The sequence below is a fragment of the Chenopodium album genome, chromosome 3 (genome assembly GCF_948465745.1).
Source record: "Chenopodium album chromosome 3, dcCheAlbu1.1, whole genome shotgun sequence".
NCBI lineage: Eukaryota > Viridiplantae > Streptophyta > Magnoliopsida > Caryophyllales > Amaranthaceae > Chenopodium > Chenopodium album.
In genome coordinates this window covers 42689811-42833989 of record NC_137836.1, presented here as the reverse complement: position 1 = coordinate 42833989, position 144179 = coordinate 42689811, and positions in this window count along the sequence as shown.

The following is a 144179-nucleotide window of genomic DNA, read 5'->3' as shown; positions in this document are numbered from 1 at the left end:
ACTAACATGCTTATAAAGCATAATAATAAATCAATGATTCAATAAATCCTCTTTTAAATCCAATAATTCAACCTTTAACGAAAACAATCCAAACTCATGTTCAATAAATCCAACTTGCTTTCAAAATCAATCCTTTTTAAACATGAATAATAAATTAATTAATCAAAACATGTTATTAAAATCAATACTCCAATTCAATTACTAAAATCAATCTTTTAAACATACTTTTATTTCATAAACCATAATTCAAGTCAATTTAATTCAAGCAATATAAATCATTCAAACATTTTCATTCTAATCGATCACTTTCAAGGTATCTAGCCACCTAACGTACCTTGATCCTTGCTTAGCCAAAAATCACTTCAAAAGAACTCTCAAGTAGCTTGATCAAAAACACCCTACAAATAAATATATAACCTTAATTAATATAAGGTTATCAAATAATCACAAACAATTAAATTAAACCCTTCAAACTATATGTACATGAACCTTTTTAATTAATTCCACATAACATCATTAAAATTTGATTTTATATAATTAAAAATTCTCATAATAATTTTATATTAATCTCCCATAATAATAATAATAATTGAATAAGAGAAAGAAAGGTAAGAAACCAAGGAGAAAGAAGAATTGGATTTTCGTTGGAAAAAGTAGGCAGAACTTGCAGAGGCTATAACTCCTTCGTTATAAATCCGAATTGGGTGATTCTTGAGCCTAACTCAAGGATTTTTCGAGAGGAACAATTTTTTTATGTAACGTCAATACCCCAAAACGGACCAGAAGTGCTCGAAAACTGGCTTCAAAGATAAACGGGATAATTTGTGTAAAATTGAGGAGAAGAAAAGAAGAGAATTGGTGTGAAGAATGTGAGAGGTATGAAGGGGTATTTATAGGCTAGCTTATGCAAGAATTATGGTAGGAAAATTTAGGAAGAATTATGGTAAGAAGGGTTTAAGGGATTACTTGGAGAAGTGAGTAAAGATTTAAGGAAAGTTTTAATATTGAAGAGATTGTGTATAATTGAATATGGAAGGTATGTATGTCATGAAAAATATTAAAGAAATTGGAATTACTTGGGGAATATTGAAGAAGAATGAATGGCAAGAAAATATAATGATTGGATATTAAAAAGATGGAGAATTAGAATCAAGGAAAATAGGATATTTTAAGGAGATAATTAAAAATACAAATTACCAAAATATTTTTCCCAAAATCTACATGGGATGGCCGAAATTTTTGAGCTTTCGTAAGTTCATATTTTCAGCCCTCCTATTTATTATTTAAGAAATTATTTGCTAGTTCTAAGGAATTAAATTAATTGTGTAAATAATATTTATTGTATAAAATAATTAAATGATAAAATATCAAATATTCACCAAATAATTTAACTAATAAAATCAGATTTTCACATAGGAAAATCCGAAATTTATTAGTCAAATAAATGGGATTTTTGTCTTATTAAAATAATAATAAAATATAGCTTTTGCCTTAATTAAAATATCCGAAATATCTAAATAATCCGGTTTTTAAAATAGGATAAATGGATAATAAATCTTATCCAAAATAGTAACTTGTTTTTAAAATACTTTTGGCGCCAAAATTCAAATATCATTTTGGCTCCAAGATTTAAATAGTAAGTTGAATTACTAAAATACCCTTTTTAGAAAATAATAATTAATTAATTAATTAGGATAATACGTATGAAAATACGGGGTATTACAGTCTTCCTCCTTTGGGATTTCTTCAATCCTGGAATCAGAAATAGCAAATGATTCTGGAACTTGAGATTTTAGTTCAATTTTACTGAAAGCTATAACAGGTGGATTAGATATTGGAACCTGAATTTCCCCACCAACAGGAACTACACAGTCTTGTTCTACAAGACCTGAAGAAGGTTCCAATTGTTCTTTAACTCCTAACACACGTTCCTTCACACTTAAATAACTTTCCCTCTTCAAAACACATAGCAAAGCATCAAACCTACACGTCGTTGCCCTATAATTAGCATCCACTATTTCAAGATTACACACATCAATGAGATAATCAACAACTTTCCTAGCTAGATCTTGCTTAGCTGCAGCTTGACTCAAACAGTAATCACTGAACAAACACCTAAATCCTAAACTGTTCCTATGGTGAATGATGGTAAACCAAGAAACATATTGATTTGGAAATTGTTCAATAATTTCAATTGGAGTGCACTTTACATCAACACAACTTAAAATAGACCTCAATACCTCAAGGAAATCTATAAACACTTTCCTCTGATTGTGTCCAATTTCAGTAGAGATATCTCCATGAAAATAAACCTTTGATTTTCCTTTCTCAATTGCCTCCAACTCTTCTTTCTTGTATCCATACAATCGACCACACCGTTCATACATCTGCTTATGTAAAGCAGTTACATCTTCAACAACTATGTCATATCTTTTTATAAGATCATATACAGCCTTTTTAGCCGCAATTTCACAAGATTCATCTACATTGTCCGTATCTCCACCAAGATAAACAGTAGGAACAAAAGTACTCTCGCTCCTAACAGCCACACAAGTAATGCTTTTTCGGAGATTGTGATACTGGTATTTTGGATCAGGAAAATCCAAGCATTCGGTAATTTGCTTCAACAAAGGACGAAATGATATCACTACTTGTGTGAGCGGATCATCCATAACCTGTAATTCACGTACAATCAAGCACTTCAGACTAAATTCCGCCCAAAACAAATACAACTACAGACACCAAAAATCAAACACTTGACACTCAAACCATATAAACCAACTACCAATAGACCAATAAGCAATGTTAACCTTAACTTTCTAATACACAATGTTAACCCCAATAATATCCCACGATCATCACACAAAATGAATGCAACAATTATAGACTTGTAAACAATTTCAAGCCTTTGTCAATAAACCAATACAAAAAAAAAAAAAAACCAAAAACTTGTGTCACTCTCACTAATATTTCTCTCTGAACACAGAACTTATACTCAAAACACTATCACACTACAATCTCATAAAGAAATTAAACTAAAACTTTCAACCACATACATGCATGCAAAATTTTAAACCTCAGAAATTATATTCAGAACAAAGATAGTCTCAAGTCATTCAAAAACAAAAACAACCTAAAATGCATGCAACAGTACTATACATTATTTAAAATTAAGAGCATATTGTTCTTTTGTTCCTCTATCTTAATAATTGATACCAATCTAAATGCATGCACAACTTAAGAATAAACTTAGTGTCACAAATAGATTCTAACCAAATCACACAAAATAAATGCAAACAAATAATAACATACACATATATGTCATCAATCTAAAATGCATGCAATAAATCAGAAAATTATTTAGCATCTCAAATTAAATAAAACCATATTAAAACATCAAAATCAAATAGACAAACAATATAAGCAAGTAAACTCACACATCAATATCGAACACATAACATAATTCTTAAATTTAAAGCTCAAAAATTTCATTGAATGCAAAAAATCATTTAAACACTATCATCAAAATCAAAATCAAACAAGAAAATAATACGTGCAAGTGAACTTACACACTAAAATCATATAGAATTATTAATCTCACTAAATTTCACCGATTAATTACCATACAAAATGCAAGAATCATGCACTAATCAACTTCTAATTTAATGAATGCTTGCAAAATTACCTGATTATTTCGTTAAATAACTTGCTAATTGAAATAGCTTCTATCACTTGAAATTTTGCAATCGAAAAAGCTTCAGTAATTTTGTTTAAGTTATCTCACAATGAAGTTATATATATATATATATATATATATATATATATATATATATATATATATATATATATATATATATATATATATATATATATATATATATATATATATATATATATATATATATATATAAACAAACAAACAAACAAATACCTAACCCACTAAAAAAACACATGCCTTAAAACAAGCTAAAAGCTAAATATTTTATGATATTAAATTAAACTAAACAAACAAAGCTATGTACACCTCATCACTTAATTTTAATTAAAACACATAAACCACAATTATACTAATAAAAGTCAATAAAGTTTTAAAAAGTAAAAAAAAAAAAAATCAACAAATCTTGATGGCAAATTTGCAATAACCAACAAAGGAGGAGTTAATTTTGGACATTTCACAACTTTTTTTTTCCAAAAAGGTCAAGAAAGTCATCAAAAAGTGATGAAAGTCAACAAATTTCAAGGATTTGATAGCATTTTTGCAACTACCAACAAAGGATGAGTAAATAATGGTCAATGCACTATTCCTTTCACTAATTTTCACTAATTTTTTCCAAAACTCCTAATCTTTCTCAACTTCTCACTTTTAAAGGTTGTAGATTGGCTCACAAGTCATAGTCAATTTGTTGATAAATCGACTAATGTATTATAACATGCCAAGGAATCCCCTAATTTCTTTTTCTGTTAAAGGGGGAGACATGTCAATAATTGCCTTTATTTTAGAGGGATCGATTTCTATGCCACGTGTGCTTACTACGTATCCGATTAACTTACCAGAAGTGACTCCGAAGGCGCATTTTTGTGGATTCAATCGCATTTTATATTCTTTTATGCGAGCGAAAAATTTCCGTAAAGCTTTTATATGTCCCATTCTATCTTTGGACTTCACTATCATATCATCCACATACACTTCTATTTCTGTATGCATTATATCATGCAAGAGAGTCGTAGTCGTTCTTTGGTACGTAGCTCCTGCATTTTTTAAACCAAATGGCATAACCGTGTAGCAATACGTACCCCAAGGGGTAATAAAGCATGTATTTTATTCATCTTCTTTTGCCATTAAAATCTGGTTGTAACCTGCGTATCCATCCATAAAGGATAACATCGCATGTTCAGCCGTGTTATCTACTAATATATCAATATGTGGTAGAAGAAAATCGTCTTTAGGGCTAGCTTTATAAAGACCCTTAAAGTCGACACACATACAAACTCGTCCATCCTTCTTAGGGACTTGAACGATGTTCGCTACCCATTCTGGGTAATTACATATGCGAATAAAATCGGCGTCCAACTGTTTTTGTACTTCTTCTTTTATTTTTAATGCGACATTAGGTTTCATTCGTCGAATTTTTTGTTTTACTAGTTTAGAAGTAGGGTTCAAGGGAATGGTATGTTCCGCGATTTCCCTATCTATTCCAGGCATGTCCTTGTATGACCAAGCGAACACGTATTCGAATTCTTTGAGCGTCGATATGAGGGTCGATCGCTCTTCCAGATTTAGAGTTAAGCCAATTTTGACTTCTCTCTTATTTTCGTTAGTTCCTATATTAACTATTTCAGTTTCTTCAACAATAGGGTTCTTTTGTTCTCTTGCATTCATTAATTCAACCAATTTATTAATGTTATCATCTTCATTACATTGATTATTAGAGCATTCGAAAGATTCAAGAGAAGGCATATACTCGGAAATAGAGCTCATATTATTAAAATAAAAAAAGAGTACATCAAGAGAAGAATCCTTTTTGGGATCTTCGTCCTTAGACCTAGAAAATAAAGACTCGGTAATGGCCACAAGGCCTAGATTTTCAGCTTCCCTAGAGTCTACAATAGATCCATTGTCCAATTCTTCAAACATCTTCCTTTCGTCTGTGACAATCTCCAGTTTATCGCCTTTGTGATTGATCCATTTGAAAGATTTCCTCCATCCATGCTCAAAAGTTTCGTTTGAAGGGGTGATCAACAAGGTTGGGTCAAAGGCTTCCTCTTGAATGGCGTTTGATTGGTCATTGTTGCGATATGATTTTTCTCCAGTCCAAATAGCAAGTTAAATGCTTGCCTATCATAGCACCCTAGAGTTGGGTGTTTTGATTTAATGATACTAAGATCGTCATCCAAGAAGTAGAAATCATGAAATATCTCAAATCCAGGCTTCTTGATTCCTTCCAAAACTAAGGGTTCCGAAAAGTCGTAGCATGGGTAATCTTCTCCCTCCCTAATGAATTGTCCATTAAGGGTTTGTTGATAGGATGGAAGTAAAGTGATTATCCCTTTCTTATTATTGTCTCTACGTGCTTTATTTTTGGCATCGTGAGACTCCAATTCTTCTTTGGTTGGTTTATATCCCAATCCAAAGGAGAAGCTTTTCTTTAGGATAGGAAGTAAGAGAGATTTCTTCATTCCTATTCCCAAAGGCATCCCAGGAAAGTAACTACTCTTGAGCAAGATGTTGTTTACTATCCGAGTGGAATATGGATAAAGCTTGAATGATTCTTCCTAGTCTTCTTCCATTTCGATTGTGAAGATTGGCTCCACGGCAAATCCCCACATGTCCTCTTCATCATTATTATGGTTTATTTTTAAGAGTGATTGATCATTTATTGCTATTTTGAGTGGAGAAGCATGTATAGTCATAGGAAGCCCTTGATAGTTCAACCTAATAATTTGATGAAGTGAGGATGGTATTGCACCAAGCTCGTGTATCCAAGGACGTCCAAGTAAAAGGTTGAATGTAGGTTTTCTGTCCATAACATGGAATTCAACCATCTTTTGAATTGGGCTTATGGTAATTGGTAGCCTAACGATTCCACACACTGATCTTCTTGAATTGTCATAGGCCCTTATGCTTTTTTTTGTGATTGGAAATCTTTTTCTTGATTTAGGCCTAAGTATTTTGCCGTTCGTAATGGGAATACGTTTACCGCCGACCCATTTTCTACCAAAGTTAGAGGGAGATTGTATCCCTTGCATCCCACAGTTAAGTATAACGCATTGTTGTGGGTAATGTCCTTTAAAGGCAAATCATTATTAGTGAAAACGATTGACTTGTCGGATTTCTCGCTAGTAAGCAAGCTAACGAGATCCTGAGGGGTTGTGTTTGTATTTACAGACAAAGTCGTTAGAGCGTTCATGAGAGAATTCCTATGTTCTTTAGAAGTACTTAGGAGTTCCCAAATGCTAACATTCGCCTTGGATTGGCAAAGTTGTTTGACCAATGGATCTTCCACCTCAAGTGGAGGTAGTATTGTATTTTGTGTTTGACCATGAGTTTGATTTTGTGTGGTCAAAGATCCATTTGGTGGTGGTGCTTGGTAGACTCGCCCAGAACGAGTTAAATGATCTATCTCACTTGGGTTAGTCATAGGACTCATAAACCAACTTTCTTCTAGAGGCTTTGGATGTGCATCCATTTCAAGATGCTCCATGAGTTGTGCTTGATACCATTTTTCATCCAAGGAGAGATTCGATAAGTCTTGAGATTTCCCCAAGAAATGATCCCAATCAAGCGTTCCATTTGTTTCATTTCGCAAACAAGATGGAGGTGGGACGACAGCCTAATTAGAGACATATAAGTCTTGAAAGTCGTCGTCCCATAGTCCACATACTTCATTAGTTTCCCTATAAGTATTGTGGATAGAGGTTCTCCTATGGGTGTGATATGGTCCAAAGGATTGAACATGTCACTTCCTATATGGTCTTCCTTGATGTGAAACACCCCTAAGGGGGATGCATTATTGTTAGGTTTAGGCGTGGGAATTCTCCCATCGTCTACTAAATCTTGTATTTATTGCTTTAAAACATAGCAACGTTCAGTATCGTGTCCAACGCCTCTATGATAAGCACAATAAGCACTACCATTCCATTGAGGAAACCTCTTTTCTGGTGGAGTGGGAGGTGTTGGCCCTGTTGGGGCAAGTAAGCCTTTTTCATTTAGTTTTTCTAGCAATTCTTTATAGCTTACAGGAAATGGAGTAAATTTTATCTCTTTTGTCTATCTTTTCCTAGGATAATCATATCGATTCGTGTTATTGTATTGTGTGGAAGTCGCAAATACGACAATAAAGGATGATGCATTATCATTCCCCTTGTTTTAGTTATTCTTAGGTTGATGATGATAATGAGGTTTGTTTGCTTTATCCTTAGCAAGATTATCTTCAATCCTAGTAGCCACAGAATAGACCTTTTGAAAAGTGTCTAGACCAAGGTAACACGGATGTTTGTTGTACTTTTCATGACAATTTTCAATGAATTTTTGTACTAACTCGAGTTAAGGAGGCCTTTGGGAAAGGTTGGCCGCCTTTTCTCGCCATGTACCATAGAAAGCAAGGAAACCTTCATCGTCACCTTGCTTAAGCATCTCGAGTTCACGTAAAGTTGACTTGAACTCTTCGTTACTCTCGTATTGGGTGATGAAAGCCGAAACTACATCTTCCCATTTTGCTTTAAATTTTGGATCTAGCCCATAGTACCACTCTCTCGCGATTAGGTCCAGTGATAAAGGGAAAGTCAAAGCATAAAGCTTAGGATCAACTCCCTTTAGTGCCATGGTGCTAGTAAAAAACATTAAGTGATTTTGTGGATTATTGGTCACCTTAAATATTGGCAAGTCCGTAGCTACGAACTTATCTGGTAAAGCAAGTCTTGGGGGAGGAGCAAACTTTTCTGCGTCAGAGTACTTGTTCCCCATTGTAGAACGAAGAACTAGATTCTCTAAAGACTTTTCTTTGATGGATAGTTGCTCCATCTTTTCTTGTAAGGCTAATGCTTCAACTTTTTTCTTTTCGGCATTTTCCATCTTCTTAATTCTTCTCTCCTCGGCCTCTTGAGCCTTTTCCTCTCTCATACGAAGAATCTCTTGTTGAAGTTCTTCGACGGTTGTCATTGTTGTTGGACTAGGATTAGTTATCGAAGGAAAGTGGTTTGAAAGGGGTTGATCTTTGGGTGGTAAACGTAGAATGCGAGGGACCGGGGGTCCTCTTTCCCAAGCTTGAAAATCGGCCCAAATGGAGCACGAAAGGATAAGTAAATCGATATGCTTTCTTTTGAAAGGAAAAAAAAAAGGAAAAAGACACAAAATATACACAAACGGATAACATCGCCCTTAACAATTCTTCAATGAAGATATTGTTAGGACGAGTCAATTTATTTTTTGAGAAATCAAAACTGACTCATCCAGTGGGCGTGCGCAACTTACTCAGTTACGCGCGGCTGTTGCGCGCAATAAAACAACTTGCGCTGGGAGGGGTCGCGCAACTTCTTGAGTTGCGCGCGCCACTTGCTCTTAGTATTTTTTTTTAAATTCGGGCGTTTTTTTTAATCGATTTTTTTTTATTTGACCCTTTTTTTTTTATGTTATCCTTTGAATATAACGCTAAATCACGAAGAGGCAACTTTGTAATTGGGAACCTAGACCAAACTAAAAAAAAAAAAAAAGAAAAAAGAAGACTATCCTAACACGTTGCACATAGTCACATAATCACATAAGCATGTTATAAGTCAAGATTCACGCAATGCCATTCTAAGGTAAAAAAAGGCTTGGGTGTCCAAAGGTACCATACCTTAAGAAACGATGCATAAATTAATCACTCAACGTGTTGACCCATGACATCGTCCTCCCAACATTTTGTTGGTGATATGGGTGGGATGATTGTTATTGATTTTGGGATAGACGCCTAGTGTTGGCAACCCCTAATCAATGAGCCAATCCCCAATGGTTTAAGTGTGCTATGCTTATGCATGATGCAATGTTGCTTGTTTGGTTGTTACTTTTGTGCAAAAGGAAAATATTATGCGTTCAAGTCTCGCTCTCTAACTAGAGATTATCCAAGTTAATTCTCGTTACAACCCATAGGAAAAATTTTGATGTGATTCTTTTCCCCTTTGTAAGCATTAAGGAAAATGCTTCCTTTAAGATTGGGAGAGAAGCGTTTACGCTTTTTGTAAATATGATTCTGATTATGGCTTTGTATAAGCTTGGGGGAGTTAGTTTTTTTTTGTTTGGTGACTACTTGATTCTGATTCCAAGAAAGGGCCTGTTCTTTGCTTCACTATTAGGGATACCACCAAATTTTAAAATTTTAGCCTACCCCTAACACTTTTTGCCCTTACGTTACAACCATGGGAAAGACCTTTTGACCTAGAGGTTGAGTCAAATTTCGAGGGAGGGCATTATGAGTTAAAGCCTAAAAAGAGGGGATGCATAGTCAAGACGTCGTGTAGCCCAAAAGTGTTTCTTTTCTGGCTCCTTCGAGGAGTTATTGAGATGTTCATTAAATGAAGATTTGAGACTATAGGGAGAACGCGGTAAGATTGAAAGGGATGAAGGTGAATTTAGATAACTAGTTCTCTATGCTTAGCATACTCTATGTTTCAATCAACCTCGGATATCTTGAAACGTGCATACCTCTATTGCTTAAGAAAGATGTTTATTCATTTGAAATGTGATCATTTTGTAAAGTCCAATTCGTAAAGGTTTCCGTTTTGTTTTTCTTTCTTTTACTTTCCTTTTTGTGGTTTGCCTCATGTATGTTGGTAGAGAGTTATAGGTTAAACTCTTAGGAAACCTTTACAAGACCTCACTCGTCCTCATAGGCGACTTTGGGGTTTAAAGGGCTTGTTGTAGCTAAAAAAAACCGTGATTCCAACGATAGTGAGTCTTAGTGTATATTCCCATCTTATGTCTTTATTTTTCTTTTTGAATAAGTTTTTCATCTTTATTCTTTCTTGCTTTGTTTTGCTCGAGGACGTGTAAAAGTTTAGCTTGAGGGAATTTGATGAGTGTCATATATGACACTCATTTGATTCTCTTTAGGATGAATTTCATGCTATTTTGTAGCTCTTATACTTAGCTTTTCCTTAGTTTTACTCTTTATTTCTTTGAGTTTGCATTTTCTTAGTTTAATTTCTTTCTTTATGCATTTCTTGGTTTATTTTGTTATTTTCTCTTTTATTTGCTTGTTTTCCTTTATTTTTCAGGTTAAGGTCGTTTTCCAAGTTTCTCGAGCCTCTTCCCAAGTTTGGAATTGATTAGGATGCCTAGTGGTCTCCATTTGAAGCTCAAACATGGAGAAGTGCAAGTCCTAATGACCTTGAGGTGTGCATTCAAGTCGTGGGGGCATGATTCCTAGTTTTGAACCCGCAAACATGGAGTTTAGAAACTGCAAGGTTTCTTGTTTATCAAGAGCATTAAATGTAGCGCACGAGGAGCATCGGAATGATAGGGAAGAGGGCTCCCCTGCTCCCAGGCGCGGGCGCGCGCGACCATGGCGCGACCGCACGGCCTGGTGGCGCGGGCGCGGCCGCGCCTGTCTGGGTCCATGTTCCGTACCCAGTTTTACTCGGCCACGCTTCCCCTTATGGTTGGTCGCGCCTGTATGGGTTTATTTGGGGACGATCTAACTAACTTCTCTTAGTTAGTTTTACTATATATATAGATTTTCATTCTATTTTTAGATGGAGGATAATTAGAGAATTAATTAAGAAATTAGGCTAGAATTTTAGAGAGAGAAACTCTAGATTGTAGAGAGAGAAGTTCTTGATTGTTGATTGTTTATTGAAGATTGTTAATTCTAGCATTTTCTCCATTAAATTGAAGAAAGTTTGTAAGGATTTCGTTTACTTTAATGCAATTTTCAGCTTATCATTTCAATTATTTTGTTAATTGATCAAGTTTGAATTGAATTTGTGATTGAATTAGTTCTATTGATACGATGATGATGAAATTATTGATTAGTTTAGTTTTGATCTTAATTTCAATGGATTGTGAGTAGTTCTCTTGCTAGGGGAATGGTGAATCATGTATGAGGGATGGATTGATGCTAATTGGGGGAAATTGATGGAGTTGATGTTGTGATTAAATTGGTTGATTGATTAAGTGCATGTGTGTGATTAATTGAAGAGTAGCTAACATTGATTTGTTACACTAGAATGCATTGTAGGCTTGCATTGATACGGAAAATTGATATGTGGCTTGCTTTTGTCGATTGAGTAGGTTTGCAAGGCTCCTAGTTAGAGTCTCTTGTAGTTGGCGCTAGCTTGACCTTTAGGAGATTAGCCTACCTTACTCTCTTGATTGCTTAGTTGATTTTCCCTCGCAACACATGACTTAGTCATCTTCAATCCCAATTAGCTATGTCCATCCCGAGTACATGCGGATCCTAACCCTAGTGCTTGTTAAATTTGATTTCATTTGATTGTTTGATTGTTTTTAATACACACACCTCACTTTATTGCTTTGAAATAACTTAGCTTTGACTTTAGCATTCATTTCCCATTCCTAATGGTTCGACCCTCGAATTACTCTATGCTTTGTGTAGGGGTGTGTTAAGAGATTATAAAATTTGTTTAGTTAGATGATTAGTTAGTTCTTTAGTTCTTATTTTCTTATTTTTACTTTCTTGATAGTTTAGGTTTGCTTATTTTTGCTTTTATTTTCTTTCCTTTTCGTTTTACTTTCTTTTCTTTTGTTTTGAAGTTACTAACCTTTTTCTTTGTCCATAGTTCTCTTTTCCATTTTTGTTCTCACATGGCTTTGATGATGATGCTTTGATTTTGGAGCTTCATGAGATTGTTGATTCTTCACCTTACTATTTTAGCATTGCTTGGAAGCCGGTGAGATCTTTCTTATTTCTCTTTATTCTCTTTTATTTTCTTGGATGCATAGTTTAGGATTAGTTTTAGGAAGAGTTTAATGGTTCGAGGACGGAAGATTTTAACACCTAGTGTGTTTGGGATCATTGACGATGTTGTCATTTGATCACTGTTTGTCGATTGGGAATTACATGTTCTACTTGCATTTTCGTTCCATTCTTTACTTTCCTTCTTTTCCTTTATCTATCTTTTTCTTTTCTTTTCTTTAAATTTTCTTTCTTTTTGTTTTTGGATTTTGATATGTTTTTGAGGCTTAATTTTTCACCTTTTTGTTTTTCTTTTTGAATTGGGCTATATACAACTTATCTTTGCTTTTGAATGAATATCTTCCTTAATGGTATGGGTATGCACGGTTTGAGAGTATGCTTGGTTGACTCTAGGATAGTGTATGCTAAGGTAGCATGTTCTAGAACTAGGAGGATCATGAAACCGGATTCTACTTGTTTGTGGCATGTTGGTAGTTGCTTCCTATGGTCGATTTGACACCTATAATGAGTTTTTACTACATCCATGTGAGGTTCATCGTTTCTCAAGCCTTCTACATATCTTACAGGAGTGGCATGGATCCTTGAATATTGCGGACCTACTCTTGAATCTTGACTCATAATTCTCAAACACGAGACCGAACAATCTAGGGAGGACAAAGGCATCTTTTCGGGGTGGTAATTTTTATTTTTCTAGGTTTAATCTTCTTTATTTTAGTTCTTTGGGTTTACATTTTCCCTCTTGCTTACCATTTGAGCCTTTTCTCTTCTTTTCAAGCCATATCTTTAGAACTTTGAGCCTTTTGTTTCTTTTTGTTCCATCTTTGGTTTTTGTGAAGCCAATGGTCACGTTTTTGGAGTTTGTGGTTTATAGGGTTAGATTTTGGTTCTATTTGTAACCAAGCTTGTGATTTGTGTATATTTTGTGAATAATGGCAAATTTATGATAGTAAATTCCGTCCAAAGTTAGAAAAGGCAAGGACATAATAAATGCAAAGTTATAAAATTCGTCCAAAGATAAAGAGGCAAGGACAATTGCTTTGATTTTTTGCATAAAAAAAGAAAAATAAAGTTGAAAATGAAAAAAAAAAATTGATATGATTCTTTTCCCCTTTTTAAGCATTGAGGACAATGCTTCCTTTAAGCTTGGCGGAGAAGAGTTTACGCTTTTTGTGAATATGATTCTGATTATGGCTTTGAATAAGCTTGGGGGAGTTAGTTTGTTTTTGTTTGGTGACTACTTGATTGTGATTCCAAGAAAGGGCCCGTTCTTTGCTTCAATATTAGGGATACCAACAATTTTTAAAATTTTAGCCTACCCCTAACCCTTTTTGCCCTTACGTTACAACCATGGGAAAGACCTTTCGACCTAGAGGTTGAGTCAAATTTGGAGGGAGGGCATTATGAGTTAAAGCCTAAAGAGAGGGGATGCATAGTCAAGACGTCATGTAGCCCAAAAGTGTTTCTTTTCCGGCTCCTTCGAGGAGCTATTGAGATGCTCATTAAAGGAAGATTTAAGACTATAGGGAGAACGCGATAGGATTAAACGGGATGAAGGTGAATTGTGATAACTAGTTCTCTATGCTTAGCATACTCTATGTTTCAATCAACCTCGGATATCATAAAACGTGCATACCTCTATTGCTTAAGAAAGATGTTTATTCATTTGAAATGTGATCATTTTGTAAAGTCCAATTCGTAAAGGTTTCAATTTTTGTTTATCTTTCTTTTACTTTCCTTTTTGTGGTTTGCCTCATGTATGTTGGTGAAAAGTTATAGGTTAAGCTCTTAGGAAACCTTTACGAATCCTCACTCGTCCTCATAGGCAACTTTTCGGTTTAAAGGGTTGTTGTAACTAAAAACAACTGTGATACCTACGATAGTGAGTCTTAGTGTATATTCCCATCTTATGTCTTTCTTTTTCTTTTTGAATAAGTTTTTCATCCTTATTCTTTCTTGCTTTGTTTTGCTCGAGGACGAGCAAAAGTTTAGCTTAGGGGAATTTGATAAGTGTCATTTATGGCACTCATTTGATTCTCTTTAGGATGAATTTCATGCTATTTTGTAGCTCTTTTACTTAGATTTTCCTTAGTTTTACTCTTTATTTCTTTGAGTTTGCATTTTCTTAGTTTGATTTCTTTCTTTATGCATTTCTTGGTTTATTTTGTTATTTTCTCTTTTATTTGCTTGTTTTCCTTTATTTTTCGGGTTAAGGTCGTTTTCCAAGTTTCCTGAGCCTCTTCCCAAGTTTGGCATTGATTAGGATGCCTAGTGGTCTCCATTTGAAGCTCAAACATGGAGAAGTGCAAGTCCTAAAGACCTTGAGCTGTGCATTAAATCCGTGGGGGCATGATTCCTAGTCTTGACCTGCAAACATGGAGTTTAGAAACTGCAAGGTTTTGTGTTTATCAAGAGTATTAAATTGAGCGCACGAGGAGCATTGGAATGATAGGGAAGAGGTCTCCCCTGTTCCCAGGCGCAGGCGCGCGCAACCATGGCGTGGGCGCGCAGCCTGTTGGCGCGGGCGCGGGCGCGCCTTTCTAGGTCCCTGTTCCGTACCCAGTTTTGTGCGGCCGCGCTTCCCTAATGGTTGGCCGCGCCTGTATGGGTTTATTTAGGGACGATCTAACTAGCTTCTCTTAGTTAGTTTTACTATATATAGATTTTTATTCTATTTTTAGAGGGAGGATAATTAGAGAATCATTAGAGAATTAATTCAGAAATTAGTCTAGAATTTTAGAGAGAGAAACTCTAGATTGTAGAGAGAGAAGTTCTTGATGGTTGATTGTTGATTGAAGATTGTTAATTCTAGCATTTCCTCCATTGAATTGAAGCAAGTTTGTATGGATTTCTTTTATTTTAATGCAATTTTCAGCTTATCATTACAATTGTTTTGTTGATTGTTCAAGTTTGAATTGAATTTGTGATTGAATTAGTTCTATTGATAAGATGATGATGAAATTGTTGATTAGTTTAGTTTTGATCTTAATTTCAATGGATTGTGAGTAGTTCTCTTTCTAGGGGATTGGTGAAGCATGTATGAGTTATGGATTGATGCTAATTGGGGGAAATTGATGGAGTTGATGTTGTGATTAAATTGGTTGATTGATTAAGTGCATGTGTGTGATTAATTAAAGAGTAGCTAACTTTGATTTGTTACACTAGAATGCATTGTAGGCTTGCATTGATATGGAAAATTGATATGTGGCTTGCTTTTGTCGATTGAGTAGGTTTGCAAGGCTCCTAGTTAGAGTCTCTTATAGTTGGCGCTAGCTTGACCTTTAGGAGATTAGCCTACCTTACTCTCTTGATTGCTTAGTTGATTTTCCCTCGCAACAGATGACTTAGTCATCTCCAATCCCAATTAGCTATGTCCATCCAGAGTACATGCGGATCCTAACCCTAGTGATTGTTAAATTTGATTTCATTTGATTGTTTGATTTTTTTTAATACACACACCTCACTTTATTGCTTCGAAATAGCTTAGCTTTGACTTTAGCATTCATTTCCCATTCCTAGTGGTTTGACACTCGACTTACTCTATGCTTTGTGTAGGGGTGTGTTGAGAGATTATAAATTTTGTTTTGACCAAGGGTAGATTAGTTTTCAATGACCTAGTCTCGCCCTAGATCACTTTAATGCTTTTAGGACCAAGTCTCCTACTTTTAAATTTCTTGTCTTGACTTTCTTGTTGAAGTTCCAAGCCATACGGGTTTGATAACATTGAGTATGGTTTAGAGCCTCTAGTCGCTTTTCATCAAGTAGAATTAGCTCTTCATATCTCGCCCTAATCCATTCTACTTTATCAAGTTTACTTTCTAACGCGATGCGTAGAGAAGGTATTTCTAGCTCCATAGGTTGTACGACATCCATTCCATAGACTAAGGAAAATGGTGTATTCCCTGTTGATGATCGAATTGACGTGCAATAACCCCACAGGGCAAAGTGGAGTTTGTCAAGCCAATCTTTGGAATTTGCTGTCATCTTCTCGATGATTGTCTTTAAATTTTTATTATCTGCCTCAACGGTACCATTTGCCTGAGGTCTATATGGAGAAGAATGATGGTGTTTAATGCTATACTTTTGTAACAATTCTTCACATTCTGCTTGAAAGTGAATTCCATTGTCACTTATCATTTCATGTGGGACTCCATATCGACAAATGATGTTTCTTTCGATAAAGACTGCTACAGTACATGTTTTGTAGTGAGTTTAGCTATGATTTTGCTTCAACCCATTTATTGAAGTAATCAATTGCTACTAATATATATTCATGGCCTCCTGTTCCTAGAGTAGTAATTCTTCCAATGATGTCTATTCCCCATGTTGAGAATGGTCATGGTGATGTGTAGGTGTAGAGGAGCGATGGGGGAACATGTTGTAAGTTAGCATATATTTGGCATTTAGGGCATTTTTTGACATATTGATGACAGTCCCTATTCATGGTAGTCCAATAATATCCTTCGCGCATTATCTTTTTTACTAGCATTTTGCCATTTGCGTGTGTTCCGCATACCCCTTCGTGGACTATTCTCATAGCCCTTTGGGCTTCCTTTTTGCCTACATATAAAAGAGCTCGACCTTTAGGTACCCTTTTATGTAACTCATCGTTAACAAGCACATATTAGGAAGCCAAAAATCTTAAGGCTCGTTTTGCCCTTTTGTCAGCATGGGGTGGATATTCTCCCTTTGTGACATAGTTGAGGATGTCTGTATACCAAGGTTCTTCCTCTTATTCTTCTTCATCTTGAAGTACTTCATCATCTTCTATTGCTTGGATATAGGCTGGTTTGTGCCTCTTTTCTATTGTTAAGGGCATTTGCTCAATTTCCGTAGGTATCTTAACCATTGAGGCTAGTCTTGCCAAGGCATCAACAAATTAATTTTCCTCTCTAGGTAGATACGTATATTCTACTTTTTCCAATTGGTTTGTGAGATTTTCCAAGTAGGTTCGGTAAGGGGCCAAGCTTTCACTCCTTACTTTCCATCTCTTGGAGATTTAATTGATGATCTATGAAGAATCTCTGAAAATTCAAAGTTTCTTTACTCCTAATGCTAATGCTGTTTCGAGGCCTACCACGCATGCTTCGTATTCTGCAACGTTGTAGGCAACATCAAAATCTAGCTTTATGGAGATTGGAACATGTTCCTCTTTTGGTGATACCAATAGTGTTCCTACACCACATCCCTTTTGGTTTGAGGCTCCGTCGAAGTAGAGAGTCCAAGTATCGTCTTCTGTGACCATCAAGTCTTCGTCTGGAAAATTATTCTCATGTATAGGCGTGGAATCTTCTATTGGAAAATTCGCTAAGAAATTTGAAACCACGGATCCTTTAATAGCCTTTTGAGGCATGAACCTTACATTAATAGCTTTTTGAGGCATGAACCTTACATCAAATTGGGCTAGGTTAAAAGGATCAAAATTAAGACTGAGGTTTGACTTTTGTTGACTTTCTCTCTTCTCTCTCTTATCCATGGTTAGTCAGTTTTGATCGGTTTCTTCATCAATCTTGATCTTCGATGGCTAAGAAGAAGAAGCAGAACATTTCTACACCTCAATTAGTACAGCATAGGAATTCTACTGATACAATTTTGCAGAATTTGCGAAACTCAGGTTCTACTTTTGTTCCAAGTCCGATTCAGGAGGTTGATGATCTTGTCACTCCGCCGCCGGCACTGGTCAATCCATCTTGTGGTTCTTTTCCCCGGAGTGATGCTGAAACTATTGCACCATTTGCTGAAGCCATTTCTAGACCAGCATCTTCGATTTCCAATAAAATAGTACCTAGGGTTTCTGGGTTTACTGTTCCATTGGATGCTGGAGCTGCTGCTCATCGATCTGAACCAGCTGTTCCTGATTCTCACTCTATACCTCCCCCGGAATAGAACTTGCATAAGGATGGTGAAGATCGACCTAGCTCATTCTCTGGGAAGTTGACTGCTAAGGGAGATCCCCTATTTTTTTTGTTGCCCCGGTGGTTCAAAATGGGAAACAGGTAGCTCAGCTTCAGGATTCTGAACTTATGGAAGGTAATAAGAAATAGTCTAATGCTTTAGTTTTCTATGTTGTTGGTCATTATCCTACTATTGTTGATGTTCATCGTTTTATAGATCAACAATGGAATGATGTGGAAAAACCAGAAATTTTTTGGCATGAAGATGGGTATTTTATCATTAATTGTTGTTCAGTTAGTGATAAGGATACTATTCTTTGCTCTGGTCCGCATATGTTCATGGGAAAACCAACAATCATTAAGCCTTGGAGTCCTAAATTTGATTTTGGTGCTCAGATTTTGAGAACTGTTACATTATGGGTTAAGTTCCCAAACTTACCTTTAAATTGCTGGGGCCCTGAAACTCTTAGTCGTATTGGTAGCTTGCTTGGTATACCAATTTGTTCTGATGAATGTACTACAAGACAACTAAGAGTTTCCTTTGCTAGAGTTATAATAGAAATTGATGTTACTAAGCCATTGCCTAAATCTGTATTTGTGGAAAGCCCCTCGAAAGAAACTCTGGAACCTAAGGTAGTCTATGAATGGACTCCACCCTTTTGCTCTAAGTGCAATAAAGTGGGCCATGACTGTTCTGTCAAAGCCCCAACAGCTCCTAAGCAATCAATGACTGTAGCTCCCAAGCAGTCAGTGAATGCAGCTCCTAAAGTGCAGCAAGTCTGGGTTGCTAAGCCTACTCCTGCTCCTGTTGTTGATGTTGATGCTTTTGTTCATGGGCAATATGTTATCACTCCACAGGTTCATACTTCTCAAAACTCAGATGAGGGGTGGAGAATAGTTGGAAGGAAGACAAAAAGTCAGCAAACTAGGGTTAATCAGCCTGCTTCTACCTCTAATGCTTTTGTTGATTTATTTTCAAATGAAATGGATGGTGCAGGTGGTTTCACTATAAATCCAAGAGGGGGTGAGGTTAATCCCCCTTTGGTGTCATGATTTACTCTATCTAGAATGTCAGGGGCCTGAATGACCCTGGCAAAGTTGCCTCTGTAAAGAGGTTGCTTCATTCTCATTCAGTTGATGTTATTGGCCTTCTTGAAACAAAAGTCAAATCAAAAAATATTTTTACTTACCAAAAGAAGTTTGGCTCTTCTTGGCTTTGGGTGTGCAATTATGATCATTCTCCTAAAGGGAGGATTTGGCTTGGTTGGAATGCAAATAGAGTAACTGTCAACGTCTTAAAGATTCATGAGCAGTTTATACATTGTAGTGTCCTTTCTAAGGATCTTTATACTCAAATTCATCTCACTGTTATCTATGGGCTTCATTCTATTCATGATAGGCTTCCTATGTGGGAAGAAATTAGGAACATCTCTATTCAGCATTTTCCATGGTTCTGTGTTGGTGACTTTAATTCTGTTCTTCATACTTCAGACAGGCTTCATGGTACTGATGTTTCCAGAGTTTGGTTGATGATTTGGACCTCACTGAGGTCAAAAGCAAAGGAGCCTTCTACTCTTGGCCAAATAAGGCTCACACTGGTCCTAGAACTCTTTCTAGGATTGATAGAGTCTTTGGTAATCAAGCTTGGCTGGCCTCTCATGGTCATGTTGAAACTGTCTATCTTCCCCCTTTTCTATCTGATAATAGTCCAGTTCTTTTGGATATTTGTCCTGATCCTGCTGGGAAAGGTAGACCTTTCAGCTTTCTAAACTGTATTTCTTATCATCCTGATTTCCTAGATACTGTTTCTTAGGCTTGGTGTTCTGGTGGTTCTGTCTGGCAGAAGCTTAATTCTGTGAAGTCTAGTATCAAGTCTCTTAATAGCAAGCAGTTTGGCAATATTGTTGAGAAGATTGATCAAGCTAATGTTGAGCTTGCTGGAATTCAGAACTTAATGGCTCAGAATCCTGATGATTTGGATTTATATGTTAAAGAATCTGTTGCTATTAAAGTTGTCAAACACTTGAATGATATTCAAGAAAGCATCTTCAAACAAAAGTCTAGGAACAATTTGATTAAGCTTGGAGATGGCAATTCCCACTATTTTATCTCAGTGATGAAGAATAGACAAGCAAGGAACAGAATTGACTCCATTTTTTACTCTAACCAGGTTTTTCTTAAGGATCCGGATGCTATTTCTCATGAGATTATTTCTTTCTATAAGTCTCTATTAGGGACTAAGGCTCCTTGGCTTCCTACTGTTGATCTTGTTACTATGAGGAGAGGTAAACAGCTTAGCTCTGTTGCTCAGAGCTATCTCATTCAGCCTGTCTCTCATGCTGAAATTGATGCTGCTCTTAAGGGAATTGATAGAACTAAAGCTCCTGGTATTGATGGTTTTAACTCCTTTTTCTTTAAGAGAGCTTGGCATATTGTGAAAGATGATATTTATGCAAGTGTTATTGATTTCTTTACTAAAGGGACCTTGCCTAAGCAATGGAATTGCAGAACTATCACTCTTGTTCCTAAAATCCCTAATGCTTCCCATGTTAAGGATTTTAGACCTATAGCTTGTTGCACTGTTGTTTATAAGCTCATTTCTAAGGTCATAACTGCTAGACTTGCTGCTATCATTTGTGAGGTCATTGATGATGCTCAAGCAGGTTTCATTCCAGGCAAGCACATTGGTGACAATATCCTTCTTGCAACTGAGTTGATCAAAGGCTATGATCACAAATTTATTTCACCTAGATGCATGGTTAAGGTGGATCTGAAGAAAGCCTATGATTCAGTTGAGTGGGGATTCTTGATTACTGTTATGCAGGATCTTGGTTTTATTCAAAGGTTTATTAACTAGATCTGGACCTGTCTTACTTCTGTCTCTTATTCTATTCTTATCAATGCTTTTCCTGCCCCTCCCTTTGATGCTTAGAAAGATTTAAGACAAGGTGATCCTATGTCTCCCTTTCTTTTTGCTATTGGTATGGAATACCTTTCCAGATGCCTTGATGAGCTTAGGTTAACTCCTGATTTTAACTTTCATCCTAGATGTGAAAAGTTAAACCTAACTCATATGATGTTTGTTGATGATCTGTTGATGTTTTCTAGAGCTGATAGTGTTTCTGTCAAGCTTCTCTTCCAAGCTTTCATGAAATTTTCTAGTGCTTCAGGGCTTTCAGCTAATCTTGATAAAAGTGAAGTTTACTTTGGAGGAGTTTCTGTTGATGTTCAGACAGAACTTATAGAGCTTCTTGGTGTTTCTCAAGGTTCTATTCCTTTTAGATATCTTGGGGTCCCTCTCTCTTCTAAGAAGCTTATAATTGCTCAGTGTAGGCCTTTGGTGGAGAAAGTGACTGCTAGAATTCAAGGGTGGATAGCTAAACACTTGTCCTATGCTGGGAGGCTTTAGTTGGTTAAGAGTGTGCTGTTTGGTATTCAGACATATTGGGCTCAAATTTTTATCTTGCCAAAGAAAATTCTGAAAGAGATTGAGGCTAGATTCAGATGCTTTCTTTGGACTGGATCCTCTGCTCCTGCTAAGAAATCTTTGGTTGCTTGGAACTATGTCTGTCTTCCTAAAGTCTCTGGTGGCTGGAACTTGCTTTCTCTCCCTGAGTGGAATAAGGCAGCTGTCACTAAGTTACTTTGGGATATTGCTCACAAGGCTGATAATCTTTGGGTTAAGTGGGTCCATATTTATTATTTCAAGCATAAAGATTGTTGGACCACTCCTATCCCCACTAAATGCTCTTGGTTTTTGAAGAAAATTCTGAGTTGTAGAGATATTGTGAATGATTAAGGGGGATGGGATGGTTTCATACAGGGCAATAAGATGAAAATCAAGAAGCTTTATGTTGCTATTAGGCCTTAAGTCCCTAAGGTTCCTTGGAAGAGGGTCATTTGTCACAACTTGGCAACTCCTAAAAGTGTGTTTATCTTGTGGCTAGCTTTGTGGGATAGGCTTGTCACTAAGGATAGGTTGCTACAATGGCACATCTCTTGTGATCCAAGGTGTTTCTTTTGCTTGAATAGTAATGAAAGTATTCAACACTTATTCTTTGATTGTGAGTACTCTAGACAGGTTTGGAACAAAGTTTTGAGTATTTTACATGTCTCCAAGCCTGTTCAACAGTTTGATGATGAAATTGAACGGTTGAAGAAAATCTACAGAAGTTCCAGAAAGAAAAACAAAGTGATCCAAGTTGCCTTCACTGAAACAGTCTATGGTATTTGGATACAGAGGAATGCAGTTTTGTTTACTGGTTGTTGCAAGCCTGCTGATGTTCTAGTTAAGGATATTATCTTTCATTCACTTGTAGAATCCCAGCTGGAAGCAAGTACTTGATTGTATAATTTTCTGCTTAGTTGGTTTTGACAGGGAGCTGCAGGTTTGCTGTTGTTCTATTCTAATTTTAGGTTGTTGTTGCTAACCTGAAGTCTACAGCAGCTTGTGTTGCTGTTTGCTGCAGCTTGGTTTGCTTGGGGCTGCTCTTGTTCTGTAGTTGTTCTGTTCTGGCATACTGTTCTGATGCAGCAACTGCTATTCTGTCCTGCTGCTGCTGTTTCCGTCTGCTGCTGCTGTTGCTGCTGTTCTGGTCTGCTGCTGCTGTTGTTGGTTTGCTGCTGCTGTTGTTGGTTTGCTGCTGCTGTTGCTGGTTTGCTGCTGCTGCTATTCCTATCTGTTCAGCTTGTCTGTCTGCAAATCTGCTGTAGTTTGTGTGCTGTTTTTGGTTTCTTGTCTTGGCAGCTGGTGGTTTAGTGTCTCTCTTCTTTTTAGCTGCTTTAGCTTCTGTTTTTGCTTGTATAGGCTGGTTTTGGTGCTTTAAGCTGTTGTTTTTGCCTATTTTTGTGTACTGCTTTGTCTTAGGTGTTCTTGTCTGGTCTTGGCTCTCAGAACCCGTCCTAGAAGGTGGCTGTGAGCTTGAGTCCAGTAGTTGTCCTTGTTTCTCTCAAGCACCCTTCCTAGAAGATGGTTTGGGTAGATTCTTGGACTTTTGGTGTTGGTTTAGCCTTTTTGGTCTGTGGTGTTTGGGGTTGTTACAACTTAGCTTCTTGTAAGTTTGTAACTTTCTTATTTTGGCAATAAAATTCTTATTTTCCAAAAAAAAATTGGGCTAGGTTAACTATCCATCTTGATATTCCCCCATTTAGTGTAGATTTCTCGAAAACATACTTGAGTGGATCCATTCGAGATACTACAAAGACCGTATGAACGAGCATGTAATGTCTTAACTTGGTTGTGGCCCACACAAATGCAAGGCACAATTTCTCAAGTGGTGTATAGCGTAATTCATACTCGAGCATCTTTTTGCTTAGGTAGTAGATGGCATTTTCCTTTACTTCTACTTCTTGTGCGAGCATAGCTGTAGACACCCATTTGTGTCTTCCCAAAACCAAACCCGGTGATGAATACTTTTCACGTCAAATCATAATCGAATGAAGTGAAAGTGTGAAAAGTCTAATGTTGTGGTTAGTTTTTATAAAAATCTTTCTTTCTATTTTTTAAAACCTGCTCTATTTTATGAAAATAGCCAATCCAGTTTAGTTTGATCCATGACAAAGGTCCAATAATGATGTAGTGGGATGGGGCTCGAAAAGAGCTTTCCAACGATGTATTATAAGCCCAATTTCGATGAATAATGAGGAAGTTATGGCCAAAATACTAAACTGGCCCGGTATGATTCTTATATGCGGCCCAATGATCTAGAGGAGGGCCTATTATGAATTATCATTCCTAAATCTATTGGATTGATTATAGTCTCCTAGAATCTTCTAGAAGGTTCTCTTAAATGCTAATAGTATTAGGATTGATAATTATGTATATGAGTTTTATTTGGAATAAAAGAAGTGTTTTATATGAAAATACGATTTTACCCTTAACACGGATTTTACGACTCAATTTTATCGAGAAATAGATTCCACGTTGAAAGGGCGTTGAAAACCTTCTGCAACGCCAAATGACAGGTTCGTCACCTGGCACTGCAGTGCAGCGCCTTCCGACGAGCCTTGTCGCTGGCGACAAGGAGATGTTTTATTCCTTTTCGAACTCTGATTCTTTTCTATCGATTCCAGACTATTTTCTTACAAATAGGGTCAATTGACCTCCTTTTTCAATAACCAGAATTCTCTAATTCATCTCTCTCTCTCTCTTTCTACCCTAGCCTTTTACAAACATAATTCCTCATACATTAGCACTAGGAACACCTAGCCAAGTTCGAAATTGCCTTCGCCCTAGACGTGAAAGTTTTGATATTTCTGAGGGTTTGGTCTCAAATCTCTATTTTGATTATTTAAATTTATTCTTTAATTTTATTATTTTCCTTGAAGTTACTAACGTGTGTATTTTGTTACGAAAGAGATACGAGGCATCCAAGTAAGTACTTTAATTATTTAATTGATATTTTGATATAGAAATCATGTTTGGATTGTTATTTTGATTTCTAGCATCATGTTAGGATGTTTTTATTGCTTCCTAGTATCATGTTTAGGGTAATAATTAAGTTTCTTATATCTATTATGATTTCTACGATGCTTCCTATTTCTTTCTTAATAGCATGTTAGTATCATGTTAGGGTTAAAGCTTTAATCTTTATTGTTTACTGACATGCTAGGATTTGTTATTAATCTTGTTAGTATCATGCCTAGGATCTTACTATTATTATTAAGCTTTAATAATGATATTATATATTGTGATGTTGATTGTTATGATGATTATGATTATTATTATGTTGCTTGATGCTTATTTATTGTTATTTCTTAATCACACCTTTTATGCATGTTTAAAGGGAATTTGTACTTGTAATCACGCTTAATAAGATAATTAATAATCTTGCTTAGGATAACATGATTATAATTCAAGTGATCGCCAATAATAGATTAATTTGTGCATTAATATTTAACCAACATAGATAAACAGGTTTAGGGTAAATCTATTGATTGCATGTTAGTCAGAAAGCGCACATGAATACGAGAAGAATAAAGTAGAGGCCTATTATTAAGGCAGGTTCTTTCTCTTTTAGATTGGATTTGTACCTTCATCCCCAAACTTCCAGTCTTGGTTCCATACCTACTTGAGTTAATTTCCTGGATTGTTAAGGGGTGTAACCTTCACCCGTTGAATGGTTTACAAGTTCCTAAAACTTCTTGGCGACTCTTTTGCTCTAGTTTCCTTCTCTTTGGATGCCACCATGCTTTAGTGTATGATCACAGTGGGGTTCAAGTTTGGTAATGCTTGAAATATTCCCTACAGCTTTTGGCGATTCCACTAGGGAGGATTTCTATTTTAATTCCTGAAATTTATTTTGGCAATAATTTAGATTGAGTGGATAAGACTCAAAAAGTTCTATGTATTTCATGTGCATAATTTTGATTAACATTATTGTCATATGCATAAAAAAGGTTCTCATTGGAAAGACCATCCGTAATGAGTCAGAAACATAGGATTTTTACACGTAGGAAATTTGAGAAATATCTTTCACAACTAGAATCGAAATAATACTCATAGCATCATATTGTGACTACTTGTGCATTATTTGCTGTGCATACTCTATGTGCTTTTCCTAACCGTTTGTTTGACTTGTGATTAAGTCTAAACAAACTAACTAATGACTAAAAGGACTTTGCCTAATTAATTAATTTGAGTAGTTAAAGGCTAATAAATTAATCAAACCGACTTAGTACGACTTTAGGCCTGTCCCTTTAGAGTAAAAATACTGTAAACAGTCCCAGATCGATGTTCCAGCAATGGCGCAAAAATTTAGGCTGTGGCGCCAAACGCTGCGGTGCAACGTCGAGCGACAACCCTGTCGTCTGGCGCTGCACTGTAGTGTGCTGTGACAGTACTGTTGTTCAGGCGACAGTTCAGTTTTTTGCTCGAGTCATCACGATGAGTCTAATTAAACAGTTTATTAATCAGTTTGATCAGTTTGTTAATGGAAGTAGCCATGTTTTAGTCCTTAATTGAATCTAAGCACTTAGTCTCATGGTCATACACAAGAGTCAAAGCATGTCACTTGCACTCACAAATAAAGAACACACTAATATGCATATACACTTTGACCATGTCTAGAGGGTCTTGTATGTGCGTATTTTCTGTCATTTTTTTAGGGGAGTAAGTCGGGTATTAATCCTCCAATTTAACCACACTTGTTTGAACCCATATACTTGATTCCTAAAAATATGCACCCAATTTTTGCTTTTTTTTCTTTTTCATAAACCAGTAAAGCCAAAGTCAATTTGAGTCAAGTCATTAAAACAAATAAAATGGTTTCATTTACAGCGCATGGTCAAGAAAGGAAGAACGTTTTATCAAGGACAACCTCTTCGTTCAAGTTCAACTTTTTGATAAACCAGTCAGTCGGAAAAGAAAAGCTAAGAAGATAATGGCAAGACAAGAAGAATTCAATGAGCTTAAGAATCAAATGGCTAGCATTACTGAGGTGTTGAAGGCCTTAACCCTCCAAATCAATGACCCTGTGAAATAAAAACAACTGGAGCTCATGCAAGAAAGCTTGATCAAAATATCCAATGACTACGGATTCCAGGGCATTAATTAGCTCGCAAGAATTCTCAGTGGACAAGGAGCTTCTTCCGCAGAAGTTCAATGCCAACAACATCCCTAAGTTCAAGGCAACAGACAACCCTTATTTCGACTTTAGAGCTTTCGAGACAATAATGAACATTAAGGGGATTGATAGGAAAGTCTTTCATTCTTTGTTTTCTTTATCTCTTGAAACCGTTTGTCAACAATGGTTCATTTCCCTTGACAACGAGAAAACCTCTACTTGGGAATCTATTGTAAACGCTTTCATTGATAGATATAAATGTAATATTCAAGTTGAAACTGATCATAGGGAACTTGAAATACTTAAGCAAAAAGACAATGAAGGTTTCCCTTATTTCTTTAATAAGTGGAGGGAAACTTCTGCTAAGTGTAGACACCCATTTGTGTCTCCCCAAAACCAAACCCGGTGATGAGTACCTTTCACGTCGAATCATAATCGAATGAAACGAAAGTGTGGAAAGGTCTAGTGTTGCGGAATGTTTCTTTTCTTTTCTTTTCTCTTCTCTCTGTTTTTGAAAACTTTATTTTAGGGAAAACAGCCGATCCAGTTTGGTTGGTCCATGATATGGGTCCAATAGTGGTGTAGTTGGATGGGGCTTGCAAAGACCTTTCCAACGATATATTATAAGCCCAATTCCAATGAATATTGAGGAAGTTATGGCCAATTTACTAGACTGGGCCCGGTTTGAGTTTTAAGTACGGCCCAATGATCTAGGGGAGGGCCTAATATGATTTATCATTCCTAATGTAATTAGGAATGGTTTTGGTCTTCTAGAACATTCTAGAAGGTTTTATCATTCTTAATTCAATTAGGATTCTTTAGAGTTTTAATTAGATCAAATAGCATTTTCGACTGAAATTATATTATTTTATCTTCCAGTACGGTAAAATTATCAGATTTTCGAAAACGTGTTAAAAGCCGGTTTGGCGTCCAACCCCAGGGCTTGGCGCCTGGAACCAGGATTGGCGCCAGACGCCAGCCATTGGCGCCTGGCGCTAGCCACTGGTCTTGGCGCCAATGAGCCAGGGCTGGCGCCAATTTGGTTCTGTGATCTTCAGACTCTGTTTTGATAAATTATCTTTTTTGGCCGATTTTCTTTATAAATATCGTATCAAAAATTCCGTTTTGATTGACGGACGAATCTACAATCTACAATCAACAATCATCAACATTCACTAATTCTCCTTATTCTTTATCATCATTCATCTCATTCACCGAATTCTCTTTATTCATCATCTTTCTTTCATCAATTCTCAATAGCATTAATCTTTTAGCATTCTTTCTTTCTTTCTTGCTTTTTCATACAAAATTCCGCATTCACAAGATCTAGAAACACCTAGCCATATTCGAAGTTGCCTTCGCCCTAGACGTGAAAGGTTTTAATTTCTGAGGGTTTGGTCCCAAATCTCTCTTTCAATTATTTAATTTAATTGCTTTGATTATTATTTTCCTTGAAGTTACTAACGTGTGTATTTTGTTATTAGAAAGAGGTACGAGGCATCCAAGTAAGTACTTTAATTGTTTTAATTGATTTATGATGTAGAAATCATGTTTACATTGTTGTTATGATATTCCTAGTATCATGTCTAGGGTAACTTTAATATTAAATATGATTGCTATGATGCCTTTTATTTTCTTCCTAATATTAATTCATGTTAGTATCATGTTAGGGTTAAAGATTTGATTTTTAATGCTTAGTGACATGCTAGGGTTTGTTATTAATCTTGTTAGTATCATGCCTAGGATCTTGCTATGCCTTAACATGATTATGATTATTATATTTATGATTATGATTGATGATGATTATTTATTATGTTGCTTGATACATATTATTTTATATTGTTATTGCTTGATCACCTTTTATTGCAGGTTAAAGGGAATTGGTATTTGCAATCACGCTTAATAAGATAATTAATAATCTTGTTAGGTTAATTGTGATTATAATTCAAGTGATCGCCAATAATAGTTTATTTGTGCATTAAATTCAACCAACATAGATTAAACAGGTTTAGGGTTAATCCTATTGATTGTATGTTAATCAGAAAGTGCACATGAATACGAGCAGAATAAAGTAGAGGCCTATTATTAGGGCAGGTTCAATCTCTTTTAGGTTGGATTTGTACCATCATCCCCGAACCCTTATTTGGTTCATGACCTTAAGGAGTTGACGATCTCTTGGATCGTTAAGGGGTGTAACCTTCACCTCGTGATGGTTTACAAGTTCCTTACAAACTTGTTGGCGACTCTTTTGCTCTATCTTCTTCCCTTTTGGACGCCACCGTACTTTAGTGTATGATCACAGTGGGGTTCAAGCTAGTGGGATTAAAGCTTGAAACTATTCCCTACAGTTTTTGGCAACTTCACTGGGGAGGATTTCTATTTTAATTCCTGAATTTGTTTCGGCAATGATTTAGAATGAGTGGATGAGACTCGAAAAGTTCTAAGTATTTCATGTGCGTAATTTTGATTAACATTGTGGCATATGCATAAGAAGGTTCTCATTGGAAAGACCATCCGTAATGAGTCAAAAACATAAGGATTTTACACGTAGGAAATTTGAGAAATGTCTTTCACAACTAGGACTGAAATAACACCGCGCGAAACTGGATGATTTTATTGAGCACAAAAAGCTGCTGAGGCATGTGGGAAGTAGCGTCAGGGGCCAGAGCTTGGCGCCATACTTTTAGCCGTAGCGCCAGACGCCAGTATTGGCGCCAGGCGCTACAGTTAAAAGTTGGCGCCAGTCTCTGTTTGCTGGCGCCAATTTCCCCCAATACCGAGCTAGAAATATGCGTTCTGATTTCGACTGGTTTTTCGTATTGTTTGCTCGATCCTACTTCCTGATTGAATTTTTTTCTCACTTTTCTGAAACCCATATGTGTTCTACATATGGACATAACCTTCTAGGAATTCATGCTCTATCTACCCGATTGAACGCTCCTGGTAACAAAGGGTACATCTGAGATGTTGAATTCACCAAACCATGGAAGTGAGTTTTTTTCTAAAACTCGCGGTGTCCCATCCACACGCGCTAACCCTTCACGGTTAGGCTTCTGCGCGGTGCATCCGGACAATTAACCATGGACCTTCTATTGACTAAACCATATCCCGAACTTTAGAGAACTAGAGCCATGGTTAGGTTGCAAACTCATTGCATCATATTGTGCCTACTTGACTAATTGTGCATTATTTGTTGTGCATACTCTATGTGATTTTTCCTAACCATTTGTTTGACTTGTGTTAAGACTAAATAAACTGATTAATGACAAAAGGACTTTGTTTAATTAATTAATTAATTAATTTGAGCTAATAAATAAACATAAAATCGAGTCAAAGTTCCTTTAAGTCAACCCGGATTTTTATTCCCGTATACTGCACAAATGTCAAATTTTTTTGGTCATATCTGGAGTTTTAGAAAGAACTACGAGTCGTACAACCTATGGATCTGTAGCCCCGAGTTTTATCTTTAATTTGGCGTTGCACTAGTAGAAAAATAGCATTAGGCACCCCCCATATGGCACCGGTTCAGGCCAAACCGGTGCCAAAAATCGGCCCAATATTGGGCGGGTTTTTAAACAAATGGAAAAGGCACCGGTTCAGCCCAAACCGGTGCCAATAATAAAAAGGGCACCGGTTTGAACCGGTGCCTTTACGAACCGGTTCATTTACATATTAAAAAAAAAAACCGCCCTTATATCTACCCCAAACCCTAAATATTTCATTCGGCCTCCTCTCCTCTTTCTCTCTCCTCCTCCTCCTCTTTCTCTCTCCTCTCCTCTCCTCTTTCACGTCTCCGTTCTCCTCTCCTCTCCTTCATTTATCTTTCTGGATCTCTTCCTCCTTTCTATCATCACTCGAAAACCACTAAAAAATTCGAAGACAACAACATGCAACACGGATTTTGAGGTTTTTCAATCGATTTTGAGGTTTTTCAATCGAATTTAATAGTTTGTTTTTCGATTTTGATTTTCTTAATTTCAAACTCTTCTTTCAATTGATTTTGATTTTTTTTTTCAGCGATTTCTCGGTTTTTTGTTACGTTTTTATTTTTTATTTTTTTCTGGGTTTTTTATTTTTCTTTCGATTTCAATTTTTTTCCGAGTTCAACTATTTCGATTTCTGGGTGTTTTCGATTTGTGAATTTTTCTGGGTTAATTTTTTTGATTTCGTTTTTGTTTTTTTTTTCTATTTCTGGGTTTTTTTTTTTCGATTTCGATTGTTTTTTTTTTTTTATTTTGATTTGTTTTTCGATTTCTGGGTTAATGCATGCGTTTTTGGGTTTGTTGATTTTTTTTTACTTGATTTAGATCCGTTAAAGATGCAAGATTTGTTCTGGGTTTGTTTTGGGATTTTCTTTTTTAATTTTCGATTTAAATTCGAATTTTTTTTATTTTCTGAGTTTTTTTTTTTTATTTTTTTTTTTCAGATTTTCGATTTTGGTTTTTAATTTCTGGGTTCAATTTTGGTTTTTAAATGATGTTCTGGGTTTTTTTTTCTTACCAACTGATTTTCTTTTTTATTTTTCGATTTTTTTTTATTTTATTCGATTTTATTTTTTATATTTATTTTATTCGATTTTATTTTTTATTTTTTCTGGATTTTATTTTTTAAATGATGTTCTGGGTTAATCGTTTTTTTTTTTTGCTTTAATTGGTGCAGGTATCTTGAGTTAGATCTTAAATGGAAGAAGCAAGAATATTATGTTTATTTTTTTATTTATATTGTAATTTTTTTATATGTTGTAATTATATTAATCGTTTGAATTTTTTTTTTATATTGAGCAAGATGGAAGCTTAATTATATTAATTGTTCGATATTTTTTTTTTCCTTGTTGTAATTGAACTACTACTGTATTGATCTATATTGTAAAATTGTTTTGATTATATATTGTAAATTTTTTATTATGTTGATTGAAATTCAATCTATATTTTGATGTTCTAAATAATTTAAGTCAGATTTTTAATTTTTTGCTGTTCTAAAAAAAAAAAAAAAAATTATAATATTCGGCACTTTTGGCACCGGTTAACCGGTGCCAAAAACAATTCCACATTTTTTAAAATCTAGTTTTGGCACCGGTTAACCGGTGCCAATTTCAAGTTTTGGCACCGGTTTGAACCGGTGCCTTTTTAAACCCCTTTTTGGCACCCCCCAAATAGGCACCGGTTCAAACCGGTGCCTTAGGCCGGGTTTGAACCGGTGCCAAATACATTTTTTCACGTAGTGTTGGTTTCATCCCAATCAGAGTCGCAGATCAAAAGTTATGACTAAAATACCACAGTCTGTCCAGTTTAATGCATATACGTGAAGTCTTAACTTAGTCTTTGCTTGAGTCTAGTCACATAGTCTAGCCACATGGTCATGACACGAGTCTTAAAATGTCACCTACACTCACTAGTCTTAGCACACACTTTGAGTATACATCACCATGGCCATGTCTTAGGTTCATGCATGAGTCGGTCTTTTCCGTCATTTGAGTTGGGGGTACATTCTATCCCTAATTCTTCATATCCCTCCACCTCCATCATCTTTTTCTTTTTTCACTTTCTATTCCATCTTTCTTCACTTCTTCCATCCATGTGTGTTGAATCGAGTTTGAGTCATATGATTGACAAACAAAAAATGAGGGTAATGATGAAACAACACAAGACAAGAGGCGAGCTTCAACGAAAAGATTTCATGACCTCTTTTTCTATTTCTTTTTCATTTTTTCCTCTCCCCAATAAGTCTAGCATAGCACCTTTCTTTTCCCTTAGATTATTTTTTGTAGATTCTCTATTTATTTTTTTTTTAATAAAAATGAGCATTTATTTCCTTATATATGATCATTTCATTGCATTGCATTTAAAAAAAAAAAAAAAAAAAAAAAAAAAAAAAAAAAAAAAAAAAAAAAAAAACCATGCCGAATTAAGCACAAGGTATACTAATGATTTGAGGCACCCCTTGTAGCCACATCATATCTCCTTTCACCTTTCAAATTTACAATCCTTTCTTTATAAACCACTTTGAGCCTCGTCTAACGATAGACCCTTCTTTTTTCAACCTACATCTACCTAACCTTGGGATGGGATGGCGTGCAACTTATGCAATTCTAAAGAAAGCTTGAGCAAATTCAAAACAAAGCAATAGCAAAAAAAATAAGCAAAAAAAAAATAATAATAAATAAAAGTGTACAAAAGGGTAAGTGTTCCAATGTCTTTGATATGAAAATATCTTCGATAAGAACACGTCTCAGATTGCGTCTCTTATCGAGTGCTCGGTACCGTGCCTGAGAAACACGAATGCCAAGTGAGTGATAGACCGCATGATCGAGATTGCTCACACTTACAAAAATAAAATAAATGCTAAAGCAAAAGATAAAAGAGAGCTAAAAAAGAGTAGAAACTCAAGCATAAAAATATAAAGATTCGAAAGCGAGGTTGCACACCTTGGGGGCTTATCTAGGGTCTTGAGCCTTTATCCCCTTCTTCTTTAAAACTTTAGCCTAACCACGTTACAACCCTTAAAAATACCTTTTTGAGGTATACACACTTGTGCGAGGTTCGGCTAGAGCTACGTTCGGCCTGATTCCTAACGGATACGTAGGCAACCTCACATCGAGGTGCGGCCGTAATAAACATGCATTCATATTCACATTCACACACTTACACCATGATCATATCAAGGAATTCCCTTGCTCATCCCTTTTCATTTAGAGCTAGACTTGGGGGCTTGATCCCTATATTATTAGCTTACCTAGCCTAAGAGTCACCACCATTTGACTCTTTTCAATATATTTTTCCACACACTTAGCTCTTGCGGCCTAGCCTTAGTGTCACTATCACACACTGCACAGATACATGACCAAATATATTTCCCTTAGGAACCCTTTGTCATGAAATCTTAACATAACGATGAAGCATGCCTTGTCACATCACTCATCACTCATCACTCATAATTGTCATTACATAGAAGTATGAAGTGCTTAGCCTCCGTGCCTAAGTTACCCAAATACTTTCATCATGGAGTCAACCATTGAGATAGCCTAGGATGAATTAATCCTTGAACCTTGAGAGATAGTATCAAACAACATTTGACTAAGCTCATTCAACATGCATTCGAAAACTTCGATTCTTTCTTCGCGTCTTTCTTTTTCGGGAGAAAGTCGGTACCCTCCACAAATTGACGGAAAATTTTTGCTTTTGCATTTTTCGAGTCGCACGATCACATTACAATGCACACACGAGTCATGTACACATTGAGTCATGTCGTGTCATATCACTTTGATTTGAGTCTAACACATGTGTCATTTCACTTCGAGTCGAGTCAACCTCGAGTCAGTCAAACATATCGAGTCAAGTTTATACCTTGAGTCGCGTCAAGTCGATGAGTCAAGCAACATTAAGCCTTAGGTCAACCCTAAGATAATTAAAAAGATTGGCAAAGTTCTATAGTAAAAAATAAATACAGGTGCAGCAGAATAGGGAAGACCCTACTTCAATACTTGGCACCAGAGATATTTCAGCAACGATAGAGCTCGAAGCCTCTCAAAAAGGTGATTTCGACCTCATACAGCAATTTTGGGTTCCTTGGTACGCCAGTTAGCCCCTATAAGCAATTTGACATGATTAGTAGTCGGCTCGATTACAATCGTAGTAAGTGATTGACCTGACAAAAAAAATCGTCTCACTTAGCTTAAGCGCCTAAAACACTGGCTCATTACAATCGGTTCAAAAGCAAGCACTTAAACGACAATATTTCCAAATATGGATTGTCGCGCATTCTTATTAAACGACAAAGTTTTCCAAAAATCGGATTGTCATCCCCAACTGACAATATTTCCAAAAATGGATTGTCGTGCATCTTCTTCAACGACAATTTTTCCAAGATTGGATTGTCATCTCTGGCAAAGTTTCCAAGCGTGGATTGTCGTGCTCCTTTGTTTGGCAAGTTTTTCCAAGTTCGGATTGTCATACATTCATAGATCGCTGGCAAGTTTTCCGAGATTGGATTGTCATACACCCAGTTCCCTATAGCAAAATTTCCCAAAGGATTGTTGTAGGTTTCTATTCATCATAAATATCGGCAAAAGTCCCTCAACGTGGATTGTAATTCATTTCAGTAAGTGGCAAATTTTCCCGAAGTGGATTGTCGGTCGACTTTTTTTTTGCAAATGTTCTAAGACGCGGATTGTCAATTGTGGCAATATTTTCCTAAAAGGGTTGTCGCATAGCGTTGGAAAATTTCCAAGGTGGATTTCTTTCAAGAGTTATATTCCAAGATGTGGATTGTCGATCGTAGCAAAGTTCTTATGAAAGATTGTTACGAAGCATTGGCAACTTTTCCAAAAATTGGATTTTGGCAAATTTTCCGAGGTACGGATTGTCGCTTCATCGTGACAACATTTCCAAGGATGGATTGTTACAAAGCATTGACAACTTTCCCTAAATCGGATTGTCATACATCATACAAGAGTTGTGTTAGCAACTATTCCTAAAGAAAAGAGGATTGTCATCACAGCAAAAGCACCGACATACTGGTTCACAAGCAGCAAAGTGTCGACGTACTGGCATAGCATCATTAAGGATTAAAAAGCAGTGATCTTTTCGAAGACTATCACAGCAGGAAAAAGAAGCTCTTTGTTCAGAGACGAGTGAACATCGAAACAGCAAGATGGCGTTCTCTAGCTTGTAGAAAGTCATCAAACAAAATACAGCAACATATTGGTTACTTTCAGAGACGTGTGCTCGACGGTGCAAGATACGCGTTTCTTAACTCTTTTATCTGTTTAACTAACATTGTTTTGCAGGTATCGGCGTTATAAGATTGATTTAGGATCGCAGAACGTTCTGAATCATTCTCCGTCCCTATCGATACTTTGACTTTCGTTTTCGAAACATGCGTTTCTCCAAACTCAGTCAAAGTGGGGGCTTCTGTAGACACCCATTTGTGTCTCCCCAAAACAAAACCCGGTGATGAGTACCTTTCACGTCGAATCATAATCGAATGAAACGAAAGTGTGGAAAGGTCTAGTGTTGCGGAATGTTTCTTTTCTTTTCTTTTCTCTTCTCTCTGTTTTTGAAAACTTTATTTTAGGGAAAACAGCCGATCCAGTTTGGTTGGTCCATGATATGGGTCCAATAGTGGTGTAGTTGGATGGGGCTTGCAAATACCTTTCCAACGATATATTATAAGCCCAATTCCAATGAATATTGAGGAAGTTATGGCCAATTTACTAGACTGGGCCCGGTTTGAGTTTTAAGTACGGCCCAATGATCTAGGGGAGGGCCTAATATGATTTATCATTCCTAATGTAATTAGGAATGGTTTTGGTCTTCTAGAACATTCTAGAAGGTTTTATCATTCTTAATTCAATTAGGATTCTTTAGAGTTTTAATTAGATCAAATAGCATTTTCGACTGAAATTATATTATTTTATCTTCCAGTACGGTAAAATTATCAGATTTTCGAAAACGTGTTAAAAGCCGGTTTGGCGTCCAACCCCAAGGCTTGGCGCCTGGAACCAGGATTGGCGCCAGACGCCAGCCATTGGCGTCTGGCGCTAGCCATTGGTCCTGGCGCCAATGAGCCAGGGCTGGCGCCAATTTGGTTCTGTGATCTTCAGACTCTGTTTTGATAAATTATCTTTTTTGGCCGATTTTCTTTATAAATATCGTATCAAAAATTCCGTTTTGATTGACGGACGAATCTACAATCTACAATCAACAATCATCAACATTCACTAATTCTCCTTATTCTTTATCATCATTCATCTCATTCACCGAATTCTCTTTATTCATCATCTTTCTTTCATCAATTCTCAATAGCATTAATCTTTTAGCATTCTTTCTTTCTTTCTTGCTTTTCATACAAAATTCCGCATTCACAAGATCTAGAAACACCTAGCCATATTCGAAGTTGCCTTCGCCCTAGACGTGAAAGGTTTTAATTTCTGAGGGTTTGGTCCCAAATCTCTCTTTCAATTATTTAATTTAATTGCTTTGATTATTATTTTCCTTGAAGTTACTAACGTGTGTATTTTGTTATTAGAAAGAGGTACGAGGCATCCAAGTAAGTACTTTAATTGTTTTAATTGATTTATGATGTAGAAATCATGTTTACATTGTTGTTATGATATTCCTAGTATCATGTCTAGGGTAACTTTAATATTAAATATGATTGCTATGATGCCTTTTATTTTCTTCCTAATATTAATTCATGTTAGTATCATGTTAGGGTTAAAGATTTGATTTTTAATGCTTAGTGACATGCTAGGGTTTGTTATTAATCTTGTTAGTATCATGCCTAGGATCTTGCTATGCCTTAACATGATTATGATTATTATATTTATGATTATGATTGATGATGATTATTTATTATGTTGCTTGATACATATTATTTTATATTGTTATTGCTTGATCACCTTTTATTGCAGGTTAAAGGGAATTGGTATTTGCAATCACGCTTAATAAGATAATTAATAATCTTGTTAGGTTAATTGTGATTATAATTCAAGTGATCGCCAATAATAGTTTATTTGTGCATTAAATTCAACCAACATAGATTAAACAGGTTTAGGGTTAATCCTATTGATTGTATGTTAATCAGAAAGCGCACATGAATACGAGCAGAATAAAGTAGAGGCCTATTATTAGGGCAGGTTCAATCTCTTTTAGGTTGGATTTGTACCATCATCCCCGAACCCTTATTTGGTTCATGACCTTAAGGAGTTGACGATCTCTTGGATCGTTAAGGGGTGTAACCTTCACCTCGTGATGGTTTACAAGTTCCTTACAAACTTGTTGGCGACTCTTTTGCTCTATCTTCTTCCCTTTTGGACGCCACCGTACTTTAGTGTATGATCACAGTGGGGTTCAAGCTAGTGGGATTAAAGCTTGAAACTATTCCCTACACTAAGATGATTGAGGTACCTGGTGAAAAGGAATCTGTGAGGATGTTCATTAAGAACCTCCAAGAAAAGTACTTCAAACATCTTAAGTATCAAAACAACTTGCATACCTTTAAGGCCGTCTATGACATTGGAATTAACATTAAAGATGACCTTGCTAAACAAAAAGTTGCTTATAATAACTCTAACAGTGGCTGGAAAGGTAAGAAGAATGACAATCCTTCTTCTTCCAAAACCACCCGCTCAAACAATGTTAGCACTTTTAATTTGAGTGAAGTCCTTTCCATGAACAATCAAGGACAAAAGAAACCATTCAAGAGGAACTTTACTCCTATTGGTATGAGTGATGACACCGCATTTGACCGATCACCTGCAAAAGGTCTTATAACTCCCATTGGAACATTTGGGGATCCACCTGTCAAAAAGAGGACGGCTAACTGGAATCCCAACGCACATTGCAAGTATCATCAAGGCAGGGGCCATCTCATTGAGAACTGTTAGAATATTAAGGAAGCCATCCAAGACTTATTTGATAATAATAAACTTCCATTGCCCATACAAGAAAGAAGCCAAGTATCAATAATGCACCACTTTCTGCTTCTCTGGCTATTTCTGATGAGGAATACCATGGTGACCCCTCATCCCTCATTAAACCCGTCGAAGATATTAATGTTATCGAAGAAGGGGAGGAAACCTTATTCAATGCCATGAGATATTTCCCTCCCGGACAAGAACCTGCAACTAGAGAAGAAGTATGGATTCTCATACAATCAATGAAGGAAGGAATAGAATTGTTACGTGAAGCTTTTGAATTTGAAAAGAAACAAGAAAAGATGGTCCAAAGCAAACATGCATGTCAACAACAAAGTTCCACCCATGGAGAAGAGACGATTTTCTCTCCAAGTAATTGACACACCCAAAAAGAGTAATAAGCCTTACACTCCAATTGGGACTTCCTATGCAAACATGTTCAAAATGCTCTCCGAGAATGGTAAGATTAAACCTCTCGTACCGAGACTATTTGAATCATTAAAGAGAACAGATAGGTTCTACTGTCCATATCATCAATCAGGGGGACATACTATCGAACATTGCTTTAAATTTAAAGATTTAATCCAAAAACTAATTGGTAATAAGAAAATAGTCCAAATTCCAGAAGAAAAAGATACTAGCATCAATGGGGTTTGGGACAGCGATGACGAGGACGTCTATCTCAACGATATGGTAAAACCTCCACTTTTAGTGAAATATCTAGTAAGTGACTTTTGGGATGAAGAAGATTCACTGTAGACACCCATTTGTGTCTCCCCAAAACAAAAGCTAGTGATGAGTACTTTTCACGTCGAATCATAATCGAATGAAGTGAAAGTATGGAAGGTCTAGTGTTGCGAATAGTTTTTATTTCTTTTCTTTCTCTTTGTTTTTGAAAACCTATTTTACGAAAACAGTCAATCCAGCTTGGTTTGGTCAATGGAAAGGGTCTAATAATAGTGTAGTTAGGTTGAGTTCGAAAAGAGCTTTCCAACGATATATTATAAGCCCAATTCCGATGAATAGTGAGGAAGTTATGGCCAAATTACAAAACTGGGCCCGGTTTGATCTTTATATGCGGCCCAATGATCTAGAGGAGGGCTTAATATTGATTTATCATTCCTAATGCCATTAGAATTGATTATAGTCTTCTAGATTCTTCTAGAAGGTTCTTTTCATTCCTAATTTAATTATCATTAAATTGACTTTAATTGACTTTTTAGAGTTTTAATCAGAATAAAAGAAGTGTTTTTAAGGAAAATACGATTTTGCCGTTCTGTACGGCTAAATTTTATCAAAATTAAGAAAACGCGTGGAAATTGTTTCTAGCGCCTGGGGCTAAGGCTTGGCGTCTGGCGCTAGCCTTAGCGTCTGGCGCTAATGTCTGGCATCTAGCGCTAATTCGTTTTATTCTCGTCGATACTCTGATTTGTTTTTCTATCCATCCGGCTGATTTTCTCTATAAATAGCCTCCTAAAATCTCCGTTTCCGATCATCAAAAATCAATTCTTCTCATCAATTCTCTAATTCTCTCTTTCACTAACTCTCATCAAGATTCTCTTGATAACTCTCTCTCTCTCTCTCTCTCTCTTTTCTAAACTACCCTTTTGCATCCAAAATTCCGCATTCACAAGACCAAGAAACACCTAGCGTTATTCGAAGTTGCCTTCGCCCTAGACGTGAAAGGTTGAGGGTTTGGTCCCTAATCTCTCTTTTAATTATTTAATTTCATTGTCTTATTATCTTCCTTTAAGTTACTAACGTGTGTATTTTATTATTAGAAAGAGGACGAGGCATCCAAGTAAGTGATTTAATTGATTTATTGATATTATGATATAGAAATCATGTCTAGGCTGTTATTATAATTCCTAGTGTCATGTTAGGGTGTTTTGATCTTCCTAGTATCATGTTTAAGGTAACAACTATAATTTCTAATATCAAATATAACAATTGTGTTTCCTGCGATGCTTCCTATTCTCTTCCTAATGTTCATGTTAGTATCATGTTAGGGCTAAAGCTTTGATTTTTATTGTTTAGTGACATGCTAGGGTTTGTTATTAATCTTGTTAGTATCATGCCTAGGATCTTGCTATTATTATTATTTAACATGATTATGATAATTATGATTATGATTATTATTATGTTGCTTGATTAAATTTATTGTTATTGCTTGATCACACCTTTTATGCATGTTTAAAGGGAATCGGTACTTGTAATCACGATTAATAAGATAATTAATAATCTTGTTTAGGGTAATTCGATTATAATTCAAGTGATCGCCAATAATAGTTTTATTTGTGCATTAATATTCAACCAACATAGATCAAACAGGTTTAGGGTTAATCCTATTGATTGCATGATAGTCAGAAAGCGCACATGAATACGATCAGAATAAAGTAGAGGCCTATTATTAGGGCAGGTTCAATCTCTTTTAGGTTGGATTTGTACCTTCATCCCCGAACTACCAGTATGGTTCCAGACCTATTGGAGTTAACGATCTCCTGGATCATTAAGGGGTGTAACCTTCACCTCGTGAACGGTTTACAAGTTCCTAAAACTTGTTGGCGACTCTTTTGCTCTAGCTTCTTTCCCTTTGGACGCCACGGTACTTAAGTGTATGATCACAGTGGGCTTCAAGTTTTGGGTAACGCTTGAAAAATTCCCTACATTCACCCATAGATGTTCTCAGAAGATCTGGGAGAATGCAACCTCCCCTAACCACACAACCTATTCCTTTTACTCAACAAGTTCCCATACCAATTATAGAAGACAACGATGTTGTCAAGCAATTCAAAAAGACCAAGGTCGAGATGAACGTATTGAAACTTCTAGCTACATCCCGAGAACATAGGCTGGCGGTAATTAATGCCTTGGACAAGATAGGAATAGACTCTGAAACCACTCTTGAGGGGTTGGCTAACTTTCTCACGAGTGATCTTCCTAGTCCCATCAACTTGATCACCTTTTCTCACAAGGATCTACCCTGGAAGGCGAAAAACATTACAAGGCTCTAAACCTCACAGTAATCTGCAAGAGAATTAATGTCCCAATGACTCTTGTAGATAATTGATCGGCAATCAATGTTTGTCCACATAGAACTGCGAGGATGTTAGGAATAAGGGATGAAAATTTAACCCCATCAACGCAAGGACTTAGAGCCTACGACAATACTCGCCGCCAAGCACTTGAAAAATTTACCATGAATGTAACAGCGGGAGTGATAGAACATGCCACTTCCTTCCAAGTAGTGGATATTAAAGCTTCCTTCAACCTATTGTTGGGACGCCCTTGGCTTCATGACCTTAAGGTCGTCCCTTCATCCCTTCATCAACAAGTAAAGGCTATAGTTGGAGGGATCCCTATTACAATCGATGCTTCACCTATGAGAATCAAAGATGTTGAAAATCCGATTATTAATGTGGAGCACGACGAGAATGATGAAGATTTGTGGGGCTTTAATGAAGAGGTCTCCTTGATCGAGGAAGATGAAAGGACCCCTCTTTGCTACGACCTCCACTCTAACATAACAATAAATGATATTCTCATAAAACAAGGACACTTTCCTGGAATGACGCTTAGAAAGAAAAAGGAGATAGCAAAACAAATGAAACTACCTGGCCACCCTAAATAAGATACTTTCAGACTTGGTTTCAAACCGACTCTAGAAGATCTAAAGCGAGCCTAAAAAAAGTCTAAGGCGCGTAGGAACGCTCGTACCCAAAAGAAAGCAAACCCAATGGAAAAAAACCCCTTACTCTTAATGGAAAATTATAAGAGAAGGAGAGGACTATCAATGCCACGAATTTCCCAAACCCTTTGTTGCATTGTAAATGGCATAAGGCAATCTGGGTTCGAAATCTTTCAGGATTGCTACTTTTTAGATGAGATCCCAACTCCTATCCACAAGGGGAAAGCACCCCCATGCTTTGACTTTAATGTCATGGGACTCTTCTTTGTGCGCGAGAAGAATGAGCCAAAATATATAGAGGACAATTCCTCTCTTATTCAAACAGTCTTACAAAGTGAAAACTTCGATCCTTCGAAGCTCATACTCCAGCAGAGGGTTTAGTGTAAGGATGGCGCAAAACAGTAAAGGTGACTACTCCGAGTGGAATAAAGATCTCGATAACAACAGGACAAGGACCAATGGTTAAAGAGTCGTCAGAGTCCGAGTAAGAGTCTTCCCCTATCGAGTCTTCTAAGCCCTTAGCTGTAACACCTTCTTCCTCTAAATCTTCTATTTTAGCACCTATTCTTAGGATAGTTAGTAATCAAGTCCCATAGGACATTTCCTTATTTGATGTAATGATTTCCGAATTTAATAATATGTCTTATTCCCCTTACTCCTCGTGTTATTCTCTAAACCAAGATGACGAGCATTTCTTAACTAATAATGAAAATGACAAAGAAATCATTAAATTAATGGAAACACTTGAAAATAAAACACCGGTAATTGAGGATACTGAAACGGTTGATGTCTCAAACAATCCAACCATTATAAGAGAAGTTAAAATCGGACTAACACTTAATGAAGATGAAAGAACCGATTTAATCAATCTACTCAAAGAATTTATCGATATATTTGTTTGATCATAAGAAACCTGTAAAATAAAAGTTGCGTCAAATGAAACCCGACGTAGCTCTTAAAATAAAAGAAGTTCAAAAACAAATAACTGCAGGTTTTATCAGGGTATCCAAATACCTCAAATGGGTTGCAAATGTGGTGCCAATTCCAAAGAAGGATGGAAGGTTAAGAATGTGTGTCAACTATCGAGACCTAAATAAGGCAAGTCCAAAGGACAACTTCCCTTTACCACACATCGACATCTTAGTAGATAATATAGCGAATCACGCGCTTCTCTCGTTTATGGATGGGTACGCAGGGTACAACCAGATTCTCATGTCGGAAGAAGACATGGAGAAAAAAACATTTATAACACCTTTAGGTACTTATTGTTACACGGTAATTCCATTCAGGTTGAAAAACGCGGGTGCCACTTACCAACGAGAAGCAACCGCCCTACTCCGTGACATGATGCACAAAGAGGTTGAAGTTTATGTGGATGATATGATTATGAAATCAAAAGATCGTCCAGGACATTAAATAGCCTTAAGAAAGTTCTTTGAAAGGCTAAGGAAATACAACATGAGGTTGAATCCATCCAAGTGCGCTTTTGGAGTCACCTTAGGCAAACTCTTGGGATATGTAATAAGCACTAAAGGAATAGAGATAGACTCAACCAAGATCTAAGCAACTATGTCAATGCCGCTGCCCAAAACCGAGAAACAAATTCAAGGATTTATTGGTCGGTTGCAATACATAAGCAGGTTCATATCCAAGCTAACAACAATATGTGAACTAATATTCAAGAAACTCAAAAAGAATGTGCCAGTAATATGGGACGATGAGTGTCAAAAAGCCTTTGAAAAGATCAAAGCCTATCTCGCAAATCCTCCCGTATTAGCACCAGTGCTTCCAGGGATTCCTCTTAGGTTGTACTTAACAGTCACCAAAGAGACAATGGGGGCTATGCTCGCACAAGAAGTAGAAGGAAAAGAAAACGCCATCTACTACCTAAGCAAGAAAATGCTCGAGTATGAAGTACTCTACACACCACTTAAGAAATTGTGCCTCGCATTAGTGTGGGCCACAACCAAGTTAAGAGATTACATGCTCGTGCATACAGTCTTTGTAGTATCTCGAATGGATCCACTCAAGTACTTATTCGAAAAATCTACACTTAATGGGCGCATGTCAAGATGGATAGTCAACCTAGCCCAATTTTATGTAAGGTTCATGCCTCAAAAGGCTATTATAGGATCTGTGGTCTCGGAATTCTTAGAGGATTTTCCAATAGAAGATTCGACGCCAATACATGACAACGAATTTTGCAGATGAAGACTTGGTGGTCACAGAAGATGATACTTGGACCTTATATTTCGACGGAGCCTCAAACAAAAGGGGTGTGGCGTTGGAGTACTATTAGTATCACCTAAACAAGAAGATGTTCCAATCTCCATAAAGTTAGATTTCGACGTTACCAACAACGCTGCAGAATACGAAGCATATGTAGTAGGCCTTGAAACAGCTTTGGCATTGGGAGTAAAGAAACTTTGAATATTCGGAGATTCTTTTCTGATCAACAACCAAATCTCTAAAAGATTGAAATTAAAGTAAGGAGTGCAAGTTTAGCCCCTTACCAAACGTATCTAGAAACTCTCACCAACCAGTTGGAAAAGGTATAATACACATATTCACCCAGAGAGGAAAACCAATTTGTTGATGTCTTGGCAAGACTAACCTTAATAATTAGTAATCCTACAGAAATCGAACAAATGCCTTTTACCATAGAGAAAAGGCATAAACCGGCTTACATTCAAGCCATAGAAGACAATGAAGTGGTCTAGGATGAAGAAGAAGAAGAAGAAGAAGAACCATGGTATACAGACATACTCAACTATGTCACCAAAGGAGAATATCCTCCTCATGCTGACAAAAGAGCAAAACGAGCATTAAGACTCTTGGCTTCCCAATATGTACTCATAGACAACGAGTTACACAAAAGGGTACCTAAGGTTCGAGCTCTCTTATGTGTAGGAAAAAAGGAACCCAAGGAGCTATGAGGATAGTCCACAAAGGAATTTTTGGAACTCATGTTAATGGCAAAATGCTAGTCCAAAAGATAATGCAAGAAGGATATTATTAGACTACCATGAATAAGGAGTGTCATCAATACGTAAAAAGATGCCTTAAATGCCAAATATACGCTAAGTTACAACATGTTCCTCCATCTATACTCTACACCTGCACATCACCATGGCCATTTTCAACATGGGAAATAGATATCATTGATAAAATTACTCCTCCTGGGACAGGAGGTCACGAATACATTCTAGTAGCAATCGATTACTTCACAAAGTGAGTTGAAGCACAGTCATATGCTAAACTCATCGCAAAACATGTAGCACTCTTTATCGAAAGGAACATTATTTGCCAATATGGAGTCCCAAATGAGATGATAAGTGATAATGGAACTCACTTTCAAGCATAATGCAAAAAATTACTACAAAAGTATAGTATTCAACACCATCATTCCTCTCCTTATAGACCTCAAGAAAATGGAGCAGTTGAGGCGGCCAACAAGAATTTAAAGACTATTATCGAGAAAATGACAGAAAATTACAAGGATTGGCTTGACAAACTCCATTTCCCACTTTGGGGTTATCGCATGTCAATTCGTACATCAACAAGAAATACGCCATTCTCCTTAGTCTATGGAATGGATGTCGTGTAACCTGTAGAGCTAGAGATACCTTCTCTACGCATTGCATTGGAATGTAAACTCGATGAGGTCAAATGGACAAGGGCAAGAAATGAAGAGCTAATTCTACTCGATGAAAAGTGACTAGAAGCTCTACATCATACTCAATGATATCAAACCCGTATGGCTAGACACTTTAATAAAAATGTTAAGATATGAAACATCAAAGTAGGAGAGTTGGTGTTAAAAGCGCTAAGGAAAAATGTTTTGGATCCAAGAGGCAAATTTAGGCCTAATTGGTCCTGACCATATATCGTCAAAACCATCTTCTCAAGAGGTGCAGCAAAACTAACTGATATGGACGGTAATGAGTTCTCAAACATGACGAACCTTAACCAACTTAAAAAGTAATACCAATATTTACTTGAGTAAGACACTCAAGAGAGCTACGTTTGGCCTCATTCCTTAGGAAAGGATACGTAGGCAACCCTTTAAAGGGTGCGGCCACTTTAATTTTCACAAATCAACAAAAATTCGACGCAGCATCAGTGCAAAATAAAAAAGTTTGTCGCCAGGCGACAAAGTGCTGCACCTGGCGACGAAAGCAGTGTCTGGCAACAAACTTAAAATCGCGGCGCCAATTTTCAGCGAATATCTGGGCAAATTTTGGTATATTTCGAAAAATTTTCGACTTCCGTACTGTAGAGAATAATTTCAAGCCTTTAAAATCCCACTAGCTTGAACCCCACTGTGATCATACACTAAAGTACGGTGGCGTCCAAAAGGGAAGAAGATAGAGCAAAAGAGTCGCCAACAAGTTTTTTAGGAACTTGTAAACCGTTCACGAGGTGAAGGTTACACCCCTTAACGATCCAAGAGATCGTCAACTCCATAAGGTCTAAAACCAAATAAGGGTTCGGGGATAAAGGTACAAATCCAACCTAAAAGAGATTGAACCTACCCTAATAATAGGCCTCTACTTTATTCTGATCGTATTCATGTGCGCTTTCTAATTAACATGAAATCAATAGATTTAACCCTAAACCTGTTTATCTATGTTGGTTGAATTTAATGCACAAATAAACTATTATTGGCGATCACTTGAATTATAATCAAATTAACCCTAACAAGATTATTAATTATCTTATTAAGCGTGATTACAAATACCAATTCCCTTTAAACATGCAATAAAGGCGTGATCAAGCAATAACAAAATAAGCATCATAATAATAATAACGACAATAATAAATTATAATAATGATAATATCATCATAAATAAAATAATCATCATCAAAATAATAATAATAATAATAATAATAATAATAATAATAATAATAATAATAATCATAATAATAATAATAATATTCATAATCATCATAATCATAAATTATAATAATTATAATCATAATCATGTTCACGTTAATATTAAAGCATAATAATAGCAAGATCCTAGGCATGATACTAACAAGATTAATAACAAACCCTAGCATGTCACTAAGCAATAAAAATCAAATCTTTAACCCTAACATGATACTAACAATCATAAATATTAGGAAGAAAATAGGAAGCATCATAGCAATCGTATTTAATATTAAAATTACCCTAGACATGATACTAGGAATATCATAATAACAATATAAACATGATTTCTACATCATAATATCAATTAAAACCATTAAAGCACTTACTTTGATGCCTCGTACCTCTTTCTAATAACAAAATACACACGTTAGTAACTTCAAGGAAAATAATAAACAAACAACTAAATTAAATAATTGAAAGAGAGATTTGGGACCAAACCCTCAGAAATTAAAACCTTTCACGTCTAGAGCGAAGGCAACTTCGAATATGGCTAGGTGTTTCTAGATCTTGTGAATGCGGAATTTTGTATGAAAAAACAAAGTTTTAATTAAGAATTGAATGCTAATTAAAACTAATTGTGGAACTTGTGAATGATGAGAATTGGTGAATGATTAATGAGAATAGGTGAATGAAAACAATTGGTGAATGAAAACAATTGGTGCCTGAAAACAGAGTTTTTAATACGATATTTATAGAGAAAATCAGCCAAAAAAATAACTTAGACAAAACATAGTCTGACGCACAAAAAACAGAGCTGGCGCCAACCCTGGCTAGCTGGCGCCAGGCACCAACACTAGCGCCAGGCGCCAATGGCTAGCGTCAGGCCTGGTTCCAGGCGCCAAGGCCTGGGGTCCGACGCCAAGCTTAAATTTAACGCATTTTCGAAAATCAGATAAGTTTACCGTACTGGAGGATAAAATCATATAATTTCCTCAAAAATGCTATTTGATTTTGATTAAAACTCTGAAAAGTCAACAAAAGTCAATTTATCAATGCTAATTGAATTAGGAATGAAAAGAACCTTCTAGAAGAATCTAGAAGACTAAAACCATTCCTAATTGCATTAGGAATGATAAATCATATTAGGCCCTCCCCTAGATCATTGGGCCGTATATAAAGCTCAAATCGAGCCCAGTTTAGTAAATTGGCCATAACTTCCTCAATATTCATCGGAATTGGGCTTATAATATATCGTTGGAAAGGTCTTTGCAAGCCCCATCCAACTACACTACTATTGGACCCATATCATGGACCAACCAAACTGGATTGGCTGTTTTCTTTAAAATAAGTTTTCAAAAACAGAGAGAAGAGAAAAGAAATAAAACTTTCCGCAACACTAGACTTTCCCCACTTTCGCTTCATTCGATTATGATTCGACGTGAAAGGTACTCATCACTGGGTTTGGTTTTGGGGAGACACAAATGGGTGTCTACACGTACTCGAGAAATTTTGCAGAAAATAATTTAAGTTGTTTTCATTGCTTGAATAAATTAAATGTAAAAGTTAGTTTAATTAAAAAGCTGAAATAGCATTAATAAAATAAAGTAAAATTACATTATTAATGGAATTTAAATAAAAGCTTAATAAAATAAATTGACTTAAAAATTAAACTTAGTCTAATAAATTGGAAGTTAAGCAATGCTTCAATCTTTCTTATCTTTCTTTGCCCTTTTCCAATTCTTGTCAGCATCTTACTCATCGTCCATTACTTTAGCTAGTAGGCATCCTTTAGAGGACCTACATTTAATCTTGGAGTAAATAGTTTCTCCTATAGCTAGGACACCATGTTTCTTTTCCACCCAAACTTTCTATCTGAAGAGTTAGCTTTTCTTTTCTCTTTGCCTTTAGTAGTGTCCTTCTTCTTAGGCATCATAGGTGTTTTGAATTCAACTCTTTCACCTAAGAGGTCCTTAACATGAATTATCTTGTCACCTAGACGATTCTTCACATTTGTTTTACTTTGATCTTTCTTCTTGTCCTTTTTAGGCTTATTAAGAAGCCAATTCTTCACATCCTTGGGCATGGAAGGAGGAACCTTTTGGGTAATCACTTCCCATAAAGGCCTAGCACTCCAATAAGTGTCAAACCTCTCTACTTATTGAGAAACAAGGAATTCATAGGGACGACAATGATCTCCAGAAGGAATTGTTTGAATAAGACCGTACTGCCTTTTTACCCTGCAGGGATAATAAAAAGTCATCTTGGTTAATCTTGGAAGACGGAAAAATGGTTGATAGTTGACACCAACTATCTTCTCAATTTTCCACCATGGGACGACCCATTTGATAGCAAAATTACAAGAGGCGAATATTCTGCTCCACTCATGGCGACCCATCTTTATAGAGAAACGCTTCTTTCGCCTCACAAAGTAGTTTGGAGAGTATTTCAGCTCACAAAGGAGGACTAATTAATTCTAGGCTCTCCATTAGCCACATCTGCAAAAATTCAATGCAAATAATTAGTATTACTATACAAAATATATGTTTTTGATTTATGTAATTAAAAATATTATTTTTCTACATGTAATAAAATTGGAGAGTCCCGAAAAGGTGCTTTTGGATTTTTTCTTTAATTCATCTAGACTAAGCATAGTCTCTCCAACAATTAATGGCATTGGATTCCTTCCAGATTCAATTTGTTCCAAGACAGATATTATAATTGCTTGACCCTCATTATTTCTACCACTAGTGAGAAGATATTAGTTAAGCATGCAAAAGAGGAAAGCCCTTCTTCTATAAACATGAAAAGACTCAGAATATGGTCTATCAAATTAGTGGCGTGCAAATTCTTTTAGATTAACTACGCTACCATCTACAATATTTGTTAGATCTCTGTCTTTTAGATTAAAGAAGCGCTCAAAATATTTATAATATTACTCACTAACATTAGGAATTAACGCAAGATCTAATGAAGGGAAGCCTAGAATGGCACCAAATTCTTCCGGTAAAGGGCTAATTTCATCATAGCCTAGTCTAAAGCAATGTGTGTCAGGATCCCAAAATTCTAAGGCAGTATGAATAAAATATATGTCAATATCTACCCCCTTATTACCATAAATACCTCCCATGTGAAAAAAGTCAAGTTCTTTTTTCTCCTTAGCAGTCAAAGACCGACACCACTCACGAGTAAAATCGCTACAACTCTTAGTGATTAAAGACATGATTACCTGTTGAGAAGCTATGATTATAATTAATGATTAATTTGTTCGAATTATACAGAAATCGGCAGATTAGGGGGCTATTTATGCACAAAACTGGTGCAATTCGACTCCTAAAAGGATTCGGAGGAAAAACACTACAGCGCCAGACGACAAATTCGTCACCTGGCAACGAAGCCTGTCGCCTGGCGACGAAAGCAGCGTATGGCGACAACATGCAGCGCCCAACGACGAAAAGCGGTGCAACGCCAGCTCAAACCACTATGCGAACCGCGTCTTTTTACTACGATTCAACTTTGTACAATGACTTTACAATAATGCCCTTTGTTCAATCACCCTATACACAAAAATTCAATATATTTTTTTCCATTTTCTTGGATTTAATCGAGCTTAATTCAATTTAGGCTTATTTTAGTCCTAACTATTTTTCATTTTTTCTTTTTGGGGGAGAAAGTCGGATACCCTCCATTAATAATAAAAATGACGGAAATTTTTGCGCAAAATTAATCACAAAATTTTGCACACACGCATATGCACAAAAAATGAAAAATAAAAGGCAAAGATAATACAGACATAATAGATAATAGTTTGTATATACAAAGTGTCTAAAAAATATAAGTCATATGATACAAACCAGCAAAGTCCTACAAAGTCAAAATAAATAAAAAGCATAGGTACAACTATGGTGCTGGAGGACGCAGATGAGGAGGAATGTTCATCATATCGAAGAACATCGCAGACCGAGGAGTATGCTCCTCACCAGCTCCAGACTCGCTAGTAGGCGGAAACCTCATATCAAGGCCAGTCCACCCAGGCTCACCCTGGTACTGAATCGACAAAGGCTGAGGCTGCTGTGGTTGCTGCGACGACGAGCCAAACTCGTACGTCCCACCACCCATCGGAGGAGCCGATGTCGTGCCCCTTTGGCCCATCGGCCCAGTCTGTGCGCCCTCAGATGAAAAACCCGAACCCTCCATTGTATCGGTACGAGCGATATCAAATCGGCCACCCTAGCAACCAGAAGCAGTGCGGCGATGCCTTGAGCTAGACCTGAGCGGCTCCCTCCTAGCCTCGGGTCTCGTCCGAGTACGTGGTGAAGGAATCGACTGTCCCTGCAAAATTAAACCAAGTCAGATGCAAAGAAAATAGGAGGATAAAACAATACAAAATAAAGAAAAAGAGATACCTCCTTTGTAGCGTCGTCACGATGACAGGAAGCTCGGTTCCTCATCCTCACTAGCTGACTGCGAAAGGCGTCTATACACCTCACCATTGTTGTCACCACCTGGTGAGAGAACTGTCAAAACAAATTCAGTAACCATACAAGATACGTACAAATAAGCAGTAAACAGATAACTCACCCAAGTCTGGTGACAAGGGATAGACCGCTCGACAAAGCGCTGATCCTCAGGAGCTGGAACAATCATCTCCTCAACCGGGTCGTACATCCGCTGGTAGCTGATAGAAATCCGAGGAGGAACAAACTCAGCAGGCGCAGCATGGCAAAAAACAAATCTATGTGATTACAGGTCCACTTGGGGGCTATCTAGCAAAATAAAAAACAAAAAAATAAAAAGCATACCGCCGCCTCCTCGGATAAAACAACGGCCGGAGCTAGCAGTGGCAGCAAATCCTCCTCGTAACACTGCCTTGGACGGTCATGATATCGCCAAGAAGTACCAACAGGCGACCTCTCTGCCAAGTTTATCAACATTGCCTTATGAAACATGTGTCGAGGCGGAGGAGCAGGGACGACAAAGATATCTAAGGAGTGCTAGAGAGCCACTCTCTCACCGAGGTACACCACAGCCTCGTACGTCCCCTAAAAGTAGCGACGCTTGGTAGTGTATTGCGCAACTAGCGCAGGAACAGCCAGATCGGCCCATGGCCGATACACAACATCAAGCTCCTACAAAACTTGTCTGTGATATAAAAATCTATTAAAAGGCAATACAAGAGACTAGCGTCCAAAAGAACATATCGAGAGGATCAAATCTAGGACAAGGGTAGTAGTGGCCTGAATACTGATGTGACCTCCCTAACAGCCGCCAATAGGGAGCTCGCGAGGAGATGGTCTCGCGTTGTGCCAGCGACGGAAAGTACTCGTAGAACCAAATATACAAAGACAGAAAAAGATCATCAAATGATAATAAGAATCTAGAGCTAACTTTTAAAAGGGATAAAGTATACCTCTACGATTCTCCAGAAGCTGGAGAGATATCCCCTGTGAAAGCCGTGTGACGACAGAATCATCGCAAGCCCAGCAAGAAATCAGCATAGGCCAAGCTGGCCCAGTCATAGGTCCCGACCAGGTGAAGGTTGCAGAGAGCAGGGAGGTAGCAGAGAAGTACTCAGCTACCTCTGTCAGGAGAAAAGGTCCCTGACAGCAAAATGAGAACGAAGATGCGCACCAGCTACTCACTAATGGTCGCACCAGCTGCTCACTAATGGAAGCACCATCCTGAAAAGCCATCGCTAGAGTAGACTGGTGGATACACGGAGCACTAAGTCGTGTCGGCTCAGCCTCGGCACGGGCCCGAATTATAATCAGACCCAACAACTCCTCAATTATCGGAAAAAAGAATGTATTCCAACTGTCAAATGGTAGCGCAGTAGAACAAAACTCCAGTCCCGAGATAAGACTGAAGTCAGCAGGGGTGACAGTCATCTCGCTCTAAGAAAAGTGGAAAGTGTTGGTGGTGTCCCAAAAGAATTCCACCAAAGCTCGAACCACGTGATGGCTCGCGTTAAAAGAGTACATGGCCTGAGTGGCTCGGAACAACAAAGTCATCCCACAAGACTCCCATAGCAGTCGCAATCCCTCATGATTACGGAAAAATTTGTCGTACGACGAGCTAATGGTCTCGTTACCATGGCCGTGGCTATGAGTCCTCCCGCTGACGATCCCACGCCGCACCCGCTCAGAGATGTGGTGCTCGGGAGCAAAGAACAGAGTACGCTCATCCCACTCTGGGAAGGGTCCTAGAGAGGTGGATGTCTCCTCGCCCTCACCGACGGGCTCGTGCTCCCGGCAAGTGTCCCTAGACCGAGAACCAGAACCGCGTTTTCTAGCCATACTATATTATGCAGAATAACAAAATTAAGGCACTATGGTATCTAAGTTTCGCCAAGCCACATGATACTATGCTCTAAAAAATAGAGTACGTAGTACTAAAACAGAGCATGAATTCAATTCAAGCATATATGACATTTTCAAGCAAACAAACAAATTCTTGCAATACTATGACAACTATTGTGACAAATTGTACAAGAATAGCTAGCAAAAAGGCGAAGAACAATCCACATTGTTCTCACGTCCTCGAGGGGTTCAACAATGGTGAATTGTTCGTTTCTCCACCAAATTGAGTCAAACAAGTCTCAAAACACTCCCAAGGCAATATACAAGCATAATCAAGAAATTTCATGGCATAAAATTCAACAAACACATCTAATTAAGCAAAGCAAGTTTAGAATTTTCAGGAAATTCGTGAATTAACACGCACAAATTCAGTAAAATCCGAGTGAGTTTGAAGAAAACTTACATAGATCAGGAAACTAAATGAAATAAGCTTCGATTTGCAAGAAGTTAGTGCGAATTTGGTTAAGAAATGAGCAAGAACGAGTGAATTGAAGTCTAGAGCAAAACGCGAGCAAATAGCAACAGCAACGGCGAAATGAAGAAGAAAAGGGAATTATTCGAAAATCCCGAGTGCAGCGCCATACGAAGAAATTGTCGCCTGGCGACAAGCCTGTCGTTTGGCGACAAGCGAATTACGTGGTGACAGAGTCTTCCAGCAGGCGCTGGTGCGGCGACGGAGTGTGTGGCCCCGTAATATGTATGTGGACCTCATAAAGCAATTTTGGGTTCCTTGGTACGCTAGTTAGCCCCTATAAGCAATTTGACATGATTTGGTAATCAGCTCGATTACAATCACAGAAAGTGATCGGCCTGATAAATGATCGCCTCACTTCGCTTAAAGCGCCTAAACATTGGCTGATTGCAAAGGCACCGACATAATGGTTCACAAGCAGCAAAAAGTGCCGACATACTGGCATAGCAACAATTTCAGCAAATATCGCAACAGCAAAGTTCAAGCGAGCTTTAAGGATCAACAAGCGTTGGTCTTCGGTAATTTTCTTTGGAATATTATCGCAACAACTGAGGATGACTTCAAGCGAAGATATCTTCGACAGTGTTGTCACAAACAACTGAGGATGGCTTCAGGCGAAGCAATCTTCGATCATATTCCCTTGCTTGCGGAAGATGGTCACAAGGCGGTAGAAGATCGTTTCAAGCGAAGCAATCTTCGATAGTATTTTCTGGCTTGCAGAAGACTATCACAGCGGAAGTTGGAGGCAATAACAGGCGTAGCAGTATTCAGGCGGTATCCCTTAGCTTGAGTAAGATTGTCAAAGCCCTTTGTTCAGAGACGCGTGGACATATCAAAAAAGCTCCATTGTTCAGAGACGAGTGAACATCAAAACGGCAAGATGGCGTTCCCTAGCTTGTGGAAGGTTGTCACAACAGCAAATGCAACAAATCGCTTACCTCTAGAGACGTGTGCTCGATAGTGCAAGATACGCGTTTCTTAACTCTTTTATCTGTTTAACTAACGCTAGTTTGCATGTATCGGCGTTAAAAGAGTGATTTAGGATCGCATAACGTTCTGAATCATTTTCCGTCCCTATCGCTACTTTGACTTTTGTTTTCAAAACATAAGTTTCTCTAAACTCAGTCAAAGTGGGGGATTCTATAGACACCCATTTGTGTTTCCCCAAAATCAAACCCAGTGATGAATACTTTTTGCGTCGAATCATAATCGAATGAAGTGAAATTGTTAAAAATCTAATGGTGTGGTTAGTTTTTATAAAAATCTTTCTTTTTGATTTCGAAAACCTGCTATATTTTATGAAAATAGCCAATCTAGTTTATTTTGGTCCATGACAAGGGTCCAATAATGGTTTAGTTGCATGAAGATCGAAAATAGCTTTCCAACGATATATTATAAGCCCAATTCCGATGAATAACGAGGAAGTTATGGCCAAAATACTAAATTGTGCCCGGTTTGGTTTTTATATGCGGCCCAATGATCTAGAGGAGGGCCAATTATGAATTATCTTTCCTAAAGCTATTAGGATAGATTATATTCTTCTAGAATCTTCTAGAAGGTTCTCTTAAATCTTAATAGGATTAGGATTGATAATTATGTATATGAGTTTTATTTAGAATAAAAGAAGTGTTTTATATGAAAATACGATTTTACCCTTAACACGGATTTTACGACTCAATTTTATCGAGAAATAGATTCCGTGTTTAAAGCGCGTTGAAAACTTTATGCATCGCCAAACGACAGGTTCGTCGCTTGGCGCTGCAGTGCAGCGCCTTGCGACGAGCCCTGTTGCTGGCGACAGGGAGATGTTTTATTCCTTTTCGAACTCTGATTCTAATCTATCGATTCCGGACTATTTTCTTATAAATAGGGTCCCTGGGCCTCCGTTTTTCAATAACCAAAATTCTCAAATTCTTCTCTCTCTCTAAGCTAAAGCTTATACTCTCTCTCCCTCTTTCTAGCCTAGCCTTTTACAAACACAATTCCTCATACATTAGCACTAGACACACCTAGCCAAGTTCGAAGTTTCCTTCCCCCTAGACGTGAAAGGTTTCATATTTCTGAGGGTTTGGTCCCAAATCTCTATTTCAATTATCTAATTTAATTCTTTAATTTTATTATTTTCCTTGAATTTACTAACGTGTGTATTTTATTATTAGAAAGAGATACGAGGCATCCAAGTAAGTACTTTAATTGTTTAATTGATATTTTGATATACAAATCATGTTTAGATTGTTATTTTTTATTCCTAGTATCATGTTAGGATGTTTTTTTTACTTCCTAGTATCATGTTTAGGGTAATATTTAAGTTTCTTATATCAATTATGATTTCTAAGAAGCTTCCTATTTCTTTCTTAATAGCATGTTAGTATCATGTTAGCGTTAAAGCTTTGATCTTTATTTTTTAGTGACATGCTAGGATTTGTTATTAATCTTTTTAGTATCATGCCTAGGATCTTACTATTATTATTAAGATTTAATGATGATATTATTATGATGTTGATTGTTATGATGATTATGATTATTATTATGTTGCTTGATGCTTATTTATTGTCATTGCTTAATCACACCTTTTATGCGTGTTTAAAGGGAATTTGTACTTGTAATCACGCTTAATAAGATAATTAATAATCTTTCTTAGGATAACATGATTATAATTCAAGTGATCGCCAATAATAGATTTATTTGTGCATTAATATTCAACCAACATAGATAAACATGTTTAGGGTAAATAGGGGTGTAACCTTCACCCTGTGAACGGTTTATAAGTTCCTAAAACTTGTTGGTGACTCTTTTGCTCTAGCATCCTTCCCTTTGACGCCACCATGCTTTAGTGTATGATCACAATGGGGTTCAAGTTTGGGGTAATGCTTGAAATATTCCCTACAATAGCCCCCATTGTCTCCTTGGTGACTATTAAGTACAACCTAAGAGGGATTCGTGGGAGTGCAGGTGCTAATACAAGAGGGTTAGCGAGATAGGCTTTGATCTTCTAAAAGGATTTTTAACACTCATCGTCCCATATTACCGGCACATTCTTTTTAAGCTTCTTGAATATTGGTTCACATATCGTTGTCAATTTAGATATGAACCTACTTATGTATTACAACCTGTTAATGAATCCCCAAATTTGCTTTTCGGTTTTGGGAGATGGCATTGACATGATTGCTTTGATCTTGGTTGGGTTTATATCTATTCCTCTAGAGCTAATGACATATCCCAAGAGTTTTCCAAAGGTGACTCCAAAAGCACGCTTGGATGGGTTCAACCTCATGTTATATTTTCTTAACCTTTCAAAGAATTTTTTTAGGGCTACCAAATGCCCTGGTCGATCCTTTGATTTCACAATCATGTCATCTACATAAACTTCGACTTCTTTGTGCATCATGTCATGGAGTAAAGCAGATGTTGCTCGTTGGTAAGTGGCACCTGCGTTTTTCAACCCGAATGGCATCACCGTGTAGCAGCAAGTGCCCCAAGGTGTTATGAAAGTTGTTTTATCCATGTCTTCTTCTGCCATGAGGATCTGATTGTACCCAGCGTATCCATCCATAAATGAGAGAAGTGCGTGATTCACTATATTATCTACTTAAATATCGATGTGGGGTAAAGGGAAGTCGTCCTTTGGACTTGCCTTATTTAGATCTCGATAGTCGACACGCATTTGTAACCTTTCATCCTTCTTTGGAATTGGGACTACGTTTGCAACCCACTCGGGGTATTTGGATACCCTGATAAAACCTGCTGTTATTTGTTTTTGTAATTATTCTTTTATATTAAGAGCTATGTTAGGTTTCACTCGACGTAACTTTTGTTTTACATGTTTCATTCCAGGAATTAGTGGAATTGTGTGTTGAGCAATTTCTCTATTAATGCCTGGCATATCTTCATATGACCAAGCAAATATATCGATGAATTCTTTAAATAGATTTATGAAATCGATTCTTCCATCTTTATTAAGTGCTAGTCCGATTTTAAATTTTCTTTTAATGGTTGGATATTTTAAGATGTCAACTGTTTCAGTATCCGCAATTATCGGTGTTTTATTTTCAAGTGTTTCCATTACTTTAATTATTTCTTTGTCACTTTCATTGTTAGTTAAGCAATGCTCATCATCTTGAGTTAAATAATGACACGAGGAGTAAGCAGAAGAAGACATATTATTGAATTCTAAAATCATTACATCAAATAAAGAGACGTCCGTTGGGACTTGATTATTGACTATCCTAGGGGAAGAGACTAAATAAGAAGATCTAGGAGAGGGTGCTACGACTAAAGACTTAGAAGACTCGATAGGGGAAGATTCTAACTCTGACTCTGACTTAGAAGATTCATCAAACATTTGTCCTTGTCCGGTTGCTATAGAAATCTTTCTTTCTCTTAGAGTAATCACTTTCACGGTCTTTCGCCATCCTCGAATAAGACCCTTTGCCGGAGTGATAAGTTTGGAAGGATCAAAGTTATCACTCTATAATACTGTTTGAATGAGCAATGAGTTGTCTTCGATACGCGTTGGCTCATTCTTTTCATACCCAAAGAGGAGTCCCATGACATTAAAGTCAAAGTATGGGGGTGCTTTTTCCTTATGGATGGGAGTTGGGACATCATCTATAAAGTTGCAATCCAGGAATATCTCGAACCCAGGTTGTCTTATCCCATTTTTGACAAAGGGTTCAGGGAATTCATAGCATGAATAATTCTCTCCTTCTTTTATGAATTGCCCATTTAGAGTAAGAGGATAATGATCCATTGGGATTGCTTTATTTTGGGTACGAGCGTTTCTGCGTGCATTTGCCTTTTCCCGAGCTTGCTTAAGATCTTCCGGAGTCGATTCAAAACCAAGTCCAAAAGTGTCCAATTTAGGGAGGCCAGGCAGTTCCATTTGTTTTGCTATCCCTTTCTTCTTTCCGAGGGTCATTCCAGGAAAGTGTCCTTATTTCTTAAGGATAGCGTTTAATATCATGATAGAGTGGAGGTCGTACTGAAGAGGGGTCCTTTCATCTTCCTCGATCAAGGAGACCTCTTCGTTAAAGCCCCACAAGTCCTTTTCATCTTCATCATGCTCCACGTTTATTATGGGATTCTCAATGGCTTTGATCCTCATTGGTGAAGCATCAATTGTGATAGGGATTCCTCCAACTATGGCCTTCACTTACTAAAGAAGGGATGAAGGGACGGCCTTTAGATCGTGAAGCCAAGGGCGTCCCAACAGTAGGTTGAAAGAGACTTTAATATCTACCACTTGAAAAGTAGTGGCATGTTCTATGATTCCTGCCGTCACATTCACAGTGATAGTCCCAAGAGCTTGGCGGCGAGTGTTGTCATAGGCTCTTATTCCCTGTGTAGCCGCAGACAAGTCTTCATCTTTTATCCCTAACATTCTCGTAGTTCGGAGTGTACAAACATTAATTGTTGATCCATTTTCTACAAGAGTCATTGGGACAATCATTCTCTTGCAGATTACCGTGAGATTTAATGCTTTATTATGTTTATCACCCTTTATAGGACTAGGAAGATCATTCGTGTTATTATTATTATTATTATTATTATTATTATTATTATTATTATTATTATTATTATTATTATCATTATTACTATTATTACTATTACTATTATTATTACTATTATTATCATTATTATCATTATTATTATTTTTATTATTATTATTATTATTATTATTATTATTATTATTATTATTATTATTATTATTATTATTATTATCATTATTATTATTATTATTATTATTATTATTATTATTATTATTATTATTATTGTTATTGTTAATTCTTATTATTATTATTATTACTATTATTATTACTATTATTATTATTATTATTATTATTATTATTATTATTATTATTATTATTATTATTATTATTATTATTATTATTATTATTATTATCATTATTATTATTATTACTATTATTATTATTATTATTATTATTATTATTATTATTATTATTATTATTATTATTATTATTATTATTATTGTTGTTGTTGTTGTTATTGTTACTTCTTTTATTACTATTATTACTACTATTACTACTATTATTATTATTGTTACTACTATTATTACTATTGTTATTATTGTTATTATTATTATTATTATTATTATTATTATTATTATTATTATTATTATTATTATTATTATTATTATTTTATTGTTATTGTTATTATTGTTATTATTATTATTTATTAATATTTTTTTTAGTTATTATTCTTGTTACTATTGTTATTATTCTTGTTATAACTGTTAGTATTGTAATTATTATTTTTATTGTTACTATTACTATTATTATTATTATAATTATTATTATTACTACTACTATTATTAATATTATCGCATTATTATTATAATTATTAAATATTTTTATTAAAAATTAATTATTATTATAATAATTATTAATTATTATTATTAGAAATTTTTGTAAAAAATTAAAAATTTATATTTTTAAAATTATTATTAAAAATTAATAATTATTATTTTTTAGTTATTGTTATTATAAATTGATAATTAGTATTATATTTAAATATTATTTATTATCTTTAAATATTAATTTTCATTATCAAAAATCAACTATTATTAAATATTTTTTTATTAAAAATTAATAATTATTTTGTAAAATATTATTATTGTTATTAAATATTAATGATTATTATTAAAATATTTAATATTATAATTATTAAATATTTTTTTCATTATTATTACTATTCAATATTAATTATTATTTTAATTATTAAATATTAATTTCCGCATATTGCCCGGGCAAAGGCGCCCTCTCGTATTTTAATTATTAAACATTAATTATTTATTATTATTATTAAATATTAATTATTTATTTTTGTTATTATTAAATATTAATTTTGTTGTATTATTATTATTATTAAATATTAAATATTTATTATTATTATTATTAAATATTAATTATTATTATTATAAATAATACAATATTTAGTATTATTTTTAAGTAGAGTAGAGCAAGGCAGAGTAGAGCAGAGAAGCTTTCTGAAGATCAGAGTAGAGCATAGCAGGGTAGCTCTAAAGAACGGGACCTAAATGAGGGTCATATATGACTCTCATCAGGGGCTTAATCCCTACATCATTAGCCTACCCAGCCTAAGAGTCATCATCATTTGACTCTTTTCAAAATATTTTCCATAACTTTAGCCTTTGCGGCCTAACCTTAATGTCATTGTCACACACGTCACAAATACTTAGCTAAATAATATTTCCGTTCGGAACCTTTTTTCATGAAGTCTTGACACAACTTTGAAGCATGTCTTGTCATCGTAGATCATTCATTACTCATATCATCATTGTGTCACAAAGCATGAAGTACTTAGCCTCCGCGCCTAAGTTACCAAAATACTTTCATTATTGAGTCTAGGATGCTACAATCCTTGCACCATGAGGTACAACGCCAATGCATACACTTGATTAAGCTCATTCAACATGCGCCATCACTTGATTCATTCTTTTCATGTTTTCCTTTTTTAGGAATTTTGAAATTTTCACTTTTAACTAACACTTTACTTCTTCATTTTCACGTCTTTCTTTTTCGAGAGAATGTTGGTACCCTCAAAAACATGACGGAAAATTTTTAATTTATGCATTTTCGAGTTGCACGAGCACAATCACAATACAATGCACACACAAGTCATGTGTGTTGAGTCATGTCATGTCATATTACATTGAGTGGAGTTTGCACCTTGAGTCATGTTGAGTCACACGTGTCAAAACAAATTGAGTCGAGTTGGTTAGATGACACAAAAAGTTGAGTAACACCAAGTCTTGATTCAACCTCAAGGTAATTACAAACATGAGCAAAGTCCTATAGTCCAAGATTATAGATGCAGTTACACTACTTCTTAGTAGACGAGCAACTTTTACGAAGGATTAGAGGCAATTTCATTGAGTGCAAGTGAACAAAAAGACATAAACAACAAATATAAACAAGCAAAAAAAGTTTAAAAAGCTCTTACTTAGATTCAAGCGCAGTGCAACACAAACAATGCATCACGATGCGTCTTGACGCATCACGATACACTATGACGCAGAATGATAGACCTTTCGTTGCGCGATGGCTCTAATTTCGCCCGCGTCAACCTTTGATGGTCTCACAATTTGGTTGGTTGGTCCTCGACTAATCCATTTGAGTTTCTTGATGAGAACTTGATTCTTTTGAGCAATTGATAGATATTTGATCGGTAATCGGCTTTGTTTTTACCCCGCCACGTGGTCCAATCAGAGGATGACACGTGTTAGCCTCAGGATGGCCCAAAGTGGACCAATCCCTGCTCGACACGTGTCATTCCAGATAATTAGGGAAAAAGGCAGCCTTCAGGCCCAAATCCCGAGAACGCCGAAAAACGGCGCAGCCCACCAATGATTAGGGTTCAGTGACCTAATCAGGGGCAATTCCCCAAGACCCTATAAATAAGGAGATGTCCCTCATTTTGAGGACACGTTTTACCATTTATTACACCTGCATTCTCTTACATCAGAGAAACACCTGAGCTTGGAATCCAAGCAGATACCCACCTAAATTTCCGTACTCTTTATTCCTTTTCAAGTTACTAACTTGACCGTCGGAGGCGGAGCACCACCCAACAGGTGTCTCCGTTTGTTTTGCAGGTACAGCTCAGCCCGGACCAGTATTCGTGTTGTAACTCTCCCGAGGGACAAAAACACCCAAAACATTTGGCGCCGTCTGTGGGGAGAGTACCTCGAAGATGGTTCAAGAGTTTGTGCCACCTAACCGTCTGGGTGAAGACCCAGAAGTTTTTACAGACCATGAGGAGGATGAGGATCCTCAGGTCGAAACCTCTACAGCCGAGGATGGCTCTCTCAGAGTGAAGCGCATCCGGCCCAGAAAGACTCTGGAGCGGGGCGCCTCCCAGGCGGGTCCGATCAGACCCACTGGGCAGCCGGAAGGGGCAACCCAAACGGCAGCTGGATCAGCCCCTGTCACCCGAGACGAACTCATGAGGTTCATGACTAGTTTCAAGGGTGAAATTACAGAGCTGATCACAAAAAGCCGGGCTGGCCCAAGTAAAGGTCAGTCAGCTAAGAAGACTCCTCCAGAGAAGGGGAAGTCAGTCAAAAACCGGCAGCCCACTCCTCATCCAAAGGAGAAGGCAGCCGGGACCATTGATTGGTCGAAGATTCTCCTTCCTGGGAGGAACACCAATAACACTCGCCGGCCCCAACAGCCGGTGAGAAGTAAAAAACCAACTTCTGATGCCCGGGAAATTATTAACCGGAAGAGGAATCAATCGCTGTCTGAGTCGGCTTCAACGTCGAACTTTCCAGACAGCTTCAACAACATTTCTGCAGGGAGTGCACCCTCCTTGCATGAGAGTCAGACAGGCGGTAATACCGTCCATTCTGGCCCTCATATGATTGGAGTTGTCCCGTATGTGCCTACTCCGGCTTACGGGCAGTATCCTCCTCACTTCATGAAGCCGGCCTTCTTTGGGGGTCAGGCGGCATATCCAAATGTCCAGCCATTGGACTGGAAGCTTCGTCTGCTTCGCCTGGGTGAACAACCTTCTGCGTTCACTCGGGAGATAACCGAGGCGGAACAGCCGTCCAAGGTTAATAATGTGTTGGTTGGTACCTATGATGGCACCACCAATCCGGAAGATCACCTCATGGCTTACACCAACCTCATGTATCTGCAAGGGTTGGACGATGCCGCCTGGTGTCGATGCTTCCCGGCTACATTGAAGGGCATTGCCCAACAATGGTTAGGCAACCTGCCAGCCGGGTCCATAGACAGCTTCAGGAAGCTTGCCTTCCTGTTTGCTTCCAACTTCTCAATGAACATCCCTGCTAAGAAAACAAGCCTTGATTTGAGCACTGTTAAGCAGGGAAAGAAAGAAGGGATGCGCTCATATGTCAGGCGGTTCAATTTGATAAGAATTCAGATTCAAGGACTGTCTGACGAGGTAGCTTTTACAGACTTTTTCAAGGGTCTGAGAGACGGGTCGACTTTTAAGTTCGACCTCGTCAGAAAAGGGGCTTTCACCTTACAGGCGGCCCTGAGGGAGGCGGAAAGCTACATCCAAGCTACCGACCTCTGCTCGCCTGGTAGCCAGTCGGACTCTAAGAAGTCCGACAAACAGAAAGTCAGCCGGCCAGCTCAGCCGGCCAAAAACAAAGAAGAGAGCAAGAAAAGAAAAGAAGTATGGGCGGTTACTGAGTCTGACCAGCCGTCCCAGAAGAAAAAGAAAGAGTTTAAACCGTACGTCCCCAAGTACGAGTTTAACAAAGATTGCAACTCCATCCTCATGGAGGTAAAGGACCGGCTGTCCATTGAGAAGCCGAATCCTATGAAGAGTTTCGTCCAGTCACGGAACAAAAATAAATTTTGTCAGTTCCATGAGGAAGTTGGTCATGACACCAACGACTGCTTTAGTCTTCAGCGAGCGTTGGACCGTCTGGCTGACAAAGGGCTGCTAAAGTCCTACATTTCTAAGTCCCCAGCCGGGGCAAAAAAGAAAAACAAGGGTCAGTCCTCCAAGACTACCCCCCAGCCTGCTAGTAGCTCGGATACCGACAAGGAGCCGGTCTACACCATAGCGGGCGGGTTCTCATGTGGTGGCCCTACCATCCGGGGCACTAAGAGCCATCTTCGAAAGATGGACAAAGATGATGATGAGCAGGCGGAAGCCAGCTCCTCCTTCCCAGACGTATTGATCACTGAGAAGGACAGGGGCAGCGTCCGCCGCCCGCATGATGACCCGGTCGTTATCGAATGTAAGGTTGCCAACCAGCTGGTTGAGCGGATCCTTATAGACACCGGCAGCTCATCAGACATCATCAGCCTCCGGTGCCTGCAAAAGCTGAAATACAACGTCGGCAGCATGCATCCGGTCACCCACCCCTTGGTTGGTTTTGGGGGTGGGATGGTCTACCCAGCCGGGAGAATTGACTTACCCATCCGGCTGGGAGAGAAAGGCCAGGGACGACATATGGTCGTCAGATTCTTGGTCGTTGAGGAATTGACCGCCTATAACATCATCCTTGGCAGGCCAACCCTCAACGTAGCCAAGGCCGTAATCATCCCGTCTCTCATGCTCATCAAGTATGAGAGGGATGATGGCTCTGTTGGTTCCTTGAATGGGGATCAGAAGACGGCCCGAGAGTGTTATCTCTCAGCCGTCCGAGATACAGTGACCCCAGGCGGCCAGGAACCAATAGACCTTGACAACGTCAAGGATGCCGACCCAGTTCCCGCCCCATCAGCAGCCGGGAAGAAAAGAAAGGCTCCCCTGCCGGTGGAGGTGAAGAAAGAGAAAAAATAGCAATCACTGACCGGTGAACGGTCAGACGAGCTCCGTCCCCAACCGGCTGATGAAAGCATTGATCTCGTTCTGGACGACAGCCGTCCAGAACGTACTGTTAAGGTTGGGACGGTAGCTCATGCTACCTTGGGTGCAAGCTTGCACCTTCTGCTGAAAGAATTCAAAGACATTTTTGCCTTTGAAGTGGAAGAGATGTTAGGCGTCAGCCCGGATCTTGCTGTCCACAAGCTCGCCGTGGACCCCAAAAAGAAGCCCATCCGGCAAAAGAAAAGAAACCACGGCGAGGAAAGAAGTCAGGCGGCAGCTGCCGAAGTCAAAAAGCTGCTAGACGCCAGGTTCATCCGGCCCTGTAATTTTCCCGACTGGGTGGCCAATGTGGTCCTTGTTAAGAAACCGAATGGGACCTGGCGCATGTGTGTTGACTACACAGACCTCAACAAGGCGTGTCCAAAGGACAGTTACCCGCTTCCAAAGATCGATAGTCTGGTCGACTCAACAGCCGGTCACGCCTTGATGAGCTTTATGGATGCCTACTCCGGCTTTCATCAGATACCCCTGTGGAAGAAAGATCAAGAGAAGACGGCCTTCGTCACTGATCAGGGGCTATTTTGTTATACTGTGATGCCGTTTGGCTTGAAAAATGCGCCTGCCACTTTCCAACGGATGATTAATATGGTCTTCATTAATCAGATTGGGAGGAATGTGGAGGCGTACATTGATGACATGATAGTCAAATCCAAGCTACAGACGGATTACCTTGCTGATCTCCGAGAAACATTCATCACCCTCAGGCGGCATAAGGTTATGTTAAATCCTAAGAAATGCGTCTTTGGTGTTGAGTCTGGGAAGTTTCTCGGATTCCTGATTGATCAAAGGGGGATAGAGGCTAACCCTGAAAAGATACAGGCGGTGATAGACATGAAGTCACCCCGTTCTGTCAAGGAAGTCCAGAGACTCACCGGTTGCCTGGCCGCCTTGAGGAGGTTCCTCAGCCGGTCAGGCGACAAATGCCTCTACTTCTTCCAAGAAATCAGGAAGAAGACCAGATTTGAGTGGGGGGATGATGCTGAGGCGGCGTTCCAGAGGTTGAAAGAGCATTTGCACTCTCTGCCTAGGTTGGTCAGTCCTTTGCCTAGAGAGACGTTGTATATGTACCTAGCCGTCTCAGACCATGCCCTCAGTGTCGTTCTCCTTACTGAGAGAGACGGCGTGCAGCTCCCGGTTTACTTCATTAGTCATGTTCTTAAAAATGCTGAACTCCGGTACCCCATGGTTGAGAAATTTGGCCTTGCTTTTTATATGGCATTCAAAAAATTGAAGCCTTACTTTTTGGCACATCCGGTGGTGATCTACACGGACCAGCCACTCAAGCGGCCGATGTCTACCTTGGACTCATCCGGGAGAATGTTGAAATGGGCTATTGAAATGCAAAGTCTTGAAATCACTTACGAACCAAGAAAGGCAGTGAAAGGTCAGGCGTTTGCCGACTTCATTGTAGAAATGACTCGTCCGGTGGCTCCGGATAATCTTGATCAGGTTTGGAAAGTGTATGTAGACGGGAGCTCTACAAAGAACGGCTATGGTGCAGGCGTAATATGAAGCCCTGCTAGCCGGCATACGCATGTGTAAGGCGGCAGGGGCCATGAACATTGACGCCTTCTCTGTTTCTCAATTGGTTGTTAGCCAGTATGAGGGAAGCTATGAGGCTACCCATCCGGCTATGATTAAATATCTTCAGGCAGTCAAAGAAGAGACCAAGGCACTTAAGGAATTCCGGCTGAATCAGGTGCCTAGGTCGGAAAACAACTAGGCGGATGCATTGTCGAAACTAGCATCTTCCGCCTGCCATGATACGCCTCAGTCCGTCTTCTGGGAAGTTCTTGAAAAGAGAAGCATCTATGAGGATCCCGTTGGAATTCTGGACCGAAGCTCTACCAGGATGGATGGCATCCGGGCCTATCTCTCAGACGGTACACTTCCTGATTCGCCAGAGGAAGCAGCCGTCCTGAAAAAGCAAGCTGCAAGATTCGAGTTGAAAAATGGAGAACTCTTCAAGGCGGGGTTTCTGTAGCCTTTTTTGAAGTGTGTCACCTACCGCCTGGAAACCCTAGACGGTAGGCGCCTGCCTAGAACTTGGAATGTAGACAATTTAAAAAAGTACTACTTCTGAGAATGTAATTCTTTGTAAACAATGAGTCAATTATTGAAGATTCAGCCTTTGGTTGCAAGATTGAGTTATCGTTTGATTATCAATCCGGGTAATATCCAGGCGGATTCCCCATCTACCTAACTAAGTTCGATACTTAGTGAAGGTTACATTTATCCGCCTGGGTAATGCTCGGATCCCTTGTTTACTTAAGCTAGATACTTTGCTTGTTCAACTGCTTAACTGTCCGCCTGGGTAATACTCAGACGGATTCTCCATTTTTCTAACTAAGTTTAATACTTAGCATGATCCGCCTGGGTAGTACCCAGACAGACTCGTTTGATTAAAAAACTAAGTTCGATACTTAGTGTAAATTCAACACTGATTAAGAAACTAAGCACAAAAACGTTTAGTGGCTACACAACCGGTCTCAAACAAGACCAGAGGCTAAAATGGCCGGATGGTTGCTCTTTTTATAAAATCGCCTGTCCCAACATGGACAAAGGCGTCCGGCGACACCCCTCCGGGTGCAATCGTCGCAGAGAACAGATTATCTGTCGGTTCTACGGACCCATGCAGACGGCAAAAATTGAACGACCGAATTGGTCAACTCATAGCCGTCTGACCGAAATAACCTACGAAGAACGAATAAGTCCCTAAATACCGGATGCCCATAGGCATCAGTCGGTCACCGGCTGAAGTTCTCACTTAGGTTATCCATTTCAAAAATTGCACCTCACCCCAATTGGGGCAAGAGTTCAATGGCTATGAAATCTCTACCAAGACGGGCGTAACCCGTCTGGGTAGTGACCGAAACGCCTGTGGGTGTACGGCTGTGCACTAGGTTTGGGGCAATCACTACTGTGATTGATTGACTTACAAACATATCATGCTCTTTGCAGCATCAGACGTTTTCAAGTCAATCACACAGCCGTCCAGGGGCAAGGACAGCCAGACTATTGACTAGTTAGGCAAAGAATCGCCGCATGCTTTTCATAAGATAGGCAAAAATTAAAAATTCAAATGCAAAATAATCAAAACCGACTTAGTCGGTGCAATTCATAAAAGTCCATCCAACCAAACGGTTGTAATGGATCAAATGTTAACCAGACCTCGTCCGGGAGAAAGAAATTGTTAATTAACACGGCTCCACAGCCGGTAAATACAAGAATACTCGGCACGCAGGCCGGAAAAAGCAAGTTTTGGCATACAGCCGCTGAATAAGAGAAAAAGACAAAAGCAAAGATTGGCATACTGCCGCTGAAGTCACTTTTGGCCTGCAGACGGAGCCTCCTGGTTCTCCCCCTTCTCATCATCTGAGAGAATTTGATGTGCTTCGCCGGGACCAGGAAGCTCAGGCGCGGACGGCTCATTATTGCTGAGCCAGGCTTCAAAGGAGGCAGGCTCTGGCTCACCTTGCTCTCTCAAGTACACCACGTACTCTGCATAGCTGTGTGCCATTGTCCGGATGCTATAATCAGCGTCTGGATATAAGGCAGCCCAAGCAATCTTCATACGGGCGTCGTTGTCAGCATCACTTTCAGCAACAAGGCGGTTTTGCTCCGCCTCCAAGGTTACTGCAAAGTTCTTCTGAGCTTGAGCAGCATCCTTCTCCAGCCTCTCAACCCTGGATTTCAGTTTGCCAAGGTCCGCCTGGGCCTTCTTGAGCGCCTCTTCAGCCTGCTTGGCGCTCTCGTCTGCTTTCTTCTGAGCCTCCTCCACCCCCTTCTTGACCGTCTCAGCATCCGTTACCCGCTGGTCGGCCGCCTTCAGATCAAGCTCCAGCTGCTGGATTTTAGACGCCTGTGTCATAATTATTGCTTTAGTTTCAAGTTCATTTACGATAGTTGAGTGGAAAGCAATATTATCAGCGTCTATGGCAGACTTCTTGGCCCTTTTTACCTCTTCCCGTTTGCGGGAATAAGGACGTTTGAGCCCGTCCACCCGCAGCATGGCCTGCAAAAAAGCAGGCGATATAAGAATTACAGGCGGGGTAATTACTTGAAAAATATAACATGGAATTGACAAGTTTCTTACCTCAGCCAGAAGGGATAGAATGCGTTTAAGATTGAACGTCTCTATCCCAGGGATATTGTCCTTATCCCTCTTCCGGACGGCGTCCAGCATGGCCTTGGCGTGCTTCTGGACGTCTGGCCAGCGGGGAGATTGATCTGCACCACAATCAACACGTGATGAGTGCGAAACTAAGGCAGCACCTATCTGTTGCCGACCGTCTGAGGATGACGTCTGTTGGGAGTGGGATTTCACCCGTAAAGGCCACCCCAGCTCAAGCGGGGATTCAAAAGGGTTCTTACCTTCAGAGCCGGCCAAGCGGGAACCGCTTGCAGGCGTGGTGAACCCTGCGGTTGCTGAGGGGTTGACAAGATCAAGGCACAGGCTACCGCCTACCTTCTCGAGTCGCCCCGCTATCCGTATCGTCTTAGCCCCGGCTGAGGAGCCAGGAGTTGACGTAGAGGCGGACTTTTTTATTTTGTTTAGAACGGCTGGGGCCTCCTCTCTAGCCCGTTTGAGGTTCTTCTCAAACGACTTCCCAACCTCTCCTCCCTGCAAAAATAAACCAAGTCAAGGTTAGCATCCGGGCAAGACAGTTTATAAAATAAATTTAAGAAAGGGTCAGGCGCTCATTACCTTGGCCCTGAGCTCGGCCGCAGCTTTCTCCGCAAGCTCTTTGCGGATGGTCGCAGAAGACCGCTTGGGAGTTTTCTCCGTCTGCAGCATGTTCAATGCTTCTTCTGCAAAAAGAAAGAAATTAGTCAACATCGTAAATTAATACCGATAGAAAAATACTACAGACGGTATGAACTCAGGTGCATACGTTTATTAAACATGTGCCCTAGCCTGCAGGCGGCTAAGAAACATTCATCCCTGAACCAGGCGCTCTTGGGAATCCAGTTCTTAGGGACTTTTATTGTTTCCCCGGTTGACAGAGTTGCGTCTGTGAGGCCGAAAAAGTCTGCCTCAATTATTTTGTCAAAGTCTTCCTCTGGGATCCAGGGAAGAGCGCACTTCCTGCCCAACAAGTCAGGCTTCTTATTGTACAGACGGAATTCATAGTTTTCCCGTCTGGTTGGGGATGACATCAGGTAGAACCTGTGTTTCCAGCCATCGAATTTGGAGACCTTGTCCAAGGTCATCATATATTGCGGCTGCGTGGTTAGAGTGTACCACGCCCTCCAGCCGCCTGGGCTCCTACTGAGGTAGTGCATGCTTGCAAAAGCCTCCCAGCCGGGGTTAAGCCCTTGGAACTTGCAGGCGGAAACATACCCCAAAATGTTGGTCCAGGAGTTGGGGGTAAGCTGCCAGAGCCCAAGGCCGTAGCCTCTCAAAATTGCCTTCACCGCCTGGTGAAGGGGGAAGCGAAGGCCGGCTTTGAACGCCGCCTCATAACAGCCAAAATAGCTGTTGGCGTTCTCTTGATCATCCCCCCAAGCGATGGTGCCCAGCTTAGGCGGCACCCGGATCTTATACCCGTCTCCAAGCGGGTGCATTTTCTTAAAGTTCTCTAAGTTCTCCCCCATTTGGATCCGGTCTTTGGAGGAGACGTGGATGCTGAAGGGATCGTCCTTCTCACTCCACTTTTTCCTTTCTTCCTCCTCGCTATCCGGAAGAGGGGGCAAGTCATCGCTGCTCTCAGAGGTAGAGGCGGAGCTGTCACTCTCCGTCTCCCCCTCACTTTGGTCCATGGGGGCAGAGGCGGCCTCGTCGCCGCCTTGGTCACACTCTTCTAAGAAAGAGTCAGCAGGGGTTGAAGGGGCGCGCGAAGGGGATCTCTCCAGAGCCGTCTGGTCTCCCTGACCAGACGTTTCTCCCTCAGGCGTTTGGCCGCCTGAGCCTTCGCTTCTGTAATTTGGATCAGTGGTCGTCTGCATTGTCCGAGCCATGGTGTCCTGCACAGACACACAACTGGTCGGAATCCATGGCAAAGGGTGGTCCCAACACCCCGAGCCGGCACTCCCAGTCCTAGACTCAGCCGTCCCTGGTGACCGGCTGGACTCTAACCTAGGCTGTGCCGTGTGTGTTGGTGATGCATCCATTTATTGCAAGAAATATGTACAAGCGGTGAAAAAAGAAAAGAGCTGAGAGAGATAGAGACGGTACCTTTGGATTTGATATCTGAAGGAAGGCGGGTCCGGCTGGGTTGCGGAAGAACAAAGTTTCTTGCTCGCGCCTGACTCAAACGGATGACTTCTGCTCTCTCAAAGTTTTTCTCTCTAGAAAATTTTTGTAAACGTACAAAATTATGAGGGTAAAACGGCTATATATAGAGGGTAAATATGGGGGCATTTCCGTAATTTACCCGGAAGGTGAACGGTTACTCTGTAACGGTAAAATTACCGCCAACCGGAGCGTGACATGTGTCACAGATGCCACATGGCGTGCCACGTCACATCTGTGAGGGGCAAATGTTTAGGGTAATTTTACCCCGCCACGTGGTCCAATCAGAGGATGACACGTGTCAGCCTCAGGATGGCCCAAAGTGGACCAATCCCTGCTCGACACGTGTCATTCCAGATAATTAGGGAAAAAGGCGGCCTTCAGGCCCAAATCCTGAGAACGCCGAAAAACGGCGCTGCCCACCAATGATTAGGGTTCAGTGACCTAATCAGGGGCAATTCCCCAAGACCCTATAAATAGGGAGATGTCCCTCATTTTGAGGACACGTTTTACCATTTATTACACCTGCATTCTCTTACATCAGAGAAACACCTGAGCTTGGAATCCAAGCAGATACCCACCTAAATTTCCGTACTCTTTATTCCTTTTCAAGTTACTAACTTGACCGTCGGAGGCGGAGCACCACCCAACAGGTGTCTCCGTTTGTTTTGCAGGTACAGCTCAGCCCGGACCAGTTTTGTTGTAACTCTCCCGAGGGACAAAAACACCCAAAACAGGCTTAATTACAGTTTTGTTTTATGATCGGCCTAATGACGATCACGTTTTGATTTCATATTGAAATTACACCTTTAATTAGTGGTCATCCCGATTACAACTTGGTCGGTAATCGGCCTGATGAAGTTCATAATATGGATTAAAAACATTTGAGCATTGATATGATCAAAAAGGATTCCTAGGATTGGAACATTTCTACGAAAATCAATATAAAGCTTGCAGAATTTTATGATATGATTCTTGTAGTGCATTTTCCAAAGATGGACGGTCTATTACTTCTCGAAGTTAAGACAAGAAAATTTGAAGACACAAGATGAAGTAGTCTTCGATAGCTTTCTCTATGATTAGGGAGGTTATCATTTGATTTGAGAGGAACGGTTCGAGACGAAGCGGTCTTCGGTAGCTTTCGCTATGGTTGGGGAGTGTAGACAACTAAAAATGTCTCCCCAAAACTAAACCCGATGATGAACAATCTTTCACCGCCATTGTTGGTCGGGTTGAGTATTTAATCTTGGAGTGCTTAAATCCATATTTCCATTTCATAAACCAACCCAATTCCTAGCCCATTTCCCCAAACCATAATTTATTTTCCTCTTTTCGTGCATTTAAACCCAAAATAATTCATTTCGTGTCCTTTAAAATCATTTATTTAGTGTCCTTTTTATAAAAACATTTAATCCAGTTTATTTTGGTCCATATTCTGGGTCCAATGATTAAATAGTTGGATGGGGCTTTAAAAGAGCTTTCCAACGATATATTATAAGCCCAAATCTGAGTTATAACGAATAAGTTATGGCCAAAATATTAAACTGAGCCCAAACCAAACCTAAACCCACCTTGCCTACGACCCAATGATCATGTGGAGGGTCCAAATTATTTAATCCCATTCCTAAACCAATTAGGATTAATTAGAAACTTCTATAAGTTTATAAAAAATCTTAATTGTCCTTTTTGAAAAGATAAGATTAAAGAATTTGAAATTGAATAAAACTCCTTTTTTTGAAAGTCCTAATTCTATTCGAATTGAAAGACATTCAAAGATAGATAGATATTATTTTCTTGCCTCATAGTTTTTATCCAAGTTTTATATGGTTGGATAACCCTTGAAATTATCTTTCCAATGATATATTATAATATCAATTCCGAGCTATAACGGAAAAGATATGAATAAAATGTCAAACTCTATCCAAAACTGACACCGTCTCACTATTTCTGCCATATCTTTTTTTATAAAAAAATATTTTAATCTGATTATAATTGGGTTATAAAGTAGACTTCAAGAGCTTTCCAAATATATCTTATTTATCTTATTCCGACTTCTGGATAAAAAGATATGATAAAAACAAAAACCGTAAAAACTATTGTCTATCGCAAGAGTTTTAATCCGATTCGAACTCGATATTTTCTTGATTCTTCGACCCTATTTTTTCTCTATAAATAGAGGTCATATCACCCCTTCTCCAATCATCAACAAGCTTGATCATAAAATAATTCTCTTCTCCCTTTTTAGCCTAAATACTAGACACCCTATTCTCTCAAAATACATCCCCTAATTAAGCACTCCAAGGAGTCTATACTAAACCCGAGGTTCCGTCCTTAAACCAAGGCGTGAAAGGTATAAATAAATGAGAGTTTGGACCAAATCAAATATATATTTATTTAATTTAATTTTCAATTTGATTTATATTTTTATTGAAGTTACTAACAATTTATTCATGATGTAGCAATTCAAGGAACGCGCGGAATGTGAGTAATTAATTAATTTAATTACTCTTATTTTATTTTCTTATTTCTAGTATCATGATTAGGTTATTTCATATTTAATTTGACTAGCGTTATTATTGTTAAATTGCTTCCAATTTTAATGTTTATTCTATTATTTTTATGATCACTATATTGCATGTTTAAAGGGAATATGTAATTGAAAATCACGCCTAATAAGATAATTTGGACAACCGGTTTAGGTTCCTTTTTAATCTTGTTATTAAATCAAATGATCACAATATTTTAGAATTATATGTTGCATTAATATTAAACCGATTTAGCTTAATAATAGTTTGGAGCGAATTGAATTTTTGTTTGTATGCCTTTGAGATCGCAGAAATCACTTTTCACAATAAGAATCGAGTAGAGGCCAATACGGGTGAATGTGACTCCATGACTCACTTTGTACCATCATCCCAGATCCTCCTTTTGTGGTTCCGAACCATATGGAGTTAGTAATCTCATGGATTATGAATGGGGTGTAACCTTCACGGGTCAATCGTTGTTGCCTATCGTTGTCCCTTTATCGTGGTTGTCTTTTATGATCCGTGAACGGTTTACAAGTTCCTTAAAAACTTGTTGGCGGCTCCCTACTTTCCTTGTCCCTAATCGTATTATGTCAATTCCCACTTCCTATGAGTGCCAAGCATATTCACAACATGCTTTAACGTAGGCGCACTTCGAACGACGCCTACAGGGAGGTTATCATTTGATTTGAGAAGATGGCACGAGATAGGAAATCTTCAACGGCTTTCGCTAAGATAGTGGGGGTTGTCACTTGATTCGAGAAGATAGCACGAGATGGGCGATCTTCGACAGCTTTTGCTTAGATTGTGGGGGTTGTCATTTGATTCGAGAAGATAGCACAAGATGGGGGATCTTCGGCGGCTTTTGCTAAGATTGTGGGGCTTGTCACTTGATTTGAGAAGATAGCACGAGATGGGAGGTCTTCGACGACGTTTGCTATGATTGTGGAGGTTGTCACCCAGATTTGAGAAAAAAGGTTCGTGATGTAGCTGTCTTCGATGGCTTTCGCTAAGATTGTGGAGGTTGTCACCTCGATTCAAGAAAATTACTCATGATGTAGCAGTCTTCGACGGCTTTCACTAGGGTGTGAAGGTTGTCAGTCGAAGTAAAGGCAAGGTACTTCCGTTGCGAGGTATTGCCACAAAAACTGAAGATGACGAGCTATGGTCACCTTGGATGATGTTCAATACGATGTGGAGCATTGTCACAACAAATGAAGATAGCGAGGCACTGTTACCTTCATATGGCGTTCACGAGGTACTGTGAAGGTCGTCACAACCTATGTAGAAAAAGATGTTACTCTAGAAGCATGTACTCGACGGTGAAAGATACGCGTTTCTAACTCCTTAATTTGTATAACTAACGATAGTTTACAGGTATCTACGTTACAAGAATGATTTAGGATCGCAGAACGATATGAATCATTCTCCGTCCCTATCGCTACTTTGACTTTTGTTTTCTAAACTTATGTTTCTCCAAAATCAGTCAAAGGGGGGGCTTCTATAGACATCTGATTGTGTCTCCCCAAAAACCAAATCCAATGATGAGTACCTTTCATGTCATTGAATATCAAGTGAGGTGAAATGTTGAAGAGTCTCGTGCATTTTCCTGTTTTCTAAAATGTTTAAATAAAAATAATTCATTTTGTATTTCAAAAATCATTCATTTTGTATCTTATTTATGAAAAACGTCCAATCTAGTTTAGTTTGGTTCATAATATGGGTCTATTAATTGTGTAGTTGGATGGGATTGAAAAGAGCTTTTCAACGATATATTATAAGCCCAATTCCGAGTTATCACGAGGTAAATATTGATGGCTAGATCCTATGGTAGGGAACTATCCCTACACCCCCACAAAACGCAGCGTACCACTACTCCCCACAATACACCCCACTATCCTAATTAAAAAATATTGTCAGTAACCTCCCCTACCCCACGTACACACACACACACACAAAAACAAAAAAAAAAATCAAAAATCGTAAGCTGTCATTTCATCTCAATCTCTCTTCATTTTCTCTCTCATATACAGCTCTCAAACTTCAACAATGGCGGACATCGTAGACGAAATCAAACAGTCGAAGCAAATTTCACCAAAAAAAAAAACAAGCGGAAATCAAAAGAGTGAGTATTAATGTTCATGTTTATAGCCAATAAATAAATAAATAAATACAAAACCTAATATTTTGACTATTTGTTTGTGATTTTTTTCCGGGAAACAAATTGATAGTTCAATCGCTGAAAATTTATCAATGTAAGTGTTTATGTTAATTATTGATCAATTTCAAAGTGACTATTTCGAATAATTAGTAATATTAACATCTAATTGCTTCAATTTAATTTTCATTAAAAAAAATCTATTTCAAAGAAGAAAAACAACGATTCTATAGAAATGTAAGTATATATTTACTCGAACTTTTTAAATTTACAAATATTTCTTCAAAAAAATTATTAATAAATAAATATATAATGTAAACACAATGATGATGATAAAATACCTCTACAAAAAATTAGAAAAAAAAAACGAAAAAAAAAAAGAAAAAAAAAACTGAACAAAAATGTCGTATTGTAGATCCAACACTTTTAAAAGATATACAAGCGTCGAGTATTGCAGTTGAAAAAATAATATCTCGGATGTATAGGTAAAATGAACAATTACAAAGCACTATTGTAGGCTTCGGTCGAAGTGCGCCTACATTAAAGCATGTTGTGAATATGCTTGGCACTCATAGGAAGTGGGAATTGACATAATACGATTAGGGACAAATAAAGTAGGGAGCCGCCAACAAGTTTTTAAGGAACTTGTAAACCGTTCACGGATCATTTAAGGCAACCACGAATAAAGGGACAACGATAGGCAACAAAGATTGACCCGTGAAGGTTACACCCCATTCATAATCCATGAGATTACTAACTCCATATGGTTCGGAACCACGAAAGGAGGATCGGGGATGATGGTACGAAGTGAGTCATGGAGTCACATTCGCCCGTATTGGCCTCTACTCGATTCTTATAGTGAAAAATGATTCCTGCAATCTCAAAGGCATACAAACAAAATATTCAATTTGCACCAAACTATTATTAAGCTAAATTGGTTGAATATTAATGCAACATATAATTCTAAAATATTGTGATCACTTGAATTAATTAACAAGATTAAAAAGGAACCTAAACCGGTTGTCCAAATTATCTTATTAGGCGTGATTTTCAATTACATATTCCCTTTAAACATGCAATATGGTGATCATAACAATATAATAGAATAAATATTAATATTGGAAGCAATTCAACAATAATAATGTTAGTCAAATCAAATATAAAATTAACCTAATCATGATACTAGCAATATTAAAATAAAATAAGAGTAATTAATTAGTTAATTACTCACATTCTGCGCGTTCCTTTAAATTGCTACATCATGAATAAACTGTTAGTAACTTCAATAAAAAAATATAAAGTAAATGAAAATTAAATTAAATAAAAAGTAGAGTTGATTTGGTCCAAACCCTCAGTTATTTGTACCTTTCACACCTTGGTTTAAGGACGGAACCTCGGGTTAAGTATAGACTCCTTGGAGTGCTTAGGGGAATTATTATGGAAGAATAAGGAGGCTAGAAATTAGGTTAAAGAGGGAGAAGAGAATGGTTTTTGGTGTAAGGTGAGAGAGAATGATTATTGGTGCCCCGTACATCAGAAATGAGGGGGTATTTATAGGGAAAATGTGCTGAGGGAGCACACGGAACCCTAAAATGATAAAAACCCTAAAAAAAGTATCCCGTGACATGGCAAACTGTACCGTGACACGGGAATTCCCACCGTCAGACGGCAAACTTTCCTGCGACACGGTACATTTTTAGTGTGACGCGGGAAATTTTCAGAAAACGGGAAAGAAAACGCGTTAAGGGTTTACGCGGAAAAGACACGGAATGTCCCGTGACACGTCACAGGTACCGTGACACGGAAGTATCCACCGTGACACGGTACAGTATACCGTGACACGGTACAGTATACCGTGTCACGGTATGGGAGACGCGGAAATTACACGGAAACAGCTCCGTGTCACGGGGAATCCCACCGTCAGACGGTTTAAATTCCCGTGACACGGTGGAAAATGTCGTGACGCGGGAGTTGTTTAGGTACGAAGAACGCAAATAGGACACGAAATAGCCCCGCGTCACAGCAAGGGCACCCTGTCACGGGGATTCCCACCGTCAGACGGTGCAATTTCCCGTGACACGGTGGAATTGCACTGTGCGAGGTGATTCCAGGTTTTTACCCGTTTTCAAAACCATCATAACTTTTGATCCGTAACTCGGAATGAGGTATATAATATATCATTGGAAAGCTTATCAAGTCTACTTTCCAACCCAATTAAAATCAAGTCAAAATAATATGTATATTTTAAGATATGGTCGTTTTAGTGGAAGGGTGTTGGTTTTAGGCCGAGTTTGGTGTTTTGCTCATATCTTTTTCGTTATAGCTCGGAATTGAAATTATGATATATGGTTGGAAATCTTATTTAAAGACCTATCCAACAAAATAATAATTGGATCAAAATTGTATAGCCATAAAATCAGTTTCTCTCAGTGGACACGAAAAGTGGAAAATAGGTTATGGTTTAGGGAAATGAGCTAGAAATTGGATTTGGTTCATGAAATATATTGGATAGAACATGGATTTAAGCACTCCAAAGATTAAATACTCAACTCGACCAATAATGGCGGTGAAAGGTGTTCATCAACGGGTTTGGTTTTGGGGAGACATTTTTAGGTGTCTACAACTATATGTTCATTTCCATATAATGAAATTATTCACATGTTTACCTATAATTACATGCTAATATGTGTTCATTAACATATTCTATTTTGATTTGTTTTAAAACATGTACTAGTGATTAGTATAAAATATTATGAATGCATACAAAACTTGAAATACTATACATTTAAATGCGAATTAATGTGCTTTTATATTTATAAATATGTTCATTTTTTTAAAATATAATAAGCATTTCTGCATACATATATGAACATTTATAAAAAAAAAAAAAAAAGTATGTTCAAATATAGATGACTAAATGTTCATAAATATAACGCTTAGTTATACTTATACATTCTTATCATAAAAAAAATAAATGAAGTATATATAAACCATCAATTCAACTTTGATATTTCTTCAAAAGCCGGGAAAAAAGAGAATAATAAGTTAGAAATCTAGGTTTGTGCCTTTAAAACTAACATTTTATGTAAAATTTAATAAACAATTTATAGTATTTAGTGTTCAATTTTGTAGCACATAATGTTTAATTATATATCACTTAATGTACTCACTACTACAAATTGACCTTTGTGCCACGAGTAAAATCGTGGCACAAGTTTCAAAATCCCGTGGCTATGTAATATAGCCACGGGTATTTTGAAATATTCTTCCGAGGCACAAGAGGCCGTGGCTAGGAATCTGCCACGGGAAAATGAATGTCATTGCAAAATTCAAAATTTTATGCCACGAATATTCACGTGGCAAACCAATTCACTTGCCACGAATATTAACGTAGCTAACAAATTATTTTGCCACAAATTCTAACGTGGCTAATAAATATTGTTGCCAAAGATTTTACCGTGACTGATAAGCTTGTTTTCCACGAGAAAATGCATTTAAAAAAATTCACCAAATTTTATCAACATCACAATACATATATATAAGTAAAACATACTTACACATATTTTTATTAATAACTTGTAAATTTACACTTTTGTCCTAAAAAATTGCAAGAAATTAAAAAAAAAAATACAATTGGTCCATTAGAGTATATTCTACAATTGGAGCAGCAACAAAGTAGAAACAGTAGCTAAGTGGAAGTGTTTAGTACAGAGCTGCGTCCAACAACAACAATAATGCCCAACCCAAACACCTTGATTTCTCCGACCAGCACACTTCATAGCACGAATTTCTTCAATTTCAGCTAGGAGGCGCTTTCTTGTTCACTGCAATTTTAGGAGAACCATATTTAGCATTAATTGCAACAATTAAAATTGATATGATTCCATGGATTAGACTTTTGCTCAAGGAGGAGCATATAGTGCACTAAGAAAAAGTACTAAGAATACTTCCATACAAAAAAGATTGGCTCAAGTCTAAGCTTGAGCTCCTCAAAAGTGTGATTTCAAAAAGTACACTAGCTTAAGGACTATACTAGTAGTAAAAAGCAAAAAGGTACTGGTTCAAAATGTCTAGTATCGGTTTAATATCGGTGGCTTACTGCTTGGTGCCCTCATGAGTATATTAAGCACTGGTCTGGTCCAAAACCAGTGCCTTTTATGCCCCAAAAATATACTTTTTTTTGGCATTATGTTACCTAAATTTGTACACAAACACATACATTGTCTTAGTAAGATAAACCATAAACTAATCTAGAAAAAATAAAAAAAAAAGAATTACCTCTTTTTTTGTCGTGACCTTGCTAAGGACATTACAGGTTGGTATGTCACATTAGAAGTCATAGCACACCAAAACCAAGCCCTTCATGAAAACGAAAACAAATATTAAGTAAAAGGTTTAGAAAAGAATCATGCAGAAAAACCAACATCGTCCTTGGAAATAGGAAGCACAAAACAAGTAAAAAGTTGTCTCAATCATAGATGCAAGGGTCACCCCTTCCAACATTGAGTAGAAGTGAAAGCAAAAGGTTCTACAATGAAGGATCATGAAAATAAACCAAGATATAAACAAAATCACTAGAGAAAACATTGTAAATACTTCAACCACCATATGAACAATGGCTTATTCTTCACATCATTGAACCTTTCACATTTCAACGATTCTATGAATATAAAAATGAACATATGAAAATTATACCTCTCCTTTAAAGGCAAAAGACAGTAAAATAGAGAAAAAAAGGCTCCATAGCTTTGATAGTGTGAGTAAATGATACTAACACTTTACCCAAAATCATTTTGATTAAGAGTTAGCCCAAGGTATGTAAAACTCCCAATGGCAGGATAGTAGCTAGCTGTGAAATAGCAGTAAATAAATATTTAAAATATAATGCATCAGCTCGCAGCCCAAAAATAATAATCTAGAATAGCTTTATAAACAGACTGATGAACTACCTGCATCTACGAGCCGCGAGCTGGCATTAAGCTAACTTGAATAATATCTATAGCTCAATAGTTGTTAGAGCAAAAACGACACTGTTTGGTAAATATGATCTAATACTACAGTGGGTCAGAGAGTATCTTTTAAATTGACCAAAGCATCTGCAAATTATAGCAAAATGAGAGCATCAAGAAGAACATTTTGAACCCATCAACTAAAATAATAGTACGCTACAACAAGTCAGCAACAACAAATTCTATCAAATAAAAAGAATCAAGAAACAAGCAAACAAATATAAAAGTTGAAACCCATATAGAGTATGTATGAAATGATAAATATATAAGTTTATTGAACCTGTATGACTTTTACTTTGCTTCCACCGAACAATATGATTTTGCCTAGGGAGTTTATAAGAAGTGGATGGTAGGGAAATTGATCTATTAGACTTCTAGTGTTGAAGCAAGGTTGGTGAGGCCAACTCAGAGATAGAACATTCCATATATACCTTGCAAGTCCCACTAAAGAGCTTTATAATTTTGCCCATATGAGTGTTTGTAATATGAACTAAATGCTATACATATACAAGGAGTGGTCATCCTACCATATTAAAAATCAATCTATTCATTATATTTAATGTTTATATTCGATAAGGGGATTTTTGCTCTACTCTATTATTAGAGTTTCTTATACTTTACATGTTTACACGGCTGAATATCTTAGTAACAAAATGGTTTTCAACCTCCATTTCTTTATACACACAAACTATACAAAGTAGGGGGAATAATCTATGATGGTTAATGCACGAGACACGAGATTAGGCCACAATTCTGTAGTTAGATAACAATGCTTTTATGTAAAGCCCAAAAACTTCAAAGATTCAACAAATCAAATTCGATAAATTTGCACTAACAAGATACACACTTGCATTCCCCCAAGTTGGTCAACTCTAAATTAAGATTAAACAAACTAAAACCTATAAAACAAAAGCAAATTGTTTAAGAAGGTTTCCAAAATCAGAATTCCAAACAAAAACTAATTTGGGGATTGCTTGCTAAATCAAATTGAAATTTCACAAAAATCATGTCAATTGAAAAACACTTACATTTAGATGATCATCCGCGGCAAGCATAATTTGGATGGGATAAGATAAAGAAAGAGGGAAATTGGAACCCTAGATTTAATCGTCACCACCACCACCATAGCAACCAAATTTGATTCAATTATTAAATTAGGCCTAAAATGTTTGGGGAAAATCTCGAACTACATAGTTGCATCCACCAAATTTGATTCAAAGATCAAATTCAGCTCATAATTTTCTTCTATTTTAACAAAATCGAAGTTCACTAATCGAGTTTAGAAGAACCCAAAATTGAGTATACTAAGAATTAAATTAAGGATAAAACCCTTGATTGTGAAATTAAAATTGCATGGTGAGAAAAAAAAAATTATATCTTACCTCAAAAGCGGCTTCAATGGAGGGTAGAAATCGCCTCAATGGAGAACGTTGAGTGCGCCAGAAAAAGAAGACAAATAGAGAGACATGTAGTTTTTTTTTGTTTTTTTTTTACGATAGCTAAATAATTGATATAATGTAGAGATTAAAAATAAGGGAATAAAATAAAGTTGAGTGTTGTTAACATGTACTTGTTGTTTCAAAAAAAAAAAAAAAAAGTTTACTCGTTGATTCATACTCATAGTAGTCTGTGCTTACTTGACTCCTTGTTCAATTCACCTTGAAAGTTAAAACATAATTTCATTTTACTAAAAATAATCTTATTAATTAATATAATTATGCTTGTTATGAATCAGTAACATAAATATAATAAAAAATCATATATGTACTCCTTATTAGAAGTAGATCATATATATATAAGGCAAAATTAAGAAAATAAAAATTATCACGTCTCTTGTCACGTCTCTTATCACGAAGTTTTAATTTATTTTAATTATAAGGACCATTTTTTTTTATAAATTAAGTGCATTCAGTTGTTGTCTTTAGTGAGTAGTGACTAGTGTGATATACTTGTTAGTGTTATTTCTTGGGAAAATAAAAACCAACCAAATCTTATAGAAATTCTACACGTGTATTATAAATAGATCATATATGTACGACCTCTAATTTGTAGTATATTTAATATTATACTTTGTATCAATAAGTGTTTATGATATTTTAAATATCGCCAACTTTAGAAGTAAAGAAAAATAAAGTAACATGGGTAAACTTAATGTATGCTATGATTTCCTCCTTTTTCATGGCATGGGTATATGTAGTTAAAAAAATTTATATTGTAGCAAAAATCATGGCATAAGTATATGTTTATTGTCATGGGAAAATTATTACCTATGGCACTAGTGTAATGTTTGCCACGGGAAATAACTACTCGTACCTGGCGCAAATGTAAAGTTTGCCACGGGAAAATAGCTAGTCGTGGCACAAGTGCAATTTTGCTACGGGAAAATAAATACCCGTGGCATAAATTATTTTTCATTTTTGGTTTTGCATCGAAGTTCATTTTTCCCGTGGCTATATAAAATTATGCCACGAATTTTGAATTCCCGTGGCATAATTCGTGGCACAAGTGCTAATTTGTTGTAGTGACTGTTTAATTTAATATCAATTCATTTTCATTAATATGTAGGTCAAATCAAAAAGTTGAGGATGCAATACACTTCTCAACTAATGCTACTGAAGAAAAGCCATGAGTCTAAGAATAATAGAATAGCAGTAAGAAGATTTGCAAAGGCATAATATTATAAGTTCACTTATGGATAGACATATGTCCACAACTGGTTGATAAAACTTATAGATATTATTTGTTAACAGAATTACTCTATGTGATTAAATATTTAATTTTGTACGTTTAAAGTTTGATACAGAGTAGATATTATTTGTGTATAGAATAATTCTTACAATTTTATATGAAAATTGCGGGTTTTATGTAAAGTATTATGTTAATCAATATTGATCATTCACAAAAGCTAAGTGATTCGTTACAAAAAACTTAATGATCATTTTTAGAAACTAAATGATCAGTTTCAAATACTAAAATATTCACTACTAGAAGATTTAAAAAAAAAATTAATATTTCAATAAGAAGAATAGTACTTAATAACAAAAGGCTAAAGATATTATTATAAATAAGGAGCTATCTGAGCATTTATAGGAATTTTTACATTTTTTAAAGATAATGGGAGGAATTTGAGCACTTGATCTTTTGAACACTAGAAGCAACTTGATCATATAATTGGAATTTGAATACATTTCATAAACTTCATTAGCAGATTTAAATTGTTTCCCTTCTAACTCAGACTTACTTGCTTCTTTAAAAATAATTTTAATATTCATTTTTCCCACTGCAATAATGTAACATGTATTAAATAAACGAATACATTAGCAATTATATTCAATTATAATGATACATTTGGTCAATTACAGTTGAATTACCAAATGTAAAACATAGATAATCATATATCGTTACATAACTGAACATTATTTTTGAAACTACAAAATAGTGATAATCATTAAAAGTCAGATGTACAAAATATAATTCCATAAACAAAAGTAAATATATAAATGAACATTTATAATTACAAAAATGAACATTATTACTACAAAACAAATATTAAAATATATTCACTAGTTAAAATGTATATGAGCATTTACAAAACAATGAAAATAATTGAAATTCACATGTACAACATGTATATTCAAATACAACTACAATAAACATATACAAGTAGTTAAATACATAAAAAAAAATACATTAAACATAAATGAACATTTACTAATACAGAAGTGATCATTATTTTAACTAAGATTATTTTTATATGACTCACAAAACTAATAAAAATAATCGATTAACAAAATTAAAACAACAATAGATACTCTTATGAAACCCACCAAACTGGAATAAACAATAATCAAATAATAACATTACAATATAAAAAAAAAATTAATAAAAAAAACAGTCGAATTAGATGAACTACGCACCCTAAATTATTAATCAACTAATAACAACAATAACAATACTACAACTAGAGCATTATCAAAATTAAAGTCAATACAACAAAAACTATGAATTGAAATCAGATCATTATAATCGTCCATTTACAATTGTAAAACAAAGCATTATCAAAACAATTGACTGATTACCATGAAAAGTATGAATTACTTATATTGATCTCCATGAAAGAAGAAAGAGAAAATTGAAATACAATAAATACAAAATAAAAAAACAGAAGAAAGAAAATGAAATTGGTGAAAAAGAGGAGAGAGAAAATGAAATTAGTGAAAAAAAGAAGAGAGAAAATAAAAAAATAAATAAAGTCCGTAAAAATGTTTATATAGAGTACTTATTTGAATGGAAAGTAAAGAAGGAAAGGAAAAAAAAGGAAAAAAACATGCAAAAGTAGCTACTTGATAAAACAACGTAGTATAGAAAGGGGCGGGTGTAGAGAAAGCTACATATATACACTAGAGTCTAAAGAAAAATTTGTAATAACGAGGAAGTTATGGCCAAAATTTGTAATAACGAGGAAAATTTTGTAATAACTGGGCCTAAATCGGGTTTTATAAGCGGACCCAATGATTGTGTGGAGGGTCCATTAATCTTAACTATATTCCTAAACCAATTAGATTAATTATAAGCTTCTATAAGTTTCTAAAAGATCTTAATAATCCTTTTTTCAAAAAGATAAGATTAAAGAAGTTGAAATTGAATAAAAGTTCTCTTTTTGAAAGTCCTAATTCTATTCGAATTAAAAGACGTTCAAAGATAGTCAGATATTATTTTTGTGCCTCATATTTTTATCCAAATCTTATATGGTTGTATATCCCTTCAAATTATCTTTCCAATGATATATTAAAATATTAATTCCGAGCTATAACGAAAAAGATATGAAAGAAACATGAAACTCTATCGAAAACTAACACCCTTCTACTATTTCGTTCATATATTTTATTCTACAAAATACTTTTGTCTGATTCTAATAGGATTGGAAAGTAGACTTCAATTTCTTTTCAACGATATATTATTTAACTTATTCCGATTTCTAGATCAAAAGTTATGATAAAAAGAAAAACAACAAAAATTGTTGCCTATCGTAAGAGTTTTATTCCAATTTGAATTCAGATATTTTTTAATCTTTCAACCTTCTTTTTTTCCTTATAAATAGAGGTCATATCACCCCTTTTTCAATACTCAACAAGCTTGATCACCAACAATCATCATCACTCTTATGTTCTACCTCTCTAAGCTAAAGCTTATTTCTTCTCTCTCTATTCTTGTTTTTCTAAGCCTAGCATGAACACATCATACATCTTTTTTATTCTTCTTTAATTTGATCACAATTCCTCCTTCACGAGACTCGAATCCACCTAGTGAATCTTGAATTTGCCTTAGAACTTGATGTAAAAGGTTGATAAATATGAGGGTTTAGTCCCAAATCTATATTTCAATTAATATTAGGAAAAATTGCCCGCAATAATTCGACCTTTGGGACGTCCGCTAATAATAATTTCACCTTTGGGTTATTTTTAAATAATCCCACCTTTGCACTTCTTCCGCTTTAAATGGTCCCAATCGGTTATATAACTTACTATTACAAGTTACTATACACGTGTCAGTTTATAATTGGTCAAAAAAATGAAATTTTTTTAAAGTTAAAATAAATAATTAATAAATAAATAAAAAACCCCAAACCCTTCCGACAGCCCTGCCACCGGCCACCATTTCCCTTCCCCTCCTTGATTCTGACCACCAACTCCTTTCCCCTTTCGATTCCCAACTTCCCCCTATGGCCTTACCTCCTCTTCCTAGTTTCCGGCTAAACCGACCCTAGCACCAGCCTACAACATCTATTGTGCACTACTGCTTCTTCGCAAATGCACCACCAGCCACCCACAACACCTAATCTTGTTGTTGTGATGCTTCTCCTTCGCAACCGATCACCCCTGTCCCCCGATCCCAGCTGCATATTTGATGTGAATTCACTAATTGATTATATATAATCAGTGGCCTAGGGCGGTGTGAACTGTATAATCAATTCCCATGAAGTATATAAGCAGTAGGCTATGGCGGTATGAATTTTTTCCCATATTGTATACATACATGTTTCAAGAAGTGAAGGATAGGGCGGTTGGGTGGGATTGTAGTCAGCGACGGTCAGTTTCTAGGTGGGATGGCGGTTTCGAGGGTTAAGTTTGGGTGGTGGCTGAATTGGTGTGGCTTCGGTGGCGGTGGTGCTGGTTTTTTACCTTTTTTTTTTTTTTTACTATTTTTTATTTTTATTTTTTACCAATTAAGTAGCAACACATGTAAATTAAAATTTTTTTAAAAAAAATTACCTACTCAACCAGTTCTAAGTAAAATGGGACAATTAAAAAAGATCAGGGGGTAAAAGTGGGATTATTTAAATATAACCCAAAGATGGGATTATTTTTAGTGGACGACCCTAAGGTGGGATTATTCTGGGCATTTTTAATAATATTATTTTAATTGTTTGATTTAATATTTTCATTGAAGTTACGCATGTATTGTTTTAATAGAAAGATGTACATGGCATCAAAGTAAGTAATTTAATTACTCTTTTGATATAGAAATCATGTTTAGATTATTTTATTAATTCTTAGTATCATGTTAGGATGCTCTTATTGTTTTCTAGTATCATGTTATGATGCTTTTATTGTTTCCTATTACCATGTTAGGATACTTTTATTGCTTTCTAGTATCATGTTAGGGATAAAGTTTTTATTTTTGTTATTTAGTAACATGCTAGGATTCGTTATTAATCATATTAGTATCATGCCTAGGATCTTGCTAATATTATAATGCTTTGATAAGATTGTTATGATGATGAGGATTTGTGGAGTTAACATTATCAATATTATTATGTTGCTTGATATATTACTGTTATTGCTTGATCACACCCTCTCTTGCAAGTTGTACTTAAAATCGCGCTTAATATGATAATTAATAACTTTATTTAGACTAATGGTATTTTTATTCAAGTGATCACCAATAATAAATTTATTTGTGCATTAATAATCAACTAACATAGATTAAACAGGTTTATGATTAGGGAAATTCTCAATGGTAGCCCTCTACTTTTGCTTTTTCCCAATGGTAGCCAATTTTTTTTCGCATTCTCAATGGTAGCCTTCAACTTTTTAAAAAGTTGCAACCGTAACCTTATTAAGTCTAAACCGTTAAATATCCGTTAACTTTAACTATTGTCAACCATTTTCTCTCTCCTAACCATTTTCTCTCTCCTTCCCTTCACTCATCTTCCTTGGCAGCACCTCCAACCCCAAAACCCTCCACCCGCAAACCACTACATCTCCGTCCCTCCTTTCCACCGCAACAACCACCCCCTCTCCATTCCCCCTCCACTCAACCGCAACAACCTCCCATAGTCCCAAGAAATTGGCCACCAACAACCCCAAAACCCACCACGAAATTAGCCATCCACCCTACCCACGAAAACACCCCCATGGAACCGCCGCCCAACAAAACCCCACCCAAGAAACCCGCAACTCACAATATTACCACCCAACCCATGAAAATCACCACCCATGTATGCACGAAAACCCCATCCACGAAAAATACTCCCACGAAAATGAGGAACCCTAGAATTTGATTGAAAATAAAAGGGGGAAAATGGAGAAATGAAGAGCACTTCATATTTCAGAGAATTAAACAATTGAGAGTTTGGAGGTTGATGGACATTTACACATTTATCAAATAATAATGGTGATGAAGGTGGAGAGATAAATCTATGGAGTTTGGAGGTTGAAGGAAGAGGAGAAATAAGGAGGATGGAGGTATTTGTGTGTGGGGGTATTTTTAGAATTTTGTTTTTTTTTTTTTTTTCTTTTTCTTTTTTTTTTTAAAATTATTGGAATAGTTAACTTGTTTAGTATTCCGTAGACCGTAGTTAGTTTTAACGGGAATTTAACAAAAAATCATCATTAAGGTTACAGTTGTAAAAATGTGAAAGTTTAGGGCTACTAAAGAGAATTGAAAAAAAAATTGGCTACCATTGGGAAAAAGCAAAAGTAGAGGGCTACCATTGAGAATTTCCCTTATGATTAATATATTGATTGCATGTTGATCGAAAAGCGCACATGAATATGATAAGAACAAATTAATTAAAGGCCTATTTAGGGCGAGTTCAATCTCTTTTAGGTTGAATTCGTGCCATCATTTCCGAATATCCAGTCATGGTTCATGACCACTATAGCGCTAGCGATGTCTGTAATCGTGAATGGAGTGTAACCTTCACCTCGTGGATGGTTTACAAGTTCCTAAACTTGTTGGCGACTCTTTTGCTCTAACTTCCTTCCCTTTGGGCGCCAACATGCTTAATAATATTCTCTACATTACGTTGTATCCGCTATTCCCTACAAAAGATATATGATATTTGACTTGTCTGTAAAGAACAATATTTACCTCAACGATCCATATATATCGTATAAATTAAATTATCACTTTTAGTAAATATCTTACAAATGTGTTATTTTTACAATTGCTTTTGATGAGATGTTTTTTTTTTTTACAAATATAATTTGTCAAGTGATCGTTCATTCATAACTAAAGCCCCGTTCACTAACTGAAATTATTATAATGAAAGAAAATTATATTTGTTGAACTTAAATTTATTTTGCTGAACTTAAATTAATTTTACTGAACTGAAATTATTTTTGTTGAACTGTAATTATTTTTTTACTGATTTTCTTTTATAATTCTTCTTTAAGATAATTGAATTTTACTGAACTGAAATTATTTTTACTGAACTGAAATTAATTTAGTAGAACTAAACTTATTTTTACTGAAGTGAAATTATTTTTACTTATTTTTTTTTAAGATGAAGTGAACAGGGTCTAAGTTAATATACTATAGATATTATCTTATTACTATCGACAACAATTATGTACGTATAAGTAGGGCACATATGATGTAAGTAAGCAAGATTCAATTAGATTTTTTAGGATTGAAAAGTTATTATAGAGTTTTGTTATCTATAAAATTCCAATTTTTTTGTATTAAAAATTCAATATGAATAAAAATCTGAAAATTATGTTATTTTTAGGTTATTTTAAATTTTAACACCTGCTAAAAACCCGAAAATGGTTTTTAACACCTCCAAAAAAAAAAAAAAAAAGATTTTAACACCACCCAAATTTCAAAAAATTGGGTATTACCACCACGTAACTGATTCCGTTTACAAATCCGTTAAGTAGTGCCATATAGACACGTGTCTCTTTGTTATTGGCCAAAAAATAAAAAATTAATAAAAAATTAAAAAACAAAAAATTAAAATTTATAAAAAAATTAAAAAAAACCTAAAACTACCCTAGCCACCCCAGCCCCACCCACCGCGCCACCACCGCCGTCCCCAAACCCACCCCCTTCCAGCGTCCGGCGTCCCAGAGAATCGCCCGGCACCGACGACCCCACCCCCACCACCCTTTCCTCCACCTACGCACCCCACCCCTTCCCTTTCCCCATTTTCGTTTCCCGACCCACCACCCCGAAACCACCCTAAACGCCTCCTCCCCGGGAAAACGCCCCTCCTCCCCTTCCTCCTCCCCCGGAAACGCCCTCCCTCTCCTTTCCCCCTCCCTTAATCGATTCCCTACCACCCCCAAACGAAACCCTAAAACCCGTTTAGGGTGTTTTCGGGGTTGTGGGTCGGGAAACGAAAATGGGGAAAGGGAAGGGGTGGGGTGCGTAGGTGGAGGAAAGGGTGGTGGGGTGGGGTCGCCGGCGCCGGGCGATTCTCTGGGACACCGGACGCCGGAAGGGGGTGGGTTTGGGGATGGCGGTGGTGGCGCGGTGGGTGGGGCTGGGGTGGCTGGGGTAGTTTTAGGTTTTTAATTTTTTAATTTTAATTTTTTTTTTAAACAAATAAAATAGTGACACGTGTCACTGTGGACCACATTTAACGGATTTTTTTAACGGAAACCGTTAAGTGGTGATAATACCAATTTTTTGGAAATTTGTATGGTGTTAATACCCATTTTTTTTTTTTTTGGAGGTGTTAAAAACCATTTTCGTGTTTTTAGCAGGTGTTAAAATCTAAAAATAAAATTCGTTTTAGCAGTAATTTAAAAGGAGATAAATTTTAGAATATACTTTAATTGAATAAAAAAATAAATAAATTCACAGTCTAATATTATTGTTATATTGTACTTGTATGGAGTAGTTTGTGATATTCTAAAGTAACAACCAATTTTCAGGAACGGTAACCAACAAAGTGTTGGCTCACTTGTTAAGGTTAGGTTCGAGTCCTACCATATGCGAGTACTTGGGGGTAGGGATTCATTTACACTCCTATCTACTCCCAAGTGCCTTGTTTGCAAATACCGGAACAAAAAAGCCGTGAAAGTTGAGGAGTGGTGAGGGCCCTCCTCACCATTAAAAAAAAAAAGAAACGGTAGTAATATTTTTTCTTATTTTACTGATATAATTACTAATTGATCATTAATTATATATGAGTAGATAATTGATATGACATAGAGATCATCATACTAATAAAACTACAAAATATTGTAAATATTATAAGATTTGATTTGTACTCACTTCGTTTTTAAATAATTGCTCCACTTTCCTTTTCCGGCCGTTTTTAAATACTTGCTCCATTTTCTTATTTGGCAAGATTTTACAATATATACTTAATTTATCTCACCAAGTGAAACCAATAATATTAATTTCATATTCTCTCTCCTTTAATTTTCTCCAATACTTTTGATTTTTTTTAACAATTTTTAATCCTTCCACCAACCTCACTACCTCCATATTTTATTACTTTCTCCAATTTTTCGTAAAACTCCACGCTTGGAGAAATAGAAAAAGTATTTAAAAACGGAGGGAGTATCAATGAAGATCACGTTAAGAGTTGGAATTGGAACCAAAGATTTACAATAAATTACCCGGGCATTGCTTGAGCATTTTTTTTTTTTGAAACAAATCAATTCATTAATATAAAGCCATCCGGCATCTACAAATGAAATCTAAATTAACAAATACATAAAATTGAATCAAATTAGGTTTTCCTTCATCAATGCTACGATCGTTGAAAAGATCTTGCACTTCGGAGAGATGGTCTAACGATTTGTTGTAGCCGTAAGAATGATTCTCACCTAATTTGCCTGAACGCATTTGAAAATTTGACAACCGTTGCGATCTCGAACAAATCTTTATCAAAGAACTGACAATAGGGCAAAAGATGATTACTTTTTTGATGAACCCTAGCACACAAACAAACTCTAAACAAAAACAAACAACTAAACTAACGAAAACTTACGACTCCACCATAGGGAGACACTCCACCATAGGGAGACGGTCGAATATCTACACTACTTGTGTAGATTTATTGAAATTCAAATTGCAAAACTAAATAAAATTAAATGAAAAGGGTTGGAAATAGTCTAATTTGCGAGAGAAATTAGACTATTTTCGGCCTAAACGGCCAAGATTTTGGAGAAACCATAGAAGAGAGGAAGAGAGGAGAGGAGATGAAAGTATGAGTCCGTTTACATTAGGTCCAGTAACAACGTTGGGCATTGCTTGAGCATAACACTAATACTCCGTATTACACTTAAAGTGTAACACTTAAAAGAAAAAAAAAAAAAAAAAAAAGACTAATTAATAAAATTGACATGATACTATAGCCAAATTTCTTCACTTTAGAAATCAATCACTTGTAGCCTGGTAGGCTTGTAGCTTCTCTAGTAAGACAAACAGCACCTTACAGCTTTTGAAAAAGAAAAGTTTACACAAACTGAATCACCCAACCGTGTACCATGATTTTTTTTTTTTTTTTTGGAATAGTTAATCAAAAATTATTTTTTCTAGACAAAAATATATTAATGTAGTACAATCACATTATTCAAATACTCTCTTACAGTGACAGCAACGCAACCATAAATAAAATTTTCAAAAATAACAAATTAAAAAAAAAAAAAAATCAATATTTCACAAAATAAAAAGGACAAGCCAAATATCTTCAACCCATTTTTCCCCAAATTTTCTCCGCCAAGTCTCAATCTCACTTCACTCCCACAAAAATCAGATAATTAAATTGAATTTATTATTTTATTTTTTCTGAAAAAAAAGAGGATGAGGTTTTCTTCTAGCTCAAAACCCATATCAAGTCCAGGCAGGACAGAGAAATTCCCGCCTCCATTAATGAGGTTTCTGCGAAGCAATGTTGGAAGCCGAAGTAGCAGAAGAAGAACAAGAAAACCACCATTGTTTATGCGTCGAAAGAAAGCTCTTACTTCTTCTTCCGCCATTGAAATAACTCAAGAACCTTCTTCACCCAAGGTTACTTGCATGGGTCAAGTTAGGGTCATAAGGTCTAAGAGTAAGAATAGAAGTTCAACTTCTCAATACCCCAACAAAAAACCTAGCAAAAATAATAATAACAAGAAGAATAATAAGGATACTAATCAGAGTTGTTATTGTTTTCGAAAACCGGGTTTTTGTAAATGGAATTTATGCAAGCCGAAGTTTCCAAAATGGGTTTCGTTTTTCAATTGTAGGAGTGTTAAGGTGCGGACGGATTCATCCAAGTTCGGGTCAAAACGGTTCGAGCAAGAGGAGGGTAATGCTGCTGTTGAGCTTGACGAAGGGAGGGAAAGACAAAAATCAATTTCGATTGAGGAGATAACAACGACGACGATGACCGAAACAACAATACCACCAAAAAATGCGTTGTTGTTGACAAGGTGCAGATCTGCGCCATACAGAACTTCGTCATTAGCGTGTCGTTTTTGGGGGTCGCCGTTAAGAGGAGAGTCAGAAGACACAGAAACAGAAATAGAAAACAGAGTTTCGGGAATTGAAGTTAGCAGAGATTCGACTTCGTCACAATCGAGGGGAGATCGAGGCAATAACACTGAAAGAAGACCAAGTTTAAAAAGAGAGGTCGAAATTTGTGCCATCGTTAAACATCAGGGTGTTACCACACCTCATACTAATAATGAGTCCGTAATTGATATATTCAACAAAACATTACCAAAATATGAAAAACACGATGGAGTCGAAGCTGTTGCGAAAGCATTGATGCTAATGAGATGCAAGTCAGAACCAGCTAGAAGAGATTCGGGAGAACTTGATCCATTAAGCGCTGAATTTTGGAGACATCGAAGGTCGGGTAATATTGAATCTAGTACAATACATTCACATGCAGCAGATTGATTCTGCTTAATTTAATACGGAGTAGTTCGAATATACTACTGCAAATGCTACTCCGTATTTTTCTATTTTATTTTAACTTTGGATACTCTTTTTATTATTATTATTTTTTTCGTAGATTAAAATATTACCCTGTCAATCTTTTTTTTTTTTTTTTTTTTGGGGGGGGGGGGGGGGGGGGGGGGGGTAAGAAACCACTCAAGTTTTTACTTTGTACAGAGTAGTAGAGTACTTCTTCGTATTATTTTAGCAATTCCAATGTTTAGCGAAAATCAATTACAGTAAATTTAAGTCATTAATTTCTTTTATAGTTACTTCCTAAACTAAAGAATTGCAAGGAAGATGCGTATGGTAAGTTGGTGACTTATTGCAGTAGCAGGATAGAGTGTCCCCACTCGTGCAATAAAAATTGATTTGCAAAACCGGGTCTGATCAACTGTGCGCTGCCCGCTAGTGTACGCTTTCAGTTGTGCACCACTGCTCCCTCACGAGGAAGTAGTGAGGGAGGTTAGTTATGCATTTGCAAATGCATAACAAATACTAAAATATTAAAAAGCACATGGGGGTGATAGAAAGGAGGAGAGAGATGGGTAAGTGGGGCCATTTTTAAATGTACCGTTGAAAGCTTAGATAGTACCATTGACTATGTAGTGATATTATTTCTACACGTAGTGAGTACCACTGAATGAATATATAATACCATTACATACATAAATAGTAGTATTGAAATATTCAATGATATCATTTAATCATCTAGTGATACAATTGATTACCTAGTGATACTACTCTAAATTCAGAAATGCATTTACGTGAAATGACTCCCATGCCCCTCGTTATGCATTTACTCATACATAACTAACCTCCCTTTGGAAGGCCTCGCTCCCTCACTATGAAGTATTAAGGCCATTTATTGAATTGAATTGAACAAAATTGAACGGATTATTTTATGAGAAAAATAAATTAAGAATTGAATTGAAATGAAAATAAGCTGAAGATAACATGCCTTAAAATTTTAATCTTTGATTGACACATAATTTTAGACATACAATAAGAGGTAAGTTAGGTGTTGAACTACTATCTTCATTTCATACGGAGTATTATTTGCAATAATTAGCCATTTTTCTTCTATTTTATGCTAAATCGTTGCTAATAATATGATATAGAGGTAGTATTAAAAAAAACTACAATAAGAGGTAAGTTAGGTCCCTTTAGAAAAGAAGGTAAATTAGGTGTTAAACCATTGTTATTAAAATCTCGATTTAAATCTTAGAATCTCACGATTTTACGATTTACGTTTGTCATACGATTCAATTTACGATTCTATCCGGTTGTACATATTTCTATTAACTAACGAAAACCCTTGTTGAACCTTAAAGGTTTTGATGATGTTGAACTTAAACTAGGGCTGGCAAACGGATCAGGTCGGGTCGGGTTCGTGTTCGGGTCACCTAATTTCGGGTCAGCTACCCCCCAACCCGAACCCGATCCATTTAACTTTTCGGGTTGAAAACCCCAACCTGAACCTGATATTTTAAGGTTCTGGTCAACCTGAAATTGACCTTATTTGACTTGATTTTTTATTTGGGTTAAAATCAGGTTTCTTTGACCTGAAATTGACCCGACCCAAACCTGATATATTCAGGTTCGGGTTAACCAAAAACTGACTTGAATATCTTTTTTTGCGTTTTAATTCAAACCAAAATTAACTAGCATAGTCGAACAAAGTAACAATCCTAATCAATTAACCTATACTAAAAGCGAACCTAAAGAACAAAGTAACAATCCTAATCAATTAACCTATACTAAAAGCGAACCTAAAGTGACACTTGTCACGATGTTATAAAAAAATTTCCTGCCTTTTTATCTTTCCTTTTTTTTTTTTTTTTTTTTTGCCAAATTTTAATAACTTCCATTTAATAACCTACCATAATACTTATTTCCATTTTGACAACACATTTAATCCAATCATACTCAATTAAATTTTTTTTTATTCTTATTTTTTAACATATACTTTATATACTATAAATCTTTTAGTTACAAATATACTAACATAGTTTAAAACTAAGGTATTGACTTATATCATCATCCAAGATTATCATAATATTATTATAATTTTTTTTCCTCCGACTTAAAATTTATTTTAATTAAAAATAGGAATAATAATTTTGATATGATACTTTGTATAAATCTTACAAATATACAATATCTTTAATTAGAGACTATTATTTTGTTACAAATATTTTTTTTTGGATAAATTTGTTGAATTAACACCATTCTTTATAAATTTTGTCGTAAAGTTGCACGGGATTTAACCTAGTTAACGATTATAAACCAATAAAAAGTGTAATTCACTAATTACAAACCAAGTTTCAAAAAAGATAAAAGTTTATGCAACACAAATTACAGTTCTAAAAAATAATAGAAGATGCAATAAGATTTTCATTTGGATTAAGATCGGGCGATGTTGGGACTGTCAATCTGTCATGGTTGTCAACTTGTCTTCCTTGTTCACCACCTCAAGTTTCAAAATTGATCCCAGAACATTTCCAATTGAACATGGTGGCTACTTCTTGCTGCCAAACCTATAAAGAAAAACAACACTAATATAATTATAACATGCATATGATCTAAATCAGACTAGATTGTCTAGATCTAATTACTAAGATCTAAATTAAAACACGCATGCTCATGAAAAACAAAAATAAACAACAAATTTTACCAAGAATCACCATAACATAAACATAAACAATAAAAATTAGCAAAAACAACTGTATAATAACATAAACAACAATATTTAACATCAGAAATAAGTAATAACACTCGAAAATTAGCATGTAACAAACCAAAATAAACGATAGTAGGTAAATATAAAATTAACAACAGAAGAATTCGAAAATAACATGTAAAAACATTAAGTAAATATTATAGAAGCAAGATACCTTGTTTGATGGAGGAGGGGAATTGAGGAACACGTCTCGTGGAGGAATGAAGGAGTCAAGCCGTGAAGGAGATGACAATGGTAAATTTGGTTTAACAGAACTACCTCTGTCGAATTCAACAATGAGTTTTTAGGAGAGAGAAAATTAAAGAGAGAGAAGTGAGGGGAAAAACGGCTGGAGAAGTAAGGGGAAATGAGATTATTTTAGGGTTTTAAATTTATATAAGGAAGCGGCCTCTTTGTGAATTTGGGTTGGGCTGGGCTTATAAGCTATTAACGTTTTTTTTTTAAATTACTTAAACTAGTTCGGGTTATCAGGTCGGGTTCGGGTTGACCCGACCTGAAATTTATTTCGGGTTAAGTGGGTCGTTTTCGGGTTGAGATTTTCAACCTTAATCTAACCCATTTAATTTCGGGTTCGTGTCGACCCATTTAAGTTTTCGGGTCAAAAATCTCAACCCTAACCTGCTTTTTTCGTGTCGGGTTTTCGGATCGGGTTAGTTTTTGCCAGCCATAACTTAAACTAAGCAAACTTCAAACTAATAAGAGTTCTCTAAGTGTTGTGACTAGAACATGTGAAGTTGACTTTGGAAGTGTAAGAGTAACCTAGCTATGAAGACTCATAGAGATCTCAAAGGAAAGTTAAAGAAGATAGGAGAAGAGTTCCCTCGCAGGAACTAACTGAGTTCCCTAACAGGAACTTGAAGACAACAAGTTAAAGTGTTGACTTGGTCTGCGTTGAAGACAACAAGTTCTATTGGAATTTGGCCAGTGAAGTTCCAGTTCAGAACTGAAGTGCAAGTGACAGCAGGAACTTAGTTCTGACCTGCGTGAAGCCTAAGCATCCTAGTTTACAGAATATTGGCAAAACAAATTAATTTTGCTAAGTTTTTATCTTTAAGATTTACTGCAAATATGATTGCTAGTGTTACGCATGAGACTTATTAGAAACGTGACAAAAGAGCTTGGCAAGCTTCTTAAAATAAGAAAGTTTAAAAAGATAAGTTTTTAAGAACAGATTTTCGAAATGATTTACTTCTTAAAAACTAATTATAAAAAAATATATTATTCTTTTTAATAATTTATCTATGATACGTTTTCTAAAATATTTTCTTTAAAATATATTTACTTAAAAAGCGTGTTTTGGGATTTTGGTAATTTAACATATTTATCTTTTGAAAGCCCTAATTTCTATACAAGTAAGTCTTGTATAAATTGTAGAACTCCCACTTCATTATTTTTCCGTGAGTTTATGCATGGAGAAATGGAAGTGTGCTTAATTGTGTAAGTTTGCCAAGTCCATAACTTTTTCATATTAGTTTCGGGTTTAATGCGTAGCTTACCTCTCATATACTAAGGGTCTATATTTTGTATTATTGGGTTCTTAGTTGTGTGTGTAACTTATCTTTGCATACAGTGTTGTAGGCTTCCTGGTTGAAGCTGAGTGAGAGAGTACTCAGGGAGTACAAATGAATCTAAGTCAGAAACTTAGGTTGGGTAGGATAGGGTCCTATTATGTAGCAAGTTCAGTTTGGAACTTGTGAGTAAAGGTCTGATTATAATAGGTTTTAACTTGTGTGTTTGCCTTATTATAGTGAATTTGTTTGGCTTTGGAAATTCCTTAGAAGGGTCGAGGTTTCACTTCCAGTTGGGCCTTAGAAGGTTTCCTTGTAAAATCACTACAACAAAATAAAGCAAAGGTAACAGTGCAAAACCATTGCGTAATATAAAAAAAGTGTTGCCTTGTAGCTAATTCAACACATATGAGGCGTAATATATGCTTCCGTTGTCTATTCATAAGGCAACACATTTTTATTAATAGGCAACAATTTTGAAAGCCAAGGTAAAATGATACACAAGAAAACACTTTTTCAAAGACAACAAATGAAAAATGTTGCCATCTAAGGAGACAATTCAAAAATGTTTCTAAATGTTGCCACTCCCAAGAATTTAGTAGTTGGTAGGTGTAAACACCTAAAAATGTCTCCCCAAAACCAAACCCAATGATGAACAACCTTTCACCGTCATTATTGGTCGGGTTGAGTATTTATTCTTGGAGTGCTTAAATCCATATTTCCATTTCATAAACCAACCCAATTCATATCCCATTTCCCCAAAACATAAATTATTTTCCTCTTTTTGTGCCTTTAAACCCAAAATAATTCATTTCGTGTCCTTTAAAATCATTCATTTCATGTCATTTTTATAAAAACATTAAGTCTAGTTAATTTTGGTCCATAATCTGGGTCCAATGATTTAATAATTGGATGGGGTTTGAAAAGATCTTTCCAACGATATATTATAATCCCAAATCCGAGTTATAATGAATAAGTTATGACCAAAATACTAAATTGAGCCCAAACCGAACCTAAGCCCACCTTACCTACGACCCAATGATCATGTGGAGGGTCCAAAAACTTTAATCCCATTACTAAATAAATTATGATTAATTAGAAGATTCTATAAGCTTCTCAAATATCTTAATTATCCTTTTTTGAAAAGATAAGATTAAAGAGTTTGAAATTGAATAAAAACTTTTCTTTTTGAAAGTCCTAATTCTATTCGAATTGAAAGACGTTCAAATATAGTCAGATATTATTTTCTTGCCTCATATTTTTTTTATCAAAATCTTATATGGTTGGATAGCCCTTGAAATTATCTTTCCAATGATATATTATAATATCGATTCCGAACTATAATGGAAAAGATATGAATGAAATACCAAACTCTATCCAAAACTGACATTGTCCCACTATTTTGGCCACATATTTTATTCTACAAAGGATTTTAATATTATTTTAATTGGGGTAGAAATTAGATTTCAACAGCTTTCCAACAACATATTATTTATCTTATTCCGATTTTTGGATTAAAAGATACGATAAAAAAATCGCAAAAACTATTGTCTATCGGGTTTTATTCAGATGTAATTTGAATATTATCTTAATTCTTCGACCCTTTTTTTCATTATAAATAGAGGTCAGATCACCCCTTTTTCAATCATCAACATGCTTGATCACAAAATAATTCTCTTCTCCCTCTTTAGCTTAAATACTAGTGTAGACACCCAATTGTGTCTCCCCAAAACCAAACCTAGTGATGAGTGCCTTTCGCGTCGAATCATAATCGAATGAAGTGAAAGTGTGGAAAGTTTAGTGTTACGGATAGTTTTAATTTCTTTTCTCTTCTCTCTGTTTTTGAAAACCTATTTTAAGAAAACAGCCAATCCAGTTTGGTTGGTCCATGATATGGGTCCAATAGTGGTGTAGTTGGATGGGGCTTAAAAAGAGATTTCCAACGATATATTATAAGCCCAATTACTGAACTGGGCCTGGTTTGAGCCTTATATGCGGCCCAATGATTTAGAGGAGGGCCTAATATGAATTTATCGTTCCTAATGCAATTAGGAATGGTTTTAGTCTTCTAGATTCTTCTAGAAGGTTCTTTTCATTCCTAATTAAATTAGCATTGATAAATTGACTTTTGTTGACTTTTCAGAGTTTTAATCAGAATAAAAGAACGTTTTTGAGGAAAATACGATTTTATCCTCCTGTACGACAATTTCTATCTGCTTTTAAGAAAACGCGTCAATTTCTTAGTCGGCGCCAAACGCCAGCTGTAGCAACAGACGCTACGCTTGGCGCCTGGCGCTAGCCTTGGCGTCTGGCGCTAAGGTTAGCGTTTGGCAGGCGCTAAGGTTAGCGTTTGGCGCTAATCTGGTTTTACGCGTCAGAACTTTGTTTATTGATGTTTTATCTTTTTGGCTGATTTTTTCTATAAATAGTCTTCCAAAAACTCTGTTTTAAATCATCAATTCTTATTCTTTCTAATTCTCATCGACTCTCATCAAGATTCTCTTGATTACTCTCTCTCTCTCTTTTCTAAACTAGCTTCTCTCAAATATAAAAATTCCGCACTCATTAGATTTAGAAACACCTAGCCATATTCGAAGTTGCCTTTGCCCTAGACGTGAAAGGTTTTAATTTATGAGGGTTTGGTCCCAAATCTCTCTTTCAATTATTTAATTTAATTGTTTTTATATTTTCCTTGAAGTTACTAACGTGTGTATTTTGTTATTAGAAAGAGGTGCGAGGCATCCAAGTAATTATTTTAATGGTTTTTATTGATGTTATTATATAGAAATCATGCTTAGGTTGTTATTATGATATACCTAGTATCATGTCTAGGGTAACTTTAATATTAAGTATGATTAAAAGTATGATGCCTTCTATGTTCTTCCTAATATTTATTCATGTTAGTATCATGTTAGGGCTAAAACTTTGATTTTTATCATTTAGTGACATGCTAGGGTTTGTTATTAATCTTGTTAGTATCATGCCTAGGATCTTGCTATTATTATGCTTTAACATGATTATGAATATTATTATTATTATTATGATTATTGTTAATATTATTATTTTGTTGCTTTATATTTATTGTTATTGCTTGATCACACCTTTTATGTTTGTTTAAAGGGAATTTGTACTTGTAATCACGCTTAATAAAATAATTAATAATCTTGGTTAGGGTTAATATGAATATAATTCAAGTGATCGCCAATAATAGTTTATTTGTGCATTAATATTCAACCAACATAGATAAACAGGTTTAGGGTTAATCATATTTCTTGCATGTTAGTCGGAAAGCGCACATGAATACGATCAGAATAAAGTAGAGACCTATTATTAGGGCAGGTTCAATCTCTTTTAGGTTGGATTTGTACCTTCATCCCCGAACCCTATTTGGTTCAAGACCTTATTGGAGTTGACGATCTCTTGGATCGTTAAGGGGTGTAACCTTCACCTCGTGAACGGTTTACAAGTTCCTAGAAAACTTGTTGGCGACTCTTTTGCTCTATCTTCTTTCCCTTTGGACGCCACCATACTTTAGTGTATGATCACAGTGGGGTTCAAGCTAGGGATAACGCTTGAAATATTCCCTACAGTTTTTGGCGACTCCACTGGGGAGGATTTCTATTTTAATTCATGAAATTTATTTCGGCAATGATTTAGAATGAGTGGATGAGACTCGAAACGTTCTAAGTATTTCATGTGCGTAATTTTGATTAACATTATTGTCATATGCATAAAAAAGATCTCATTGGAAAGACCATCCGTAATGACTTAAAACATAGGATTTTACACGTAGGAAATTTGAGGAATATCTTTCACAACTAGGACCGAAATAACACTGCGCGAAAACTAGAAAGTTTTGTCGAGCACAGAAAGCTGCTGAGGCATGTAGGGATTAGCGTCAGCGAACAGAGTATTAGCGCCAGAATTTTAACTGTAGCGTAGACGACAGTTCTGTCGCCAGGCGCTACAGCTGAAACCTGGCGCCAATCTCTGTTTGCTGGCGCCAAATTCTTTCAATACCGAGCCAGAAATATGCGTTCTAATTTCGACCAGTTTTTCGCATTGTTTGCTCGATCCTACTTCTTGATTGAGTTTTTCTCACTGTTCTGAAACCCATATGTGTTCTACATATGGACATAACCCTCTGGGAATTCATGCTCCATCTACTTGATTGAACGCTCTGAGCAACAAAGGGTACATCCGAGATTGTTGAATTCACCAAACCATGGAAGCGAGTTTTTTCTAAAACTCGCGGTGTCCCATCCACTCGTGCCAACCCTTCACGGTTAGGCTTCCGCGCGGTGCATCCGGAAAATTAACCATGGACCCTCTATTGACTAACCCATATCCCGAACTTTAGAGAACTAGAGCCATGGTTAGGTTGCGAACTCATTGCATCATATCGTGCCTACTTGACTAATTGTGCATTATTTGTTGTGCATATACTATGTTTTCTTAACCGTTTGTTGACTTGTGCTGAGAATAAATAAATTAATTACTAAAAGAACTTTTCCTAATTAATTAATTAATTAATTAATTTGAGTAAATAAAGTCTAATATCTCAACCAAATTTGACCTAGTACGACTTTAGGCATACCCCTGTTGATAATAACACCGTAAACAGTTTCAGATTGAAGCTCCAGCAATGGCGCCAAATTCTGAACTGTAGCGCCACTCTGTGGAGTGTAGCGCCTGGCGACAGCTCTGTCGTCTGGCGTTACACTGCAAAGAGAGGCGCCAGTCCTGTCGCTTTGACGACAGTTCGGATTATTGATCGAGTCATCACCTTATGTCTAATTAACCAGTTTACTAATTAATTCGGTTAAAATTTACTGTCAAGTCATTAATTGAGTCTAGGCACTAAGTCCCATGGTCTAACACAAGAGTCCGAACATGTCACTTACACTCAACGCACACACTAATACACATACTTTGACCATGTCTAAGAGAGTTTTGTATGCGCGTTTTTTCCGTCATTTTTTTAGGGGGGTAAGTCGGATATTAATCCTCCAATTTAAAAACCATACTTAGTTCTAAAAAAATATATACATTATTTTTGCCAAAATATGCACCAATTTTTTATTTTTTCCTCTTTAAAACCGTAAATTCAAGGTTGATTTGAGTCAAGTAATTAAAACGCAAAATGGTTTAAATTACAGCGCGTGGTCAAGAAAGGAAGGGCGGTTAATCAAAGACAACCTTTCGTACAAGTCCAACTTTTTGACAAACCCATTGCTCGTAAGAGGAAAGCTAGGACAATAATGGCAACACAAGAAGAAGTCAATGAGCTAGGAACCAACTGGTTACCGTGACTAAGGCACTGAAGCTCCTAACACTTAAGATTAATGATCCCGTGAAACAACAACAGATGGACCTCATGCAAGAGAGTCTAAGCAAGCTATCTAGCGACTAAAATTTTCAAGAGATTAGTTCACAAGGGGTCTCAGTGGACAAAGATCTTCTTCCGCAGAAATTCAATGCCAACGACATCCCGAAATTCAAAGCAATCGATAACCCTTATTTTCATTTGAGAGCCTTCGAGACAATAATGAGTATTAAGGGTATCGACAAAAAGGTGTTCCCTTCTCTATTCTCACTATCTCTCGAGACCGTTTGCCAACAATGGTTCTTTTCTCTCGAGAAAGAAAATACCTCCACCTGGGAGTCCATAGCAAACGCTTTCGTTGATAGATACAAATGCAACATTCAAGTTGAGACTGACCATAAGGAACTTGAAATCCTCAAGCAGAAGGAGAACGAAGGCTTCACCTCCTTCTTTAACAAATGGAGAGAAACCTCAGCTAAGATGATTGAGGTGCCAAGTGAAAAAGAGTCTGTAAGGTTTTTCATCAAAAACCATAAAGAAAAATACTCCAAGAATCTCAAGTATCAAAATAATCTCCATACCTTCAAGGCCGTCTACGACATTGGAATCAATATTGAAGACGACCTGGCTAAGTTGAAAGCTGCCAACAATAACTCCAACAGTGGCTGGAAAGGAAAGAAGAACGACAATCTTTCTTCTTCCAAAACCACCCACTCAAACAACGTTAGCACTTTTAACCTAAGGGAAGTCCTTGCTATGAATAATCAAGGACAGAAGAAACCATTTAGGAGGAACTTTACTCCTATTGGCATGAGTTATGACACCGCATTTGACCGACTAAATGCAAAGGGTCTTATAACTCCCATTGAACCATTTGGGGACCCACCAGTCGAAAAGAGGTCGACTAATTGGAACCCCAATGCACACTGCAAGTATCACCAAGGTAGGGGCCATCTTACTGAGAACTGTTGGAAGCTTAAAGAAGCTATCCAAGATTTAATCGATAACAACAAGCTGCCGTTGCCCCCTGCCAGTAAGAAGCCAAGTATTGATAATGCGCCTCTCGCTCATTCCTTGGCTATATCTGATGAGGAAAACGAGGTCGAACCCTCGTCTCTCATTAAACCTGTCAAAGAAATCCATGCCATCAAAGAAGAGGAGGAGATCTTTTTCGACGCCATGGATAACCTTCCAGAACCAGCAAGCAAAGAGGACATACAATCGCTCACAGTGTCTATGATGGAAGGATCGCATTTGCTACGTGAAACTCTCAAGGCTATAAAGGAACTTCAGAAGAAATATGATGAGGTTCCACTCCCGAAAGATGAACCCAAGAGAGAATTCACACCCATGAGAATGACTTATGAGGCAAAGTGTTTTCCTTTACATGTCACTGAAAAACCCAAGAAGAGTAATAAACTCTACACTCCAATTGGATCCCATATAAACAAATGTTCGAAATGCTCTCCGAGAGTGGCGAGATCAAACCTCTCGAACCAAGACCATTTGAATCATTGAAAAGGATAGATAGATATTACTGTCAGTATCATCAATCAGGGGGTCACACTATCGAAAACTGTTTTAAATTTAAGGATTTAATTCAGAAAATGATTGATGAAAAGAAACTAGTCCAAGTTCCACAAGTAGAGGATGCAAGTATTAATGGAGTTTGGGACAGTGATGAAGAAGACGTCTACTTAAAAGACGTGGTAGGATCTCCACCTTCAGTATCATACGCCATGGATGACTTTTGGGCTGAAGAAGACTCATCGATAGACGTCCTCACAAGATCCGGGAGAATGCAACCTCCCGTCTCAACACAACCCTTACCAACCGCACAACAAGTGCCCATACCTATCATTGAAGACAATGATATCGTCAAGCAGTTCAAAAAGACAAAAGTTGAAATGAACGTATGAAAACTTCTGGCAACATCACGAGAACATAGGTTGGCTGTAATGAATGCCTTGGACAAAATAGGGATAGATTCTGACACCACTCCTGAGGGGTTGGCTAACTTCCTCACGAGTGATCTACGTAGTCCCATCAATTTGATCACCTTTTCTGACAAGGATTTACCTCCAGAAGGTGATAAACACTATAAGGGATTAAACCTCACAGTAATTTGCAAGAGAATGAACGTCCCTATGACTCTTGTAGACAATGGATCAGCCATTAACGTCTTTCCACTTAAAAATGCGAGGATGCTAGGCATAAGGGATGAAGATTTAACTCCGTCGACACAAGGAATAAGAGCCTACGACAACACTCGTCGTTAAGCTCTTGGTAAAATTACCATGAATGTAACGGTAGGAGCAATAGAACATGATACTACTTTCCAAGTAGTAGACATTAAAGCTTCATTCAATCTACTGTTGGGACGCCCTTGGCTTCACGACCTAAAGGCCGTCCCCTCATCTCTCCACCAACAAGTAAAAGCCATAGTTGGGGGAATTCCTATCACTATCGATGCTTCACATATGAGAATCAAGTCTATAGACAGTCCCATAATTAATGTGGAGCGCGACGAGGATGATGAAGATTTATGGGGCTTTAACGAAGAGGTCTCCTTAATCCAGGAGGATGAAAGGACCCCTCTTTTCCATGACCCCCATTCCAACATGATTGTAAATGCTATTCTAAAGAAACAAGGACATTTTCCTGGGATGACCCTAGGAAAGAAGAAGGGAATAGAAAAACCGCTGGAGTCACCTGGCCTCCCTAAGTTAGACACTTTCGGACTTGGTTTTGAATTGACTCGGAAAGATCTCAAGCGAGCCCAGGAAAAATCAAAGGCACGTAGGGACGCTCGCAGTCAAAATAAAGCAATCCGAATGGATCAGTACCCTCTTACACTTAATGGTCAATTCATAAAGGAAGGAGAGGACTATCCATGCCATGAATTTCCCGAACCATTTGTCGTAAACGACATAAGGCAACCGGGATTTGAAGTTTTCTTGGATTGTTATTTCACAGATGAAATCCCAACTCCTTTCCATAAGGAGAAAGCACCCCCATGCTTTGACTTTAACGTCATGGGATTATTATTTGGGTGAGAAAAGGATGAGCCAACTTACTAAGAGGATAACTCCTCGCTCATTCAAACAGTCCTACAGAGCGAAAGCTTTGATCCCTCGAAGCTAATCACTCCAACATAAGGATCACTACAAGGGTGGCGCAAGAGCGTCAAAGTGACTACTCCAAGTGGAAGAAAGATATCCATCACGACAGGGCAAAGACCGATGTTTGAAGAGTCGTCTGAGTCAGAGTCTGAGTCGGAGTCTCTCCCTATAGAGTCATCTAGGTCTTTAGTAGTAGCACCTTCCCCTTCTATCTCTTTTCCCAGAATAGTTAGTGATCAAGTCCCTGAGGACATATCACTCTTTGATGTAATGATCTCAGAGTACAATAATATATCTTCTTCTCCTTATTTCTTGTGTTCTTCTCTAACCCAAAATGACGAGCATTGCTTAACTAACAATGAAAAAGACAAAGAACTTATTAAAGCAATGGAAACACTCGAAAAGAAAACATCGGTAATTGAAGAAACTGAAACGGTTGATATCTCAAATGATTCAACCAATAAAAGAGAAGTTAAAATCGGACTAACACTTAATTAACAAGAAAGAACCGATTTAATTAACTTACTTAAAGAATTTATCGATGTATTTGCTTGGTCATACAAAGATATGCCAGGCATTAACAGAGAAATAGCTCAACACACTATACCGCTAATCCCAGGAATGAAACCTGTAAAACAAAAGTTACGTCGAATGAAACCCGACGTAGCACTAAAAATAAAAGAAGAGGTCCAAAAACAAATAACTGCAGGTTCATAAAGGTATCTAAATACCCTGAATTGGTCGCCAACGTCGTCCCAGTTCCGAAAAAATATGGAAGGGTAAGAATGTGTGTCGACTATCGAGATCTAAATAAGGCAAGTCCAAAGGACGACTTCCCTTTACCACACATCGATATTCTGGTGGATAACACGGAAAATCACGCACTTCTCTCGTTCATGGACGGATATGCAGGTTATAATCAGATTCTCATGGCAGAAGAAGATATAGAGAAAACAACCTTCATAACACCATGGGGCACTTACTGCTACACGGTAATACCATTCGGGTTGAAAAACGCGGGTGCCACTTACCAACGTGCAGCAACTGCTTTACTCCATGACATGATGCACAAAGAAGTTGAAGTATATGTCGACGACATGATTGTAAAATCAAAAGACTGCCTAGGCCATCAAGTAGCTTAGCCTTAAGGAAATTTTTCGAAAGGCTAAGAAAATACAACATGAGGTTGAACCCATCTAAGTGTGCTTTTAGATTCACCTCAGGCAAGCTTTTAGGTTATGTCATAAGCTCTAGAGGAATAGAGATAGACTCAACAATGATCAAAGCAATCATGTCAATGCCACCGCCCAAAACCGAGAAGCAGATTCGAGGATTCATTGGCCGGTTGCAATACATAAGTAGGTTCATATCGAAATTGACAACGATATGTGAACCAATCTTTAAGAAGCTTAAGAAGAATGTACCAGTAATATGGGATGACGAGTGTCAAAAAGCTTTTGAAAAGATCAAAGCCTATCTTGCAAATCCTCCCGTATTAGCACCAGCACTTCCCAGAATACCTCTTAGGTTGTACTTAACAGTTACTAAAGAGACAATGGGAGCTATGCTAGCACAAGAAGTAGAAGGCAAAGAAAACTCAATCTATTATCTAAGCAAGAAAATGCTCGAATATGAAGCACGTTACACACCACTTGAGAAATTGTGCCTCGCCTTGGTGTGGGCCACAACCAAGTTAAGACATTACATGCTAGTGCATACCGTCTTTGTAGTCTCCCGATTAGATCCACTCAAGTATCTATTCGAGAAATCTACACTCAATGGACGCATATCGAGATGGATAGTCAATTTAGCCCAAGTTTATGTAAGGTTTATGCCGCAAAAAGCTATCAAAGGATCTGTGGTGTCAGACTTCCTAGCGGACTTTCCAATAGAAGACTCGACGCCGATACAAGACAATGAATTTCCAGATGAAGACTTGATGGTCACTGAAGATGATACTTGGACTTTATACTTCGACAGAGCCTCTAACCAAAACGAATGTGGTGTTGGAGTATTACTAGTGTCACCTAAAGAAGAGCATGTCCCAATCTCCATAAAGCTTGACTTCGACATTACCAACAACGCTGCTAAATACGAAGCATGCGTGGTAGGCCTTGAAACAACTTTGGCATTGGGAGTAAAAAAGTTACGGATATTCGGAGACTCTTCATTAATCATCAATCAAATATCCAAAAGGTGGAAAGTAAGGAGCGAAAGTCTAGCCCCTTACCAAACCTATCTAGAAACTCTCACTAATCAGTTAGAGAAGGTAAAATACACATATCTACCTAGAGAAGAAAATCAATTTGCTGATACCCTGACAAGACTAGCCTCAATGGTTAGGATTCCCACGGAAATTGAGCAAATGCCTCTAACTATAGTAAAAAGGCATAAACCAGCATACATCCAGGCTGTAGAAGATGATGAAGTAGTCCAAGACGAAGAAGAAGAACTGTGGTACACGGATATACTCAACTACGTCACCTAAAGAGAATACCCTCCCCATGCTGACAAAAGACCAAAACGAGCTTTAAGACTCTTGGCTTCCCAATATTTACTCATAGACAACGAGCTATATAAAAGGGTACCTAAGGGTCGAGCTCTCTTATGTGTAGGAAAAAAGGACGCACAAAGAGCAATGAGGATAGTCCACGAAGGAATTTGTGGCACTCACATAAATGGAAAAATGTTAGTCCAAAAGATAATGCGAGAAGGATATTATTGGACTACAATGAATAGGGATTGCCATCAATACGTAAAAAGATGCCCTAAGTGCCAAATCTATGCCAATTTATAACATGTTCCTCCATCCTTGCTCTACACCTACACATCACCATGGCCATTCTCTACATGGGGAATTGACATCATCGGCAAAATCACTCCCCCAGGAACAGGAGGCCACAAGTGTATCCAAGTAGCAATTGATTACTTCACAAAGTGGGTCGAAGCGCAATCATACGCTAAACTCACTGCAAAACATGTAGCACTCTTTATTGAGAGAAATATTATTTGTCGATACGGAGTCCCACATGAAATGATAAGTGACAATGAAACTCACTTTCAAGCCGAATGTGAAGAATTGCTACAAAAATATGGCATTCAACATCATCATTCTTCCCCTTATAGGCCTCAAGCAAATGGAGCAGTCGAGGCAACTAATAAAAATCTAAAGACTATAATCGAGAAAATGACGGAAAATTATAAAGATTGGCCTTACAAACTTCACTTCGCACTGTGGGGTTACCGCACGTCAATTCACACATCAACAGGAAATACGCCATTTTCCTTGGTTTATGGAATGGATGCCGTACAACCTGTAGAACTAGAGATTCCATTTCTACGCATCGCGTTAGAGAGCAAACTCGATGAAGTTGAATGGACTAGGGCAAGATATGAAGAGTTAATCCTACTCGATGAAAAACGACTAGAAGCTCTACATCACACTCAGTGTTACCAAACTCGTATGGCTAGGCATTTTAATAAGAAGGTCAAGACAAAAAACATCAAAGTAGGAGACTTGGTGTTAAAAGCATTAAGGAAAAATGTTTTAGATCCAAGGGGAAAATTTAGACCTAATTGGTCTGGACCCTACATTGTCAAAACAATCCTGTCAGGAGGTGCAGCAAAATTAACTGATATGGATGGCAATGAGTTTTCGAACATGACAAATCTTGACCAACTTAAGAAATACTACCCATAATTACTTGGGTAGGATACTCAAGAGAGCTACGTTTGGCCTGATTCCTTAAGAAAGGATACGTAGGCAACCCTTTACGGGTGCGACCACTTTATTTTTCAAAAATCTCGCATCCCAGAATTAATAAAAAATTCGACAGAAGATCGACGAATTATCGGTGTCACGAAAAACGTTCCAGCGCCAGCCGTTGAACGTTGGCGCCAGCTGATGAACATCAGCGCCAGCCGACGGCACCGTCGCCCGACGCCAGACTTCCGCAGCCGGCGCCAGTCGCAAAAGTGTGGCGCCAATTTACAGTTACAAGTTTGGGAATATTTCGGTGTTTTCGGAAAATTTTCGACTTCCGTACTCGAAAAAATTTCTGGAAAATTAATTTTTCGGTTTTCATTGCTTTAGTAAAAATAAATTTAAAGTAAATAATTTAATTAAAAAGCCGGAATTTCATTAATAAAATAAATTACATTATTGATGGAATTTAAATAAAGCTTAAATAAATTAACTTTAAATAAAAAAAAAAATAATCTAAGTCTAATAATTGGAAATTAAGCAATGCTCTTAATCTTATTTCTCTTTCTTAGCCCTTTTCCAATTTTTATCTGCTTCCTCCTCCTCATCCATAACCTTAGCTAGTAGGCACCCTTTAAAGGACCTACATTCAATCTTGGAGTAGATAGTTTCCCCTTCAGCTAGGACTCCATGCTTCTTTTCTACCCAAGCTTTCTTTTCTGTGGTGTCAGCTTTCCTTTTCCCCTTATCTTTTGCAGTACTCATCTTCCTAGGCATTGTAGGTGTTTTGAACTCAACTCTTTCACCTAAGCGTTCCTTAGCAGGAATCACCTTGTCACCTAGACGACTCTTCACATCAGTTATACCCTGATTTTTCTTCACGTCCTTTGAGGGTTTCTTTAGAAGCCATTTTTTTACATCATTGGGCGAGGAAGGAGGAACCTTTTGGGTAATTACTTCCCATAAAGGTCTAGCGCTCCAATAAGCATCAAATTTGTCTACTTCCTGGGAGACAAGGAACTCGTAGGGACGACGAAGATCTCCGGAAGGAATAGTCTGAAGTAGGTCGTATTGTCTTTTTACCCTGCAGGGATAGTAAAAAGTCATAAGGGACAAGCTTGGAAGACGGCAGAAAGGTTGCTTGTTGACACCAACCATCCTTTCTATTTTCCACCAAGGGATGACCCACTTGATGTCAAAATTGCAGGAGTCGAAGACCTTCTTCCATTCATGGCGCCCCATCTTAGAGAAGCGTTTCTTCCTCCTCACGAAGCAATTTGGAGTGTAATTCTCAATATTGTCTGGAGGGCTAATTAATTCCAGCCTTTCCATTAGCCACATTTGTAAAAAAATTGCAATGCAAATAAATTATTATTACTATACAAAAATATATTTTTGATTTCTGTGATTAAAAATATTATTTTTCTACCTGTAATTAAATTGGTGAGCCCCAAAAAGGTGCTTTTGGATCCCTCTTTAATTCATCAAGACTAATCATAGTCTCTCCAACTATTAAAGGCATTGGATTTCTCCCTGATTCAATTTGTTCTAATATAGTGGTTATAATTGATTGACCCTCATTATTTTTACCACTAGTAAGAAAAAATTGATTAAGCATACAAAATAAGAAAGCCCTTCTTTTATAAACATGAAAAGATTCGGAGTAAGGTTTATCAAAATAATGGCGAGCAAATTCTTTCAAATTAACTATGTTACCATCTACTATTTTTGATAAATCCCTGTCTTTCAAACTGAAGAAGCATTCAAAATCTTTATAATAATATGCATCTATTCTAGGGATTACTACAAGATCTATTGCAGGGAAACCTAAAATAGCACCAAATTCTTCCGGCAAAGGGCTAATTTCATCATACCCTATTCTAAAGCAATGGGTATCTACATCCCAATATTCTAGAGCGATATGAATAAAATCTGAGTCAAGATCTACCCCTTTGATACCATAAATACCCCCCAAGTGAAACACATCTAATTCTTTTCTTTCTTTGGCATTAAGAGACCGACACCATTCATGGGTGTAATTGGTAAAAGTTTTGGTGACTAGAGACATGTTATTATTTTTCTAAAAGCTAAGAAATATTTTATCTGCTGAAATTATGAAAAGAATCGGCTGGGCAGGGGGCTATTTATGCACAAAATCGGAGCAGTTTTAATCTGGGAAGGATTCGGAGTCAGCGCTATTTAGCGCCAGACGCTACTCTTGGCGTCTGACGCCAGAGCCTGGCGCCAAACGCTAAGAGTAGTGCCTGGCGCTACACCAAAACGCGTGGCGCCAGCTGGCGCCAATTTGCCTCATCGTACGCGCTTTCTGCAAAACCGCGTTTTCGACTTAATTCGAGTCTGCTAACGACTTTACGGTTTCCTTATCTTTTTCTAAATATTCTCTTATTCCTCTCTTTTAATTAATATAACTATTATATTAATTATATTATTTTTTGGATTTTATTTAACTAATTTCCAAGTTTTTAAATCCAATATTTTATTTAACTTTTTCCTTTTTTCATTTTTTCTTTTTGGGGGAGAAAGTCGGATACCCTCCATCAATAATAAAAATGATGGAATTTTTGCGCAAAATTATTTGTCACATTCCCTTGCACACACAAACATGCACATAACAATAATAAAAAAATGAAAAAACATGATAAATATAAAATAAACTCATGTATATACAAATATGTCTAAAAAAAAACGAGTCTAACTAAAAGGCAAAGTTCTATACAAAGTCAAATAAAAAATAAAAAAGCACAGGTACGGCGCCGGGGGACGTAAACCCATCATCGCATAAAACTCCGCTGTACGGGGAGTAACCTCTCCACCAGCTCCGGCTCTAGCTCCAGCATCAGCTCCAGTCTCCGCGGGAGGAGGAAAGCTCAACGTAGGACCCGTCCACCCGAGATCAACCTGAGGCTGAGGTTGTGGAGGCTGCTGCGATGACGTGCCAACCTCGTACATCCCACCACCTCTAAGAGTCGAGGTAGCCTCTCCCTGGCCTACCGGCGCAGCATGTGCACCCTAAGAGGAAGAACCTGAGCCCTCTACCCGAGCAGCCTCGGAACGACCGCCCCTACCTCCCGAAGTAGTACGACGACGTCTCGAGCTAGACCTCGCCGGATCCCTCCGCACCTCAGGTCTCGTGCGGGTACGAGAAGGAATGAGCTGACCTTGCAAAGGAAATTAAAATCAGAAACATACAAAATAGAAGCGGTAATACAAAAACATGTGAAGGGAACACTACCTCCTGAACAGCGTCGTCTCGACGGCAGGTAGCCACGTTCCTCATCCGGACAAGCTGGCTCCGGAAGACATCTATGCACCGTGCCATCGTTGAAACCACCTCGCGTGAGAACTTTCGAAGAAATAAGTCAGTATACATGCATAACATATATGGACAAAAGTTTTAAATAAACAAGCTTACCCGAGTCTGGTGGCGAGGAATCGACCGCTCCACGAAGCGCTCGTCCTCAGGAGCCGGAGGAATCATCTCCTCAATCGGCCCATATGTCCCCTTATAATGGATAGACATACGGGGTGGCACAAACTCAGCAGTATCGTCCTAACAAAGCAAAACAAAATCAGTAAAGCATTACTTGGGGGCTACTTCACTCAAGGTAAAATTTGAAAAATCGTACCGCCACATCCTTAGCAGGTACAAGAACTGGAGCTAACAATGGCAGTAGCTCCTCCGCATAACATCGCCCAGGGATTGTGTAAGATCGCTAAGGGGTACCAGCTCCCTCTGACATGCTCAACAACCTCATGGCGTTAAACATGTGATGTGGTGAAGGAGCAGGAACGACAAATGTATCGGAGGAATGCTGAATAGCAACCCTCTCTCCAAGGTATGTAGTCGCTCCATAAGTCCCCAAGAAATAGCGACGCTCAGCAGAATACTGCGCGGCTAACACAGGGACTACCAGGTCGACCCACGGTCGGTACAGTACCTCAGGCTCCTGCAAAGAGCGTCAATCAGGCAAGAATCTATCTAAGGCATCACAAAATGACAAATAAGAAAAGAATCATACCGAGATGATCCAATCTCGGATCTATGCAGCGGACATCCCAACACGACGGCTGCCCCACGAAGCGCTGACTGGAAACCTGCGCGGCGACGGTCTCGCCGGCGCAGCTGAGGGGAAGTACTCGTAGAACCAGATCTACAAGAAGCTAAAGTTATCAGTAAATGCTAACTAAAATGTAGAGTTAAACTTTATAGGGAATAAGGTTTACCTCTACAACCCTCCAAAAGCTGGAAAAAGCAACATTCGTCCCAAAGGATCGATGTCGACACGAGTCCCGCAGCGCTCGAATGAAATCAGCGTAGGCCAAGCTGGCCCAGTCATAAGTCCCGATCCGGTGAAGATCGCGAACGGCAGGAAGGTAGTAAAGCAGCACCCTACTACCCTTGTCAGGGGAGAACGTCCCTGATAGCAAAATAAGTGCAAAGATGCGCACCCGCTGCTCTCGGATGGTCGCACCATCGTCTAAAGCCGCTGCTAGGGTCGAGCGGCGAATCCCCCTAGCGCTGAACTGAGTTGACTGTACCTCAGCTCGAGCCCAAAATGTAATCGGACCTAACAACTCCTCGACCTTAGGGGAAAAGACGTTGATCTCGCTGTTGAACGGCAGTGGCACGAAACTAAACTCCAGTCCTGTGATGAGACTGAAGTCGGTAGGAGTGACCATCATCTCACCCCAAGGAAAGTGGAAAGTGTTGGTGGTGTCCCAAAAGAAATCCACCAGAGCACGAACTACATGGTGACCCCCGCTGCAGGAAACCATTGCCTTGGAGGTCTCGTACAGCGCAGCAAGCCCGCAAGACTCCCATAGAAGTCTCGTATGATAATCTCTGGCGATGTACATCTTGTACAGATCGCCCAAGTCATCACAGCCGGAACCATGACAGCGCGTCCTACCAACAGTGATGCCCCGTCTCACCCTCTCAGAAATGTGATGGACGGGGGAAAAGTATAAGGTTCGCTCATCCCACTCGGGGAGTCGACCAAGCGAAGTGGACGGTTCGACATCGTCCTCTACGAGCTCATGCTCCCGTCGAACATATCGGGACCGTGAACCGGAACCTCGCTGCCTAGCTGTGCTACATTGTGCAGAATTATCATAAATTAAGGTTCTATAGTATCTAAGGTTCGCCTAGCCGCATGATACTATGTTCGCAAAAAACAGAGTACGCAGTACTAAAAGAGAGCACAAATTCAAATTGAGCATAATGACATTTTTCAAGCAATCAAACAATTTCTTGCAATACTATAGTGATTATTGTGACAAATTGGACAAGAATTGCTAGAAAAAACATCAAGAATGAGCCATATTGTATTCCCGACCTTAAGAGGTTCAACAATGGCAATTCGTTCATTTCTTCACCAAATTGAGTCAAACAAGTCTCAAATTACTCCCAAGGCAATGGCCCTGTTTGGTAGTAAGCTTATTGGGGGTATATTAGCTTATTTGACTAACTTTAGCTGATTGACTAGTCAAACAAGCTAATACAAGTGTTTGGTAGTAAGCTTATTGAAAGAGCTTATTCCACTAAATAAGCTCTTTTTGAAAAAGCTTACTTTAGGAGCTTTTTCAATTAGCTTATTCATTAATTATTGTGAAATGACATTTATAACCTCATTTAACTTAAAATCCTATCTAAACTACCTACCCCACAATTAGCTTATTGGTCATTTCACATACTCAATCACCTTTAAGCTATCAGCTATTTACCAAACACTTTTATATAATCAGTTAATACAATAAGTTAGTCAAATCAGTTAATAAAATCAGCTAGTCAAAATCAGCTAACTCAATCAGCTTCAGCTTTCAGCTTTCAGCTTTCTCCCAAACAGGGCCAATATATAAACATAATCAAGCAATTTCATGGCATAAAATTAGACAAACAAAGAGAATTAAGCATTCTAAATTTCGAATTTTCATGAAATTCAAGAATAAACACATCCAAAATTCATTAAAATCGGTGTGAGTTTGAAGAAAACTTACATAGATCGGGAAAATGGACGGAATGAGCTTTGATTTGCAACAAATTTGAGCGAATTTGGTTGAGAAACGAGCAAGAACGAAGCAAATGAATTTCTGGAAATTTTCGAGCAAAAAACGCGACGAGCAGCAGCGAAAATGAAGAAGAGAAGGTTATTTAAGGAATACCCGACTCTGGCGCCAAGCGCCAGATCTTGGCGTCAATCGATGGCTTTAGCGCCTGGCGCTAGCTCCAGTGTCTGGCGCTACGGCCAGATTATTGGCGCTGATGTTATTTCAGCGGCGCCAAAATGTTCTGCCACTCAGTATGGTTGTTCTAACCTTTTGCAATATATTTTGGGTTTCTTGGTACGCCAGTTAGCCCCTCTAAGCAATTTGACACGATTTTTAGTAATCGGCTTGATTACACAAAGTGATCGACCTGATGAAAGATCGTCTCACTTAGCTTAAAGCGCCTAAGCATTGGCTCATCGCAAAAGGCACCGGCATACAGGTTTAAAAGCAGCAAAAAGTGCCGACGTACAGGCATAGCGGAAGCAAAGTTCAAGCGAACTTTTAAAGATCGACAAGCGGAGATCTTCGGTAATTTCCTTTGGAAAATTATCGCAACAAATGAGGATAGCTTCAAGCGAGGATATCTTTGACAACATTCCCTAGATTATGGAGAGTTATAAAAAATAACTGTAGGTGATTTCAAGCGAAGTTGTCTTCGATCGTGTTCCCTTAGACGTGGAAGATGGCCACAAAGCGGAAGAGGGTCGTTTCAAGCGAAACAATCTTCAATATTGGAAGCAGTTACAAGCGTAGCGGTTTTCAAGCGGGATGGCATTCTCTTGGCAGGAGGTCATCAAAACAGAAAAAGCGGCAGCAAATCGGTTACTCTTCAGAGACGTGTGCTCGACGGTGCAAGATAAGCGTTTCTTAACTCTGTTATCTCTTTAACTAACGCTAGTTTTGCAGGTATCGGCGTTATAAGATTGATTTAGGATCGCAGAACGTTCTGAATCATTCTCCGTCCCTATCGCTACTTTGACTTTTGTTTTCAAAACTTGCGTTTCTCCAAACTCAGTCAAAGTGGGGGCTTCTGTAGACACCCATTTGTGTCTCCCCAAAACCAAACCCAGTGATGAGTGCCTTTTGCGTCGAATCATAATCGAATGAAGTGAAAGTGTGGAAAGTTTAGTGTTGCGGATAGTTTTAATTTCTTTTCTCTTTTCTCTGTTTTTGAAAACCTATTTTAAGAAAATAGCCAATCCAGTTTGGTTGGTCCATGATACGGGTCCAATAGTGGTGTAGTTGGATGGGGCTTGAAAAGAGCTTTCCAACGATATATTATAAGCCCAATTCCGATGAATATTGAGGAAGTTATGGCCAAATTACTGAACTGGGCTTGGTTTGAGCCTTATATGCGGCTCAATGATCTAGAGGAGGGCTTAATATGAATTTATCGTTCCAAATGCAATTAGGAATGGTTTTATTCTTCTAGATCCTTCTAGAAGATTCTTTTCATTCCTAATTCAATTAGCATTGATAAATTGACTTTTGTTGACTTTTTAGAGTTTTAATCAGAATAAAAAGAACGTTTTTGAGGAAAATACGATTTTATCCTCCTGTTCGGAAATTTCTATCTGATTTTAAGAAAACGCGTCAATTTCTTAGTCAGCGCCAAACGCCAGCTGTAGCGCCTGACGCTACGCTTGGCGCCTGGCGCTAGCCTTAGCGTCTGGCGCTAAGGTCAGCGTTTGGCGCTAATCTGGTTTTACGTGTCAGAACTCTGTTTTTTATGTTTTATCTTTTTGGCTGATTTTTTCTATAAATAATCTTCTAAAAACTCTGTTTTAAATCATCAATTCTTATCAATTCTTATTCTTTCTAATTCTCCTCGACTCTCATCAAGATTCTCTTGATTACTCTCTCTCTCTTTTCTAAACTAGCTTCTCTCCAATATAAAAATTCCGCACTCATTAGATTTAGAAAAACCTAGCCATATTCGAAGTTGCCTTCGCCCTAGACGTGAAAGGTTTTAATTTCTGAGGGTTTGGTCCAAAATCTCTCTTTCAATTATTTAATTTAATTGTTTTTATATTTTCCTTGAAGTTACTAACGTGTGTATTTTGTTATTAGAAAGAGGTGCGAGGCATCCAAGTAATTATTTTAATGGTTTTTATTGATGTTATTATATAGAAATCATGCTTAGGTTGTTATTATGATATACCTATTATCATGTCTAGGGTAACTTTAATATTAAGTATGATTAAAAGTATGATGCCTTCTATGTTCTTCCTAATATTTATTCATGTTAGTATCATGTTAGGGCTAAAGCTTTGATTTTTATCATTTAGTGACATGCTAGGTTTTGTTATTAATCTTGTTAGTATCATGCCTAGGATCTTGCTATTATTATGCTTTAACATGATTATGAATATTATTATTATTATTATGATTATTGTTATTATTATTATTTTGTTGCTTTATATTTATTGTTATTGCTTGATCACACCTTTTATGTATGTTTAAAGGGAATTTGTACTTGTAATCACGCTTAATAAGATAATTAATAATCTTGTTTAGGGTTAATATGATTATAATTCAAGTGATCGCCAATAATAGTTTTTTTTTTGCATTAATATTCAACCAACATAGATAAACAGGTTTAGGGTTAATCATATTGCTTGCATGTTAGTCGAAAATCGCACATGAATACGATCAGAATAAAGTAGAGGCCTATTATTAGGGCAGGTTCAATCTATTTTAGGTTGGATTTGTACCTTCATCCCCGAACCCTATTTGGTTCAAGACCTTATTGGAGTTGACGATCTCTTGGATCGTTAAGGGGTGTAACCTTCACCTCGTGAACGGTTTACAAGTTCCTAAAAAACTTGTTGGCGACTCTTTTGCTCTATCTTCTTTCCCTTTGGACGCCACCGTACTTTAGTGTATGATCACAGTGGGGTTCAAGCTAGGGATAACGCTTGAAATATTCCCTACAACTAGCCACCCTATTCTCTCAAAATACTTCTCCTAAGCACTTGAAGGAGTCCATACTTAACCCGAGGTTCCGTCCTTAAACCAAGGCGTGAAAGGTATAATTGACTGAGGATTTGGACCAAATCAACTCTACTTTTTATTTAAGTTAATTGTTTCAATTTGATTTATATTTTTAATTGAAGTTACTAACATTTTATTCATGATGTAGCAATTCAAGGAAACGCGGTAAGTGAGTAATAAATCACTTAATTAATCTTATTTTTATTTTAATATTGCTAGTATCATGATTATGTTATTATATATTTGATTTAACTAACGTTATTATTGTCAAATTGCTTCCAATATTAATGTTTATTCTATTATTATTATTATCACCATATTGCATATTAAAGGGAATATGTAATTTAAAATCACGACTAATAAGATAATTTGGACAACCGGTTTAGGTTCCTTTTTAATCTTGTTATTAATTAAAGTGATTACTAATATTTAAGAATTATGTGTTGCATTAATATTAAACCAATTTAGCCTAATAATAGTTTGGAGCAAATTGAATCTTTGTTTGCATGCCTTTGAGATCGCAGGAATCACTTTTCACTATAAGAATCGAGTAAAGGCCAATACGGGCGAATGTGACTCCATGACTCGATCACTTCGTACCATCATCCCCGATCCTCCTTTCGTGGTTCCGAACCATATGGAGTTATTAATCTCATGGATTATGAATTGGGTGTAACCTTCACGGGTCAATCGTTGTTGCCTTTCGTTGTCCCTTAATCGTGGTTGCCTTGAATGACCCGTGAACGGTTTACAAGTTCCTTAAAAACTTGCTGGCGGCTCCCTAATTTCCTTTAATTTTCCCTAATTGTATTATGTCAATTCCCACTTCCTAAGAGTGCCAAGAATATTCACAACATGTTTTAACATATGCGTACTATGAATGACGCCTACAATAGGGCTCAAACTTGTAACCTCAAAGTCACAAGGTGAGTTCCCCACCAACTCCACCAAACTTGCTTGTATATGTATATGTATATATATATATGGCAACATAGATATTAATGTTACATTTTCAAACAATAGTTTGTTATTGTTATCTTTTATGCAACAACTATTATGTTTGTTGTCTTAGACAAGAAAAAGGTAACACTTTAAGCGACTGTTGCCTTATATAGTATAGAGCAACACATTTTTTTTTTTACTTTAATTCAAGTTAACAAATAGATATTGTTGCATTAGATTATTAAGAGTAACATTTCTGTAAGTGTTGCAATCTTAAGTGTTGCCTATTCTCATTTTTTTGGTAGTGAATATTGTGTGCATTGCAAGTTCCTTTACATTCTGTTTTACATTCCGCAAAAGTAGTCACTAGGAACCCACATACAATTCACCCCCCTTAGTGTCCGTCTCAACTTACATTGGTATTAGAGCACAATTCTCACGTGCAAGCTGATAACTTTGCTGAGTAAGTTCCTGAGCAGAGATAAATTACAAAGAGAAACTTGAAGAAGGGTATTCTAACCAACGTCCACCTATGTTCAATCGTAAGCTTTACACCTACTGGAAGAACAGGAGGGAAATATTCATCAAGGCTGAAAATCACCAGGCGTGTAATTGAATCTAGTGACTTTGAGGTAACCGCATCCAATGATAAAATGAGGTAATTCCTAAACTTATTTCTGATTTTGATAAAGAAGACTGTCAAAAATTTGAGTTAAATGCTTTAGCTATCAAATATTTGCACTATGGTCTTGGACCCCATGAACATAACCGAATCATGGGATGCAAGACTGCTAAACAGATTTGGGATCTACTAGAAGTTACTCATGAAGGTACAAACGAGGTAAAACGTTCCAAAATTGATTTATTAATGTCAAGATATGAGAGGTTTGAAATGCAATCTAAGGAAACAATTGAGGAAATGTTTACTAGGTTTAATGATATAATTATTGAACCGATCTCCCTTCCAGGCACATTCTTATAGATGAACAGGCTAAAAAGATCTTGAGGAGTCTACCACAAGATGAACGTGAAAGGAATGGTATCCTACGAACAAGTGTATTATTCCGATAGAGGGTTCAGAATTATTAGAAAGCTAATTATACAGTGAGGTCAAGTGATCGGAATGCCTGGGTGGAGGCCGCTTCCGATACAGCTTAATCTTGACTGAACCCTTTGGGTCACACCCAAGCAATTAGTGAACCAAAGTGACAAATTAATTCGGAAGGAATTAATGAGTCTCCCGAGTAATTAATATTTAGACGTCGGAAATTCGAGCTTAGAGCGTCGAAACCGAGCGTCGGAAGTCGAGTCGAAAATAATAAAAAGACAAGACGAGAAAAACTAATAAATCAACATATTCCTAAAAATACCCCTAGCATCGGAATGCCCCAAGCAAACAGAGTGCTAAGGGAATGGTGGCTAGCAAGCGCACAAAGCTTAGCCTTGGCTGGCTGGTGCGTGCTAGCGCACCTCAGCTAGCATGGTTGCCGCGGCCATGTGCGTACAAGGCCAGCTGCAGCCCTTGGTAGCAGCCCGCACATATGGTGCGAGACATGCTGGCTGAGGGAGCTAGCAGCAGCCCACGGTCGCAGCAGTCCGCATGCTTGTGCTAGGATTGCTGGCCATGGGTAGCCACGAGCAAACTGGGGTAGCATGGCAGCCCACTTAAGTAAGTGTTGAAAAAGGCATCACACTGTGAAAACCTTTAAACACTAATTACTCGGGTTTTTAGGTCAGGCCTTGCTAACTCCAAGGCATAAGACCGATTCGGTGCTCGCGTTGCGGGTGGACCTTGGATGAGGTTGCCGTGTGAGCGAGACTTGAAGGCTTTCAAGTAAGAGCTCGTTTTAGTGAGCAAAGCACGCTACAAAGGTAATAATTACTTACTTAGTATTGTGTTTATGTTAATTATATTTATGGTTATAATTATTGTGAGTTTGGTTTTGGGGTTGGGTTTCGTTCCACGGTGGGTCGGACTCACCAAAACCCAACAGCGATATCGGAGCCTTGGTCATTTATTTTTATAATCATGTTTTTCAAGGTGTTTTTATTGCTTAATTTTTATGGTTTTAAGTTGCTAATTAGATTAGTAGCTCGGTTTATTAATTTTAATCCCGTATTAGAGCTCAGTTCAGCTCCCAAACCTAGATTTTCGCCCAAAAATAGTGAATTTCGGTGGAAAAGGCGTTGTGGAAGTGGTTTTACTCTTTCAGGACTGTGTTTTTAGCAAAAAAAACGACCAGAAATGCACTTTTCGAGGGATTTTTCGTTTTGACGAAAAATTTTAAGTCTTTCTAACCTTTAAAATTCATTGCATATTTATGGTGGTTATGTAATTGGTTCAATCCTTAATTTATATGCAATTTTAAACCCTTTTAGGCATGATTACTTGGTTGTAATATGTGTTTGAAAGTCTGGTTTTATTTTTCACATAATTGCAAATTAATTGCATTAAGTGTGAAATGTTTGTTCTTTGTTGCTTCCAAGTACTAAAGATTCAATCTTTAATTGTTTTAAGTGATTGAACTTTAAGTTACTAAATTCCATGAATTTTTTGTTCAACTTTTAATTTATCATGTGTTAAGTTGATTGGAATTATAAATTTGAAACTTGTGATAGAAATTTGTTTTATCTTCATATTAGAAGATATAATTTTTCAAGGATTCACAAGTATTAAAGTTGGAAATTTTTTTATTGAACTTGTGTTCATTTTTCCAACTCCCTTATATTTTGTAAAAATCTCATGATTAATTTAAATTAATTAAATTAATAGCGAGTGATTGCCCTTATTATTTTATTGCACCAAGTTAAACAAATTTTATTAAAGAATGGTTCTTGGAAATAATTTTGGTTGTGTGCACATTTTGTGAAATTTTAATTAAATTTGGACTTGTTTAATTTTTCATTCTTTTGATCACTTAATTAGTTCTAAAATTAATTTAGAATTAATAAATTAGTCACGCAAAAAATTGAATTTTAATCCCGAGAGTGTGGCACGCAAAACCACTCAGCCAACCGAGTTGTTGTATTGCCCGCATGTGGCTGCCGAGGTGGGCTGCTTGGTGTGCGCCACACATGGTTGTGTGGCTGTGTGTGTGTGCCTAGCCAGGGTAGCCGCACAGCAGCACATGCCGAGCAGCAGCATGTTGTGGCCGTGCATTCGTGCGGACTGTTGTGATGCGTGGGTCATGGGCTGGTGCATGCTTGATGCTTGGTGCTTTGGTGCGAAGGGGAAAGAAACCATTGGGCATGTGCCTAGTGTAGACACCTACGTTTGGCCTCTTGTCCCGAAAAGGAAGTGCGATGATGTTACAAAAACCCGTTCTTCATGCTAGATCAAAGTTGAAGTGTTTATGGACTACGAAATGCATTATGAAATAATTTAAAACCCATATTTGGGACCAATTTCTCTTAGAGCCTTGTCCGATTACTTATTAGGCCTAAAACGTGTTCATACATGTTTAAACTTGATTAATAACGGACCCAAATGCGTTAAATGCAATGATTGGATCTAATGGAACCTACATTGTTGAAAACCGATCCAAAAAGATAAACCAACCATCAAATTCCCATGCAAGGTCTATACGGATGGATATCCCTTCAAATAAATTTCCAACGGTATATTATAAGCCCAATTCCGAGCCAAAACGAAGAAGTTATAATCAAAACATTGAACCGGGCCCTAAAACCGACACCCTTGCTCAACGACCATAACTTTTAATCAATATTATTTTAACCTAATTCTAACGGCATTGGAAATTAGACATTCATAGATTTCCAATGATATCTCACACGCCTTAATCCAACTTTGCAGTCAAAAGTTATGGAAGTTTAAAAACGTGTTTTCGTATAAGGCTAACAGCAAACCAGCGCAACTCAATAAATTGCGCGCGACTGGCGCGCGCGATTCATTGAGATGCGCGCGGTACCCAGCACGACTCAAAGAGTTACGCGCGCTACCTGATGTTGCGGCTCTAAAACCCTAAACCTAGATTCCTACACCTATAAATAGGGGTCTTCATTCAGCTCTAAACGGACAGAAAAATCAGAATTCTAAACCCCTAATTCTGAAAACCCTAATCTCTCTCAAACCCTCTTATTATCATACTACTTTTTCCTCTTTCTTCCCAACTAATCTTCAACCCTAATTGAATCCATTGAATCCCTTGGAGGTACAAAGAAGAAAGAAGGTCCATAAATATCCAAGACGGAGATCTAAGCATACAAAGAAGAACGGTTAGTTTCTTGAGCACTTAGATAAATCACTTTTGTTTTATTGTTTAAATAACTTTAATTGAATAAATAGTGTTATTTGATCACTTTAAATAAAATTTTAATTAAATAATTCGCATATTATTCTTTCGTTTAATCAATATTAGAATTTGATGATTAATTGTTGTTTTATCATTGAAGACAAGGCGAATATTGTTTATTGTTCTTTTGCAATGTAATTCCTACGTATTAATGAATGTAAATAAAATCAACTAACTTAGTCTTTAGGTATCACGTTGCATATATTGTTTGGTAATGAAATTAAGAAAAAGGAAGAGCTAGTAGAGGCCGCACTAGGGCTAGAATAGCGATTCTCCTTTAAAGGGAACGTTATTTTAGTACCCTTGCTCTCGAACTCATTTCTGGTTTATGTAGACCAATTTGGGCATGGGTAAACTTACGATTTTTGCTAATTATCCCATGAACTCCACATGGGAGAAAGGCATGGACGAGGTTTATGAGTTTTCCCAAAACTCATTGGCGACTCCTACTCGTTTCTTACAAAAAACCGTGATGAGAGTATCATTTTTAATTCAAGGTCTCCCAAACAGTCAGGAATTCAAATCCTAATACACCCTAACAAGTGTAAAGTCCTAGGCTTTTAAAGGGCCATGGGCATATAAGGAAGGATCCCCTACGATGGGAACACCCTCTTTACAGTGGCGACTCCACTGGGGACTTAGAGGTTACAAGATTAGTTAGTAGTTATGGTTCAAGGTTTCCAACACTAGGTTGCCTATGGAGTTTAACGAGAACTAACTTGGATAATCTCTAGTTAGAGAGCGAGACTCGAACGCATAATATCTTCTTTTTTCACAAAAGTAAAAATCAAACAAGCAACATTGCATCATGCATAATAATAGCACACTTTAACCATTGGGGATTAACTCATTGATTAGGGGTTGCCAACACTAGGCTTCTATCCCAAAATCAATAACAATCATCCCACCCATATCGCCAACCAAATGTTGGGAGGGCTGCGTCATGGGTCAACACGTTGAGTGATTGATTCGTGCATTGTCCCTTAAGATATGGTACCTTTGGACACCCAAGCCTTGACCTTAGAATGGCATTGTATGCTTTGACGGTTCCTTTTATGTGCTTATGTGACTACAAGAATGTTTGCTTCGTGTCTAATCTAACTAATTCCAACTTGTTACCTAGAGATATAAAAAAAATTCGCAAAAATTATGGTTCTACAAAAAAAAAATATCAAAAAAATGTTTTTTTATTGTTCTTTTTGCGTTTTTGCTGTGTCATGAGTCATGCACGCGCCCACTGTTCAAGGTTAATAGTTAAGTAGGTGCTAAAAATATCTCTTTGGCTAACAACGTTGTCTAACTTAGTTACCTTTACTTTGATCGTCGTTTTCGTTTTTTCAAAAAAAAAAAAAAAAATTCGAAACAAATGTTGAGTTATGATTACAAGATCATATAAAAAAAATTTCAAATGATTTGGATGATTTGATAGCCATTGGCTTGATTACATCATGTTTGTAAAGCAATCGAATCAAACTAAGTTCGATGTTTTCCATATCTTTTGCCAAAGAAAAATGAGATGAATATCACTTTACAAAAAAAAAAAAACAAGATTTTTTTTTGTGAAAAACTACCTTTTATTAAACTCTAGAGTTTGCGAAAAACTACCCTAAAAACAAAATGTTGTAATTAAGTACCTTATAAAATATAAAACTTTGTAATTGACTACCATCTACCGAAATGACACATTTGATTTTTATTTCCCGACGTTGATCATGTCACGTGAGGGTCACCTGACCCTTTAATGACTTAATTCCCCTCTTTTCCCCAATTTTTCTCGCTTTACACCAATTCAGCCCATATAATTATCAAAGGGGTTGCAAATAAACAATATAAAAAATGAATAATTGTATTGTTAAGGAAAAGAGTTGGTATAAAGCGGGAAAATTTGGGAGAAAGGGGGGAATTAAGTCATTAAAGGGTCATGTGACCCTCACATGACATGGTCAACACCGGAAAATAAAAATCAAATGTGTTATTCCGGTGGGAGGTAGTCAATTACAAAATTTTATACTTTATAAGGTAATTAATTACAATATTTTATTCTTTATAAGGTAGTTAATTACAACATTTTGTTTTTAGGGTAGTTTTTCGCAAAATTCAAAGTTTAAAAGGTAGTTTTTCACAAAATATCCAAAAATCAATCATCTTATTTTTTTTTTAATAATAGGGGTATTTATTACCAAGGTAATTCAGGTTCTATATACATTGCCTAGAAAGAAAAAGAGTTAATACAATAAATTGATTTGATTTATCGACAGCCTCGATGTCAACTTTAGATGTCTTTTACAACTCTTGAGCATTGGTCTTCTCACTTGTCATGAGCAACTAATATGTCCGCCTACGTGGGATATCTCCATCTTCTCTAAGCGAGGAACATTGATTAAACATGATCGCTACATGAAAAAATGATCGCTATCTCTATTACACGTATACCTCACTACTAAGTAATCACGATGATTCAAATATTAGTCAATAATCCTTGCTTTTCAAAAACATGTATAATTCTCTTTCTTTAGTCTTCTATGGGAAAGTTAGATTCCCCTTCCTTTTTTTTTTTTTATAAAAATCCGTCTTTTTGTTCATTTCTTTTTTAGGGGGTAAGTCTGGATGATCCCTCCCATTTGGCAACTATATACTAAAAAAATAGAATAAATTTTTCGCTCTTTGCCTCAAATTGGGGGCTTAAAAAGCCAGGACATCCCCACTTCACTCTATTTACATATTTGAACACTCTATTTATGCTGCAAGATTAATGTCATGCAAAGTTTATTACGAACCATCTTAATAACTTTAAATGACAAAGGGAAGAATACCACTTCCTATTAATTGACCAAGATAATTAATTATGTTACTTGATCAAACACTTTGTGATAAACATATGCAATATTCCCCAAATTGAAAAAACAAGTCTTGGGGCTTTAAATAAACATGAGAAACATCCCCTAGAATATGTATCCATGAATTCCAAAAGCCACCTAAGTCTACACTTGGTGGCTTCAAATTAAAAATATAGGTCTCACCTTAACTTTCATTTTAAAATGAGACCACATTTTTGAAAGTGATTCGAATGATTTTATAAATTATTCTAAAACTTCCCTAAACCTAGGTTTGATAAACATTCATTTTCAAACTACGGTGCTTATTTAATTGAAAGAACTTCACTTTCAATTAGAAAAATATGACAATGATGACAAGCAGAAAAACAGAAACAAAATCAGATATGCGAAAGTTTGCTCACATTTTCATATCTTTGTTGAAATAAGTTGCAAATTACAACTTATCTTCATCAATCTTGGACAAAAAAGTCACACTCAATTATGAGCTAGACTTTTCTTTCCATTTTAGGTCAAGTTTTAAAAATAATATAATTATTGGACCCCTTTTCAAATTTTGAATTCTATTTCGAAACAACATGTTTCTAATTAAAAATAGTATTCAAAATTTCCTCTCTGAATGTTTTGTTTTCTCAAATAAATAAATTTTCAGATTCTCAATAACCGTTTGGATAATACATGTATATACATAAATATTTCCAAAAAAAAAAAAGAATTAAGATTCGACTTCTTCTTGACTCGAACTTGTTCACGCTTAGTTCTCCTACGAATATTGGCTAAGGGATGGTAAACAAACCACCTACAAGACCAAAATCAAAGATTGATAAGAACAAAGAAAATATTTGATGTTCTAAATCAACTTTGAGAAAAAAAATCACCGCAATGATCTTTACAACCATTTAGACATTAGGTAAGATTACTAAACCTTAAACACAATTGTTTTGGTTTATAAACAAGCAAAGAACTAACTTGCTTTCTTGAACATGACTTTAACTAAAATGTGAAAGCCATGTCATTATCCTAAATATCTCAAAACAAAATAGGATATATACATAGGTCCATCTCAATATCATGATTATATGAATGGCCTTAACAATATCAAGTCATTAGAACTACCCCAAATTGGGGGCTCTAAGACTTGTGAAAAAGCAAGAATGCGCATAACTCGACACATGGGGGCTCAAATATCCACGAAAAAAACAAAATGAGATATTCATGTCATTTGAGCTACTTTCGGGAATCGGCTAAGCTACAAATGGTTTACATAGATCTCGAGCCTTACAATTTTCAAATGCATCACAATGATTTAATAATCATTTTGTTCCTTTGAAAACTAAGTCTGCAACTGAACTTGGCCATTAAACAGGTTATATATTCGAGCCATTTTCAAGTTCAAATTCAAAAACTAATCTTAGTGCACAATTGTTGTTTCGATACTTCAATTTACTCTAAAGGTTAGAGAGTATGACTAGTATAGAGCAAAGAAACAAAATCATGATACATAAAAAATACTTGCTCATACGAAAGTTTAGTACTCAATCATTCATTATGAAAATTGTATCAAGACACATTATTAACATAACACAAACAATTTCATGAGTTAGACTGTAAACAAAAGACTCCTAAATTCTAAATTGAGGAGTCTTCATTTAAAAATTATTCTCCATTGTTGCAAACATTGGAATTTCGCAAGAAGGATAACATCCTCTTTCTCAAGCTTCAAAATAGTGACAAAAATTTGAACTCAAAAGAAAGAATTCAGAAGTAGAAAGAATATACGAAAAATTTGAACAACATTTCATTTTTCCTCTCACTTGTTCTAATGAATGACCAATATTACTAGACTTAGCAAATTCCCTTTGTTAAAACTATGAATGGTCAAAAACGATTTAAACACACTAGTTTAATCGTTTCCAAGATCCTAGTTGTTATCATAATAAGAAGAAACACAGGATTTTAAGACCTATTTCAAGAAACATGAAAGAGTCTAATTATTAATATTAACAACAAGCAAATCATCAAAGTCACCCAACACTAGGGGCTACAACATTCGAAAATAAAAAATAGGGGCTTACGAACCCGAATATAACCAAGCTACACTAGTTCGATGATCTCTTCAAGAATTTCCTAAACTAACTAGTGTTGTGCAAATCTTGAAATCACAGTTTTATAAGTGAATAATAATAACTATCGATTATTTTTATCATTGATAAAGCCAATTTTGCAACTTACGCATGGAAAAAATTAAACATGAGTCGCAAGAACAAATTCATGCTATTATCAAAGTTCAAAATTTCATTTACAATTTTAATGCATAATTGTTGTTCTAAACCTTTCAATTTACATTAAAATTAACAAGTATAGTCTCTGTGAACAAAAAAGAGAAATAAAGTTCAAGCACAAATTTAAAATTAGAATGAACAAACACATATATGCTTGACATGCTCATACATGATCAATATTTTACAACTTTGCATGAAATTTGTTGAAATATATTTCTTAAAACAACGACAAACAAACAAATTCATGAAAACATGTCGAATCGAAAACCCAACTCTAAGTTAGGATTCTTCATTCGATTTCTCCATTTTATTGACCAAGATCAAAGTCTGGTAAAATAAAAAGGAGCAAGATTACTTTCCTTAGCTTTAAACGACAACCAAAAAAATGGGAAGAGATCAAAATTGGAGAAAGAGGAGAAGAAGAAAGTGAGTTGCAGATCGCGCTTCTCAAACTCTTTTACTAATACAAATGCTTCACGCAAGTCATCAATTTGCGCGTGGTATCCTAACGCAACCTTGTTTCAAGCGCGCGTTCCTGGCCAACGCGACTTACTATATATGTTACGCGCGGACACTAGTCACTTAAAAGACCAGTACTCAGATTTCGATCCGTTTTGAATTTTTTCCAATGGTTTTGTACGTTGTTAGACGTAATAACGTGTAAATTACGGAAATATTTTAAAATGGCTTTGCATCCAATAGTTTCTTTTCTTCTTTGATAGTATTTTGCATCATCCTGCATGCACACCGTGCTTTGTGCCTTCCCTAAGCATACGTTTTGGAAATTTTTCGTACAAGTGTTTTAAGACGTTCTTTAGTGGTGCTTTACGTAAAAGCTCCCATAGACAGATTTGTCATTTTACTGTACTAACGTTATAAATGTCCGGATTTTCTTCTTTTTTTCACGTCCAATGCAAAAAGGAAGGCGTCATCATGTAGCGTAAAAATGCAAGCGCTATTATACAGTGTAAAATTGTACGGCATAGGTGTTGCGTAAAATTTCACTTCTTCCCCAGCTTTGCGAGATCTCCTCTCGGAACAAAAAGGTAGAGAATTACTTTACTTTAGGCGCTAGCTCACGAGTCGACAGGCACGCTGAACCATTCAGGAACAGACACTTCTTAGCTGGAAGCAAATATGGTAGTTAGTGAGCTTACTAGCTTATCAGATAGTAAGGGTGTCGTCCACCCCCTGTATAAAGAGCGAAGAGGCGATATCGCACCTATGTAGTCACGTGCCCCCAGTCCTGAGACACGTGTACTCATCTTGTGGACAAAACTGCTGAGAGAGTTGCCGATTTTCTTCTCTTTCACTGGATTTAGATATATGCCTCCAGTCATGAGATATGTTTTTCTATCTCGTGGACACCGAGTATTGCGTTTTGACAAGTGAATTGTCGTGAACTTTATCCAGGCTGCAAAAGCCGAAACACTTTTTATAATCTTTTCAAATTATTAAAATTAGGCTAAAGTTTCAATGACGTATCAAGGGACTTTAGTTCAACGATGACATGATTGCGAGGACATCATCCCCTTTTAATCCTTTTTAACCGATTTCTTCTTATGACATGACATCACCTAGAATACCTTTACTTGTGAAAGTGTTCTACATTTGCAAAGGATCAATCTAGATTCTTTAGCGCACTAAGACTAGAAAATATTTTTTCTTGCCTTAATAGCTTCTTGTCTCGAACACTTAGCGAATCAAGGATCGTTTTGACATCCTTAACATTTCTGAAAGATTCTATGTTCTTTGAGAACTTCGCAGAATGAGTATCGGATTTATTTCATTGACTACTTTGATCATTGTATATTTTAGACTCGATCAAATTGGGGGCTAGCTGTAGAAACCTACTTTTGGCTTCTTGTCCCGAAAAGGAAGTGCGATGATGTTACAAAAATCCGTTCTTCATGCTAGATCAAAGTTGAAGTGTTTATGGACTACGAAATGCATTATGAAATAAGTTAAAACCCATATTTGAGACCAATTAATCTTAAAAGCCTTGTACAATTACTAATTAGGCCTAAAGCAAGTGTTCATACATGTTTAAACTTGATTAATAACGAACCTAAATGCGTAAAATGCAATGATTGGATCCAATGGAACCTACATTGTTTAAAACCGATCCAAACAGATAAACCAACTATAAAATTCCCATTCAAGGTCTATAAAAATGGATATCCCTTTCAAAGAGCTTTCCAACGTTATATTATAAGATCAATTTCGAGCCAAAACGAAGAAGTTATGATCAAAACACTTAACCGGGCCCTAAAACCAACACCCTTGCACTGCAACGGCCATAACTCTTTATCCATAACATATTTTAACCTAATTCTAACGGCATTAGAAAGTAGACATTTAGAGCTTTCTAATGATATATAACACACCTTAATCCAACTACGTAATCAAAAGTTACAAAAGTTTTTAAAATGCGTTTTCGTATAAGGAAAACCGCAAAACAACGCAACTCATTGAGATGCGCGCTGCACCCAACGCGAATCAAAGAAGAAAGAAGGTCCATAAACATCCAAGACGGAGATCTAAGCATACAAAGAAGAACGGTTAGTTTCCTGAGCACTTAGATAAATCACTTTTCTTTTATGGTTTAAATAACTTTAATTGAATAAACAGTGTTATTAGATCACATTAAACAAAATTTTATTTAATTAACTCACATAGTTTTATTTCGTTTAATCAAGACTAGAATTTGATGATTAATTGTTGTTTATCACTTAAGACAAGGCGAGTATTGTTTATTTGTTCTATTCACGAATGTTGATTAAACAAAGAATAACGACTTTTGCAATGTAATTCCTATGTGATTAATGCTTGAACATAAAATCAACTAATTTAGTATTTAGTTATCACGTTGCATATATTGTTTGGTAATGAAATTGTGAAAAGGGAAGAGCTAGTAAAGACCGCACTAGAGCTAGAATAGCGATTCTCCTTTAAAGGGAACATTATTTTAGTACCGTCGCTCCCGAACTCATTTCTAGTTTATGTAGACCGATTTGGGCATGGGTAAACTTATGATTTGTGCTAATTATCCCATGAACTCCACATGGGAGAAAGTCATGAACGAGGTTTATGAGTTTTCCAAAAACTCATTGGCGACTCCTACTTGTTTCTTACAAAAAAGCGTGATGAGAGTATCATTTCTAATTCAAGGTCTCTTAAACAGTTAGGAATTCAAATCCTAATACACCCCAACAAGTGTAAAGTGCTAGGCTTTTAAAGGGCCATGGGAATCTAAGGAAGGATCCCCTACGATGGGAACACCCTCCTTACACCTAGCACCAGGTAACCCGTAGCAAACGCTACTAGGGTCGACCTAGTTAGTGCTATGTGGGGTGGTGGAGGCACATGTACCAAGTCGCATTGCATATGGAACGCATGTAGTGCGTGAGCCACTTGAGTGCGGTTGGCTTCATGTTTGCTTATTTGCCGTTTTAATTATTTTATTAATTTAATTAAGTTTTAATTATTTTAACAAATGTTGGAGGCTAGGACTCGGTTTTTTTAGCGGCATTTGCAAAATTTAATTTTGGCAAATAATTGGGTTTACCGGCTTAATTAATTGGATTGATTAAGATGGATGCAAAATTTTGTGGGAGCTTCAATAATTAATTGCGTTAAATTGCATAATTATTTAAACAACTTTGAGTAGTTTTAATTATGCATGTTAATTGGATTAACGACCTAAATTAGTTACTAGGTTTTATGCATTGTTACTTGTTTTATCATTGTAAAATGCATTGGCCATTAAAAAAATAGTGAATGGATGAATGGAATGTATATTCTCTCACAGGTTTTATAAAATGGCAATGAGTGGGGCCCAATTAGGATGGAAAATACGGATTGCGATCCGTGATGTATTTTTGTAAATCTAAATACGGTCTACGAACCGTTGAGTATTTTTGTACCTTAATATATAGATTAGTCCTAATCGTAGATACTAGTATTTGCATAATTATGGTTATGTCTTGAAGACGGAGGTTCTTGGAAGACAGAGCCATGAAGTTGCAAAAGCCGTCCCTGGAAGACTTGAAGATTCAAGGGGTCATGCAAGTTGCCAAATGCATCTTTATTTATGTTTTGATATATATTTGTGATCATTTATATATGAATTATATGTTAGATGCATGTTTAGGATTTCGAATGTTGTGATGATTAATTAAGTTCACTTAAATCAACCAACATAGAAACCATAGGTCCCTAAAATATTGAGTGAAATTGCCATTCCAAACAACACTTATTGACCTATTGAGAGTAGTTCTGGGCTACGCCAAAGCGAAGCATCACTATCACTATTACGAATGTATTTTCATTTCAAATTCTTTCAATTGTTGAATCATGACTTCAAATAACTCAAACAACCAATTCTTGTTACGCTCAATTCTCGACAAGGAGAAGTTGAATGGGCCAAATTTTCTTGATTGGCAAAGGAACTTGCAAATTGTTCTCATGCAAGAGCAAAAGGAGTATGTCCTTGATGAGGAAATGCCCGAGGCTCCCGATGAGGAGGTGACTCAGGCTGCCCTAAACCGATGGCAAAGTGCTAATCAGGATTTTAAATGCATCATGTTGGCCACAATGTCTCCCGAGCTTCAAAATACTTTCTTTGAGAAGGAGACAACTTTTGAGATCATTTCTAAGCTGCTGAATATGTTACAAGAGCAGGCCCAAACTAAGAGGTTTGAAACCCACATACAGATCATTGACAGCAAGCTCAAGAAAGGAGAGTTAATCACCCCACATGTACTCAAAATAATAGGATTATTTGAGAACATGGGAAGGCTTGATGAAGGGTATTTGATCCGTGCCATTGATGGCACCTTTAGGCTATGTTTTCTTTATATTTCTATGCTCGTTTTTAGTCGTTTATGTCATGTTTTTAGATAATAATGCTCGATTTGCGTGTTTTTGTGTTAGCTTAGAGAAATGCGTGCTTTTAATGGTTTTCTTATCATTTTATTCATTTCTCGGCTATTTCTCTCGCTTCTCTGTTTCTTTGTCTTGTTTTGTAGGCACGTCGAGTTCTTGCGGATTTAATAATCAAGGAAGGAGCTCAAGTGCATTCAAGGAATTTAACGGAGCCAAGTTATGGAAGCCAAGCACGCAAGTCAAGCCAATCCAAGCAAGCTCCGCAAACTCGAGTTCCGAGGTGGCGATCTCGAGCGTCAAGGAAGCGAGCCCGAGCTCCTAAAAGTGCATGGGAATTGAAAATAGCTTCCACTATGATGGATATGCACTTTTCGGATTTGAATTTGAGTTAGAAACAAAGGAAAATGAACGCTTGCAAAGTATCAAAAAGGACCTTTGTGCATTGTTTCAGCCATATATCAAGTTCTACAGATCGGATTCATGCATGGTTTTGAGACCTTAGGCTTTAAATTTGTTGAGGGAGTTGTTGTTCATAGTTGTGATGGAGGGGATTATGTTGTTCCTCTTGGAGGTTGGATGTTTGAGGGAGATGGATATCATGAGTGTTCTTCTTTTGAGGACTCTATGATTGATTTCCATGCTCTTATTGGTGATTTGAGGCATGGTGGTGAGAAAAAGTTCATTTGTGAGACCATAACCCCTTTTCTCTTTTCTCATACCCCTTTTTCAAGAAGATTCAGCCATATCCCTTACACTCCTATTTCCCTCCCTTCTTTTGTCAATGAGCCTATTGGGGGACCCCCTTGTCTATGATGATTTGTATGTAGCTCATTTGTCCCTAATTGAGGAAGAGGGTAAAAAAATTTTGAGGAGAGTTTGCCTTCTTTTTCTTCTTCTTCTTCTTTTTCTTTTTCTTCATATTTTGTTGAATTTTCTTTTGATTCTTCCTCTTCCTTTTCTTGGCATCTCTCTCCTCATTTGCGTGCACTAATCTTGTTGCACGTTCTTCTTCCATCATTTGCCTACCGTTTATCTTATGAAATGTGTAGTAGTGCATTTGACAAGCTCTTGCGTTCGTTGCAATACTATTTTACTAGAGCGGTCAAGCTTGGACCTTAAGCAAGCCTTTCTTGGGAAGTAACCTGTGCTTTATTGCTTTCATTTTCTTTTCTTTTTAGAATAGATTTTCTCTCATGGAAATGTTTGTGTGCCTTTTGCTAGGTACACGACTTGATGATATACTTTGGTGCATTGGTTTGAATCAAGAGTCAAGGAAGTTTGAGTCCTATTTTTGCTAGCATATGGAAGGCAAGGTTCAGTTCTTGAGGAAATTAGTTTTGAAAGGTTTAATTGGGTCATTTGCGGGTAATTACACCCACCTAATATTCGATAATATCCTTCCTTGCTCTTTCTCAAGTGGATGATGACTTGTTGGACATATGATGGTTTGATTGGATTAATCTCCTTGTTTTTCCCCTCCCGTGGAATATTTAATTTATGTTTGAGCATGTTGTCTCATTCAAGCTTGGGAGAGGGTATTATATCATGTTTGGTGGAATGTTGATTCATATATGTCATGCACCTTTGTATATGCTTTTCCATGTTCTCATATTTTGAAAAAAAAAAACTCCAAAAAGATTTTTGTTTCTATCAAGGCAAATTTGCAATGTGTTTTGTTTTGTTCTTGCTTTGGAAATAATAACATTTGGACTTGTATACTTGAATTCTTTTCTTACTAAATGGTAGTGGTGTGCACGGTTTGAGAATACGTTTGGTTGATTCTAGGATAAATTATGCTAAGTTAGTTGTCTAGAACTAGGGGGATCATGAAGCCGGATTCTACTTGTTTGTGGCATGTTTGGTAGTTGCTCCCTATCTTCGATTTGACAACCTTAGTGAGTTTTTGCTACAACCATGTGAGATTCATACTTTTTCAAGCTTTCAACATATTCTTGCATGAGCGGCTTGGATCCTTGATTTTCGCAAACCTAATCTAGAATCTTAACGTATGATTCCTAAGATCGAGACCAGACCACCTAGGGAGGACAAAGGCATCTTTTCGGGGAGGTATTTTCCCTTTTCTTCTAGGATAGTTTCCTAATTTTTACTTTTGGGTTTAGGGATACATTTGCCTACTTGCTAGCCCTTTGAGCCTTTTTCCCTTCTTTTCAAGCCACATCTTTAGATCTTGAGCCTTTTGTTTAATTTTCGTTTTCATCTTTGGTTTTTGTGAAGAAAATGGTCATATTTTGGAGATTGTGGTATATAAGTTTGGTTATTGGTTCAAAATGAAAGCAAGATCGTGTTTTGTGTGTATTTTGTGAGAAATGGCAAGAGAATAAATGAAAAATCCGTCCCAATTCAAAAAGGTAAGGACAAAATAAATGCAAGTTTCAAAATAAAAGCCGTCCAAAGTTAAAAGAGGCGAGGACAAAGCACTAATAAAGAAAAAAAAAAGAGAGAAAAGAAAAACAAAAAAAAAAAAGTGAAAAATGAAAAAATTGCTAAAATATTTTGATGTGAGTATTCTCCCTTTTTGAGCATTGAGGAAAATGCTCCATTTAAGCTTAGGGGGAAGCGTTCTCACGCTTTTTGTGTATATGTTTGTGATCTTAGCATTGAATAAGTTTGGGGGTGTTGGTGCTTTTGTTTGGTGCTTACTTGATTATGGTGTTGAGGTTTGATCACCCTTTGCTTTCTTAATTAGGAAAACCACCAAATTTATAATTTTAGCCTACATTAACCCTTTTTGCCTTACGTTACAACCTTTGGGAAGACCTTTTGACCTAGGGGTTGAGTCATTCATCGGTGGAGGGAATCATGGGTTATAGCCTAAGGAAAGGGGATGCGTAATCAAGACGTCGAGTAGCCATAAATTTTATCTTTTTCCGTTTCCTTCGTGGAACTTATGAGATGCTCACTAGGGGAAGATATGAGACTAGTAGGGAGAACGCGGTAAGACCGTTTGGGATGAAAGTGAATTGCATTTCTCTAGTTCCTATGCTTATCATATTTATGTTTCAATCAACCTCGGGTATCTTGGAACGTATACTCCCTTACTTGTTTAGAAAGATTTGCATTCATTTGTGCATGTACATTTGGAAAAGTCCTTTCATGAACATTTGTTTGCTTTTCTTGTATTTTAGTTTCTTTTTCATGCTTTGCCTTCTTTGTATTATTATGAGAGTTATAGGTTAATCTCTTAGGAAACCTTTACGAGAGCATCACTCGTCCTCTAAGGTGATCTAGGGGTTTAAATGCCTTGTCTTTATTTGCTAAAATTGACCGTGATTCCTACGAAAGTGAGTTAGTGTATATTCCCATCTTCTCTAGTTTTCTTGTTTCTTTCTTTGCTTCAATAATGTTTTCATTTTTCCCTTGTGTTGGATTTTGTTTTGCTCGAGGACGAGCAAAAGTTTACCTTGGGGGAATTTGATCCGTGCCATTGATGGCACCTTTAGGCTGTGTTTTCTTGATATTTCTATGCTCGTTTTTAGCCGTTTATGTCGTTTTTTTAGATAATAATGCTCGATTTGCGTGTTTTTGAGTTAGCTTAGAGAAATGCGTGCTTTTAATGGTTTTCTTATCATTTTATTCATTTCTCGTTTGATTCTCTCGCTTCTTCGTTTCTTTGTCTTGTTTTTTAGGTACTTCGAGTTCCCGCAGATTTAATAATCAAGGAGAGAGCTCAAGTGCATTCAAGGAATTTAACGGAGCCAAGTTAGGGAAGCCAAGCACGCAAGTCAAGCCAATCCAAGCAAGCTCCGCAAACTCGAGTTCCGAGGTGGCGATCCCGAGCGTCAAGGAAGCGAGCCCGAGCTCCTAGAAGTGCATGGGAATTGAAAATAGCTTCCACTAGGATGGATATGCACTTTTCGGATTTGAATTTGAGTTAGAAACAAAGGAAAATGAAGGCTTGCAAATTATCAAAAAGGACCTTTGTGCATTGTTTCATCCATATATCGAGTTCTACAGATTGGATTGAGCTGATTCAAGTTGGGTTAGAAACTAGATATGTAGAGCTTTCCATTGATAGGTCACACGCCTTCATACGATTCCTAGATTGTGAGTTACAGCCTTCCGAAGTTGGTCCTGCCAATATGCCGCGGACTTGCCGCGGGCGCGGGCTACAGTACCCGCGGGCGCGGGGCTGCTGCAGCCTATTTCTGCCCATTTTCAACCAGGAACTTGCAGAGGGAAGGCCGCTGGCACCCTGAGGGCGCGAGTTCCAGCCGCGGGCGCGGGTTTTCTCCTCAGCGGGCGCGACCGATTTCTCCGCGGGCGCGGGTTTCTGGGTTTTGCTTGCGATTTCTTTTATGTTCTCCTTTTGTATATGTAGTGTACGGACTTCTTTATTCTTGATTCATGAAATAATTTAGTTTAGGATATTTTCTCTCTCCTCTAAGGAGGATTAGCTTAGATTAGGAGTTCCTCTCTCTAGATTAGGAGTAGTTTTAGAGAGAGAAAGTGAAGGATTTCAATGGTGATTGAGAGATTGAAGATACAAGGGTGACAATTGTGTTAAAGATCTTCTCTATTATCAATGAGAATTCTTAACTCTATCTCACCTTATTGCTTTGTTTAATTTCATGTTTGTTTAGTTTAATTTTGATGTTTGATGCTTGATTAGTGTAAATTTTCTTGATATTTTGTTGATTCTTTATTTCCATAGTTGTTAGTTGATCGATGATGATTCTTGAATAGTTGTTTGGTTAGGAATTGGGTGAAACTTGTATGATTGATTAATTGTGATTAATTTGGGAATTGTGTTTATTGATTGTTGAGATTAAAGTGATTAGTGAAGGTTTGCATGCGTGTAATTCAATTAGGCCTTGAGAATTATGCTAGATTGCATTGTAATTGCTAATGACACGAATAATTGATTTAGGAATTGCAATTATCGATTGGTTTTGATTGTGATTCTCTTAGTTTGTTATTCATAGTGAACCTTAGATTAACAATTAGGAGATAGCTCTTTGATTCCAATTGATTGCTCTTATCATTAGTGTTCACAACCTTTGATTGGCATGCTCTTCCCAAGTTGTTGCAATTGACATGATTACTTGTTGATCCCCGAACCTAGTGTTTTATTTCTTTGGTTACTTGTTTTGTTAGTTGTTAGTATTCTCCCTTTACCTTTGATTTCGACCTAGTTTAGGCGCATAATTGAAAGTGCTTGAACATTACCGTTCCTTTGGGTTCGACCCTTGACTTGCCTATATACTCGTATTTAGGTTTGTTAAGTGTTTATAAATTTATTTTGACCGAGGGAAGATTAGATAACGACCTAGTTTTCCTCTCATATCAGTATTCAATCGAGATGGCAATTGACATCATTCTCCACTCGCTGCACAAAGGCTATAATCAGTTCAAGTTGAACTATAATATGCACATAATGGAGAAAACCCTCACCGAGCTTCATGGTATGTTGAAGCAAGCCGAACAAACGCTCAAGGATGACGGAAAACATGATATTATCATGGTAAAAAAGGGCAAGCCGTTCAAATTCTATGGCAAGAAGAACAAAGGCTTTAAGGGTAAGGGTAAGAAGAACACCTTTCCTCCTAAGTCTAAAGCTACTAAAGACAACAAGGAGAAGAAGGTAGCATCTTCTAAATTTGATTCCGAATGTTTCTACTGTTAGAAGAAGGGACATTGGAAGAGAGATTGTCTCAAGTTCAAGCAAGATAAGAAGAACAGAATCGTTGCTTATGAATCAGGTATATTCGTTATAGATTTAAACTTTACTAGCTCAACATCATGGGTATTAGATACCGGATGTGGCTCGCATCTTTGTTCCAATTCTCAGGGTCTAAGGAACGTTAGGAAGCTAGCGAAGAGAGAGTTTGAACTCTGGGTCGGCAATGGAGCCAGAATTACAGCCGTATCGGTAGGAACTCTCAGTTTGTCTTTGCCCTCTAGGTTTGTTTTGGAACTTGAAAGTTGTTACTATGTTCCTAACATTACCAAAAACATTATTTTAATTTCGGTGTTGGACGTCAAAGGTTTTGAATTTCGAGTAAAGGACAATGAATGTTTGTTTTATCTCGACATTGTTTTATATGGTATTGCACATTCTGAAAATGGTCTTTATGTGCTTTCTTTAGACAAACAAGTTTATAATGTGAATTGTTTCGGGGATTTTATATATTCCCTCGGGGCACTAGTCACGTACTGCTGGCAACGACGTCCGGGAGTTTCCCATCTCTCAAGTATTAGATAACTCCGTCCATCCATGGGGAAATTTTATCAATGACTTTCACATGCTCGGCATCGATACTCCTCTTTTCCTTTACATCCCAAAACACCGATCTAGGAGTATCACATGATGTCGAGGACGCTAATTTTGAGAGTGCGTCCTCTTGATGATTTTCTGAACGAGGGACTTGTTGCAGGGTAAAATGTTTAGGCCCTTGGCCTCTTCTTTGACCATCTGCAAATATTTCATCAGGGCCGGCTCCTTGGCTTCATTGTCACCATTCACTTCGTTGACTATCAGCTGAGAGTCCGAACTTACATAAACTTTCGTTGCCCTAGTCGCCTTACACATTCTAAGGCCGGCCAACAAGGCTTCATACTCGGCTTCATTATTGGAGGCTTGGAACTGAAATCCCATTACATATTCAAACTTATCTCCCTCAGGAGATTGATAGATAATCCCAGTACCGCATTCGACCATTTTTACACTACCAACCACATATACTCTCCAAATTTTATCTCCAACCGGTTGCAAGTCCGGCCAAGTCATCTTCTCAGCTACAAAGTCAGCAAAGGCTTGCCCCTTGATTTCCCTTTTGGGTTCAAACTTAATGTGGAAACTTAATGTGGGTTCAAACTTAAGGCCCATTTTAGCATACGACCACTGGCCTCTAGAGTTGTAAACGACTTCTTGAGTTGTTGGTGCGTATAGACCACAATTGAGTGCGCCAGAAAATACGGCCGAAGCTTCTTCGACGCCATAAACAATGCAAGACCAAATTTTATATAAAAAGTTTCCAACAAACAACATACTTAAAGTAGTGAAGCAGTTTATGCACCCGGCCGACAGGCTGTTGAACTAGTCCTGTGCCACACCCTTAAGGGTGACCAGGAAGCACCTACACCAGGCAGCATCATGAACATTTTGCAGGTACATCAAGTTTCCGTACGAGGTGACGTGCTCCTCTAGGTTGTCCGAACCATCATAAGCACCCACGAGTACACTCTTCACCTTTGTAGTTTGGGTAGAGTTAAGAATTTCCCGAGAGAACAGAGGCGGCTTATCTCCAAGAATAAGTAGGCGCATTTGCAAATCAATAGGCTGAGGCTGTCCAGCCAGTCCTCCTAAGTAAGAATCCTGGTCGAATGGCTGGGCGAATTATCCGTGTTATCCGATGACATTAGGATTGTAAGGCAAAAATGAATTCAAATTCTGAGGAGTCTGATACTGAACGGGCTACATTAAATGAACATGAATAGGAGTCAGAGTACAAGAAGTCTGACTTACGCTGTCCTGGTCGTGCTGGTATGTTGGGAAAGAGAGTAGTTAGAGAATTCATCCGGCATTGTGGGAGTGGAATCTGTGTCTGACAGAGCTTGTGCCAGATGTAATCCCTGGGGTCCTTCTAGCGTTGAGACGGCTTAGGATTCTCCCTCAGAAGATGTCTGGTTTTCCCCCCAGCCGACTGGGTTCTCTTAGGGAGCCTCAACAGATTCGTTCGTGGCACCCGAGGAGTTCGACCAGGCGGCCGGTGAAAGGGAGTGTTCCCACCATCTTCTGCGTTAGTTGCCTTGCTATGATTTCTTCTCCGAGAGCCGTCCTCCACACTTGTGGACGGCTGTCTGGAGGTGGATGGCCTCTTTTCCACCAACTCCTTTTGAAGCATACTCAGAGCAGCTTTTAGAGAAGCAGTTGTAATTGGTAGATCCTCGGCCTCATGAAATGTGGTGATCCAGGGATCATTATAATTGATTGTTGTGGTTATATCTCTATATGGCCATCCTTACCAGGGCAAGGGCCGGCATTAGGTATCTGACCATCTATTTCAATTACGGACGAGTATCCCCATAGATGGTGCCAAATGTTTTGGGGATTTTCTAGATTCCCTCGAGACACTGGTCACATACTACTGGCAACGAGACTTGACACCTGCAAAACAACAAATATTCCGTAATCTAAATATTCGCCTCCGACAGTTAAGTTAGTAATCGAAGACGGAAAAGCTAGAGAGAGAAAGTAGAGAGAAGATGGAGCTGTTTTTATGTTCTATTAAATGTTATGTCATAAATTCACCCCTCCCATCATAAATGATTGGGGTATTTATAGGGGTGGGAGTTTGTGCCCCTTTAGGGTTTTTTACCCTAAATTTCTGTGTTCTGATTGGCTGCGCAATCAGGTGATGACATGTGTCAAATGGGTGCGCTATTTTGCGGCGCTCTACAGGAATCTCGGGATTTGAGCCCTGATGTAAGAAGGGCCCCCTTTTAATCTCGTTTTAGTTGTTCTTGATGAGCTTTTTACACGTGTTATCTACCTATTGGGACACGTGTCACCCTTTGATTGGGCCACGTGTCACTGTGGGATTGGACCACATATATGGGGTATTTTTACCTTAAACATGAATAATACTACCAAAAGAGCTAAGACCATGGAGTCAAATCAAATTTACCTGTGGCATTGTCGTCTTGGCCACATTAACATTAAACTCATCAAGAAACTTCTACATGAAGGTGTTCTTGACTCTTTCGATTTAGAATCGTTTGAGAATTGCGAGGGATGTTTACTTGGCATGATGATCAAACAACCATTCTCAAAGTTGGGAGAAAGATCAAGAGACTTACTAGGTCTAATAGACACCGATGTATGTGGACCAATGAGCTCCGCCACAAGGAATGGACATCGATATTGCATCCCCTTCACAGACGACTATAGTAGATATGGTTATGTCTACCTCATGTCGCATAAATCTGAATCAATTGAAAAGTTCAAAGAATTTCAAAGTAAAGTTGTCAGCTTGGCAAGAAAATCAAGCCCTTCGATCGGATCGAGGTGGTGAATACTTGGGCCAAAAATTCAATGACCATCTGAAAGAAAAGGGTATACTTTCAGATTTGACACCTCTAGGAACTCCACAATGGAACGGAGTATCCAAAAGGAGAAATCGAACCTTGTTGGACATGGTACGATCAACGATGGATCTTAGTGATATTCCTATCTCTTTCTAGGGACACACACTTTTAACTGCGACACTAACACTGAACCGTGCTCCATCAAAAGCTCTAGAAAAGACTTCATACGAGTTATGGA